Source organism: Dromiciops gliroides, chromosome 6 (genome assembly GCF_019393635.1).
Source record: "Dromiciops gliroides isolate mDroGli1 chromosome 6, mDroGli1.pri, whole genome shotgun sequence".
In the NCBI taxonomy this organism is placed as follows: Eukaryota; Metazoa; Chordata; class Mammalia; order Microbiotheria; family Microbiotheriidae; genus Dromiciops; species Dromiciops gliroides.
The window spans coordinates 271416830-271561008 of NC_057866.1; the positions used below are offsets into that span (position 1 = coordinate 271416830).

A 144179-nucleotide genomic window follows, 5' to 3' on the forward strand; every position below is an offset into this window, starting at 1 on the left:
TTGAGGAGGTAATTTTGAAAAAAAAATTGGAATGTTTTCTTTTGTTTCCAGGTTGTATAGGGTGGGCCACAAAATCACGATGTTTTACTAATTTTTTGAAAATTTTTTTAAAACTTTTTGCCATTCATGAGATCTGAGTTTTCACACGTAATGTAAAATTCACTTCCTCTAGGTGATACTATGGTATTGTAAATTAAAACCCCCAAATAATGGAATTATTAAATGTTGAACCCCCTTTGTGACTTTTGGCCACCCTGTCAGTAGCAATAGAGAGTTGACTTTGAAGACAGGAAGACCTGGATCAAGTCCTGTCTCTCACACATGCTCACTGTGTGGCCCTAGGAAAGTCACTTCTGCTCTCAGTGATAGCCTAGCAAATGAGACTATAAGTTGTGAAGAGGTTGCCAACCTGAGTTGTTAGAGGGGCTTTCCTCACCAATGAAAAACCAGTGAAATCACAGTTCAGTCGCTCATACCCGTCCTACTTTGTTTCATTTGTGGATTGGCAGAACTGGTTCCATTTGATGCTTCTTGAGATAGGCCAATGGAACAGAGACTGACCATAACCCGTGTTTAATAAAAACTGTCGAGTGTTTGGTGAATGGGAGGAATGAAAACAGCTAAATTCCTTAGAGGATGATTTGCAAAAACCATTCAACTTGAATTTTATGTTCAATGTACATTTTATCATGCAAAACAATGTTTTCCGAGTTGCTTGGCCACCTTTGGTGTCCCGCGATTCACCCAACTCTCATCTCTGGCTCTGAGAAGCTGTAGCATGTGCAGTGGCCACACCTTGAGAAACTAAATTGGCAGATGGGCTAAGCCATGGTGAGGGGGAGCCAATGGTGCTCAAACTCGTTGAGTTGGGGGACGTCCATCCTAAGCATGTGAAGATTTCCCCTGGCAGAATGGGTGGTTGAGACGATTTATTCCAGTGGCCATGAGGCAACGGGAGCACTTAGAGCTTGGTCAGGCATGAAGATGCCAAGGTCATCTTCTTCATCCTAAGCCAGTCTTGATCTTGGTCTTGCCACTGGACTTCAATGACTCAGGAAAAGAGAGCGAGAATGATGACTTTGTGCAACGTTGCCTCACTTAAATCCAATTCAGGTGCAAGTCAAGGCATCACCTGTGATGTCATTGGTCCTCTCCAAAACCTAAGGACAAATGATAACAGCAATCATGCAAAACAGAGTGGCAGTGTCTATAGTGGCTAGAGGACTGGCCTCTAGAGTTAGGAAGACCCAGGTTCAAGTCCTGCCTTTGAACCATCTGTAAAATGAGGGGAATGGAGGAGAAGACCTCTAAGGTCCTTTGTAGCTCTAAAACTCTGACCTGTAGGGATGGAGATTGGGCCTGGGTCAGTGGTGAAGAGAGTTCTGGGAACTTTATCAATTCAATGTGGCACTTTCTTTGCAGCTTAGAGTCTCAGAGAGCTGTCTAGAGCACTAAGAGGTTAGGTGACTTGTTCAGGGTCACACCTCTCGTCTGTTTCTTTGCGATCCTTTAGTCATATGAATTTATTAGCTATGTGCCCCAGGATAAGACATTTCTCTAAGACTCTAAGATAAAGATGATCTGTCAATTTGTATCAGCATGGGGAATTTCCCCATCAGGAGAGTTTTTTTAATATTTTATTTTTCCCAATTACATATAAAAACAATTTTAACATTCTTTTTTTTCAAATTTTGAGTTCCAAATTCTCTTCCTCCCTCCCCCCATGTGAGAAGACAAGCAATTTGACAGAGATTATACATGTGTAATCATGCAAAACACATTTCCATTAGATCATGCAGTGAAAGAAATACAGACAAAAAAACCCCCAAGAAAAATAAAGCAAAGAAAAAGTATCTTCAATCTTCATTCAGGTTCCACCAGTTCTTTCCAGGAAAGTTCTTTCTACCATGAAAATCATAGGTCTGGACCAAAAAATGTTTCCTCCCCACTCCCCAACCCCCAAGGTCATCCTAGGTACTGAAGACACATGAACTCAAGATAATTTTAAAATACATTTAGTGAAGCTTTGGGGAAATAAATAAACTACATTCATCCTCATTGCAGATAATCAGAAAGGCTAGAAACACCTGGGCAAGTCACCTAACCTCTCTGTGCCTCAGTTTCCTCACTTGAAAATTTAGGGATTGGACTTGATGGTCTCTAAAGTTCCTTCCAGTGCTAGATCTGTGATCCCGTAATATTGGCACCCTCTTTCCTGTATTCTCCGACTCAGAGACTGAGAAAGGCAAGAGTTAACAAAGCTTAAGTCAATCATTTATCCTGGCAGGGAGAGGTTGGGAGACAGAGATCGAGATCAAGATCGAGAGCGAGAGAGAAAGGGGGGAAGACAGAGAGACAGACAGACACAGAGACCAAAGAGACAGAGATACAGAGGACAGAGACAGAGAGTGAGATACACAGAGAGAACATACTCTTATTATTTGTAATATATTTTGTGTGTGTGTGTAATGTATAATTGCATTAAGAGAAGCAAAGTGTTTAGGATGAGGGAAGTAACAACCATTATCTACTTTTCTCTGGTCAGATCACTTTCCCGGTCAGTTCTGGTGGTCACAATTTATCAAGACTATTGACAAAATGGACAAATATCAGGAAGAGGGTGAGGAGGCTGGTGAAAGGCCTCAAGCTCATGCTACACAAAAGGACTGACTGATGGAAATGGGAACACGATTACACTTAGAAAAGAGACTTAGAAGGGACGGTACAATGCCTAGCACTTAATCATACCTTGTTGATTGATATCTCAGTTATCTCTAAGGATCTAAAAGGCTGTTTTATGTTAACAAGAAATCTAGTTCTTTTGCTCGGCCCCAGAAGGTAAAAATAGGAGGAATGGGCAGCAATCAGATCTTATGTCAGGAGAAACAAAGTTAAATGGCTGCAACAGAAGGTCCTAAATTTTCCCTCAGTGAAAGCTTTCTCTCTCTCTCTCTCTCTCTCTCTCTCTCTCTCTCTCTCTCTTTCTCTCTCTCTCTCTTTTGTACAGAGAAATGAGGGTTAAGTGACTTGCCCAGGGTCACACAGCTGGTAAGTGTCAAGTGTCTGACGCTGGATTTGAACTCAGGTCCTCCTGAATCCAGGGCCAGTGCTTTATCCACTGCACCACCTAGCTGCCCCAGTAGAAATTTTTAAGTGGAGGTTGGAGGACCCCTTGCAGAGAAGATGGCTATTCAGGTATCACTTGGACTAGTTGGCCTCTGAGGTCCCTTTTAGTTCTGAGATTCTGGGAGTCCCTATCAGTGGAGAACACTGATGGGGACCTTTCATCTCAGAAGTCCAAGGGGACTTCAAAACAAACTGTGTGCTACAGTGGCATTTACAAAATGTGGTTCTTGAAATTTATGAAGTAGCTTGAGGGTTTATGTCATAAATTAGCCAATTCACACTGAAATTAAAGTGGGCCAAATGGAGGGATATAGTCCTTAATGGGATAGCTCTGAACACAGGACTTAGCTCTTTGCTGGCACCACACTATTCTTTGCAAATCAGTTATGTAAAACCATCTGAACTCTGAAGGAGCTGGTGTTGATTCCAAGAGGCATCCTTGGCTCTGGCAGGACTGGTAACAGTTGGACTTCTTTTTAAAATTCTAGTCACTAAGAAAAGAACATGGAATTGACTTCCTTTACAGCAGAGGAAACTCCTAACTTCCTAGCTGACTAGCAATTGGACCATATGGTAATTTTTGTTCTGCTAAATTTTAATTTTTAGATTATTTTTCCTGGGAAAAACAAAACCAGCAGCTTACTAGAATAAGAAGTAAGGTTTTCTCATTAGCTAGATGTTTCTCTTCCCTTTTTCATGTATTTTAAATCACAGGTTTAAATTATTTTATAGTACGGTCATCTTTTTGTGTGCTTAGCACAGTTGCTGGCATAATATATATTTAATAAATGATTATTGACTTGAAAAATCTTTAGTCAGCCAAATATTTACATGTGAAATCTGATTTTCCTTTCAAATTACATCATAATATTGGAATTTTTTCCTCTGGTCCTATTTTTTTAAAAATCACATTTCCATTCTGCAATGAAATTTGGAATAATGCCCAGAAAGTGACTAACATATCCATATTCTTTGACCCAGAGATCTTACTGCTGGGCAAAATGTCCAAGGAGGTCAAAGATAGAAAGAAAGGCCTGATAGATGCCAAATTATTTAGAGTAGCACTTTATTTTTGTGGTAGTAAAGAACTGGAAATAAACTTAATGTCTATCAGTTGGGGAATGGCTAAACAAGTTGTGGTACAGGAATGCTACGTTGTGAGAAAAGATGAATAGGATGAATACTGAGAAGCATGGAAAAGATATATAAAATGATAGAAAGTGAAATAAGTAGAACCAGGAAAATAATTTAGAAAAGTATTACAGTGATATAAATGGGCAGAGCAACAACAAAACCACGAAGAGTGAGTGAATTATAGCAAGGTTGGCCTGAAAGGAGAGGTGTGAGAAGACACTTCCCCCTGCTTCTTTGTAGAAGCAAGAGATATTGAGGACTGAATACTACCTATAATGCCAGACTTTTTTTGATATGTCATTTAATTTTTTGGAACATTTTTGTCTTTCTTTTTAGAAAATTCTTTATGAAAAGGAATGGCTCTTGGGATAATGGTGATGGGAAATATAGGTAAGGTAAAGACAAACGATCTCAATCAAATCAATTAAAAATATCTAAAATAGGGGGCAGCTAGGTGGTGCAGTGAATAAAGCACTGGCCCTGGATTCAGGAGGACCTGAGTTCAAATCTGACCTCAGACACTTGACACTTACTAGCTGTGTGACCCTGGGCAAGTCACTTAAGCCTCATTGCCCTGCAAAACCAAACCAAACCAAAACAAAAAAGCAAAAAATATCTAAAATAGAGAAAAAGCACAGAAGCTCTTAGTGGGCTGGGGCTGTCTCTCTTTCCTTTCTTCCTTTCTTCCTTTCTTCCTTTCTTCCTTTCTTCCTTTCTTTCTTTCTTTCTTTCTTTCTTTCTTTCTTTCTTTCTTTCTTTCTTTCTTTCTTTCTTTCTTTCTTTCTTTCTTTCTTTCTTTCTTTCTTTCTTTCTTTCTTTCTTTCTTTCTTTCTTTCTTTCTTTCTTTCTTTCTTTCTTTCTTTCTTTCTTTCTGGGTTAAGTGATTTGCCCAGGGTCACACAGCTAATAAGTGTTAAGTATCTGAGGCCAGATTTGAACTCAGGTCCTCCTGACTCTAGGGCCAGTGCTCTATCCACTGAGCCACCTAGCTGCCCTCTCTTTTCTTTTTGTATCCCTTTAACTTAGCCAAGTGTTTGGGAACATAGCACTTGAAGTGTACCAAGTTCCCACTTTCTTCGTCTTTGGAAAATATTATTACATAGTCTTTGCCTGAAATCCTTGGTCTCAAACCTTATCTGTATTTAATCCAATTCCAAAGGGGGCAGTATCCTAATCCAAAAATTTTAGTTATGTTCTTTCCTGCTTTTAAAAAAGTTTAATAGTATTTTATTTTTTCCAATTATATTTAAAGACAATTTTAAACATTCATTTTTACAAAATTTTATGTTCCAAAATTTTCTCTTTTCCTCCCTCCCTTCCTCTCTTCCTAAGACAGTAAGAAATTTGATATCAAGTGAAACATATTTCCATATTAGTCATGCTGTGAAAGAAGAAACAGTCCAAGGAAAATAATTTTTAAAATAAAGTGAAAATAGTATGCTCTGATCTGCATTCAGAGTTCATCAGTTCTTTCTCTGGATGTGGATAGCATTTTCCATCACGAATCCTTTGGAATTATCTTTGAAATTATATTCCGAAGACCTGATCAGTTTGTGTAATAGAAAATTGTTTATGGTAACTAACTAGAAGTATGGGGGGGGGGGCAAAAGTCATGAAGGGGTTTCAATATTTAACAACTCCTTTAGGTTTTTTTTACTTTTAATTTATAGTGCCATAGCATCATATACAGTATTTACAGGAAATGAATTTGTCTTATGTGTGAAAAATAAAATCTCATAAATGGTGAAAAATAATTTTTAAAAAGTTATTAAAACATTGGCTCTTTTCACCCACCCTGTAGAAATGTCTTTAATTTGGAACAAGAGAACCATATTGAAATAGGAATTCTTAGCGACAGAGAGAGATTTAACAAATTAAGTCTTTCCTGATTTTGCTTAGGCCCTGGATTAACCCTTGATTTTCTAGGAAGAAAGCATCTCTGAAGAATAATATTTTTGTAGTGGCATTTGGTGAAAAGCTTTTATTAAACTTTAGTCTTTTTCTCTCAGGAGTATTTTGGTCTGTTTCATTATTGCTACAACATTTGTGAAAAATTATTTTCATACTTCTCCTCCTATGGAAAATGGAGTGAGAAAACGCATAGAAAACTGATCAGAGAATAGACAGGAAAACACAGTACCAGTTTATTTTCCCCAAGACCAAGCAGGTATGTACATGTGGAGACTCCTTCCCAAAAAGGAGCTCAAAGACTCCTTTTTGTGTGTGAAGGCATATAAACTTTCTCTGCTCACTGGTTACAGAGCTTAGTGTAGGTCTCTATTGGTAAATCAATGAGATCCAGATTGAGTAACTTTCATTTGTCGTAGCTCATTAGTGCAGGGTATTATCAGTTCTATTAGCATAATACAAATTAGTTCAACAGTTCAACTTAAAAGCAAACCCTATAACAAGAGTAAACAAATCAGTTTGACAGTTCAAACTTGAAAACAAACAATATAAGAGTATATGATTCAAAAAGGGGTTGTCATGACAAAGATGCCCAGATGTTTTTTACAAGAATGGTTCCAGGAGACAAAGGCGTTTGTTAGAGAGCCATACAATCTACCAATTATTCTGGGGAAAGACTTCAGTAGATAGGAGCTTATGTGTTGGCTATAAACCTCACAGATATTTGAAGATGCAAATGATATGTAACACCCAAATAATTCTGGAGTTTGCTTGACACTCACTTATCTAGCTCCTGGGTTCACTTGGAGTTCAATTGGAGGGCCTTTTGATCTTATTAATCCAAGGTTTCTTAAATTATTTTGGATAATAAGGCACTTCCATCAAATCCAGGTGGTTATATATTCATCTTAACACACTATAAGCAGAAATGCTTGGGTCAGAGAGATTTTCAAAAGCAAGACAGTATCTGTTCCTTTAGATTTCTAAGCAGAGATTCTTGGATTTAGATAATTAATAGGTAGTAAGTTAATGACAAACAAGCAGAGTACTTCATTTTTCTTCAACATAATGAATACCTCATAAATACTGTTCATTTACTCATTTTGAAGTTATGAGTTTAGTCCTGACCCTCTTTTGTTGTAGGGAGTAGTTAGGTGGCACAGTGGATAAAGCACCAGCCCTGGAGTCAGGAGGACCTGAATTCAAATCCGGCCTCAAGACACTTGATACTTACTAGCTGTGTGATCCCGGGCAAGTCACTTAACCCCCATTGCCCTGCAAAAAAAATAATAATAAATGCATAGATTTACAAAGGAAATAATTTAAAAAAAAAGGGGCAGCTAGATGGCACAGTGGATAAAGCACCAGCCCTGGATTCAGGAGTACCTGAGTTCAAATCTGGCCTCAGACACTTAACACTTACTAGCTGTGTGACCCTGGGCAAGTCACTTAACCCCAATTGCCTCACCAAAAAACAACAACAACAACAAAAAACCCCACTCTTCTGTCCTGCTTAGAGTCCTGCATTCCACTTTATTTACTCAGCATCAACATGGTACAGGAAATGGCCTTTTTTTTTTTTTTCCAGAAGTAGGGTGCTGAGTTGTTGATTTGTGTTCTGCTTATGGGTAAAGGGACCCTGGGAAAATCAGTAGCTCAAAATATCACCTCCACCCCTACACATTCCACCAACTAGAGTCCTTTGAAACAGAACTGGAATCCTAGCTCTGCTCCTTACTCCCTGTGTGACCTTGTGCAAGTCATGTTCTCTCTGGGCCTCAGTTTCCTCCTTTGTGAAATGAGACCATTAGACTAGATAATCTGTAAAGTTCTTTTTTCTCAGCTCTTGTTCCAGTGATCCTCAGACTTTTCTTTTAAAATGCAAACTGATTTATAGGGTTAAGATTCTGTCATTCACACCTAGTATGAATGAAATAGAAATTCCTTAGGGACTAAAGCAGTTGATTAGAACTCTGAAGGAATGTTCCCACAGGAATGGGTGACAAAAAGGTTTTCCCCTGGGCAGGGAGAGTCTCTGCCATTTCATCTGAATAATATAAAGTCTGGAATAGAGTAAGCACTTAAGTGTTTTTTGATTGAGACCCTGGGCAAGTAATTACACATCCCTGGGCCTTAGTTTCCACATCTGTAAAATTAAAGGATTGGATCAGGAGTCACAGAAAACACAGACCCTCAGAGTGTGAAGAGTCTTCAGAGGCTACCAAGACCAAGCCACACCTGAACAAGAATTCTTCCTCGTGTCCTCTGAAAGTCATTACCTACTACCCCCCAAGGCTCCACATTCCCCTTTTGGACAGCTTCAAGCCTTGGAAAGTTTACAGCATTGTCTGCCCCCTTTGGCCATCTTAACCATTGGGTTATAAGCTTTTAATTTGGACCATTGGCTCTTAACAATTAGGGTTATAAAATGGGTGGATGGATGGAAGTTAAAAGATAGTACTAAAGGTGTAAACTGAGGCAAAAGCTCTCTTCAATGGGGTTTAGATGTCTCCCCAAAAGGGAAGACTGGAGAACACGAAGGCCATTTCTCCAGAGAATGCAAAGGCCAGTCCTTGAGATTTAAATCCCCTCTTCCTAAAAGGGAAGGGAAACCAGAGAAGACAATGCCTGTAAAATTAAAGAAAGGTTTTATTAAGCAGGGAAGAAAATCTAGCGTGATCATGCCTGCTATTCAGTCTATTGCCAATAGGACACCATGCAGTAGATTGCAAGGGTTTATATAAGGTTTAAACAAAGACAGGGAAGAAACTTGGAGGAAAGGTGGGCTTAGAAAGGCCCACTCCCAAAGGGAGGATGTGTGTGTGAGGAATTCCAGAGGTGCAGGATGTGGCCTTTGATACACAATCAGAAGGCATTCTTGGTGATAGGCAGTTCAATTCAAGGTTTGATCACAGAGATTTCTTCAAAAAGAAAATGATTGTGCCTGAGTTAGAGAATAGCTGAAGATAAGATCCATATCCATAGTCTCATAACTTGTAGTCAGATAAGTGTTTGACTGGTTTCAGGGTTACTGATTGCCTCAATGTCCAGTTGGCTTTCCTCTCCCTTATGCAAAGGATTGTTGGCGTATTAGCCAGTGAAGCCAGTCCGTATACAGTTAGTTGTTCTGCCTACCTAGGTAATTGGGGGGTGAGGGGCTCGAGCAAATCAAGGTATCCATTTTCACAAAGGCTGTTTGGATGTAGCATCTCAGACTGGGAGCTTGAAATGACCCCAGACACCATCTCACCTAGCCCTCCCTCTCATTCCACAAACCAGGAGACTGAGGCCCAGAAGGGCGACTGGTCCTCTTTTGCCCAGCTAGAAAGCACAAATTTTTGATTCTAAACGCAGTGCTCTTGCCAGTACAGTACACCACGTTCCCGGTAAGCATTTTTGCAAACTCGATCTAACTCGAGGGTCCAACGCGAAATCTTTTCAACAACTTTTTGTACCGAAAGGCTTCTGGGAAACTCCCCCCTCTCCATACCCCTGGCGATCAAGGGCGTCCCTGTCCACACGCCGTGACCTTGGAGCTGGGTTAGTGGCCAGAATTCGGATTTGGGACGGTGGCAGGGAGGGGTTGGGGTGTGTGTGTGTCTAGACAGAAAGGAGGGTACAATGCGGGGGAGGGAGGCCTCGGATTTCCCTCCCAGCAGCCCCCATCCTCCCCCAACACCAGGAGGCCCAGCCACCGCAGTGGATCGGCGGAGGTCCCCGCCCCGCTCCACGCTAGCCCCAGCCCAGCCAGCCCCAGAGGAAGGGGTGGGGCCCGCCGGGCGGGGGGCCGGAGCAGAGATCGGGGGCGGGGCCGGCGGCCTGGGTGGGGCCGGGCCGGGGCTGGGGCTGCAGAGTGAAGTCTGGGGCCGCCTCAGTTGCGCCACGTCTGTGCTCTCGCGTCCGTCTCTCCTCTCGCGTCCCTCCCGCAGCTCCTGCCGCCGCCGCCGCCGCCGCTGCTGCCGCCGCCGCCGCATCCCATCCGGTCCAGCGCAGCCCAGCCAGCCCCCGGGCACGTTGAGCACCGAACACTAAGGGTAAGTCTTCGCGGAGAGAGTGTGAGCCCGGAGCAGGGCCAAATCCTCCCTGGGCTGTAGAGAGATGCAGAGCGCTGGCCGGGGACCCAGGAGTCCTGGGTTCAAGTCCCAACTTGGCCACCTGCTAACTGTGTGACTTTGAGCGAGCCCCTTCCCTTCCCGAGCCTGGAGACCCGCGTCTACAAAAGAAGGGCGTTGGAGTGACTCAATGGGAAGAACAGTGGACCCTGGTTCAAATCCTACCTTTGCTAATACTACTGTAACTGAGCACATCAATACACCTCCGTGGGCCTCAGTTTCTTCCCTTGTAAAATCGGGGGACTGGTGGCCGAGGTGACCTTTACGCACCCTTACAGCTCTAAATCCTATGACTAGGTGACCCCCAGAATTCTCCCAATCCCTTAGTTCGGGTGTGGAGCAGGGGTGGGGCACCACGTTGCGTTCCCTCCAGACTGAGGCTCCATCCACTCCTGAGCCTTGCTCGAGTCATTAGTTACAGAGACCACTCCCCTGGGCTCTTCTCGACCTGTCCCGTGGGGGAGATGAAGGGATGAAGGCAGCTCTACCTTATTTCTTTTGATGTGTATTAATTATCCGTCTGGTTTTGTTTGAGCTCTTCATGGTCATCTCTCCTGGGCAGTGGGAGAGTCGGGTGCTTGGGTTCTTAAGAGAAATACTACTAATGTGCCACCTTACTCTCTTCTGTTGTAGGTCCTGTTCACCTTTTCCCTACATCTCAGAAACCAACATGGTAACATCCTTTCCTTTGATAACCTATTTAATGTCATTGAAATTGAGCACACGATTATCATTGTTTTAGTGATCAGACAGCTAGTATTTATGAGCGTTTTTTTTAAGACCAGACCGTATGGCTTAGTGGTTACAGAGCTGGTCGTGGAGCCTTGTGTGACACTGGGCTGGTCACAACCTCCCAGTGCTCTGGGCAGAGAAGGTGCCAACTTTCATTGATAGAGGGAGTTTCCTCATCCGGGGAGTTCCCAGTATTAAATCCCAGGTTCTGCAACTGTCCCTTTAATGATCATAGATTTAGAGCAAGAAGGGGTCTTAATCATAATTTTGTCCCATCCCCTCATTTTAAAAAGAAGGAAACTAGAAGCTGGAGACATTAATGGCCCTACCCGGGCTCCCAGGGAACTGGAATTTAAACCTGTGTCTTCCATAATTTACAACTCTTTCCTCCACACACAGTGAACAGAGGGTGAATGAAACCTGAAGCAAGTTTTAGACCAATGCTTGCCTTTTTTGGATTCCCTTGCCTTGGTGACCTCTCCCCCCCACCCCCACCCCTTTCTTTTTCTTCCTTCTCTAAGCTACTTTGGCTGAGTGAGTAGAAGGACAGTCAGGGCCTGGAGGCAGGGATTTGGGTGGTTCCCCTGCTCCCCCCAACGTTCTCTTCCTTTTCCTTCACTGTGTGTAAAAGTGAGCCCTCCACAAGCAAATGGTTTAGGAACCACACTCACTCAGTACAGCTCAGCCTGGTCATGTGAGCTGATATTTTCCTCCCAGCTTCCTTTAATTTTTAGGCAAGTTTCTACTGTTTCAGTACAGTGGGTGGGGACTGACTTTTTCCAGTGGAGTAAGGGTTTCTGTCCCAGCCCCACTGGGGGGAAGAAACAATTCCTCAGTTTGCTTCCAAATTGTGTATTTTTATGTTTTTATTTTGGGTTGCTTCACTTAGTGGAAACTGGTTGAGACGAGTTTTTCTTTACCACCCTGAGGGGTGACAACCTAGATGACACCAGAATTTTAGAACTTGTGTTATGTTGTTGAATTATTATTTAAAAATCTCACTCTAATACTAATTTTACAAATATGTACATGCATATCTATTTTCTACCTACCTACCTACCTATTTATTTCTTTTTATTTTTGTCGTTTCTTTGTTTCTCTTCTTTCTTTCTTTGCCAGGCAATGAGGGTTAAGTGACTTGCCCAGGGTCACAAGCTATTAAGTGTCAAGTGTCTGAGGCTGGATTGAACTCAGGTCCTCCTGAATCCAGGGCCGGTGCTTTATCTATTGGTCCACTTCGCTGCCCCCTATTTCTATCTTTCTACACACATTTCCTAATTAATAGGCTCATAGATCAGAAAGGTCATTGGAAGCTATCCTAGTCAGCCCCCTCATTTGATGGATGAGGAAATTGTGGCGAGGAGTAGGAATCGGCTAAACTAAGATTTGAACCCAGATCCTTTGACTTTGACCTAGGAGTGTTAAGATCTCAAGAGCTGCCCTTGAAGGCAAGAAGATCTAGGTTCGGGTCCTCCCACTGACACACCTTTCTAATACTAAATTAGTGAGAAATACTGACCTACATTGGTAGAGAGAACTCTTTATACCACTGAAATCCTAAAAAAAGAAAAGAAAAGAAAAGAAAGAAATGAAATGCTAAGTCCAATTGGTGTTTCTGACTTTGGAATTAATGCTTTTTCAAATGTAGCACATTCCTCATTAAAAAACCAAACCAACCATGTTGTCCAGTGTAGCAAAGAGGGTGGGGGTTTTTATTTGTAATATAGGGTTTGGAATGGTTCCAACAACATTGCATCTCATGGAAGTTCATCTTGATCTGCCATACTGTTAAAACTAGAATTCATTTTAGGTCACCTAAGGGTGTGTGTGTGGGGAAGGCCCATTGTACATGGGTTTCATGCTACATTCTCGATGTTGTATGGCCAGATAGAAATCTACGGGAAGGTGTCCAGTCAAGTATTCATAATACTTTCATTGTTTCTAAATGCTCACTTCAGACACCACACAAAGGTGAATCAGTTCTCCTGTAAACTGTGAGTGGCAACTTAGAGTTTTCGTTTGCCTTTTTCAATGAAGCGATCTCTCAGAAACTACCTTGGCAATATTCCCTGAGGGAGATAAGCTACTTTCCCCAGACATATCTGTTGGGCTGGTAACATGTATGATGATTTACTGGGCCCAGAAAATTAATTCCCTACTATTGTAAAACCTCCTTCTATGCCTCTCATGTTTTGGTGAATGGTCCCAAGATTTCACTCAGTTGCCCTTTAATTATAGAGGTTATCTATTCCCAACTTGACAGTGATCCCACGTAATTGAAAAAAATGGACATATTGGCCAGTTTCATGGGAAATAGCTTTGGGTATCTTAAGTTGATCAGTCATGCATTTATTTCCACGAACATTTATTAATGCTTCTGATAATGTAAGGCGTGGCTAGGTGCTGGCAGAACAAAGGAGATGAAGCAATTCCTCCGCTCTAAGAGCTTGCCTGTCCCTGGAGGAGCATGGTAATTGTACTGTAATAACTGCTGGACTTCAAGTCAATGCCCCTTTGGCCTCAGTTTCCTTATCTGCAAAATGAGGCTGTTATATTTGGAGGGCCCTTAGGGATTGTTGGAAACTGCCTGCTCCTTTGAGCTCTTGTCTGGGGAGATGAGAGTGTTAGAACTAGGTCTGGACTGATGGCACCTGGGAAAATCATCTGGCTGTTGGGGCCCAGTTGCTCTCCCAGCTTCTGGGACAAAGGGAGGTAGAGCCCTGTAGGAAAGAGGGGAGTTGGCACGAGCTTTTCTTATTCACCTTTAGACTCTACAGAAAGGAAACATTTCATTACAATGTTTTCTTTGGATCTCACTAAACTTTGCTTAGTTTCTGTAGCAGCTCATGTGTTAGTGTTGTCTCCGAATCCCTCAGGAAGCTTTCCTGCTGTAGACAAATGGGAGCAACAGTGTTGCAGCAGCTGCTGGTTCCTATGGCAGCCTCTTTGTTGCTGTAATCTGATCCATATGGAGCCGCAGACAATGCACAGACATGCTACATACACATAGTATACGTTTCCATAGCATATACACACTAGATACATACACTGTATCTTTATCTATCTATCTACACTGTATACACAGGCAGACTTTTGTTCTTCAGTCATGTCTGACTCTTTGTGACTCTGTTTGGGGTTGGCAGAGATGCTAGAGTGGCTTGCCATTTCCTTCTCATCTTTACAGATGAAGAAACTGATTCAGAGTTAAGTGACTTGCCCAGGGTCATACAGCTAGTAAGTGTCTAAGGCTGGATTTGAATTCAGGTCTTCCTGATTCCAGGTGCTGTCCACCGTACCACCTGGTTGTCTCCATATTACACATATGCACTTTCACACTCATTTTATACACACACTATATGAGCTATAGAAATACCATACATATATGTATATCTATAAAACTCAATAATATTCTACACATATATATTCAATATATATATTTTCATGTATGCTACCTATGAGCTATATAAACATACTATATATACATACATATACCTTATTATGTATACATTCTACATATACTATATCCTCATACTGCACACACTATATAGCTATATAAACAATATATACACACAACTCAATAATATACATTTGATACAAACATATCTATTCACAAGTTGTACACACATTATACATACACTACATATATGTTTATGCTCAATATATATGTATATATGATATATGTGTATGTTTGATGTGTGTATATATGCTTACACAGACACACACCATATACACACACACATACACTTACACAACACACACTGTTTTGAGAATTTTCAGAGTCCTTGCTTGTTATTGCCAATAAATACGTCAGCAATAAAAGCATTTGTTAAGCCCCTACTTACTTCTCAGTTAAAATAAAGAGGTTTCTACTGCCTTGAGCTATTAAGTCTTCTGGTGTTTTCTTTCCTTAAGGGAAGAGGAGGAAGGGAGATATTGAGAAGTTTTGCTTTAAGCTGTCCTTGTTGGTTCTGCAAAAACAATCAAACACATGCCAAATATAGAACAAAATGGAGTTAGTTTTGCCAATTGTTAACTATTTTTAGCTCTTAAAATCCTCTTTTTGCAACACTAAACATACACTATATATACACACATACACAATATACACTATATATAAACAATATACATATGCATATATGCATACATTCTATATATGTCCTACATGGACAGTCACAATATATGTACTTATACACATACATAATGCACTAAATATGTGTACACATGTAATGTATATCTATATGTTTCAGTTTTGTCATCTATAAAATGAAAGAAGTGGCCCAAATGGCTTTTAAGGTGCTCTTTTGGGAAATTTATGATCCTATCACCTATCTATAGTTAGGGGACTTGTGTCAATCACTTAAAATTATGTTTAAATTGGTCTGCCATTATTAAGAATCTAGAATTAGAACATCCCCCTACTGATGTTTAGGTAATATTCAAATGAAGTGAACAAGCATTGATTCAGGGCTTACTATATACTAGACACTGTGGTATGTACTGGGATACAGAGAGAGGCAAAATGACCCCAAAACCAAAACTAATCAACTGAACCAAACCCCAGACTACTCCCGGGTCTCAAAGAGCCCCAGTCTAATGGAGGGAGACAATGTTTAAACAACTTGTGTATCTAAAATAAATTGGAGATAATCAACAGAGTAGCCTTTGTTTAAGAAACAGGGGAATGCATAATCCACTTGAGAGATGTTCTTCCAGTTCAGAAATTCTAGAATTCTAAGATGTCCATAAAAAATGTTTAAACTAATAATGAAACTTAAGTCACTTAAATGGGCAAATAACTTTATATTTATGAAATGATTCTGTTCAGAACATTCTCCGGCTCACGGCCCATAAAACTCAGTAATCAAATATCTTATGTGCACATATTGGGCATAAAAAGAATACTGCCCCCTCCCCATTTTTATTGCTGCTTAAAAAAAATCACTGTCAGTTGTAAATAACACCCTTTTTCCTATGGAGTTTTCCCTTGGAACTATAAGAAAGCAGTATAATTAAGCAAAAGAAACCAACAGACTATGTTCTTATAGTATATTGGGCTTCGATTTATGCCTCTAGTTCATTTTCCACAAAGAGGAGGCAAGAGGATCTCACTGTTAGTCCTCCTGAGTCACCACTGGTCCTTATTGATTTAAATTCTGACTATATTACTCTCCTCAGAATTAAACTGTAGGGTGATAGAGACAGATGTTATACCCGGATGGGAGTAGCACAGGATGACAGAAGAATGTATGGGTTGCAATAGGCATCTCAGGAGGGAGTACCCACTTTGATAAGACCATACATTCATTCAAATGGCAAATAGAAATTAGATTGAAAAATGAGGATTGCCTTAAGCCCCCCCCCCCAACATTTCACAATAGACTTGTATATAGATATGTGTATTTATATTTTTGGGTATCTATTTTGAGGGAGGATTCACTTTTAATGTTTCCCTATCAATTTCCTTAAACATCAATTTACTGTTTCACTCTAATTCTAAAACAGATGAAATTAGGATTGGATAAGTGGGAAATGAGCGGGATGATAGGAAGAGATTTTTTCGGCATTAACTGGGAGTTAGAAGTCCTTGGTTCTTGCATTGGCTCGGTAACTAGCTAACTGTGGGACCATACACAAGACATTTTTAAAGTCTTTGAGCCTCTGTTAATTGCTCTGGGAAATGAGGGTAGTTGGATCAGATGATCTGCTGCTGGAAAATCCTGTGATTCTAACTCTTAGATTTTTAAAGCTCTTTTGCTTTTAGATTTCTTTAATTTCCTTTTGTATCCTTCCCTATTCCCCACATAGCTATCCTTTAGAATCAAGACCAAAAAGAGAAAAAAACCCCGACAAAACTAACCAATCTGTTAATTAAGTCTGATATAATATACCAGTGTTCCTCACCTCTGGGGAAAAAAAAAGAGGGAGGTATAGTCTCATATCTCTTCTTTGGAATCAGGCTCTGGGACATTATAACTATGTGTTCAGTTTTGATTTTGTTGTTGTTTATATTTCCATTAGTTATTGTAAGTACTGTATTCTTAAATCACTTTGCATCATTTCATGTCTTTGCATGCTTCTCTGAATTCTTCATATTCATCAGCTCTTCCAGATCATTCATTCATCCATTGCATTCATTTGCCACACCTTCCTTGCCATTTTCCATCTGCTGGGTATCTACATTACTTCTAGTTCTTTGCTACCACAAGTGCTAACATAAATATTTTATCACCTGGGGGACTTTTCTTTCTATCTTTGACCTCCTTGGGGCATATGCCCAGCAGTGGGATCTCTGAGTAAAGACTATGGACATTTAATCACTTTCTTAGCATAATTCCAAATCAATTTCCTAGAATACTTGGAACTTTGACTAGACTTTTGAATTTCTGTCACCTGTTTTGCTTTATACATTTTCTCTCCCTGCTTTTACAACTGTCCACAGGACATTTCTACTTGATTGCATCATTCTTACCTCAAGCCATTTGTATCCAAAACTGATTTCATTGTCTGCCTGCTCTATCCCCCAAACCAACTCCTTTGCCTCAGCTTGCTTCCAGTTTCATGGGCTTATTCGTAGGCTTAAATGCTGAAGTCATTTAATATGTTGCCTGGTCTGTCATTCCATCCATGTGGCATGTCACCAAGTCCTACCATTTCTTTGTTATTTTTTGTTTTTGTTTTTGGCAGGGCAATGGGGGGTTGTGACTTGCCCAGGGTCACACAGCTAGTAAGTGTCAAGTGTCTGAGGCCAGATTTGAACTGGGGTACTCCTGAATCCAGGGCCTGCGCTTTATCCACTGTACCACCTAGCCGCCCCCTCTTTTTTTTTTAAATATATGTACATAGATACATATCTATAGATATTCAGCTAACATGCCTCATATGGGGAAAAAGATAAAACTCTTGAACAAATAAACATAGTCGAGCAAAAAAAACTCCCATCTTGGTCATACCCCAGATTTGGGTCACATTTGGTATTTTTAGTCCACCTCCTCTCTAACAGGAGATGACAGCTTTCTTCCTCATTGGTCCTCTGGAATCATGCTTGCCTACCATTTTTTCTTTTAACATGTCTCTTAGATTTGCCTTTGCTTCTCCCTTACCACTGATACCCCTCTCATCACCTCACATTTTGATTATCATAATAATTTAGTAATGTAACTGAGCAAGTCACTTAATCTCTCTGGGGCTCAGTTTCTTGGTCTGTAAAGTGACAGGGCTGGACGTGATAACCTCTGAGGTCTTTTCTATCTTGATGTATGACCCGTCCATGGTCCTGAGATGTCTCATGGCCATCACTTTTCCCCTCTTGGATCCATTCTATACACTTCAGCCAGGACATCACTTTTCTCATCTAATGACCTAAGTAACCTAATGTGTGGGCTGCCACATCAAGGTCAGACTCCTCTGTCCAACTTCCAGGGCCCCTTTGTGATATAGGTCCATTCTAGCCAGCCTAGATTTCCACCCCCTCATAGTCTTTTACTTGAGTTAAGCTGGCTTTGATTGTACCATTCCCCCAACTCTGCTCCCCATACAAGCCTTACTTTTTTGATCATTCATTTTTCCTGCTTTATCCTCCCCTCTGCCCACCACCAAAAATTAAAGTCATCTTTCAGGGCCTGGATGAAGTCCCAGTATCCCACTCAAACACTGCTAAACTGTAAAAAACAAAGAAACATAGTAGAGTGAACTGAGTACTGGAACAGGAATCCATGGAAGCTCTAGGTTCTGGTCTGGCTAAGGTATTAACTAATTCTAAGATCCTTGTCAACTTGACTTATCCTGAACCTCACCAAGTAGTTTCTTTCTTTCTTTCTTTCTTTCTTTCTTTCTTTCTTTCTTTCTTTCTTTCTTTCTTTCTTTCTTTCTTTCTTTCTTTCTTTCTTTCTTTCTTTCTTTCTTTCTTTCCTTCCTTCCTTCCTTCCTTCCTTCCTTCCTTCCTTCTTTCTTTCTTTCTTTCTTTCTTTCTGTGAGGCATTTGGGGTTAAGTGACTTGCCCAGGGTCACACAGCTAGTGAGTGTCAAGTGTCTGAGGTAAAATTTGAACTCAGATCCTCCTGACTCCAGGGCCAGTGCTTTATCCACTGCGCCACCTAGCTACCCCTAAAGGTTTTTTGCTTTTGGGGGGGCGGGGCAATGAGGGTTAAGTGACTTGCCCAGGGTCACACAGCTAGTGAGTGTCAAGTGTCCAAGGCCGGATTTGAACTCAGGTCCTCATGACTCCAGGGCCCATGCTTTATCCACTGTGCCACCTAGCTGCCCCAACCAAGTGTTTTCTGAGGCTCTAACATTCTATGATCCAGAGAGGCAGTGGGCTGGAGAGGAGAGAGTGCTGGACAGGAAAGCTTGGATTCAAATCTAGCTTCAGACACATTAGCTCCATGACCCTGGGCAAGTCATTTAACCTCTTTGGGCCCCAGTTTCCTTATTTGTAAAATGAGTGGGTACAGTTGGGCTCAATGAAGTCCCTATGGTGGATGCACCCAAGACTTTCACTTTAATGTCTTTGATGCCATTCTTTTGTCTCAAGGAAGAAATTGCAAGCTCTTTGAGGGCAGGTACTATCCTTTATGAAGGAGTGCATTGCAACTAGTTTCTTTGGGAAGCTCCAATGAAATTTACAGATATTGAACATGGGGGGCTCTTCAAGTCCTCATGCTGGTTTTAATGTTAACCACTTTTGATGTAAGAACTTGTGTTATGTAATACATATTTCCTTGCTTTCCTGAATAGTATATAAATGTAAGGACCTTTTTTCTTAATGACCTACAATCATAATTACAGGTGTCAATTATGCCAGTTCTTTGGGGAGATGGTGATTTCATTGGTTGGGTTATTGCCCTTACTCATTCTCTTTCATTCATCCTCCTCATGTCCCCAGGCATGTATTTAAATCCTGTCCAACTTGGCAGGACATGTATGGCAAAGCTTGTAGTTTTACTCAAAAGCCTTTGAAAATCTACAGTCAGTTGGTGCCATGATGAGGAAAATTTTCTCTATAGAATGTAAGCTCCTGAGGACAGGGGCTCATTCTATTTTAAAAAATAAATTATATTCTCAATGACGACCTCTAAGCCTTAAATCTTGGGGCTTGGGGGCTAGGGATTGGACTTGAATTTTCATTGGTAATTGGCAACTCCCAGAAGAGAAACTCTCTCTACCAATGTAGTTGGGAACTTTCTTTGCAACTTTCAGCTCTAGAGTTACCTAAAGCAGTTCGAGGTGAAGTGACTTGCCCAGGGTCACACAGCCAGCATATGTTAGAGGTGAGATTTGAATCCATGTTTTTCTGACTTTTAGGCTGACTCTACCATATCATGCTTTCTTAAACATAATAGGTCCTTAATAAATATTTATTAAATAGCACTTATGACTTAATGTGCCAAGGGACTTTTAAGATAAAGATACTTCTGTATCTTTAAGGTTAATGTCCAGAGACATCCTCCCTTAAATAGAGGATGCTTGAAAACACTACCTGTTGAATGAATAAGAATTTGTCCTGATTTTGAATAAGTCCTTATTTTATGCTAACCTCTGTGCTAAGCAATGAAGATGCAAACAGAAAATTGAGGTTTTCCCTGCTCACTCTTAATTTGGGGAAAGAAACATTCCAATAAAGTTCATCTGCAGGACAGATGGGAAAGTTCTGAGCAGCTCTCCCCCAGGGCGTTGCCCTGGGTTGCTTGGATTGTAAAGAAAGTCTGATGACTATGGTGAGGGCCTTCAGGATAAAGAGGCAGAACTGATGGTCAGGCCCAGGGGACTTTAAGAGGTTTAGTGGTCTTCTTTGTCACAGGAGGGAATAGCATTGTTTGTTCCCATCACGGCTAAGCTGTGAGCAGTTGTGAGGGTGCCCTGGTGACAGCAGGTTTTCCTTTAAAAAGCCAGACATCCTGAATGGATACTGGAACTGCTGGGTTGGGGAGTGGACCATGGAAGATGATACTTCATACTTTTGGCTCTGTTGATAGAACTAAAACAGAAAAAACTTTGAAGAAATCAGGTATATTTTTTCAGCTTTTATTTTGTGAATTCTTGATTCCAGAGGGGAGCCTGTCTTGATGCATGTGGGGCTATTTATGCTTAAGCTAAATGGTCCCAGGCTCCTTTGCATCCAAAATGTCCAGAGTGTGTTCCCAATCAACCTTTTTCACTAATGTACTACTGCCCCACTCAAAGACAGCTCTAGTAGAGCCAAGCTTAGTGTGAGGGAAATCAATCCTCTTCTCAGTAATTCTCAGAAACTCAGCCTCGATGTGACAAAGGCTCTTTTATTTCCTTCTTGTGAGAAGGAGGCACCCTAGTGTGCAGCTAGTGGTGCCCAGAATGGAGGCTCGAAGGTCCCGTTTTATTCCCTGGTTCCTAGTGCGAATAGACCCTCCCCTTTTTCATCACTAATTGATTACTCGAGGGTCACGATCTACCAGCAAAGACTAGCTAATCGGAATGCAGTATTCCCAACCCTAATTATTGATCTAATTGAGACCAGTTGGACCTAAATGAGACCAGCTTGGACTCCTAGCACCATGTGATTTTATTTGCTGGAGGAGGAGGAAAGGTTCTGAGATCTTTGTCCTACAAGCATGTCAGGAGGGGTATGATTGACTGTTATATCCTCACTGAGAGGAGACAACTACCCATTTTCTCACACTTAGTTTTGGGAATTTAGCAGTTTCTAGCTAAAGTGCCCTCCTCACTGTCATCCTTTGCCATTGAAAATCCAGTCAGTCCTCCAGCTGGGGTGCTACCTTTGGGGTGATGCAGAGGAAAGTGTGTGGACTTGAGTTAGAAGACGGTGTTTGAGCCCCAGCTGTGCTCCTTCTGTTGGGTGACCTTGGGGAAGTCACTAGATAGATGTCTCATGAGCTTCAGATCCCTCATCGGCTAAATGAAAGGCTTTGGAGTAGATGAGTCCAAGGTCCCTTTCTCCTTTGAATCTCTGAGCCTATGATCTTCCTTCCCTGATCATTGAGCCTGGAAGAGACAGGGCAGGATTGGGAGTCATAGAGACCCGATTACAAATCTCACTTGTATTCTTTACTCCCTGGGGGACATTGGGCAAATTAGCTCCCATCCCTTGGATTTAGGGTTTGTTTTTTGTAAAGTTAAGTAATTGGATGACTTCCAAGATTCCTCCCTAAATCATATAAAATCTCAATTGGAAGTGATCACATCCTCGTTTGTATATGCCTTTCTTATCTCTGCAGAATTTAACTTGGGGCTCATGCATTGGGAACTTCTCATATTTTGACAATTGTATTTTGTGTGCGTGCATGCATGTGTGTGTGTGTGTGTGTGTGTGTGTGTGTTTTGGCAGGGCAATGAGGGTTAAGTGACTTGCCCAAGGTCATACAGCTATTGACAACTGTATTTCAACATGATTTATTTCCATGTATCTTATATGACAGCACGATTGTAAGAAGACATTCATAGGCTCTTTCAGACTGCCCAGGGCAAGGTTTGTTCACAACTCAAGCAAGTGTAACAACCTATGCCTAAAATTTTAAGGTTTACTTGATGCTTCCCTCATAATGGTCCTTTGAGGTGAACAGAGCAAGGATAAGTATAGCCTGAGGCTCAGATTGGAAAGCATTTGAGGTGGGGTTTAGACTTTTGTCTCCTGACTCCAAATGCAGTGATATCTCCACCATCCCTTGCTTCTGTCTATGTTGTGTGTGCGTGCCCATGTGTGTTTGGGGGGGGGTAATGAGGGTTAAGTGACTTGCCCAAGGTCACACAGCTAGTAAGTGTCAAGTGTCTGAGGTCACATTCGAACTCAGGTCCTCCTGAATCCAGGGCCAGTGCTTTATCCACTTCACCACCTAGCTGCCCCCATGCTATATGTTTTTAAAGTAAAGTAACAGACCCCAATTCAAGGTAATGTCTGTTAATCTTTCACTACTTTATTATAAACTTCCTGAGAGCAAAGATTGTTGTTTGTACAGCTATGTGTCGCATAGGAAGTTTGTGTACAATACCTGAAACATAGGAAGCAACTGAAAAATGTTTATGGAATGAAAGAATAAATGAATTCTTAGTGTCTTAATTTCTCAAGTTTTGCTGTTTCTTCCTTTGGCTTTCAGGATAGTAGTAGTTTTAAAGGGAAAAAATTCTGTACTCTGTTGTAGGCACACACCTATCAGAAGTAATTGTAATTAATGCTTCATTCTAAATTCAAGCATTGTGGTTGAGAGAAATGTCTTAACTGATAGTCTTCTCATACTTGCAGACATCTCTCCATGCAAATAACTTTTAAAATTAAATTTCCTTATGTGTTTTTTCCCCAATTCAATTCATTTTCTCTTCTTCCCTCTGCCTTCCTGCTCCCAGTGGGCAAAGAAAAATAAGCCCCTTGTAACAGTTCCACATGGTCAAACAAAGAAATTCTCACAATGTTTCTGTTAGAAAATCAGACAAGGCCTTTTGAAGTCCCAATTGAGAGGGTTCTTGAATGAGGAGTATTTCATAATCAGGATTTCAGGGGGTCTCAGTTTATGTGACTGATCAGTTACCCATCGAGTTTCATTAAACAGAATAATAGTTACTTTCAGCTGACTCTTGGAGAATCGTTTAATTAGAACCATTTCAGCCCTTTGAGCTCTTGCTTTGAGGAATGCAGCTGGCTAAAGATGTTCCAAAGATACTTCCAGAAGCTGAAGCAATGGAAAGGACTCCTTCCTTCTTTTAGGTGGATAATTTCCCTAATTTGGTCAAGGCAGATCCATCCAGGATCCCAGACCTTTTCCCATCACTAATCTTGTTCTGGTTACTTCCAGGGAGAAGCCCTTTCTGGGCTGATTTTGATCAAGGAGAACAGGACGTTGTTCCAGAATCAATAATTAACAAAAGATCTATAAGGGTTTCTCTTTCAAATTATTCCCTCTTCTGGCTAGGACACTTTTAAAGTTCTTCCTTAATATTTCTAAAAGGGGCAGACATGGAGATGGGTTGTTATCTGATCTCCCTTCTATTGGGGTACTTGAAAATTCTTTCATATTTGTGTAACAGTCTGTTCAGTTGCAGGTAGTCGTTTTCCCTGGCTACTCTCTCATTCAGCTAGTGCCTACTTGAAGAATGTGGGTGGTACCAGTTTCTCCCAAGCCAGGCCCGGAGGCATGACTTTCCAGTAGAGGCACCGCTGTCTCACTCCAGAGCCCACTATCTGCAATGGAAGGAGAAAAAATGTCTCAGGTTAATTGTCCCTGAGGGCTAGTCTGGCTGCAACTCTGAGGGTTTGATGGAGATGAAAGGAAAGCAAGGTTGGAAAGGTAGACTGGAACCTGATGGGAGCGGAAAGGGCTAAAGTGTGGACTTTTTAATCCTAGGGGCAATACAGAGCCAGACAAGGGTTTTTTAATCAGCCCAGTGGAATGGTTGACCTGCCTTGCCTAGGAAGATTGTAAAAGTGTATGAAATAGGATAGGATCCAGGGGTGGAGAGGGAGAGAGAGGCAGCCTGGAGATCCATTAGTAATCCAGGTGAAAGGTGATGAGGGCAAGAACTGGCATGATGGCGGTGTGCATAGGGAGAGGGGGCAGATGTGAGAGATGGACTTGAGGAGACCTGGCAATTGATTGTGTATAGAGAGATATGAAAGAGTCAGAGCTAATCCGGACTCTTCCCACCTGGATGACAGGGAGGTTGGGGGTGCTTTTTAACAAAAATGGGGAAGTGTGAAAGAGGAACATTGGAGGACAGTGTGATGCCTTATTTGCATATGTTGATGGATATGGGGAACACATTCAACAAACTATGAAGTTAAATAGGAAAAGGGACTAATTTCTGTGGAAATGACTCCATCTCCAGGGGCCGTGCAGACAAAAGTTGCACAATTATGATTTGCTGCTTGTTATGGGATGGTAATGAAGCCTCATATTAAAGGGGACACAGAAACTATTAACAGCTTTACTTCCTAACCAGATTTCCTATCCATAGAATGAAATGACTTCTGGGTAATATAATTTTGAAGACACTTAAGGACTGATTTTCAAGATATGTCAAAGATAGACATATGCCTAGTGAAAGATGGTATTATTACTAGACAGAAAGGCAGAAGGAAAGATAATTATAAACCCATACGTCTGCTTTCTTCCTCTCCTTCTTCTCCTCCTCCTCCTTCTCTTTCTTCTCCTCCTTCTTCTCCTGCTTCTTCTTCTTCTGACTTGCCCAGGGTCACACAGCAAGTAAGTGTGTCAAGTGTTTGAGGCTGGATTTGAACTCATGCCCTTCTGAATCCGGGGCTGGTGCTTTATCCACTGTGCCACCTAGCTGCCTCCTGCTTTCTATTCTTTATAAACTCCTTGGGAGTCAAGGTGGTATAGTGGATAGAGAACTGGCCTTTCCCCCTCCCCTCCCCTGTCCCTTTCCCTTTCCCTTTCTGTTTCCCTTTCCCTTCCCTTTCCCTTCTCCCTCTCCCCTTGCTCCCTATTTCTTTTCCCCTTCCTTTCCCCTCCCCCTTCTTTCCCTCCTCCCTCTCTCTTCCCTCTCATCCTCTTCCTTCTGGTCTCCTCCCTCTTTTCCCTCTCCCTTCTTCCGTTTTCTCCTTCCCCTTTTCTTCGTCCCCCCATTTCCCTTTCCCTTTCCTGCCATTCTCTCCCCTCCTCTTCTCCGTCCCCTCACCCTTTGATGCCAGTGAAATCACAGATTCGGTCCTTATCCCAACAAAATCTTTGTGAAAATGGTCCCTGCTTGCTTGTTCTGAGAGCTTCTTTAGTGGAATTTGAGAAGGAAACAGGCAGGTTTTCTCAGGCACTTTTCTACATCGAGCCTCAGCTGACTATGGCACAGCTGACTGAGAGCTATAGTGAATGTAGTAACATGATCTTGCCCCAGCTGTTCTTGGTGGATTACAGAAAAGTCATTTGGTTCTGTAGAATATTCACTCTAAAAGGCTTTCTTCCAGAGATGCCTCCCACGAGTATGCTAAGGTTATGCAAGATTCCATGTTCAGACCTAACCACAGAAAAAGGTTTGCTTAAGAATTCACCGAGTTGCTGACATCAAGGGAGGCAGCTCCAAAAAGTCCTTTACCGGTGGCATTGAGATTGCCCATGGACAAGTTTCTTAACCTTCCTCTGCCTCAGTTCCCTCATCTGTAAAATGGGAATAAGAATATTTATGGTCCTCACAGGATTGTTATGAGGATCACATGAAATCAAATATCAAGTAAATATCAAAGCTTTATATGAATTCCGACTCTTCTCAGTCATTTGTGAGAGAGATTTTAATTGCTACCTGGATGAATGAAAGCTATTGTTCTAAGTAGAGTGATAACTGTTGCTATTTATGTGGCCTTAAAGAATTCCCCAGGAAGGGACAGCTAGGTGACTCAGTGGATAAAACAGTAGCTCTGGATTCAGGAGTACCTGAGTTAAAATCTGGCCTCAGACACTTGATACTTACTAGCTGTGTGACCTCAGGCAAATCATCTAACCCTCATTGCCCAGCCCGCCCCCCCCCCCCCAAAAAAAATCTGGAGGGAGTATGACATTGATGGGAAATCATGGCTTCCTGGGGGCAACTAGGTGTCACAGTGGATAGAACACCAGCCCTGGAGTCAGGAGGACCTGAGTTCAAATCTGACCTCAGACACTTACTAGCTGTGTGACCCTGGATAAGTCACTTAACCCCAACTGCCTCACCAAAAAAAAAAAAAAAAAAGAATACCTGGAAGGTCCAAGCTATGTCAATTGACACAATACTTTTTAAAAAATCCATTAGGCAAGGAAAATAGAGTTATTAGGATGAAAAAAATTTTATTTTGAAGTAAAATAACAATATGTTTCCATAATCCAATGCTCCTGGTCCTTCTAGTGCTAAGGTTCGCGAAGCTAATCCTTATGTTGTTTCTCCTGAGCCTCCCAATAACCCTTTGGATATTATGTCCATTTTGCAGGTGAGAAAATAGGATCTCAGAGAGATGAAATGACTAGTTTGTGGTCCTGCAGCTAGGCAGGATTTGAATCCAGGTCTCCCTGATTCCAAATGCAATTCTCTAGTAATGGCCTCATGTTGTTTGGTTAATTACTATTTTAGAGCAAAGCCTGGAAAGAGGGAGCTGCAAGAATGTTTATTTGGATGGGGCAGAGGAGATGAGGGAAGGGCGCCTTCCAACGTGGTCCAGGCTAGGGTTGAACAACAAAGAATGAATCCCAAGCAACCAGAGTAGGTTGGAAGACTCTTGACCCCCAGGCCATCCCTGTTTGTCGGATTTCTTAGAAGAGAGAATTACAACTTTGACATCACAAATCTGTATTTGGATACAAAAGAAAATAAGGCTCTGCTTGATACCTGTTCACTGCTAATATAGGAAATCAAGAGTGTGTTGACACCCTGGTGTGGATAGACTGGTGTCACTGACCTAGAACAACCTTGGTCCGGCACTTCAGGTTCACTGACCTAGAGCTGAAAGAGACCTCAGAGGCCATCTGCTCCAACTCTTTTATTTTACACACAAGGAAAGTGAGGCCCAATGAGGTCAGGTGACTTGCTCAAGGATGCTTACACAAGGCAGGCAGTTTGAACCAGGTCCTCTCACTCCAGAGACTTTTGTTTTTCCTTTTCTTTTTTTTTTTGGGGGGGGGGGCGGTCAGCAATGAGGGTTAAGTGACTTGCCCAGGGTCACACAGCTAGTAAGTGTCAAGTGTCTGAGGTCAGATTTGAACTCAGGTCCTCCTGAATCCAGGGCCACTGCTTTATCCACAGTGACACCTAGCTGCCCTAATAGTATGCTTTTCATAGTACCATGCTGCCTGGTCAGGGCCTATTGAGCAACTGAGATTCATCCTTGGCCTAATTTAGCAATTGGTGAGAGAGAGCGAAGCGGGCAGAGGAGTATGTCCTTGAAGGGACTGATGATGTCTGCCAGGGCTTCACTGATGAAATTACTAATAGCATATACAGTGTCATTTTCTGCCTTTTCTGTATCTGCCTGGGATGTCTTATTCTTGTTGGCAGTGAGGTGCAACTTCAAAGGGATCTCCTGAATTATAATAATGGTTTAAAATATTTCATACTGACTCGCTGTTAGCCACTCTGTGGTGATTGGAATTATTTTGAGAGACATAGTTTCTCGGTAATTTGATTATTTTATTATTAATAAGGCCAGTTTGTTATTAATAAGAGGATGGTCATTTGGCCATCTCATTTAGACCAAAGACAATCATGGTGGTGGGCTCACAGTTTATGCACCTTCAAAGACTGGTATTCCTAAGGGGTGTCAGTCAACTCTGATTGGATAACACAACAGGAAGCAAGCTATATTAAAATGAGGGTCTGAGAGTGACATCATGACACTCTTGGACAAAGAAACTATCTATCCTCAGACCACCCCCAGCTTTGGGCTATCTAGACAAAAGGATGTGTCTCTCCCTAAGCTTGATTGAATGGAATTCACCCAAGATTTGAGATTCTTTGTAGGGTTGGGTTGGGTCAGATAGAGAAGTTTAATTTTAGAGACCAAGATCTTGAAAATAGGAAAGAAAGGGGGGGGGGATCTCTGATTCTCTTCAAATTGATTAGCTATTAATAATCACTTCTCTCAAGTCTTAGAGAAAATTGTGAGTTTTCCTCTTGGGGCTGTGGACCTGGAGAAAGAAAACCTGTCCTCATTTCCTGTCTCAGATACTTATTGGCTGAAGCAAGTTACCTAACCTCTGCCTCAGTGTCCTCATCTGTAAAATGGGAATAATCGTAGCACCTACCTACTAGTATCATTGTGAAGATAAATGAGATAATATATGTAAAGCTCTTTGCACATCTTTAAATGGTATGTTAATGTGAGCTACTGTTATTGTTATTATTAAACCGAAGGAGGTCAGGAGTATTGGAAGCCATAGACAAATAGTGGAAAGAAGAAAGCAAAATGGGGAGACTCAGGAGGACTTGAGTTCAAATCCAGCCTCAGACACTTAATAGCTGTGTGACCCTGGGCAAGTCACTTCACCCTGTTTGCATCAGTTTCCTCATCTCTGAATACCCAACAGTAGCTAGAATTTTCATGGAGCTTTAAGGCTTACAAAACTTTGCAAATATTATCTCATTTGATCCTCACAACCACCTTGGGAAGTAGGTGCTATTATTGTTATCCTCATTTTACCCATAAAGAAAATGAAGCAGACAAAGGTTAAGTGACTTGTACAGGGTCACATAGCTAGTAAGTGTCCGAGGCGGGATTTGAACTCAGGTTTTCCAGAATTCAAGTGTAGCCCTCTATACTCCAGTTATGCAACCACCCCAGAATCCCAGAACCCCAGAATGTAAGAGTGATCTTAGAAGTCTTCTAGTCCAATCTATGGCTGAATAAAAATCACCTCACTAGGATCCCAACAACTTGTGTTTATAGGGCTGACAGATTTTTAAGAAAAGTCCCCATTTAAACTGTTCCAGGGAGGGGGATGTTTTCAGAGCCTTTAAATCTGAGGCACACAGAGGTTGTGTGCCCAGGGTTATATGGTTAGTAAGTAAGCTAAGATAGAATTTGAACCCAGCTCTTCCTGACTCCAAAACCCATTGCCCTACCCACTATGCATTTGTTTTGTTTTGTTTTGCAGGGTAATGGGGGTTAAGTGACTTGCCCAGGGTCACACAGCTAGTAAGTGTCAAGTGTCTGAGGCCGGATTTGAACTCAGGTACTCCTGAGTCCAGGGCCAGTGCTTTATCCACTGCACCACCTAGCTGCCCCCCCCCCCATGCATTATTGCCTGGTGATTGCTGTAGGCTCCAAGGTCTGCTTGGATTAGACTGTAAATTCCATGATATTAGGGACTGTTTTTTGCCTTTCTTTGTATTCAATTACTTAGTACTCTGCTGGGCATGTAATAGGTGCTTAATAAATGTTTGTTGATTTGACTAAATTGTAAAGGCTTTGTGGTTCTGGAGGACTAGCTTCATTAAGTCCTGAGGGGTTCATTCTTAATTTGGCCTCAAGATGGTTAATTCTTTAGCCAAAGGAACTCTTATTTACTGCTCATGTCCAGAAGTGCTTTCACTTAATAGGAGAAAGACTGGATAGGACTACTCAGTCAACAAGCATTTATTAAGCACTTACTGTGTGTTATGCATGGTGACATAATAATAATAATATATAATAATAATAAGTGACATAGATATAAAGAAAGGCAAAGGACAGTTGGCTTTGACAAAAAAGGTACAGGTTTGCCAGTTACGTGAAAAGCAGAAGTAATCCTCCCAGAATTGACAGCAGATGTTAGAGGCGTCCTTGAGTAGACATTTATTAACTACCCACTGGATGTCCCCTTCCTTCATGGAGATACAATAAATACCAAATACATGTTATATCTCTCCTCTCTCATTTGTCCCCTTCTCTCTACTTCTACATCTTTGCCCTTATTCAGGCCTGCATAACCTCATGTTTGGACTATTGCAATGACCTCTTAACTGGAGAAGGAAATGGAAAATCACTCCAGTATCTTTGCTAAAAAAGCCCCAAATGACATTGTGAAGAGTTCAGCATGACTGAAACAACTGAATAGCAGTAGCAATGACCAATTAATTTGTCACCCTGCTCCCAGCACTTCCCTTCTCAAATCCATTCTCTGCATAGCTGCTAAATTGATATTCATAAAGTACATATCTGGCCATGTCACTCCCTTACTTAGAATCTTCAGTGGCTCCTTATTGCCTGTGGGCTAAAATAGAAAATCACTAGGCTGGTCTTTAAAGATCTCTCCAGGGGGGCAGCTAGGTGGTACAGTGGATAAAGCACTGGCCCTGGATTCAGGAGGACCTGAGTTCAAATCTGCCTCAGACACTTGACACTTACTAGCTGTGTGACCCTGGGCAAGTCACGTAACTCTCCAATCTGATTCACCCAAGTTTTTCAATCTTATTTAATATTGTACCCCATTCCCAGGGTCTTTATTCTTCACCTTCCTCTCCTGCCTCTGGGTCTTTTCATAGACTTCCTCCCATGTCTAGAATGTTCTCTATTTCTGTCTCAAAAAAGGTCCTGCCTCCCCTCAAGGCCTTTCCTGATGCTCCCAGGGAATGTTTATTCTCTCTTGAGATTGCTTTATTTTTATAAAACATATTTATAATTATAGTTATTATATAGTTTACTTATAAGAATAATTATTACAAAGTACTTGCATAAATATATTTGTTATTATGCATAACTACACTTATAATATATTAAAATAATTATTACAAAGTATATAAGCAGCATATAGCATATCTATAATAATTATTACTTTAAGGTATATTTATAAGTAGTATACAGTATATCTATAATAATAATTATAAAGTATATTTATAATTATAACAATAACTATTATAAAGTGTTATGTAACAATAACTATCATTTATATGACATACTGGAGTGATTTCCCATTTCCATCTCCAGATCATTTGACAGATAAGGCAAGTGAGGCAAATGGGGTTAAGTGACTTATCCAGGGTCACCCATTTGGTGTCTGAGGCTAGATTTGAATTTAGGAACACGAGTCTTCCTGACTCTAGTCCCTGCAATTTTTCTACTGTGTCACTTTGCTGCTACATGAGGCAGCTAGGGGGCGCCAAAGTACTTAGAGTGCTAGACTTTAATCACCAAGAACAGAGTTCAAATCCAGCTTCAGATTATTTACCAGTTCTATAAACCCGGGTTTACAGAACCTCTGTCTGCCTCAGGTTCCTTATCTGTAAAATGGGAATAATAATATCATTTACTTCTCAGTTTGTTTTGAGGATCAAATGGGATAATGTTAGGAAATAAATCCTCCTCCTCTTCCTCCCTCTCCCTAGCATCCAGGACAGTGCTTTGCTCCTAGTATTTTGTTGTTGTTCAATCGTATCAGTATTGTTCTACTTCCTGTACTCCACTTGGGGTTTTCTTGGTAAAGATACTGGAGTGGTTTGCCATTTCCTTCTTCAGCTCATTTTACAGATGAGGAAACTGAGGCAATGTTAAGTGACTTGCCCAGGGTCACTCAGCTAATAAGTGTGTGAGGCTACATTTGGACTGAGGAAGATAAGTCCTCCTGATTCCAAACCCAGTGCTCTATCCATTAGGCCAGGGCTTCTTAAACTTTTTCTATTTGAGACCCCTTTTTGCCTGAAAAATTTTGACATGACCCCATGATGGCATGCACAGTGCAAAGTGAGCATGTTGTATATTCAGAACCAAGGCTGCAGTGACCCCCATGTTCAGTTAAGTGAGCCCATATGACGTCACAACCCATAGTTTACAATAAATATTTCAGACCTCCATGGGCAAATCTATGCAATAAATGTTTATTGGATAGTATTATATATCTTGTGCTCCTCTGAGTTCTAGTTTCCTGATTTGCAAAATGGGGATGATCTATCCCTTTGTTTTTCTCTTCTACCCTTCTCTTGGTATTCTTTCTCCCTCCCTGCTGGCTCCTTGGTGCACTTTATCCCTAACACACCCATTGCTTTGTACTTTGGGTGAGCAGATCCTAGGGAAAGCTGACCTGAAGCTCCCCATTTGTGCTAGACAAATGGCTCTCCACTCCTTTTAGCAAGGTCATTGATTATGAAAACAAAATCTGTAGGAGCTTGAGAGGGAAGTGCTATCCTTTCCAATAATTCCTGGGATGGCTTGCCAGCTGGGATGGCTTTCATTTGAGTGGAATTGACCTGAGCAGCCTGCCTAGCACTGCCCCATTAGTGGAGGTATGATTTCACCAGGGGAGGCACTCATGCATACGTGCTTTCTTTTTCCACTGTGCATTTGTGGTTTTAAAGATTCTGATTTCTACTGTGGACTTTTATAGAAGACCTTTCTTCCCTTCCAGAAAATCATAGGGCTGGGGTGGACTTTTTTTTCCAAGGTGATAATTAAAGGATGAGTTGTCTATCTCTGCAAAACTTCTTTCCAAGGGGGCAAATGAAAATTCTTTGGTGAAGACAGAGGAGAGTTATTGAGTATGTATGAATTCAATTCCATAGCTATTTACTAGGAGACAGCTTTGTGGTAGGCACTGGCCATGAAAGATAAACATTAAGTAGTCTCTCCCTTTAGGGAAGTTACATCTTATGGATATACCAAGTTATTTCTGGAGGGAGACGGTGCTAATAACTGGGGATGGAGAACCACCTCTTGTAAGAGTTGGTGCCTGAGCTATCTATATAAAGGGTGGGTGAGAAAGGGGTGCGTTTCAGATGAGGGGACCCCTTGTACAAAGGCTTGGAGATGGGAGATGGTATATTGTGTCCCAAAACATCTAACAGGCCATTTTAACTAGAAAAAGGGGCGAGTGAGGGGGCAATAAGATGCAATAAGATTAGAAGGGTAAGGAGGAGCCAGGTTCTGAAGGACCTTAAATGCCTAGCTTTTGTGTTTTTGTCCTAGAGACCACAGGGAATTCATGGAAGATTTTTGAGTGGGGGGAGGGGGGTTAAAAAATAGACCTATCTAGGTGGAATGGAATACATATGAATGAAATAAAGTTGAAATTTCTGAAGAAACAGTTTTGATTTGAGACAAACCGAATTTGTCAAGAAAATGAGAGAGATTATCTTGGGAAAAGAAGGGAAGGGATTTGGAGGGGGATCACCCCTATACATTTCTTCCACCCTCTGACTCACATTTGTGAGTCACATCTGGTCTCCAGATGTTACTGTGGTCCTGAGTTGATTTGGAGTGTGATTCAACTAATATGGCTTTTAAGGAAAATATTTCTTTAGCTCTGAAAAGTAAGCATGCCAGTAATAATTTTCTTGTTTCTCTTTGGCTTTGGGATGTTTGGAGTACACTCCACGCTGGTTCAGCTAGAGTGGAGAGTCCATGTTGAGGGTAACTTGTGATGGTGACTCATCGCCTTGGTGATTTTTGATTTGTTTCATGGAGTTTGGTTTCTATGGTGTCTTCATTCAGAGTTGACAGGAAGTAGTCCCACTGAACAGAGAAAACTTGGTAGTTGTGCTGAGAAATAGGTAATTCATTATCACTATCCTTTTGAAGAACTTAGCAGTTTCTTAAAGCATTTTTCTGGTTTCCTAGCATAGTGTCTGGCTCATTGTAAGAACTTAATAAATTAATATATTAATAAATTATTTATCTCTCGGATAATTTTGAATTTAATGGGGATTCAAATATAAGTTTATCAAAGAATAGCCTCTTATTTCCATTGGGTTCTATTTCTGGGTTCCTCCTTTTCCCTTGATTTATTTCTCTGTTCTTTTTCTAGGACCATACAGCTTTTATTCATTCTTGCCACAGAGTATATTTTTCTAGTTTTTTAATATTTATTTTTCAAATACCAAGTGGTTAAAAAATTGATCCGTCCCTCCCATTACTTTTTTCACAGTCGATCAAAAACAGATCTAAAAAACCTTGAAAATAAATCTCTTAATCCATGTCCAAATAGTCTGACAAAACATGTTCCCCCATCAGCTGTGTTTGAAAATCTGTAGCTCTTCCTGAATTTGAAGGTCATCAGTTCTCTGTCAAGAGATGAATGACATAGTTTGTCTTCATACTTTTGGACTCGTGGTTTCTCATTGTGTTAGATCAGAGTTCTAAAGCCTTTTCAATTGTTTTTCTGTAGAGTACATTTTGATAGCAAAAGCACTTGTTAAGCTCTTACTGTATACCAGATTAAAGATACAAGTAGAATCAAACAAGACAATGTCTACCCTCAAGAAGTTTCCATTCTAGTGGGGGAAAATAACAGAATTGAAAGGGGACCTTCAAAGTAGGGGAAAGGGAAGGACGTCATTTGGGGAAGAAAGTGAGCAGAATGCCTTGGCATGTGAAAAGTGGATGGCAAACTCATTTTAAACTCACTTAACCTCTTCATATGCCAGTTGTTTCATTTATAAATTGATGAGTTGACTAGATAACCCAAGGGTCCTTCTAGCTCTAAAGTGAAGACCTAGTATTACTTACTCCTTGAGGAACCAAATCCCATTGTTATTGATCGTGAAATCCTATGAACTAAGACAATTGCAGCAAAATGGAAGAATGGCTGTTGTTCATCCTTGTTCTCAAAGAGGACCAATGATATGAACAGGGTAGTGTCTTGACTTGGAAGTGAATTGGATGTAAGTGAGTCAGAGCCATGCAAAATCATCAGCCTCACTCTCTCCTTCAGAGTCATCTGGGCCCAGTGGCAAGATCATAGGTCAGGACGACTGGTGATGACCCTGGGATGGGAGACGTTGGTCTTTTTAAGCTAAGGTCTTTACCAGGTGTCAGCTTGTCTGAGGCAACACCTGTAGAGAGACAAATAGGTGGCCAAGTTTATTTCATTGTCTCTAAGAATACCAAGGCACATTATGACATGGGCTACTGGGCCACCTTGTAATGAAGTACTCACAATCAGCATTTTCAAAAATACCACCTTGGAGAAAATTACAGCTTGTGTACCACCATCTGTTGCAGAGAATGGGGTGTGTGGGGGGGGAGAAAGCATTTATTAAACCCTTACTATTATCTCATTTTATCTCAATGAGGAGGTAGAAAAATCCATGAGATAATCCAAATTAAATGAACACGGGCTGGAATACTCTTGATTTCAATGCACGTCTGGGCACAGGGGAAGATGGCAGGCAGAATGTTGGAAAATATGGCTCAGGATCAACAAACAAAAGCAGTCAAAGGCTGTTAGCCCACACTGATGCCTCACACTTACAAATCATGAATACTTTATTCAGCAAGAGAGCTGAGAGATGCTGGATGTGGTGAGCACATACTGTATTGAATCACAGAATATGACAGGATCAATGTCAACAGAGAAGACACCTGGTTCCCCATGTGTTTGTTTGGTAGGCAGTTAGGTGGTGCGGTACAGCATTGGACTTGGAAACAGGAAGACCCATCATCAGGAGTTCAAATCTGGCCTCAGACCCTTACTAGCTGTGTGACCCTGGGCAAGTCACTTAACCTTGTTTGCTTCAGTTTCCGTATCTGCCAGATGAACTGGAGAAGGAAATGGCAACTCATTCCAGTATCTTTGCCAGAAAAAGCTCATTTGGGGTCACAAAGAGTCAGAGTCAGTTGAACAACAACAATATCTCTTTAATAGCAACATCAGTTTGATGGGACATTGCAAACCCTAAGGCACTATGTAAATATAATTTGTTATTGAGATAGGACCTGATATATGTTGTTTTAGATTTTATTGGGTCATTTAAGCATTGCTAGTGAAGCAGCAAAGGAAATAGGAACTTGATTTAAAAAAGGAAATCCATGATTATGTCCATTTTCAGAATGGTGGAGTCATGGTAGAGGCTTGTTTAAAAGTGAAAGCAATGATTCTGTGTCTCTGGTTTTCTTTTGCCTAGGGTCTAGTACACTGACCAAAACCAAGCAGGGAGAGGTTCTGTCAGTGGAAGAAAAGACAGATTTAGGACATGGCCCCAAGGAGAATTCATCTTATGTACATTTAACAAATGCAAAGAAGACATCCTTGCCTCCCAACCCACAAACTGGGCTCTGCTAGGGAATGGGAAACCCAAGAATGAAGGTGTCTACCTGGAGTACTTGAACAATCCATAGGTGGTCATGCACCCATGAGCTTAATACATTCTGGCATATTGACCTACTCACCTACACATCCTGAGTAACCAGGCTTCAAGTCATGGGAGATAGACATCCCTTTCAGCTCCTAGTGGGGACATAATGCTACCACACAGAGACCACAGAAGTTTCTTTAGAAGTCATAAAATATAATACAAATATAGACGACTCTGTTTAGCTTTTTTTTTTTAAACGGGACAATGAGGATTAAGTGACTTGCCCAAGGTCACACAGCTAATAAGTGTCAAGTGTCTGAGGCTGGATTTGAACTCAGGTCCTCCTGAATCCAGGGCTGGTGCTTTATCCACTGCACCACCTAGCTGCCCCCTCTGTTTGGCTTTTAAAGCCCTTTTTGATAGCTCCAACCCACATTTCCAGCTTAGGTACGTCCCCACGTTCACTCTGTGATTTAGCCAAACTGGTCTTTTTGTTCCCATCACATGATTAGGAATTTTTAACTCTGATACTACTGTCTTCACCAAACCATTCTTTATTCCCCTCAACTGCTAATGCCCCGACTCCTTTGCAGTTATTCACTTGATAGTTATTTTATAGATACTGTTATATGGCTTGTCTCTCCTGTTACAATGTAGATTCATTTCAAGTAGGGATTTTTTTTTCATTCCTGATTTGTAGTTTTATACACACACACACACACATATCTGAGCTATACATGCTCACTAAAAATTTAACAACTGGCTCAGAAATTTTAGCACATTCCTGGGATGTAGTGAAGGATAGAGACAGCACCTGTGATTTCATTGGGATGGGGAACACTCAGGTGAGGAAACTCTCTTTGTCAATGCAAGTGGGCATCTTCCCTGCAGCTTAGAACCTTAAAGTTTGCCTGGAGACCCATGTTCTAGGTTTGCTTATTTTTTTTAAACTTTATTTTATTTTCAATCCGTGGAACAAAAGAAGCATTTCCATAATACAATACAGTAAAAAAATGTTTGCACATGAAAATGCAAATCTACCACGTACAACTTGCTATTCTTTCCAAATATACAGCAAAGTTATGTACATTTATTTCTTTTTCTTTTTCTAACCCCCCCTCCCTGCCCTAGAGATGACTACCAGGAGACACAAATATATATGTAAAATTGTTCTATACATGTGTCTATCAGTTCTTTCTCTGGATGCAGAAAGCATCTTTCTTTATATGTCCTTTGTTTATTTATTTATTCATTCATTCATTCATTTAATTAATTTATTTGCGGGGCACTGAGGGTTGTGACTTGCCCAGGGTCACACAGGTAGTAAGCGTCATGTGTCTGAGGCCAGATTTGTACTCAGGTCCTCCTGAATCTAGGGCCAGTTCTCTATTCACTTCACCACCTAACTTCCCCCATGTCCTGTATTTTTAATTTGGATCTTTATAATAGTCAAAATGATTTAGTGGCTAAAAGTCTTTTGTTTTTGTTTTTTTGCAGGGCAATGAGGGTTAAGTGACTTGCCCAGGGTCACACAGCTAGTAAATGTCAAGTGTCTGAGGCAGGCTTTGAACTCAGGTCCTCCTGAATCCAGGGCTGGTGTTTTATCCACTGCTCCACCTAGCTGCCCCCTAAAAGTCATTATTAAAAGAGTATTGCTGTTACTGTATACAATGGTTTTTTTTTTGATTCTGCTCACTTTGCTCTCCCTCACTTTGTGCAAGTCTTTCCGTGCCTTTCTAAGATCATTGAGCTCATCACTTTTCTTTTTTCTTTTTAATTTTTAAATTTCATTAAAATTAATTAATTTTTTTAGAACTTATCATTTCTTACAGCACAGTAGTATTCCATCATAGCCATACACCACAACTTGTTCAGCCATTCCCCAGCTAATGGGGATTCCTGCAATTTTCAGTTCTTTGCCACCACAAAGAGAGCTGTTATAAACATCCCAGTCACTTGCGACTTTATCATTACTATCTGTTAACTTCCCTCTAGCCTATTGTTACTCACTGTTTTCTTTCTCAGCCTCTCTTGCTGATCTGCAGAACAGATTGAGGAGAGACAATATAGCCTATATGTTTCAGAGTCAGAACTTAGACCCAGGTCTTCCTGCTTTTTGAGGCTGCCTCTGTCCACCAGGTCGTGTCTGGTACACAGTAGGTGATTAATAGAAATTTGCTGTTTGGAAGATTGATCCATGTTGTGGGTTGTGCAAATCCCAGCATGAATCTAGGTAATGATCTCCCCTTTGTGTCCTTAGGCAACCAGAGGCACAGTGACTGCCTTCCCTGGCTTTGATGACCGGGCTGATGCCGAAACCCTTCGGAAAGCGATGAAAGGACTTGGTAAGAAGATCTTCAGCATTCCTGGCAATCATGTCTAAGTGAAAACGATTTTTTGACACTGACACATCTCCCTTTAAAGGGAGGTTAGTTAAAAACAAAATCAACAATGTTCCGATTACCTTCCCCTTAAGACTAGAAAAATCACCAACTTGGGTGTTAAAGGACCCAGGGTCTAATCCCAGGTCTGTCACTTAGGTCCTTGTGACGTCTGGAACATCATTGCTGTGCTTGGGCTTCCGTTTCCTCGTCTGTGAAATGTGAGGGTTGGATTAGACAGCCTCTCAAGTTCTTTCTTGTCCTGACCCTCCCACTTTCTGATCCATTCATGACAGGAGCATAGGATAGTATTAAGCTTGTACTTAAAGGCTTCCCTGCTTGGTCAAACCTACCAGAGTTACATTCACACTCCATGATGGGACATTGCTGTGGGACCCGAGTCTCCAAAACAGGTGTTGTTTGAAAGATGCCAGGGACCTTTTTGTACCCACCACAAAACGTGGTAAGAGCTAGAAGTTATAGCTGCTAACTGGAGAGATTGGAGAGTGGGGAAAATGAGGGAAAGGTAGGTGACCCTGTTAGAGGGTCCTGGTTTTTTTAGGGAGCCACAGCGAGGCCTGGAAGGGTGGAGATATTCAAGAAGAGGACTAAGATTGTTTATGAATTCATTTCAGGTACTGATGAAGAAAGCATCCTGACTCTCCTCACAGCCCGAAGCAACGCCCAGCGCCAAGAAATTGCAGTGGCATTTAAAACTTTATTTGGCAGGGTAAGTGTGCGTTGTTAAACCACAGAAGAGACTATGACAGGACCAGCATGCATGAGGCATGTTGGAAATGGGCTCATCCAATTTAATTTGGGGCAGCTAGGTATCACTGTGGATAGAATGGTGGGGCCTGCAATTGGGAAGACTCATCTTTTTGAGTTCGAATCTGGCCTGAGACACTTGTGGATGGGTGACCCTGGGGAAGTCACTTAATCTCCATATGTTCCAGTTTCCTAATTTATAAACTGGAGATCATAATAGTACCTACCTCCCAGGATTGTTTTGCAAACCTTAAAACTCTCTATAAATACATTTTTATATAAGTAACACATAGATATATATTCTTCTTTTTTTGCAGGGCAATGAGGGTTAAGTGACTTGCTTAGGGTCACACAGCTAGTAAGTGTCAAGCTTCTGAGGCGGGATTTGAACTCAGGTCCTCCTAAATCCAGGGCTGGTGTTTTATCTACTGCACCATCTATCTGCCCTGATATATATTATTCTTATAGCATAGGCTGTGACAGTGCCACTCCCCTGTTCTATAAACTCCCTATGAGCTCCCTATTATTATCTCCAGGGTTCAATAGAAACTTCTTTAGCCATAGCCCTTCTCACTTGGGCTACTCTTCTGATTTTAGTTACTACATATTATTCCCTTCTACCTGCTCTGTGATCCAGCCATAAGGATGACCTAGCTGTTCCTTGGACACACACACACACACACACACACACACACACACACACTCTATCTTCAATCTCTGTGTCATTGCATTGACCATCCCCAATGCCTGGGATACCTTCCCTCCTCACCTCTGCCTCTGTGAATTCCTTGACTTACTGGTCCCTTGTCTAGTGCCTTTCCATCTTAGGTTACATTCCATCTACTCTCTGTGTACCTTGTACATACTGATTTAAGTATATGCTATCTCCCCATTTAGAATGTAAGCTCCTTGAAGGCAGGAATTGTTTTCATTATTCCTTCAAATTCTCAGTGTCACTTTACCTTATAGTTAGCACTTAGTAAATGCCAAATGTTGAACAATGAATCAGCACACAAGGCTTCTTTAGATTAAAAAAAAATTATATTTGTTCAACTTTTAATTTAGAAATGAATGGTTTAGTGGTTAAAAGTGTTGGACTTGCACCAGAGTTCAAATCATGCCATTGACACTCATTAGCTGCATGATCCTGGACAAGTCGCCAAACCTCGGGTCCTCAGTTTCCAAATCTGTAAAATGGGGGCGGGGGTTGGATGCGGTGACCTTGAAAGCACCCTCCACCTCTAGTTCTGTGACCATCTATTTATTATTTGTGAAGATACAACCTGTGTATGTGTGTGTGTGAGAAGAGACTCATTTAACACTTCTTCCTGGGGGCAGCTAGGTGGTGCAGTGGATAAAGCACTGGCCCTGGATTCAGGAGGACCCGAGTTCAAATCCGATTTCAGACACCTAACACTTACTAGCTGTGTGCCCCTGGGCAAGTCACTGAACCCCCATTGCCTCACACACACACAAAAAGACTTCTTCCTGGCCAATCCATTTGTGTCTTCTTCCTGCAGGATCTTCTGGATGACTTGAAATCAGAACTGACGGGGAAATTCGAGAAGCTCATTGTGGCTTTGATGAAGCCAGCCAGGCTATACGATGCCTATGAACTGAAGCATGCTTTGAAGGTAAGGGAGGAGCCAAAAGGGGAAAAAGAATTTGCTCCTAAAGACAATAAGTGGTGCATCTTCTTAAAGAGCCAGTTGTTCCACAGCGAAGGTGAACACTCCTAGCCACGTCTTTTGGTTCTCCTTTTACAAATGGCTCTGAATTGTTTTATGGAGGCTGTCTGGAAGCTCATAGTGAGCAGGGGGAAGAGAGAGGAAGGGAAGGAAGGAAATCAATGTGTCATTTGGAGAATGTAAAGAATTAATTGTTATTTGAGGTTTTTATGCCTCAGCGAGCACTGGCCTGGGGCTCTGCAAACCGCAGGGTGCTCCACCCACTGGTTGTAGCCGTTGCCATGGCACTGGCACCTCACATCATCACCACTCCGGATGCCTACATGGGCCTGGCAAAATTATAATGATTGGAAGCCTAGTGAGGGCAGTCATGTGACTATCAGAGCGGCCAGCCCATTGGCTGGGGCTGTGCAGGGTTTTTCTGGGATTGGGGGAGGAGAATTCGCCATTCTAGCTGGAGGCTAGAAGGCCACAGGAGTTCTGCTGAGTATTCTCAGCTGATTCCTGGGCGGTGGCATTTTTTCAGGTTGTATAATTTCCCTTCCCCCATTTTATTTCCTTTCCCTTGATCCTACTGATCCTATTTGTGTGTTTTTTTAAGTTCATTCTTGTTAAAATAAATCCTGCTCTGTTTTGAGGGAGGCTGCCAGTCTCCTTCCTTGCCCCAATATTGCAGCGAGCCGCTTAGCCAACACTCCCCAATTAAAAATTGGTCCCCACAAGGCAAATATCTGTTTTAGTCTTTATTTCTGTCTGATATTCATCAGACTCTTCTCGAATCTCTCATGATATCAGAGCTTTTCATTATTTACCACATTTGGATACTCATGTTGAGAAGGTATCGCTGCAGGAGAAAGATAGTATAGTTTAGTGGAGATCTGGGCTCAGGTCTGATCTTATTGGCTGTGGGACCCTGGGCCAGTCACCTCTCTCACTACTCAGTTTTCTAGGCCACTCGCAAAGACTATAAATAGAACCAAAAGTCCCAACCCGCATTGGAAGATCCCTCACCTTGGAGTTCCTTCAACCACAAAATCAAGAATCCCCTCCCTAACTTATCTTTATGGTTACTAAGGAGTAAAAGCTAAGGGCAACCTGATAATGCAAGTTAATTCAACAAACCTTTATTAAGCAACTGTTACACCCAGGGCCCTGGGATAGGTGCTGGGAGGAAACACTTCTCATTTTTAGTTCAAGGAGGGAAATGAGATAGAATTGTCATGATGGGGAGTTTTTACCCCAGTATTTTTCTCTCTTCCCTAGCTCCTTCTGAGTACAAGATAGCAAACTGTAGCTCTCATTGTACATGCTGGTGACTCGTGATGATTCAAGCCAAAGCGACTAGATAACAACCACCAGCATGACAAATGGCATTTACAAGGGCAGTGTATCTTAGGGGCTAGAGGGCTGGACTTCACTGGAATCAAAGGACCTGGGTTCAAATCATGATGCTGATACTTAGTATCTGTGTGATCTTGGGCAAATCAGAACCCATCTATAAAACAGGAATCATTGTGTTGCCAATCTTACTGTGTTGGCCTAAGGCTCATAGTGAGAAATGAGAAAAGGCATGTTGGGCCCTTTACCAACCAACACTAAAGAACCATGTAAACGTCCCCCTTTCCCTCCTGGAGGCTCACTTCCTTGCAGAACGTGTCCTTTCCCTAATAATTACACCTGGAACGCTGGGGATGACTGACCAAATTTTAAACCTTGCAATCTGGGCACAACCAGTTTCCATTCGTTGTTAGGGATCGTCTCTGTCTCCTGGTAGCTCCCCCACCCCTGATCCACTCTTGTCTAGATTTTTGACAAGCCTCCTGGCTCCTGAGGCCATGTCATTTTGGTCTAGTGACACAGCCTTCTCTCTGCCTTGTGAATGGGGCAGCCCATGTTCCTAAATGGACAATATTCTGCTATTTTTCACAGGGTTTCCCAAACCCTACCAGCATCTCAAGGCCTTGACTTCTTTGCCTAAGTCACCTTTAACATCCCCAGTCCCAGTGCAGCTCTCTCCTCATGCCCAACCGTCAGCAGCCATCAGGAGACGCTCCCCCACCAGCTTGGGCCTTCAAGGACTGAGGGAATCATCTTCCCTCGAGGTTGTCAGGGGTCTGTCCTGGGTGCCTGGCTCTTTGTTCTAAGCTCAGCCAGGTTTTAGACCAAGAGTTCCGAACCTTGTGTGTGTCTTGGACCTCTTGGTCAGCCTCTGGACCCTTTTTCAGATTAATTTTTCTAGATGCATAACATAAAATACAAGAGATTAACACAGGAAATCATATATATTGGAATGCTATAGCCAAACTATTAAAAAAAGGTCCCTGGACTCTAAGTGAAGAGCCCTGGGTCTAGAGAGCCCAGATCTCAAGGCGTCCACATAGTCCAGCTTCAGGAGTCGCCTAGGATCAAGAGGGACTTGTTCACTCCGCTGGGGTCCTGCTATGGGATAGTCACTGCCCGTGGTTGTTGAAGGAATTCTCAGTCCCTTTGTAATCATTCATTAGCCTTTGACCTTTGAAGTCTGGTAACTTTAAGGCCTATTGACTTATTTTTTTTTTTTACTACTCTGTAATCTGTTGAACTTCTCCTTTTGTGTTCTCACCTGTCTCTCCCTCCCAGAGATCTGTTGACAAATCCTCAAAGCAAATCTTCCCTTATCTCTTAAGTTCCAGTGACTGTGAGAAGGATTTTCTGTATTTGTTCCCAGGGACACAATCTTCTTTTTCTAAAGGCAAAGATCTAATCTGCATTTAACTATGTGGGGTACTATGACTTTAGCCCATTGGCCAGGTTACACAAGGAAATATGAACTCCCATTCACCCTGTTACATAAGGGGAGATGTGTGTGCATGCTCATCTTCCAGGCATCCTTCCACATTGGTACCCCGTCCTTGACAGTCTTGGGGACTTCCTTTTCAATGGTTTCCCAGGGAAGTATATGTGTACACCTGGCCTCTCTCCTGCTTGCCTTGCTTGCCCCTCCCTATAAGAGGATCCCCCTTAGGGTGGGATGGTAAGGGGGATCAGGATTGATGCATTTGTTGTCCACCTGCCAATCACACATCTCTGCTACCCAAGTATGAGTTGCTGATAATAAATCTTTCTTGGGGGGGCAGCTAGGTAGCACAGTGGATAAAGCACTGGCCCTGGATTCAGGAGGACCTGAGTTCAAATACGGCCTCAGACATTTGACATTTACTAGCTGTGTGACCCTGGGCAAGTCACTTAACCCTCATTGCCCCACAAAAACAAAACAAAACAAAACAAAATCTTTCTTTATTATTTGCAATACTGGCTGTTCCAGCATCATTCTTCAGTATCGCTTTTTTCTCGGCTTATGGGAGAGCTTACTCCCCTGAGCCTTTTCTGGGATCCGACAATCTGCGTTGAGGCAGACTGCCGGTATCTGTTGTCTTAATCGGAAACGTTTGTCTTTATCAAGGAATTGTTTCTCTCCTGAGTAAATATTTCCTAAAGGATTTTTCCAGTCCTGAGGGATTCCAGTATCTTACTGGGCCTCTCCAGAATCTTCCCTAATCTAGGAGATGGTCAGTTTTCCTAAGGGGCTATTCTTCTTCTCTCCTGCACCTAAATGTTAGCCAGCTGCTCCGCTTTCCCGCTGGGGCCTCCCCTGACTCCATCTCAGACTGGGTCAGGGCTACAGGTACCAAGAGGGGAACTGGTACCTTTAGTCTACAGCCTGCGAAGCTTCAGTTGAAGGAAGCAGGTTGTGGATGGTACTTTTTATTTATTTGAAGAAAGTTCTGGCAAGGTCTTTTATGAATGACGTCACTCTCTTCCCTTGTCCCACATCCCCAGACCCCCAGACCCCTGCACCAGCCCAGAAGAGAGGTCTTTATACCTTTCCATTTTTGCTACACATGTGCCTGTCCTGTCTTCTCTTCAGGACACGGTTACCTGGGAGAGATAGGCCGGCTTCATCAGCTGTTGAACTGATGGCCATGTTGGGAAAATTTCTAAGTCTGATGGAGGAACAGAAACAACAAAGTCTCTAAGCTGGCAAATAGGTTTATTGAGAGAGGTTTAATTCCACAATAAAGCCAGTCATCCAGGGATTGGACCTGAAAGACCTTGAGTGACAAAATCAATGGGTTTATATGCCCTTCCAGAAGTTAATATTAATCCTAATGAGTAATTTCTAAAATTGAAGCAAATTCTTAGGAAATATGGGAAACTGATTACGTGACAAATGTCAGCATTTTCCAGTACACTTATCAGTCTTATTGTGGCAACAGGGTCATAGTTATGCTGCATGACCCCCTTCTATTAGTCAAGCATACCACTGGTGAGCTGCATGACCCCCTTGAGTGAAGCATAACACTCATGGTTTCTAAAATATAATATTGCTGACTACTGTATCTTCTGATATTACTTAATGCTTAACACCAGAAAGTTAGTCAGAAATGAGACTTAACCTATTAATACAATTAAAAAATTAGATATATAAATATAATAAATCACAATTTATAGTTAATATGTTGGTTATTATCTTAATTAAATCACTTACGACTATATTAAATCTCTCATAACTAAGGAATGGGGAAAATCTCACTCACTGTCAGAAGTTTCAGGCTTTGGGATTCTTTCTTCAGGCCTTTTTCTTTCTGGAACTGAGGGTTATCTGCCTCTTTTCTTCCTAAGGCAATATGGAAAGTGCTGCTTTGGAGTTAGAGGATCTGACTTTAAATCCTGAGTCTGTCTGTGTCACATTGGGCAAGTCATTTCATTTTTCTGAGCCTCAGTTTTTCTATTTGTAAAATGAAGGGTTCCATACCATCTTCCTCCTCCTCTCCTCCTCTTCCTCTTCCTCTTCACTAGTTTTTTTTTTTTTTTGGCGGGGCTATGGGTGGTTAAGTGACTTGCCCAGGGTCACACAGCCAGCAAGTGTCAAGTGTCTGAACTCAGGTACTCCTGAATACAGGGCCGGCGCCCCATCCACTGTGCCACCTAGCTGCCCCCATCGCTAGCTTTTATACAGATCTTCAAGCACTGCACAAATATTATCTGATCCTCACAACAGCCCTGGGAAGGAGGTGCTATTTTTATTCTTATTTTACAGGTGAGGAAACTGAGGCAGGCAGAAGTGAAGTGACTGATCTGGGTCACAGAACTAGAATGTATTTGAGGACCGATTGAGCTTAGGTTTTCCTGACTCCAGGTCCAGCACCATCCGCTGTGCTACTTGCCTGTTCCTTGGGTGTTTCTGAAGTTGCTTCCAACTCTGAGCCTGTGATCCCATGAATGACGGAGGATTTTTTAAAATAAGAACAAGAATAACCTGCTGGCCTAGGATTTCATAGCTTGACATAGAATGCAGTCCTCTTTGCCGCAAACTCCTTGGAATGAAAAACATTTCTTAATTTTTTTGGGGGGGGTGGGGGGGAGGTGACACAATCAAAGTTAAGTGACTTGCCCAGGGTTTCACAGCTATTAAGTGTCTGAGGCCAGATTTGAACTCAGGTCCTCCTGACTCCAGAGTTGGTGCTCTATCCACTCCGCCACCTAACTGCCCCAAAGTTGATTTATTTGTTGATAATTATTTTTTTAAAATTCCACTTTCTCATCTTTCTTTTTTCTTTATTTCTTTTTTTTTTTGGGGGGGTGGAGTGGGACAATGAGGGTTAAGTGACTTGCCCAGGGTCACACAGCTAGTAAGTGTCAAGTGTCTGAGGCTGCCTTTGAACTCAGGGCCTCCTGAATTCAGGGCTGGTACTTTATCCTCTGTGCCACCTAACTGCCCCCCCCCCTTTTCTTTATTTCAATGAAAAAGTTAAGCTAAAACCAGTGACAGTACAGTGATTTCTTATGGCATAAATAGCATTCTGTAGCCCTAGTCAACCACCTCTCTACTAAGAGGATGGAAGCAGTTTCAAAATAGCAGCTAAGGTTGGCTGTTATTTTGAAGGAGGAAGGAAACAAGCATTTATAAAGTATCTATGTGCTATGCACTTTGAAAATATTTGATCTTTGGATCTATGGTCTGGTGTCTCTTAGTGTTGTTTTCATTTATGTGACGGGACAGCTATGGATGTTATTCCTTGGGCTTTGCTTTCTTTACTCTGAATCAGTTCCTGCAAATCTTCCCAAGTTTCTTTGAATCCCTCATTTTTATAATTTCTTAAGATAAATTAATATTTTTATAATATTTATATACTTTTTCCAATTGATGAATACCCATTTTATTTCCAGCTTTTGGCTATTCCCCCAAAAGTGTAGTTATGAATATTTTGTTATATATAAGCTCCCCTCCTCCTTTTTTTTTTTTTTTTTTTGCGGGGCAGTGAGGGTTAAGTGACTTGCCCAGGGTCACACAGCTAGTAAGTAAGTTTCAAGTGACTGAGGCCACATTTGAACTCAGGACCTCCTGAATCCAGGGCCAGGGCTTTATCCGCTGCACCACCTAGCTGCCCTTTTGATTCTTAACAGTAAAATGAGGGGGTTAGACTCAGTGATCTCTGTGGTACCTTCCAGTTCTAAATCTATGATCCTATGAAATTATTGCAAAAAGTTTGATTGGTTGTATTAAAGTTTAATATTAAGTCGATTTAAAAAAATCATCCAATTGGCTTACTTCTTTCATTTGCGAATATCAGTTATTACTGCAAAGTGTTTACTATCTGGGTGGCAAATTAAGAGTAATAATAATAACAGGCACTTACATAGTGCTTTGAGATTTGCAAAGGACTTTACAATTATTATCTCATTTTATCCTCACAACAACTTGGGGAGGTAGTTGCTATTATTCCCATTTTGCAGGTGAGGAACCTGAGGCAGAGAGAAGTTAAGTGGCTTGCCTCAGATTTGAATTCAGGCCCAGCTGATTCTAGGTGCTCTCTCTCTCTCTCTCTCTCTCTCTCTCTCTCTCTCTCCCTTTAGTAGAATGGAAGTTCTAGTTTAGTCGTTTAGTAGAATGGAAGTGCCAAGCATGGCACCTTGCACAAAATAAGTGCTTGTTAAGCCGAATCAAAATGGTAGACACAGTTATGGTTGTGTACAAATAATGGGCATGTTGGTATATTAGAACTGACTGTCTAATGAAAGCTTAATTGCCAAGTAGTTAATTTTGTGTCCTGACTACAAAATTAGGAAATCTGGTTGGAGGTATTTGTATCAAAGGGTGGCATCGCAGCTGTGAAGGACAGAATGTTGGCCTGGATTCAGGAGACTTGGTATGTAATTTTGAGGCTGCTTCAGATTGAAAGTGCGACCCTGGTCGACTTTCCTTCTCCGAGCCTCAGTTTCTTATCTGTAAATTCAGGGGCTGAAATAACGTTCTGTCCAGTTCTGTTTTTGTAAGTAGGTAGCTGGGTGGAACTTGGATAGAACACTGAGGTTAGGGAGCTGTTGTTTAGTTCTTTCAGTCATTCCTGACTCTTCGTGACCCCATTTGGGGTTTTCTTGACAAAGATACTGGAGTGGTTTGTCATTTCTCTCGCCAGCTCATTTTACAGATGAGAAACTGAGGGAAACAGGGTTGAGTGACTTGCCCAGGGTTAGACAGTTAGTCCTTATCTGAGGCTAGATTTGAACCCAGGTCATCCTGATTCCAGGTCCAGCACTCTATCTATTGTGCCACCTAGCTGCCCAGGGTTAGGGAGACCTGAGTTCAGATGTTCTCTCAGATACCAGGTGTGGGACCCTGAAAATGTCTCTTCACCTCTGCCTCAGCTTTAAAAGTAGTGATCGTAATAGCTCCTACCTCCCAGGGGTTTTTTGAGCATCAAATGAGATAATATTTGTAAAGCCTTTAGAACGGTGCTTGACATATAGTAGGTGCTTAATAAATGCTTGTTCTCTTCTCTGTCCTTTCCCTAATTAAGCTTCCTTTTATCCCAGAGTCTATAACATAGCCAGGAAGCATTTGGCTTAGTCTAACATGTAACTAATTTCTGTTATTATTATTATTATTGATATGGGTTGGTTTGCTCATTATCTTCCATTTTTTCCCACAGGGAGCTGGGACAAATGAAAAAGTTCTGACCGAAATTCTGGCATCCAGAACCCCTGAAGAATTAGTGGGCATTAAACAAGCTTATGAAGAAGGTAACTGTTGAAAACAGCTTCTCTTCATCCCTTCTGTGAAGATAAAGAAGATCAGGCCACAGGCTACACAGTCAAGGGATTTCATTTTCTTTCTATCTTCAGTAGCGAAATGACTTAAAGATGTAGATGGGCACGGTCATCAAAGTTACGTCTAACACAGTGGATGACAAAGTCAGGATCCAAAGTATCCTTGACAGTACAGAGCTCTGGGCATCAGCTTTTTTGTTTTTTTTGGTGGGTCAATGAGGGTTAAGTGACTTGCCTAGGGTCACACAGCTAGTAAGTGTCAAATGTCTGAGGCCAGATTTGAACTCAGGTCCTGCTGAATCCAGGGCCGCTGCTCTATCCACTGCGCCACCTAGCTGCCCCTGGGCATCATCTAATAAGAATTTCAGTAGGAATAAATGTAAAGGCTTAGACTTGGGTTCAAAAAATCAACTTGTGCTTTATAATTCACAACCACAAGATGAAAGAAGAGTGGCCTTTTGTCTGAAAGAATTCTGGGATTTGTAGTACAGGAGATGATAAGGGAGTAGGAGAAGGGGAAAGGGAATGAGTATTAAGTGCCTACTATGTTCCAGGCACTGCAGTAAGCCCTTTACAAACATTATCTCATTTGATCTTCACAACCCTGGGATGGAAGTGCTAGTATTAGACACATTTTACAGTTTTAGGAAATTAAAAAAAAATTTTTTTTGGTGGGGCAATGAGGATTAAGTGACTTGCCCAGGGTCATACAGCCAGTAAGTATCAAGTGTCTGAGGCCGCAGTTAAGGAAATTGAGACAGAGAGTAAGTGACTTGTCCAGGGTCACACAGATAAATGTCTGAGGCTGGATTTGAACTCAGGTTTTCCTGATTCTAGGTCCAGTACTCTATCTATTTTGACCCCTAACTGCATGATGTGACACCTTAAAAAAAAAAAAAAGCTAATGTGATTAAGAGCCTTCAAATTGAGGTCCAGGACTGCGATAACCCTGGTCAGACCATGTTGTGTTCAGTTCTGGGTTCACCGTATTAGGGAGGACAGAGATTAGCTAGGGAATGACCAGCAAGGGTTAACTCTGATGGTCAAGTTCTTTCAGGTCATCCTGTTTCAGGACTGCTTGAAAGAACTGGGGATGTTCAACCTGGAGAAGGGAAGATAGGATAGCTGACTTAAAGCATTTATTGGAAGGGGAGTGATTAGGCTTGTCTCTTTGGCCCCAGAAGGCAGATCTCCCCATTGGGTTTTATATACTTGCAACCTCCCGTTCTCTCACTTGTTCCTCAACTCTTTGCAAACCCAATCACTCAATTGAAATCACTCTCTCCAAAATAACCAAAGGTATCTTTTAAATTTTTTAAAATTAAGAAACATTTATTTTATCTTTTTCCCACTACACCATTCCTCTCTACTGAAAAAAGAAAAGCAAAACCCTTAAAACAAATAGGCCTCACCAAGTAAAATGAATTCTTCCATTGACCGCATTCAGAAATGTGTGTCTTTTCTATACCTTTATCAGGAGATGAGTAGAATTCTTCATTTTCCATCCTCTGGAATCATCATGGCCCATTGTGTTGATCTGAGTTCTTAAATCTTTCAAAGTTCTTAGAATGATCTCTCCATTACTATAAAATCCAAAGGCCTTTCCTCAAATCTTGTTCTTCCTGATTTCTGTGCTGCTAATGCTGTTGATCATCTTCTCTTCCGGGTGACTCTCTCCTCTCTGGGTTTTCATGACACAGTGCTCTCTTGCTTGGTTTTCTTTCTACCTGCTCCTCAGTCTGTTTTTCTGGATTCTCATCCATTTCCTGCCCCTTAACTGTGGGTGTCCCCAGAGCTCTGCCCTGGGCCCTCCCCTCTTTCTTCATAAGCTCATCCATACCTTGGGTTCAATGATCACCTCTATGAAGATGATCCCTCAAATACACATACATATACACACACCCAACAAATACACATACATTTATATATATACACAGATGTGCACATAGATATACCTATGTACATATATGTAGACATATATGTGTGCATATAGATCTATATCTATATACTGTTCAGTTGTTTCAGTCATGTCCTATTCTTTGTGGCCACATTTGGGGTTGTCTCAGCAAAGATTCAGGAGAGGTTTGCCGTTCCCTTCTCCAGCTCATTTTTTTTTTTTTTTTTTGCGGGGCAATTGGGGTTAAGTGACTTGCCCAGGGTCACACAGCTAGTAAGTGTTAAGTGTCTGAGGCCAGATTTGAACTCAGGTACTCCTGAATCCAGGGCCGGTGCTCTATCCACTGAGTCACCGAGCTGCCCCCTTGAGCTCATTTTTACAGATGATGAAACTGAAACAAACAGGGCAAAGTGACTTGCCCGGGGTCACACACCTAGGAAGTGTCTGAGGCCATATTTAAACTCACAAAGATGAGTCTTCCTGATTTCAAGTCCAGTGCTATATACATTGCATCACCTATCAATCTATTCATCTATCCATTTATCCATCCTTCCTTCCTCCCTTCCTCCCTTCCTCCCTCTCTCCCGCCCCTCGCCTCTTATCCTAGTCTTCTTCCTGATCTTCACTCCTAAATCACCAATTGCATATTGGAAATCTTGAACTGGATATCCCTTGGGCTTCTCAGATTTAACATGCTTCAAGCAGAACTCATTTTCTTTTCCTCTAAATCCTCCCCTCTTCCAGATTTTTCCTTTTTCTATCCAGGACACCACTATCATTCTAGTATCTCAGCTTCACAACTTCAGAACCAGCCTTAACTCATGTCACCTTTCCTCTCTTCTCCTTTCCTCTCCATCTCTCTGTCTCTCTGTCTTGTCTCTGTCTCTGTCCGTCTCTGTCTGTCTGTCTGTCTGTCTCTCTCTCCCCCTCCAGTTTCTGTCCATTGATCTTAGTTCCACCCTCTGGGGTCCCGGTAGTAATGGCTAGAGTACCAGAATTGGAATCAGGAAGGTCCAGATTCAGATCTGACCTCAGTTGCTTAATAGCTATGTGAGTCAGGGCAAGTCATTTAGTTTCTCTGTGCTCCAGCGTCGGCCACTGGAAAATGAGGGATGTGACTGGATGACCCCACGGCCTTTTCTGTCTCCATATCTGTGACCCCAAGTCTAATCCCTCCTGCATATGACACCTCTTGAAATATTTGGACACTTCCATCTTCCCTAAGTCTTCTTGTCCCCAGGGTCACCACCCTGGTTTCTTCACTCTGGTCTTCTGTGACGTGTTCTGCAGTTCCCTTGTCCTTTTGGTCTCCTCCAGAGTAGAGATGCTCCAGCTAGTTGGTATTGACAGGCCATGTGGACTTGTTTTCTTGCAGAGTATGGCTCCAGTCTGGAGGATGATGTCATTGGGGATACTTCTGGATACTACCAGAGGATGCTGGTGGTTCTTCTGCAGGTAATATCTTGGCAAGGGGGGAGGGGGAGGTGAGGAGCTCTATACCATTAGCACTGCTGAGCTGAATCTATTAAGTAGAGTGTTTCTAAAGCGTGTCTCTCTCAAGTCTTGTCTCATTTTCAATGTATGGGATTACCATCAGTTTAACCAATGGCTGTGGCCATCTTTGGTACTGGATGCCTTCCCCTCATGCCTTATCATGGCATGAAGGGGTGTTGGAAGGCTGTGTCAAGGAAGGCCAAGTCTTGGGAGGTTCTACCACAGTGGAAAGGGTCTGATAGGTCCAGTGACAAACTGTGTCTTTCTCTTTCGGGGAGATCCAAAGACAAAATGAAAAACAACTTGACACTTACTAGCTGTGTGACCCTGGGCAAGTCACTTAACCCCAATTGCCTCACCAAAAAACCAAAACAACAAAAAAATCAAAACCTAAAATGAAAAACAACTCCTGCCCTCAAGGAACTTACATTCTTTGGGGTTGGGGTGGGGTTATGAAATGCACATGAGTAAATAAATACTACCTAGTTAATTGCAGGAATGAGAGAGAACTGGAACTGGGTTGGTAGTGGTCTCTGAGCTGTGTGGAGTGTTATTCACATAAAGCTATTAAAGCTTTAATAAGCTTATGCTGCACTAAGACTTATGTGACATACCGTATATGACCCAGCATCTGTCCTAAAGGAGCCTACATTTCAATTTAGTAGGGACAATGAGCTATCCACCATGTTTTGTTAGAGTGCCCAACACGATGCAGGACAATTTGCTGGGGGGAGTCCAAGGAGGGATGACGATTCATGGGGATGGGGCGTGGGAAATGCTTCTGAGACATAGCTTTTTGTTTGTTTGTTTTTTTGCGGGGCAATAGGGGTTAAGTGACTTGCCTAGGGTCACACAGCTAGTAAGTGTCAAGTGTCTGAGGCCAGATTTGAACTCAGGTCCTCCTGAATCCAGGGCCAGTGCTTTATCCACTGCGCCACCTAGCCGCCCTCCCGAGACATATCTTTGCATCCATGTCCTGTGCCTGGAACACACTCTCTGCTCTTGGAGGTCTTCTCTTCCATCAAGGTTCAACTCAAATGCCACCTGTTTCATGAAGCTTTCTCCCACTTTCACCATCCCCTACTATATCTGTCTGTCTATCTATCTATCTGTCTGTCTGTCTATCTATCTATCTGTCTGTCTGTCTATCTATCTATCTATCTATCTATCTATCTATCTATCTATCTATCTATCTATCTATCTATCTATCCATCCATCCATCCATCCATCCATCCATCCATCCATCTATCCATCCATCCATCCATTCATTCATTCATTCTTTCCCCAAGATAGCTCTGTATCTTGTTTTCCTTTCAGTGAGACCTCAGTTTAGGAGGGCAGTGGGTGTTCTAGCTGGTACTGTGATTTAACATTGTGGTGTCCTGGATCTGTTACAGGCTAATCGAGACTCTGATAATGGATTCAATGAAGACCTAGTGGAGCAGGATGCTAAGGTGGGTGAAGACTGGCCCGTCGTTGTTGTTGTTGCTCGGTCCTGTCTGACTCTTTTCTTGGCAAAGGTACTGGACTGCTTTGCCATTTCCTTCTCCAGCATACCCCCATTTTACAGGTGAAGAGCTGAGGCAAATAGGGGCTAAATGATTTGTCCAGGCATCCAGTGAGGGTCCGAGGCTGGATTTGAAATCAGATCTTTCTGACTTGAGGCCTTGGGCTCTATGCACTGTGCTGCCTGGCCAGCCACTTGTTTACTGCCAGGTAAATTGAAGTGGAAGGTTGATGCAAGGGACCCAGTGTGTGAAATATCAGGCTACAAAAATAGGCTTAATAACAAGCCACTTAGAAGTTAGAGTATAGACCTGTGGCAACAAAACATCTAATTTACTCCATAGGGGAAATTAAATAAGACAGGAGCGGCATGGAGAGAAGCTTTGAGATAATGTCAGCGCATGTGGGTTGTCTGCTGAGAGGGCGACAGATCAACCAAGGATTGTTGGCTCATAGATTTAAGCTTCATAGGATTGTAGATTTAGGGCTGCTCGGGACCTTTGAGGTCATTGGGTCCAACAGGTAAGGAAGCTGAGCCCTAGAAAGAAGGAAGAAAGGCAGGAATGGAGGGAGGGAAGGAGGGAGGAAGGGGAAAAAGGGAGGAATAGAGGAAGGAAGGAAATAAAGAAGGAAGGTAAGGGGGCAGCTAGATGGCACAGTGGATAAAGCACCAGCCCTGGATTCAGGAGGACCTGAGTTCAAAAGCAGCCTGAGACACTTGACACTTAACTAGCTGTGTGATCCTGGGCAAATCACTTAACCCTCATTGACCCAAAAAAACCCAAACAAACAAACAAAAAATGGAAGGGAAGAAAGGCAGGAAGGAATGGAGGGAGGGAGGGAGGAAGGAGACGAAGGAATGGAAGAAAGAAAGAAGGAAGCAAGGATGGAAAGAAGGAAGGAAAAAATAAGGAAGAAAAAAAGAAATGAAGGGAGGAAAGAAGGACTTATTTATCAAGTACTTATTATGGGTCAGGCACTGTGGTAGCGCTTTAATAATAACTGACATTTATATAGCGTTTACTATGTGCCACAAAGTGTGTTAAGTACTTTACAATTATTTTCTCATTTGATCCTCACAACGACCCTGGGAGGTAGGACCATTATATAGATCTCCACTTTACAGGTGGTGAAACTGAGGCAAATAGAAGTTAGGTGACTTACCCAGCCACACAGTCAGTAAGCATCCAAGGTCTTCCTGCAAAGTCTTTCCAACACAATTAGAGGGATAAACTAAACGAGAGGGCTTCTTTGGTCCTTTTCAGCCCCAGAGCTTAAGTGAGGCTAAATCCCTTCTCTCTGGGCCTCCCTTTTCTCGTCGGTCAGATGGGGAGGGGAGTCTCTGAGGTCTCTTCCAACTCTAGATCTAGGGTTGTAAGTCATTTCCCCCTAAGCCTCAGTTTCCCATCCATAAATGAGGAGGTAGGAGTGGACGCCCTTCCCCCCAGCTCTGAAGCTCTGACCCTACCCAGCCTGTCCCAGTGCCGGGTGAGTGAATGCCTCTCCTCTTCTTGGCAGGGGGGTAAGAAGAACTTTTTCCCCCTTCCCCAAAGCCATGAAAGAACCTTTTATGCCTGTGAGGTTTGTGGTCCTTGGAAGATTCTTGGGACTCCTATCAGTGAGAACATTCCAGCTGCCTCGTTGGCCCCTCCCAAATGAATGCATTCTTTGTTTTAAGCCAGAGACCCCTTTGGTGTTCACAGCAAACACTTCATTGGGCGAAGTTCCCTTAGAGAGTGTCTGAATGGGCCATCAAAGACATTCAAAGACGTGGCATCGGTTCCACACGATCTGCCCATTGGTGAGAGCCTGGGCAAGGTCGGGATGAGGTTAGGGAGTTTACATTGCTCTAAGCGAGACTCAGCAAGTACTCACGTAGAGTGAAGATGGGCTAAAAATGTCATGTTCTGTACCCAGGAGTCTCACGTTGCAGGAGTGGGCTCTTTTCATCTCGAATTACACTGGAAAATCCAGCCTGCCTTTTCTAACCTGGGCCCCATTGGGGGTAACTTGTGCCTTAGTCACCTCACAAGGACATGCCCACAACCGCCTTCTTTGGCAGCGATTGTTGAGGCCTTGCCAGAGCTTTTACAGCTAAGACTGGGAGGGTGAGAGCTCGGGAGGTGTCCTGGCTGGGGAGGAGGGGAGACAACAAGCTCTCAGATAATGCAGCGGGTTTGAGATCTCAGCATCTTCAGAGGTCAGAATTTTTGTACCATGGACCCCTTCAGCAGATACATAAGCATAAGGTATATACAAACCAAGACAAAGCAAAAGCAAAATGCCAAAGAAGGTCTTCAAAGAAGGCGTAGGGAGGAGCTATCGGAGAGGGCCTGATGGAAGAGGAGACACACTTGAGCTGTGCTTTGAAGGAAGCTCGGAGGAGGTCGGGGACCTTTCGGCACACAGTGGACTCTGTTTGTTTGCTGGGGCAGTCGGTCACACCGATCTAAGGATCACAGGGAGTTTATGGTTCTAGTTTTGCTGCCTCTGGGGCAGGCACAGGCTGCCCTAGGTAGATTAATGCAGTGGGTCAACATGGTTTGATTGTTGTGGCTAAACAATAGAGGCCTCTGATCCAGCTGGCCGGGCCATGGACAGCTGCTCCCAGCTGCTCCCAGCTGGCGGGAAACAATTCTGGACAAGCAGGAAGTGTTATAGATCTGAGCTAGACTGGGCTCCAGCCAAAGTGGACTTGGGTACCTGGCCTGGGGCAGGGGAAGAAGAGGGCTTTGCTATGTCCCCAGCCCCTCCAGGCAGCCTCTTGGCCCCAGAAGTAGCCACCATGAGGAGGTGGTGGCTGGGTTGGGTGAGGGGGAAGAGGAAAACTTGCCTGTGGGCAAAACCACCCAGCAGAGGAATTCCTGAACCAGGCCTCCGGAAGGGAAGAGGCATTCCTGGCATTCCTAGACCCAGTGGGAGCTGGGGCCAGAGAGACAGAGGTGGGGGAGGATCCCATCTGCAGCTTGTCTCCCAGACTGGATTCCCGGGACAATCTGGGATTGGCGGGATTGGGGAATACACCAAGACTGAGTCAGGTCTGTGTAAACTTAGACCTGGGCTTGCTGGCCACAGGAGACACGTTATTATATATAACAGGGCAGCTGTTCTAGCATCCTTTTACTCAGCCGTCCTCCTACTTCCTCCAACTATTTGTGATTATTAAGGGAGCAAAACAAAATGAGGAAAAGATCACTGTCTTTGGAGCCAAAGGACCCGAGTTCAAATTCAGCCTCTGACACTAAGGTGGGACCAAGGGCAAGTCACTCCCCTCCACCTGCCTCAGTCTCCTCATCTGTAAAATGAGGGATTCCGACATGGCTGAAAACAACAGAACAACCACCACAGTAGTCGGGAAGTTTATTTTTACCCCGAAACCAAATAGTCAAACTTAGAGTTGGAAGAACTTCAGGTATTACCTAAGTCAGCACTTGGAACTATACTATCCCTAACCGTCAGCCTCTGCTTGAAGATTGTCAGTGACAGGGAACTCACTGTCTCTCATGATGCCCCCACGCTGGTTTGGGGTAGCTGTTGGGGGCCTAGGGCACGGGGCACTTTTACAGTTAGTCTGATATTTCTATTGTCTGACCTTTGCTCTTCACAACTACACCACCTGAGTGAGATGGGTGGTATTTGCTCAGTCATTTCAGTATTTTGGTCGTGTCCAAAATACTGAAATGACCCCATTTGGGGTTTTATTGGCAAAGATATTGGAGTGGTTTGCCATTCCCTTCTCTAGCTCATTTTGCAGAAGAGGAAACTGAGGCAAACACAGTTTAGTGACTTGCCCAGGGTCGCCCAGCTAGTAAGCGTCTGGGGCCAGAATTGAACTCAGGTCTTCTTGACTCCAGGCCCAGCACTCTAGTAACTTGAAGAATAATTCTTGGCGTTTGTTGTAAAATTCCGACTTTCTAAGAAGACTTAGCTGAGCAGGGTGGAGACTCTCACTGTTTTGCCAGAGGAATGAGCTGCCTCCCCTGAGTAGTAGTGGAACCTCCACCCTGAGCTTAGAAAAGGAAGAGGCTGAAAAGCTCTCACTGGGAAGTCGTAATTCTACTCCACCTATCTATCTATCTATCTATCTATCTATCTATCTATCTATCTATCTATCTATCTATCTATCTATCTATCTATCTAGTTTGTTTTTTAGTGAGGCAATTGGGGTTAAGTGACTTGCCCAGGGTCACACAGCTAGTAAGTGTTAAGTGTCTGAGGCCGGATTTGAACTCAGGTCCTCCTGACTTCAGGGCCGGTGCTCTATCCACTGCGCAACCTGGCTGCCCCTATATATTTTTAAATTTTTAATCCCCCCCCCAATAAATATTTCTTAAGCACTTGCTGTGTGCCAAGACCTGTGCCAAGATGCAGAACTACAAAGATCCTGGCCCTTGCCCTATCATGCCTGCTTCATCGTTAGTCCAATCTGCTCATGGTTGATCATGGCATCAAGTAGAATTCTGAAGTCTCTCAGAGGTGTTTGCTTTAGGGTGTTGTTATTGTGTAGCAATTGTATTGTGCTCCTGATTCTTCTCACTTCACCCTGCATCAGTTCATAAGGGTCTTCCCTAGGTTTCTCTAAAGTAGTCCTTTTTGTAATTTCTTACAGCATATTGAAGTCGAATTGATATAAATATAATTTGGAAGTCTTTAAACCGTGTTCTAAAAGGACCTTAAATACATGAGGACTGAAATAATGGGCTTTTGTTTGGTGAACCACAGGACCTGTTCCAAGCGGGGGAACTAAAATGGGGGACAGATGAAGAAAAGTTCATCACCATTCTGGGTACTCGCAGCGTGGCTCACTTAAGGAGGGGTAAGTCAAGAGAGGAGGAGGGTTAAACACTTTTCACAATTTTCAAAGGGTTTGACCCACTGTACAAGTAAAATATTTTAAAGAATTGACTCAAATCACCATATTTCTGGGTTTACCAAAATGACCTAAAAAAAATTCTTTTTAAATCTTCAAATCATTGCTTTTCATTGTGCCTCTTATCTGATACAAACACACAAGGGAGGGACGCTGGAAATTGTTGGGGTGGGGTGAGGGTGAGCAATAGACAAGGTCTTGGACTTGGAATCTGAAGGTCACTTGTCCACAAAGATTTGTGGGATCTCAGGGTCATAGAGATTTAGAGCCAGAAATCACTTGAGAGCCCACCCTGTCCAATCCCCCTCATTTTATAGACGAGGAAACTGAGTTCCATGGATAGGAAGCAACTTAGCCCAGGCCATTGAGATTATAAGTAACACAGCTAGAATTTGAACCCAGGACCTCTGATACCAAATTCATCCCCTTTTTTCCTATCACTCTTCCTCTTTAGGTTCAGTTGCTAGGGCTGACATTTATTAGCCCTGTGATATCGGTGAAATCAGTTAACCTCAATTTAGCATCAGTTGCTTCATCTATAAAATGGGCTGAAGAATACCAGTGATAATTTATGATTTTCAGAGATTCTTATAACTGCTTTATGAGCATAGAAAGGTGAGAAAATTGGCATGCAGAAATTAAGTGACTTTCACCACGCCAACGGGTGGTATGGTATAGAGGACAGAACACCAGACTTGCAGTCAAGAGAATTCAGCTTCAGACCCTGCCTGAGATACTTAGTTGTGTGACTCTGGGTAATTCGCTTAACCTCTTTGTGCCTCAGTTTCCTTATTTGTAAAATTAGGGCATTGGATGGCATGGCCTCTAAGGTCCTTTCCAAATCTAAATCTTTGATGATCATAAGTCATTTTATTTCTCTGGGTCTCTGTTTCCTCATTTGTAAAATGAAGGGATGGATGGATAGAGAGTCTTTGGAGTCCCTACAAACCCTGTGTCTGTTATTCTGTGTTGCAGCTGAGGGGCCTGAGTATAAGATGGCAGGTTTACTCACAGCAAATAAGGTGCTGGAAAAGGTACTTAGGTGCTCCTTACCCATCATTACCCAACATGTGATCTGACAGAGATTAGGTGCCTTGCTTTGAGACTCACCTCTAGCTCTATCTATCTATCTATCTATCTATCTATCTATCTATCTATCTATCTATCTATCTATCCACTATTATCCATCTATCCTTTATCCTCTGTCATCCATCTATCCATCTGTCCATCTGCCTTGTCTCTCTACCTCTCAATATCAATCTATCATCTATCAGTCATCTATCATTCAATCATTTATCTTGCCTATCAGTCTGCCATCTATAATTCTCTTATCTTTCTTATCTATTTATCTCTGTCTTCCATATCTATAAATCCATCATCATTCTGTCTCAATGTCACCTATCAATCCATCATTTATCTATGTCTACTGTCTGTCTATCTATCTACCTATATCTGTTTTGTTATAAAGAGAAAATATTCTTTAGAGGGTCTAAAGGTTAGGTTAATGAGTTGAAATTTAACTTCTTATCTGTAGAGGCATTGTCGAGAGTTCCTCTTCTCAAGATTCCTTTTGAAGCTGTTGCTGAGAGGGTCATTAAAAGGTATTTTGGCTGGCATGGATCACAGTGTTTCTGTAACAATATTTTAGGGAAAGTACCATTGGAAAAAGAGGGGGGATTCAGGAGCTGCCTGGAACTAAAATATTCCTATGGGGCATCTTGACAATTTCCCATCCCATTCTCTTGAGATAACTTAGGGAAATCACTTGGCAAACCTTAAAGCACTATATAAACACCAACCTCTTCATGTCCAGTCACCAGCATCATTATTTTGCTTTGTGACTTAGTGATGTCTCCTGCAGGGGTCCTGGACCACCAGCCAACCCTAGGCCATCACTCACTCTAGACCCTCTGCTGCCAGTGGTTAAGAAGATACCAGTGCCTACTTGTGTTGCCAGGGCCCAGGCTCTAGGCTACCTGCTGACCCTTTCCCCTAGAATGCTGGCCGCAATCTCCTCTCTCGTTTACAAAGCCTTTCATTTCAGCTGAGTGGACTGGTTGACTGAGTGGGACTGTCAGGGAAGAGAGATATTCACCTAAGTAAAGCAAAAGTTTCCATTGTTTTTCAGTGTTTGATAAGTACATGACGATATCAGGATTTCAAATCGAAGAAACCATCGACCGGGAAACATCGGGTCACCTGGAACAGCTGCTCCTTGCTATTGGTAGGTGATCTCACAGTTTCTGGGGGTTGAAATGTAATATTTTTATATCAGTCAACAAGTTTTTGTTAAGAATGTACTATGTGCCAGGCACTGACAACAAGGGCATACTGGAAGAAAATGCCTGGATATTTTGGTCTGAGAAATGAATAGCTGTGAGTAAAACGATCAGGAGTTTAGTCAACGCTTGAGCTCTCATTCAAGATTTTGCTCAAAGGATAGAGACCATCTCACCATGTGGGTCCCTTTTTTGGGCCAACTGGAAGTTTCTCTTCTTCCTTACAAGGGTGTGTTGTTATTTAGTCATTTCATTTATGTCCAACTGTCCATGACCCCACTCAGGGTTTTCTTAGCAAAGATATTGGAGTGGTTTGCCATTTTCTTCTCCGGCTCATTTTACAGATGATGAAACTGAGGCAAACTGGTGAACTGACTTGCCCAAGGTCATACAGGTAGTGACTGAGGCTGGACATGAATGGTCCTGGTTATAAACCTAGTACTCTATCTACTTTGCTCTAGCTGCCCAGGGTTGTGCTGGCAAATTTTAATAACTCTTTGAAAAAAATGCATGGCACACGTTTAAGTTTAGTTTGCATTATTGACCTTTTCCCCATCACTTTCTTAAATCTAAACAGTCAACAAAACAACCAACCAAGTCCTTGTTTGTAGTTGATTTCTGAGTATAAATACTCACACTGAAAAATTTAACAATTGGCTCTTATCAGCTCCAGAATACCTCTGCCTCATAACTCTCTATTAGTATAAAATTCTTAGAATAGACTCCACCTTCACCTCCACCTCTTCAGTGAGACTTGGAGTCAGGAAGATGTTGCTTTGAATTCCACCTGAGGCAGGTCACCCCCTTCTCAGTCTCAGTTCACTCAGCTGTGAAATGAGAGAGATCTCTAATGTCTCAGGCACAAATAGATGATCAGTCATGTGATCTCTGATCACATCATAGGGTTCATGGAGAGGAGTAATATAGAAAATGACTGGAAAAGTCGGGATGGAAGAGGTTGTGAAGGGCTCTAAATGCCCTTGATCTTGGAGGTAGTAGGGAGCCACTGGACACGGACCTTTGTTTTGTAACAACTTGGGGACTTGAATTAATGGAACGAGGCTCAATAGCACCTGACTTGTCTTATTTCTGTTGTCAGTAAAGTCTGTCCGAAGTGTACCTGCCTACCTTGCCGAGACACTCTACTATGCCATGAAGGTATGTGAATCCTCTAAGATTTATTTTTCTTTCTAACTCTAATATTTTTCTCTGTTTCTATTTCAACTAATTAGCTAACATGATCTTATTAGACTAAAGGATCATTCTGCCTGAATAGATACAGTTCAGGGGCAATATCATAAAATAGAAAGAAGATGGGATTTGAGTTGGAATCCAGGCTCTGTCACTGTCTCTGTCATTTTGAGGAAGGGCCTCAGTTTCTTCCTCTGTAAAATGAGGGAGTTGGACTCAAGGACTTTGTTATATCCTTCCAGCCTTCAACTTGTGCTTTGATGATGTCTCTGTGCCTCAGTTTCCTCTTCAGTGAAATTAGGATGCTGGGCTAGATGATCTCTAAGGGACTGTTCCAATTTTAAATTCCGTGATTCTAAGATTTCTCTCTATTTCAAATGTACAGCTAAATTCTTGTTCTTTAAATTACCAAATTTATTTTTGATGTGTTTGGATTTAAATTTCTTGTCAAAAATGTGCTTAAATGCTGATCTCAATATGAATAAAGTTATTTCTAAGACTGAAAAAGTTTCTGAACGGCTTGGTTAATAAGGTGACAATAATAATAATATTTGGAGAATGTTAGCACTAGAAAAGAACTTAGAAGTCACAGTCTAAACATCATTTCTTGTAAATGGGGCATAGTTTGGGCAGCGACCTGCTTAAGATGCTACAACTTCTAAGCAGGAGGATTTGGATATAAAATCCGGGTCTTCTGACCTGAAACCCGCAATTCTTCCTTGTATACGATGCCTGCACTTGGCTCCATTTTCCTTGAGATTTTTAAGTTTCAAGGCACAGTAGAATAACAATTTGGAAGCAGAGTAGACGTCAATGTTCTATATACCAGTGTGTTCAATGAATTAGAGGATTAATTTAGGGGGGTAGTTTTTTTTAATTCTGCTACTCTAGTCTGAGATTCTACCGTTTCAATTCTGTGTAACACCTCCCTCCCGCCCCATTTCATTTGCAGATTCCCAGAAGGCCACCCCAGGTTCTTAGTACATAGCAGGTTAACATCTCCTTCAAATTACAGTTCATGAGTTCCCCCCAGCATGGCGTAGGGGATAGGACACTGGATTTGGAATACCTGATGGAAAATCCCGCTAAAGACGCGTACTAGTAGTGTGACCATAGTCAAGTCATGTTTAGCCTCCCTCTCCCTTAGTTCCTTCATTTATAAAGTGAGGGTGTTAGATTCGATGACCTCTAAAGTTAGACAGAGGATGCACAATTCAGAGCAAAAACACTTAATGAAATAGACTAATAAGAAACACCTTCTTCTCACCTCGACCCAGCTAGAACCTGGAGCTTAGGCTCTCCTAAGGACTTAGACCCTCAGTGGGAAGGATGAAAATGCATAGGGATCATATGTAGGAATACACATGTGGGCAACACATATGGTCAGGACATTTTTATTGAGAAAAAACCATAGGAAGCATGTGTGGCCTGATTATGTGTGTGAAGAAGCAACTCATACCTCTGTTGCTCCAGAACTGCTATCACATTGCTGTCTGTTGGACCTTTTCCCCGCTGGACATCACTTTTTTGCTGCTGTCCACCTGACACTGCTTCTTCATATAATAGTTGCTCTTCAGCTATTGAGATATCACTCCAGCATTCTCTGGGGTATGCTGTGGTTAGTAAGTCTTCCCCTGCAGGGAGTGCTGTAGCATTGTTACTTAGCGGTTGTGAACTGCATATCTCTCAGCCAGGCTGCACCAGAAGGGAGCAGATGACTAGACTAAAATCACATTTATTCCTTGAACTAGTTTATCCTCTGATTTACTCATCCCAACTTTCAGCTCACTTAAGATTATAAGTGCATTTTAATTCTTAGTTCTTATCTCCTTTGCCGTTGTCTGGGACCAGTATTCTCAGTACTTTTCTTCCTAAATGATCTAATTGAGACTACCAGGAGGAAACTGCTTTCAAATTCTCTCCATCCTGTTCCTCTGACTATTTATCACTGGAATGGGCTGGGTGGAGAAGACTGAAAGAAAAGGGGACCTTTGTCCCACTTTTCATGGTAACCAGTCACAACCTGCTCTCTCTACATATAGAATGTTTTGTGATTGAGTTTAATGCGTTAAATGAGTTAAAGTTAAATGAGTTAAAGTTTCCCATTACCTAGAAACCAAGGAATAAAGAACTACTTTTAGCTATTTTTTTTCTTTAGGATTTGTATATCTTTGATTTCTTAATACTAAGATTTAAGTATTCTTTTCAACATTCCCCCCCCCCCCGCCCCCGCCCATATCAGTAATACAGAAAATCTGTCAGTCTTTTGATTTATACGTAATTTGCCTTTTTTCTTTTTCTTTTTTTTTTAAAGGGGGCTGGCACTGATGACCACACTCTCATAAGAGTCATAGTTTCCAGGAGTGAAAAAGACTTATTCAACATCAGAAAAGAATTTAGAAAGAACTTTTCGAATTCTCTTTATTCTATGATTAAGGTAATAGAATCTTGTGTTCTTGGACAAATTTCTTCTCTCTTCAGGCCTCAGTTTCTTGATTTCTAGAAGTGAATGAATTGGAGCAGATGACCTTTAAGGTCCCATTTGTTTTCAGAACAACAGTAAATTCTTCATAAACACCCAAAGTTATGTGAACAGGGTGAGTTGAAGAAGGCATTATTTTGCTCTCTGCTTCAAGGCTATGTAAAGTTTAGAATTCTAGGGTATTTAAAAATTTGGTTAAGAAGCTGAGAGACTGGGGGCAGCTAGTTGGCACAGCGGTTAAAGCACTGGCCCTGGATTCAGGAGTGCCTGAGTTCAAATCTGGCCTCAGACACTTGACACTTTCTAGCTGTGTGACCCTGGGCAAGTCACTTAACCCCCATTGCCCTGCAAAAAAAAAGAAGAAGAAGAAGAAGAAGCTGAGAGACTGTGTGACATTGGTATAGAGCCCTGGACCATGGGTCAAGAGACTTGTGTTTGAATCCTGCCTTAGTCATATAGGGGGTGAAGTCAGAAAGTTAAAAATAACTCATTTTTTGAGGAAACACCCAGTATGGCATTCCTAACCTGAGAGTCACACACATGGATTTCCTGGGGGGTGGGTATCAGATGACTGTCCTTTCTTCCCTTTTTGTTTGTTTGTGTGGTTCTCCTCTTCCTGTGACTCATGTCTCACAATGTGATTTTGGGCTGCAGGATGACACCTCTGGGGACTACAAGAGGGCTCTCTTACTCCTCTGCGGTGGTGAAGATGACTGATCTGGCCTCACAACAGAAAGCTGCTTCCTCTGTGCCTGCCTCCCGGTGCCTTGCAGCTAGCCTCCCATTTAGACTCATTTTAGTATGTTAGTGCTTTCTGTATTGCCTTATTCATACTAGCATGCTAATGACTGACCCCTAAGTGGAAGCAAGTTGTAGAAGTGATTGCTGTGCTTCCTTCTGATCACCACATCGAGGTTTCTGTACTTCGTGGGCTGTGGGATCACAGAGCACTCTGCAGGGGCAAAAGACACCTTTAACTCCTCCTTAGGGACTAAGTTTAGAGCCTGGCTCTGGTATATATACAATTGTCACATTATAATAAGATTAAAAAGGAAATTTGTGTTACAATAAATTGTATTGGCTTCCACATTTTTTTTTTCGTAAATGAAAAAACTTTGTGCTACCTTAATGAAAACCTTAATATTAGAAACTCCTGGACGGGTGAGTAATCAAGTTGTTTTGCTTCTGAATGGAAGCTGCAGTATGACGGGGCATATATTCAGAAGTACAAGGGGAAACAAACATTTCCTGTCTTAGAGGCCATTGCTGCTTGGCAGGATATACTCCTCTCTCCCACCCCTCCAATGGTGGTGTCTTAAACATGTCAGGTTAATGGTGGTATGATTGGAGAAATGGGTGTTGTGTTCTCTGGGTGGGAAGCTCACAGGATGGTGATGTAGGGGAGAAAGGGTTGAACTTGGTCTGGGTTCAAATATCACCTTGGATACTTACTAGCTGTGTGGCCCTAGGCAAGTCACTTCACTTTTAGCCTCATCTGTAAAAAAAAGAAAAAAAAGAAGCAGGTAGACAATGGTGCCCAACAGCCTTTCCCGATCTTAAACTCCCTGATCCTCCTATCTCCTGAATAGTTCTCTTTGGTAGTAAGGGGCAAGGCCCTGAATGGAGGAGGGTTTTCACCTCTTTTTAATGAGGTTATTTGGCCATGGAAGGCATCCTCTTGTGGTGCTGGTCGTGTGAGGAACAAGCTGTTCCATCTTTAAGAGCAAGCATGGATTCATGTCTTCACTCTTGAGTTGGAAGGATGTCAGAGGTCATCTATTTCAACTGCCTAACTGTGACCAGAGACAGGAAGGGCTTGCCCAGGCTCACAGAGGTAGGAAGTAACAGTCTGGATTACAACCTAGGTCCCCTTTCTCTGGAATCAGTGGCTCCCAACCTCTCTCTTTCCTCTTCTATTCTTGCTCATTTCCAACCCTCCACTTAGTCTTCCTCTCCCGGCACCCCATCCCATTTCTATTTCTCTCTGAGGGAAAAGGGCAGGGGATCCTCTCCATTCAGGAATAGGGTCTACATCATTAGAGAAGCAGTGTGGAGCAATGGAAGGAGCACTGGACTTGGGTTCAGATCCCACCACTGACACGACTAGCTGTGTGACCTTGGAGAAGTCACTTTACTCTTGTGAGACTTCTTTGTAAAACAGGGGTAATGATCCCTGTAGTGTCTATCTCATCAGATTGTTTTGAGGCTCACATGATATATGTTAAACACTTTTACACACCTTAAAGTGTTATAAATAATCACGACCACGGTGACAATAATAGTAATAGCAGCCTTTTCTATAGCACTTCATAGGATTATAGTTCAAGAGCTGGAAGGGCCCTCAGAGGTTATCTCTCATTTTGTTATTTTATTTATTTATTTATTTATTTATTTATTAGTGAGGCAGTTGGGGTTAAGTGACTTGCCCAAGGTCACACGGCTAGTAAGTGTTAAGTGTTTGAGGCCGGATTTGAACTCAGGTCCTCCTGACTCCAGGGCCGGTGCTCTACCCACTGCGCCCCCTAGCTGCCCCTATCTCTCATTTTAACAGATGAGGAAACTGAGGCTGAGGGAATTGAAGTGGTTTCCTCAAAGTCACACTTGATAGTTTGCAAAGCACTTGGTATGTTTATACATGGAGCTTCACAATGACACCCTGAGGTAAGGACTGAGGTTTTCATCCTCTTTTTCTAGAAAAGGAAATGGAGACTCAACAAGGTGACATCATTTTCCAGTGGTCACTCGCTACAATGTCAGGAGTGGGATTTTCACTTAGGCCTTCCCCACTCCTAGGTCCAAGCCTCTACCCATCATGCCACCGTTTGCCATTATGTGCTAACTTCCTGTTTTCTGTCTTCCAGGCTTCCCCTTTTTTCTTGGTGGTATTTGTTCCTCTCTTACTCCCCTTCTACTTCCCTGCCCTGCCCCCTTTTGCTTTTATACTTTTATACAATCCTTATGGAAGTAGGAGACAGGGAAAGGATGTGTAGAAATTACAACAGAATGGATTGTCCTTCTTCCACCTCATTCACATTTCAGTGTCTTCTTAAAAGCTACATCTTGTCTCATTTTCCTCCATAATTTAGTAACCTCCTTTCTTTTTTTTCTTTTTTTTTTTTTTGCGGGGCAATGGGGGTTAAGTGACTTGCCTAGGGTCACACAGCTATTATGTGTCAAGTGTCTGAGGCTGGATTTGAACTCAAGTACTCCTGAATCCAGGGCCAGTGCTTTATCCACTGCGCCACCTAGCTGCCCCAGTAACTTCCTTTCTAATACGGATTTTTCTAGTACAGGTTATTAAGTTATACAGGACAATGAGTCCAAAAGAAGTAAAGAAATAAGTATTTTTTATTAAGCCCCATATGTAAAAGTTCTAGGCATCGCACTAGATATTTTATGAATATTATTTCATTTGGTCCTCACAATAAATGCTGTTATTATCCCAATTTTATAGTTAAGAAAACTGAAGCAGAAGTTAAGTGACTTGCCCGAGGTCACACAGCTAAAAGCATCTGAGGCTGGATTTGAACTCAGTTTGTCATGCCTGGCACTCTTTACACTGTTCCACCCAGCTGCCTAGCAATAACAAGAGGTGATTGTTATTAGCGGAAGGGAAAACCCAGTCAATAATCCTGTGCAATGCTTGGCTATGAGAAGCTCAGGGAGAAGGGAAACCATCCCAAGACTTTGAGGCAGATGCCCAAGGTGCTCATTGACCACTTAGGTTTAGAAAAACAAATGAAAGCCAAGGCATTAAATGGGGGTCACTGGCTGAAACATTGTGAATGAGGCTTCTGGGTTTTGAAATGAGGCGACTTGGCCAGATTCTCTCATCTATTTCAACTCTTAAATTTGGTGACAAAGTACTCTCCAGTGAGTGAATGTCTCACAGCTGATCACCCAGAATAGTGAGAAAACCTGTCCAGAAGACTTGTGCCCAAGAGAGAGTAATGAAGGATATGCTGTAGAGCCAAGCTAGGCCTCAGGAAGGCTGGTGCTGGGGCGCCATGAGCATTCACGTCTATGTCGAGATTGGGCTGGTGGCTCGATCCCTCCCCCACGTGGCTTCCCAGGATTTCTGCTTTGTATAGGAAACGGCCCATTTCTGACATGGGTTAGGGATGCTCCCTTTCAGGAGTTTGGTGATGGGTGGGGAGCAAGGGATCATTTGCCTTCTCTGCTCCCAGATGGATGCTTGGAGCTCTAAGTATGAAACAGGTTGAGAGGGTCAAGAATGTTGGATACAAATCTTTATCTGTTTGAGGAGGGGGCATGTGGAAGGTCTCATCGGTGTCTTGTGGGGACCATTTGGTACTAGTCTGACACTTACCTATGGAGGTGTGATTGGAGAAATCTCACTGTCATGTTTTAGGAGTGAAAACAAAAGAGAAATCATGAAAACAACATAGGGATACAGGATTTCTTGTTCAGTTGTTTCAGTTGTATCTGATTCTTTGTGATCCTATTTGGGGTTTTCTTGGCAGAGATACTGGAGTGGTTTCCTGTTTCCTTCTCCAGCTCATTTTACAGATGAGCTAATGAGTATCTGAGGCCACATTTGAACTCAGGAAGATGAGTCATCCTGACTTCAGGACCGGCACTCCATCTGCTGGAGTGGATCCATCCACCTGGCTGTCCATTAACCAATTAACATGGGCTTCAGTTGCTTGAGGGGGTTGAGTTCTGCCTTTGAATTGTCTGGTCATTGTCCGGAGGATTATTTTGGTTTCTTCTCTAAGATGAGGGCCAAAGGCCTTCTGATAGAAATACTTATGGCTTCCCCCTTGGGATTATAGATATGAATGCTGATTCTGATTCTATAGAAGGGAGGGGAATAAACTTTCAATAGACAAAGATCCTAACGCAAGGGAAAAGGCTTTGATTATAAATACTGGTATGTATAATTATGAATACTATGTATATTCAATATATATTGTATATATATATATATTGTATAGTCATACAATGTATGACTATCACACATACACAATTTACATATACAAATATGTGTGCATACACATATATATTCTCTAAGAAGGAGCAGCATGGTACAGGAGCTGTAGAATCTGGTCAGATCCTACCCCTGATCCTACCTTGTGTGACCTTGGACAGGTCACTTAAGCCTCATTTTCCTCATTTGCAAAAGAAGGGGTTGGATACCATGACTCTAAGTTCCCTTCCAATTCTGGAGCCATGACCCCATGATCCTAAGTCATCTGCATTCCCCAGAGGAAGGATGACAGGTGGAGCTATAAAATTCAAAGAAGCAAATATGCTTTTCTACACATCATGAGATGGGACATTGCAAACACAAACCTGGTGCCTTGAATGAATCCTGGGTAAGTCCTTCTGACAGGGTGTGAAGAATGAGTACAAAAGACCGGCACAATTCTTCAACAATAACATGAGAAGGCTGAAGCTTTGAGAGAGCTGGAAAGGGCAGAGGCTAAGGACAAGAAAAGAGGCTTTTAAAAATTTTCAGCTATTTTGGAGAAGAGGAAAGGAACTCATAGGATGGTTGGTTAAGTTCAGAAGTGGAAGAAAAAACAGAACAATTCAAAAAGTATTTTATTTCTGCTTTCTTTGCTAAGGGGGATAATTTTCAAGTAAGGAGCGAGGTACTTAAGGAGACAGAGCACCCAGCTCCTCTTGAATAAAATCACTCAGCCAAAGGAACTACATCCTATGGTACTGAAAAAATGGGCAGATATGAATGGGGAACTAAGACTGATTATCTTTGTGGGACTGTAGAGAAACTAAGGAAGGGACCCAGTGTTGGAGATTGGAGAGAGAACCACTATCAATAGTCTTTGTGAGACTGTGCAAAACTAAGATGCCACCACATTGGACAGGCCTAGAGTCTACACACTGTAGGTAAGTGAGCTTGGCTTCAATTTGTGCCCCTTGAGCCCCCCCCCCACAAGCAGTCACCATTAGGAACCAACATGGAACCTTGAAGAGCTCATTTCCCTCTTTGATAGGGCTACTAGACCAATAAGATTATAGATTCAGAGCTGGAAAGGGATCTCTGAGGTTGTCTAGTCCAACTCCCTTATTTTACAGATGAAGAAACTGAGGCAAAGGGAGGTTACATGACTTGCCCAAGGGCTACGCAGTAAGCATCAGAATTGGAATTTGAACACAGGCTCTTTAACTCAGAGACAGTTCTCCCATTGTATCACACAGGGAATGCTGTAGATACAATTTATCTGAATTCAGCAAAGCATTTTACAAAGTCTCTCATCATCCTTGGGAAATGAAGAGCTTCAGGCAAGATGATAATATAGTACAGTCTACTTGGCACAGATCCCAAGAGGGATCAGTCATGTTCTGATGCCAGCTTGGAGGGGAAGTCTCTAGTGGAAAACCATACAGATCCATAATTGGCCTTGTGCTGTTTAAAAATGTTACCAATGGGGGCAGCTAGGCGGTGCAGTGGATAGAGCACCGGCCCTGGAGTCAGGAGGACCTGAGTTCAAATCCGACCTCAGACACTTAACACTTACTAGCTGTGTGACCCTGGGCAAGTCACTTAACCCCAACTGCCTCACTAAAAAAAAAAAAATTACCAATGAATTGTCTGCCAGTACAAATAGTAGGACCATCACATTTATAGGTCACATCAAATTGCTAGACTGGATAAGAGAATGAAGATACAAAGAAATCTCAGTGTGTCCTCCTGTATAATATGAAATTTAGTACCCCATACCCAAAGAGGTCTGTGATTTCATTGTTTGGGAAGATTCCCTCCAACGGTGCAGATAGCAACCCATTCCTGCCTCACCATACTTGTACAACGCTTGAGCATATCCTTCCATTATGTTCCCCACGAGAAGCCCACCCAAGTACTCATTGCTCACTTTCTCTTGACATTCTAAGAGTACCAGTAGAGGATGCTGGTCATGCCTCAGACTGGCTGCATGACCAACTCATCCCCTTTTCCCATCATGGAGTTCCTTGATGTCGTTGCTTATTTTTCTATTTTTGAAGGACCAAGGGAATTGTAATTGTGTTTTCAGTCACTGGTTCTAGTTATTTAGCCGACATTCTAGGAAGAGGGCTGGATTTGTCTGGGAGGCCTAGATTCAGATCTCCTGACACTTAGATGTTAATCTAGGCAGATTTTTTCATCTCTATGTGCCCCAAATAACTCCCTAGAACCTAGTAACTAAGACAGACAGCTTGGCACAGTCCAGGTTGGGGGGGATGCTGGCTTTGGAAGATGACATCCTTTAGTGTGATATTTTCTGAAGTGCCTTACTGGTTACATGTCACAACCTGCTCACGCTCACCATGCCCCTTTTGCTTCTGTGTGATATTATTTTGATTTCTCCAGAGACTGGTATTCTTTGCCTCACTGTCATATAGCAACCGTGGTCGAATGATGGTATTAAATGCAAGTGCTTTTATTTCCAGAGGAAGATTTGGGTCGTTAAAGGAACTTGGCAATGTTCTGAAGGCAATCCAGGCTTGTCTTCCCCTCCCTTTCAGATCTGGGCTCAAGGCATCCATTTGCATTTGTCCATGCCACATATGAGGGCAGTGAGGTGGCACTGTGGGTAGGGTCGTGAAGGATCGGACATGACTGAAACGACTGAACAATAACACTATCCCTTGAGGCAAAGAGGTTAATTTGCAGGCTGTTGCCATCAGCTGTGTGAGAAGTAATGTGTGAATATCAAAAAGGATTTGGATACAGGAGATACTGTGCGGTAGAAGACACAAGATGGGATAACTGCCTCAAAATATCGGATGAGGATGAGTGAAACCCCAGGATAATACTGGGATTATGAACCCAAGACACTGGGAGGATGGTAATGCCTTCAACTGAATTAAGGAAGTTTGGGAAAAGGGAGAGTTTAAGGGTAAAGATAATGAATTCAGTTTTAGACAGGCTGAATTCTAAGACGTCTTCAATAGATACAGTTTGAAATGTCCCACAGGTAATTGGCGATGTCAGACTGAAATTTGGGGGGAGAGATGAGAGTTAGATACATAGAACTGGGAGTCATCTGCAAAGAGGTGATAATTAAACCCAAGGGAGCTGATTAGGTTACTGAGAAAACATGAAGTGAAAGGAGAAGAGAGTGGAAGACAGAACCATGGGGAGAACCTACAGTTAGAGGGCATGCTGTGGGATTGATGAGTCAGCAAATGACACTGAGAAGGAGCCATTAGACAGGTAGGAGGTGAAGCAGGGGAGTCTAGTTTCATGAAACTTAGAGCAGAGTGCATCCTGAGGGGAGAGGATAGTTAGTGTTAAATGCAACTGGGAGGTTGAGAAGTAATAGGCTGATAGAAAATCATCAGATTTAGCAACGGAGAAATCAGTGATGACTTTGGAGAAAGAACTATAAGTAAACCTAGTTTCTAAGGTAATCAAAGGGTTTTATTCTAATTTTCAAAATTAACAAATAAAATAGCAATGTCTATCTCATTAATTAATCAGGGGCAGCTAGGTGACGCAGTGGATAGAGCACTGGCCCTGGAGTCAGGAGTACCTGAGTTCAAGTCTGGCCTCAGACACTTAACACTTACTAGCTGTGTGACCCTAGGCAAGTCACTTAACCCCAATTGCCTCACCAAAAAAAAAATTAAATAATCAGCTTGGAGTCATGCACTGAGTTGCTTAAACATTCTTTGTTTCCCTGTCCTCTGCTGCCATTTTGTGAGGTGCCCAAGCCATGTTCACTTGATTGTCAATTCCACTCTTTACTCTCTTGACTTTTCTACTTCTGTCCCAGAAGGCTTTTTGCCCTGGGGATGACTCGGCTCTCTTGGCCTCTCTTCTCATTGATGAGTCCCTGGCCACCATTTCATGAGCTGCCCAGGTGATGTTTATTACACTCCCATACCTATTCCTCACTCTTCAGATTTCTCTTCCTCCTCCCTAGCAGCCTTGCCCACCCATGTGGGCCACCCTTCCCATTCTCTCCAAGCTTTCTAATTCTCTTTTATGTATTCTCTTTTAATGTTATCTTACATCAGAATTTACACTTCTTGAGGGTATTGGATTTTTTTTCTTTTGCTTGTATCTTTATTTTTAGAACTCGGCATAGGGCCTGGTACATAGTAAATGCTTAATAAATACAATAATTTTTTGAGTATATCTATTTATCTATCTGTCTGTCTGTCTGCCTGTCTGTCTATCATTTGTCTATCTATCTATCTATCTATCTATCATCTACCTGTCTGTCTATCTATCTATCAATCTGTCTAATCTTTCTAACGGGGAAGACCACATGTGCATATATAAACATTTAGAATAAATGCCAAGTGAATAAATATGAATATATGCAGAGAAGTAAAAAAAAAAGGCACTGGATCAGAAAGATGAGGAAAAGCTTTGTGTGAAAAGATGAAGGGTACCTGATCTGGGTCTTTTGTCATTTTTAAATGATCTGATCTTTCCTATTCAGGCCCTGTATTTATTTTGAGTTCATTGTTGTATATGATGTAAGCTTTTTTGCTAACTCCAATTTCTGCCAGATTGCTTTCCTGTTTTTCCCAGAAATTCTTGTCAAATAGATAATTTGAGTTCCTTTCTAGGTAAATGATGTTTTCAGGTATAATGAACACTAGGTTTTTGAGTTCAATTATTTCTGATCCTTCCTCTCTAGTCTATTGCATTGATTTGTTTTTCTGCTTTTTAACCAGTACTAAAGAGTTCTGCTTTATGATATAGTTCAATTCAGTGGAAGTGTTATTCTCCCATTATTTCTCCTTTCCTTTCATTATTTCCCTGGTTATTGTAGATTCTTTTTTTCCAAATAATTTTAAAAATTATTTTTGTCTAACTATTAAAATATCCTGAAGGAGGAAATGGCAAACCACTCCAGTATCTTTGCCAAGAAACTGTGTGGTTTATAGGGTCATGAAGAGTTGGACAGGGCTGAATAACAAAAATTAAAATATTTCTTTGGAAGCTTGATTAGCATATCATTAAATATTTAAAGTAAGGTAGCCATTATTGTCAGATTTGAAGTCTGAAGCGCATCATTAGCTTGTAATTATGAACTAAGTCCTTTCCTGAGAGTCAGTAATGTTTGTCAGGGTGAAGAAACTCTTAGAGGGAAAATTTCTCAGGGGAAAGGACTGCAGAAGCCCCCAAACATTTCCCTTATAGATTCAATTGATCCTACTGGACTATTTGGAGAGATCCCCCCCAAGCCCCCAATTCCATCATCAGTCTTTAGAGAAATCCCTTGGTGGCTTCTGCTTCTATGTGTCTTAATCAAGGTGAGGAGGTTGTTGGCAAATTACTTGATTTTACTCTTTTATATTACTTTGATGATGACTGCTTTACAGCATTGTTTGAGATCTGAGTCCCTGCTTGGTCTCTTTCCATTCTTTCCCTCATCCTTTTTTCCTACTTGGAGAATCCTAGATTGTCAACTAAAAATTAATTAAAACAATAGCTTCAGTAAGGAAGCAAGCTATAAAGTAAGTCTACACAAATCATAAACCCTTCTGTATAGCACCAGCAAAACCTACCAGGATGAGATAGAAACTGCAACTCTATTCAAAATAAATAATATATACAATATTTCAGAGTCTACCCAGGAAGGGACATGCAGGAACTCTATGTATACAATGACAAAACACTCTTGAAATAAAAATGGACCTGAGTAATTGGAGTGATGCAAATTATGTTTGGACCGTGATAACACACTATCACCCCAATTAATTTACATCTTCAATGCCATACCAATCAAACTACCATATGAACACTTTATAGAGCTAGAAAAATAACATGATTTATCTGGAGGAACAAAAGGTTAAAAATCTTGGAAATAATAAAAAAGGGGTGGGGAGAACCAAACAAAGGATGGGATCACAAAAAAACCCTGAAATTTTGATGTCACAAAATTGAAAAGATTTTGCAGAAAAAACTTAATTCAGTTAAAATTAGAAGAAAAACTGTTAATTGGGGGGGGGATCTTTGTAGTAAATTTCTCTGACAAAAATCTCCTGGCCAAGATATATAGCATAACATTTATTTAAATATATGAGTATAAACCATTCTCCAATAGATATAGTCAAAGGATATGAAGAAACTGTTCTTAAAGAAGGAATCCAAACTATCAGAAGTGAAAAGATGCCTCAAATTACTAAATATAGAGAAAAGCAAATTAAAGCAATCCTGAAATTTATCATGACACTCATTAAATTGGCAAAAAACAACAAAAAAAAGAAATTGTTTAAAGGGCTATGGGAAAATAGGTACAATCTAAAACTGCTGGCAGAGCTGTGAAGAAGCCCATCTATTCTGGAATGGAACTTGGAATCATACCCACCCCTTCCAAAGTTACTACATTGTTGACCCGTAAACCCTTTGACCTGACTCAGAAAACTCCAATGGCTCTCTATCACCTACAAGACTGATGCTATAACCTGTCATATGATTCCTGAGAAGGAAGTGATGAGGTCCAGCTATAGAAGGAGACATATTTTTGGACATGGTTAAACTGGGGCTTGGAGCTTGGAGAATAACTTTGAATTTTTAGTATATTTAGAGGGAGAAGCAAGCAGGTGGTGCTTCATAGCTGTTCGTACAAGTCTCTTTTTTCTAGGCTGCTTTGTATATGTGTAACACCCTGTTTTAATAACTGGCTCATTTTAATCCAAGGGACAATATCTTGGTCCCTAAGGTCCTTGTAGTTCATTCCTCTGTTGCCCTTGCATTGGTGCTTGGTTCAGCTCAGCTTTGAATGACTTGACTCCTTCCTGTTTACTTCTAGGCCCTCTGAATCTCTATCTGGTTCTGAGATAGCTCTTCCTCTCTATACATGTCACTGAGTGCATGTCCAAGTCTCAGTGGTTTGGATTGATTCTAAGAGGTGTACAGGTCCTCTCACTCAACATAGGTAATTACTTTTAAGTGGAGTAGAACTACCAATAGAGTCCCACCCTTACACTCCTCCCCCCATTTTAATATTTGCTGTCCTTAGCAAATCTACAGGAATGTGTTTGGACAAAGCCATCGTCTCAAATCCTATAATGCTCTTTAGTGACTTGGGAAGGTTCTGCATTATCCTTTTTGAATGTCTTCCTAGTGCTTTGTACTGAATTGTCTTTGTGGTACAGATGGGTATAAGAGAACAAGGCACAGTCCCAGGGGCACAGGGTAGAGAGAGGGCCTGGGATTGGTCACACCAAGGATAACTGGGTTGTGATTCTGGACCAAGATGCTCCCTCTGGGAGTAGCCTTAACCTCAGCCTTCAGCCCTGACCAGAGGATGAGAGTGAAGGAATGAGAGACCTGCCTTCTGGAGGCCTCTGCGATTCCACAGAAGGGGAATATCAAGGAGGAAGAAATGGCACTGTTTTCTTCACAACCAAGCCCCATCAGGAATCGATGCCATTCAATGATATTTTCACCATGGATTTCACCCATATGAGTGGAGGGACCTGGATCCTTTTCAGTAAGGATGCTGGAGAACTCCAGGACTGTGGCAACCTTGGGGTTTCCATGTTCCAAACAAAATGTGATTTCTCAGTTGGAGCAACAGACCTTACAATTCATCTATGGCTTCTGATCCTATGTATTAACTGCCCAGGCTTTTCCATAAATCGTACACATAGTGTGTACTCAGCAAGGTAGAAGCCTTCCTCTGGGTCTTTTGATATTGTATGGACACCAATACAGCATTTCGAATGTCTGTTCATAGTCATTCTGGCTTCTTGACCTTCCTTTTCTATTTTCTTTTTTTGCGGGGGTATGGGGGTTAAGTGACTTGCCCAGGGTCACACAGCTAGTAAGTGTCAAATGTCTGAGGCTGGATTTGAACTCAGGTACTCCTGAATCCAGGGCCGGTGCTTTATCCACTGTGCCACCTAGCTGCCCCTCTTTTCTATTTTTTACTTGCTATTGATGCCATAGCTGGTGATTTGTTACAGAAAATACCACCAACCATTTGTCTTTCCTTTGATTATCTGTAAAATGATTCTAACATACAGGAATCGAGTTCCTAGGGAAGGTGAGAAAGCATCTAGTGAAGGTGAATTGTCTACTTATTATTGTTTTGTTTTTTTTTCTGATCCCAAGTTCTGTCCTCTTTCTTTTTTTTTTTTAAATTTTTTTATTTTTTGAGATATTTTATTTTTTCCGTTACATGTAAAGATAGTTCTCAACTTTTGTTTATACATGCTTTACAATTTCAGATTTTTCTCCCTCCCTCCCTCCCCTCCCTCCCCCCTCCCCTAGACAGCAGGTAATCTGATATAGGTTATATCTATATATATCTATACATATACATATAGATATATATATACACACACATATATATACACATAATAACATTAATCCTATTTCTGCATTAATCCTGTTACAAGAGAAAGAATTAGAGCAGTGATGCAAAACCTCAAAATAGAAAAAAAAAACAACAGCACCCAAAACAAAAGAAATAATATGGTTCAATCAGCATCTATACTCCACAGTTCTTTCTTTCTTTTTTTTTCTTGGATTTGGAGATCCTCTTCTATCATGAGTTCCCTGGAACTCTTCTGTACCATTGCATTGGTGAGAAGAATATAGTCCATCACAGTAGGTCAACACTCAATGTTGATGATACTGTGTACAATGTTCTTCTGGTTCTGCTCATCTCACTCATCATCAGCTCACGTAAGACCCTCCAGGTTTCTCTGAACTCTTCCTGCTCATCATTTCTTACAGCACAATAGTATTCCATTGTATTCATATACCACAACTTGTCCAGCCATTCCCCAATTGATGGGCACCCCCTCAACTTCCAATTCCTTGCTACCACGTAAAGAGCAGCTATAAATATTTTTGTACATGTGGGTCCCTTTCCCCCTTCCATGATTTCTTTGGGCAAAAGACCTAAAAGTGGGATTGCTGGGTCAAAGGGTATGCACAGCTTTATCGCCCTTTGGGCATAATTCCAAATTGCTCTCCAGAATGGTTGGATCAGCTCACAGCTCCACCAACAATGCATTAGTGTTCCAATTTTCCCACAGCCTCTCCAACATTTATTATCTTCCTTTTTTGTCATTTTAGCCAATCTGATAGGTGTCAGGTGGTACCTCAGAGTTGTTTTAATTTGCATCTCTCTAATCATTAGAGATTTAGAGCATTTTTTCATATGGGAATAGATAGCTTTGGTTTCTTCATCAGAAAACTGCCTGTTCATATCCTTTGACCATTTCTCAATTGGGGAATGACTTGGATTCTTATAAATTTGATTTAATTCCCTATATATTTTAGAGATGAGGCCTTTATCAGAAGCACTGGCCTCAAAAATTGTTTCCCAGCTTTCTGCACTTATTATTGTTAAATTCTGAGGGTCCACCTTTTTTTTTTATCTTCAACTGGAATAGTTTTTGAGGAGGAAAAAGTGCTGGGGGTGGAGTGGGGGAGGCTATACTGAATGAGAAGGAGCATGGGATAGGATCACACCAGGATTATGTGCAAAGGACTGATAGCCCCTTGCACATAGTAGGTGCTTAATAAATACTTATTGATTGAATGGGACCAAGGAACTGTAATGGGTTGATAGAAATCAGCTGTGAACAGAATCAGGTGAAAGTGACTCAGGGCCAGTGGGACACACAAAAGCTGAGTGACAACACCTTCCTTTCCTTCCCCATCTTCAGAGGATGTGTATGTGTGGGGAAGGGGAAATAGATGGGGGCAGGGAAGCGGCTTGTATGGTCCCTTCTAGGATATTGGAGTGACAGTCGGCTTGGTGACTTTGTTTTCTTTCCTAAGTACTATTTTCATTTCTAAGCCTCTTAGAGGGTGACAAGACTCTCTTGCCAGCTGGCTTACGAAGTTTGCTGTGTTTATGAAAAGCAGAGAGAGATAAGGAAAGAAGAGGAATTTCACTTTTTTAATAGGCAACATTCTTGCTCACCAGGGCTGGGCTGGGCTGGGGAGGGGGTGGAGTTAAAGTGGAGCCACACAGACTAAGGGCGGCAGAGAGGGGAGGGTGCCAGTGTTATTCCCTTACAGAAGTACTCAAGAGCAACAGAGACACCCCTGAGGGAGCCTACAAGCTGCGGGCTGGGGAACCCCGGACCGCATTGCCACTTCCTGCGTGTGGTTGTGGTCCGAAGCAAAAGCTTAGTTGCTAGAAGGGAGGGCCAGTGAGAACATCCACAGATGTGTGGTTACCATAGAGACATTACCATAGTAACCTAACAAGGCTACCCAGGTCCTAAAGCTGTCAGTTACAAAGTTGAAGAGCCCAAGTGTGCTCACAAGTGTCCCCTGGTGGTCGTACAAAAGCAGCGTGATCATAGTCAAGGGTCAGGGAGAATTCAGTCTTCAAAGTTACTATAGAAATATGATCAGGCTTGAGGTGAAATCACAGTTTCAGATTTGGAAGGGACCTCGTTCTGAAAAAAGAACTAAAAAATATTTTGTCTATATTTATAGTTCCTGTTGTGCAGTCATTTCAGTCCTGTCCAATTCTTTTTCTTTTTTTTTTTTAACACTACATTTTTTTTTTTTTTTGGTGAGGCAATTGGGGTTAAGCAACTTGCCCAGGGTCACACAGCCAGTAAGTATTAAGTGTCTGAGGTCGGATCCGAACTCAGGTCCTCCTGAATCCAGGGCTGGTGCTCTATCCATTGTGCCACCTAGCTGCCTCCTATCCAATTCTTCTTGACCCCATTTGGGGTTTTCTTGGCAGAGATACTGGAGGGGTTTGCTATTTCCTTCTCCAGCTCATTTGACAGATGAAGAAACTGAGGCAAAGAGGGTTAAGTGACTTGCCCAGGATCACACAGCTAGTAAAAGTGTCTGGGGGAAGATTTGAACTCTGGAGGATGTATTCCTTACTTCAGTCCCTGTACTTTGGTGCCACCTAGTGGCCCACTGAACTTACAGCCCCATGGAAATTTTTTAAAATTTGAATTATTTCTTCTTTCCTCTCCTCTCCTCTCCTCTCCTCTCCTCTCCTCTCCTCTCCTCTCCTCTCCTCTCCTCTCCTCTCCTCTCCTCTCCTCTCCTCTCCTCTCCTCTCCTCTCCTCTCCTCTCCTCTCCTCTCCTCTCCTCTCCTCTCCTCTCCTCTCCTCTCCTCTCCTCTCCTCTCCTCTCCTCTCCTCTCCTCTCCTCTCCTCTCCTCTCCTCTCCTCTCCTCTCCTCTCCTCTCCTCTCCTCTCCTCTCCTCCTTTCTTTCCTCCTTTCTTTCCTCCTTTCTTTCCTCCTTTCTTTCTTTCCTCCTTTCTTTCTTTCCTTCTTCTTTCTTTCTTTCTTTCTTTCTTTCTTTCTTTCTTTCTTTCTTTCTTTCTTTCTTTCTTTCTTTCTTTCTTTCTTTCTTTCTTTCTTTCTTTCTTTCTTTCTTTCTTTCTTTCGGCAATGAGGGCTAAATGACTTGCCCAGGGTCACACGCTAGTATTTTTTCTCCAATTAAAAGTAAATCATGTTTTCACATGAAAGTATACTTTCTTGATAATATTGTTTATCCTTTGTTCTCAAAGACAACCATGACATTGGGGGTGATGTCATGACTTGCAGTCAATTGGATTGTCTTCTTTTTGACTAAGTAAAAGAGGCCTTTCTTTGCCTCATTTCTTACCTAGCTTTAATCACTAAAAGGGTGTTGTCTCAGACAAACTGAGACCTTGGAAAGACTTTATCTTAAAAAAGCCAAGGTCTCCCACTGCATCTGGGTCATCTCCAGTCGTCCTGTTATAAATCTGGCCACTGGACCCAGGTGGCTCTGGAGGAGAGAATGAGGCTGGTGACCTCACACAGCTTTTCCTCACTTAAATCTGATTCACTGCAAGTTGTGACATCACCTCCTGATGTCATGGTCCTCCTGGAGAATGAAGGACAAACAACAACCAACATTCTGTAACAGTGGTTCCACTGGGGACCCAACTGGCTGGTTCCAGTTGAGTAACAAAGCTCCTTTTCCTCGCCTCCCCTCTGCTCCCCTCCTCTGTTCCCCTCCCCATATAAGCAATCATACCTTTACCATCGGGCACTCTGCCCAAAGGAATGTGCTCTTTTGCTGAAACCCCACATGATGTCTTGGGGTTTATGTGCTAGGTTTCTTCAAAAGACCATTCCTTAAACCCAAATACCTCTGGCTCTCTATGATTGTCGGACAGTAGATTGCAGCAAAGGCGTCATTAGGCTTCTTGTTTGGCCTCTGGATGGCTCAGAGTGGGAGTAAATAGCCAATAGCAATTGTTTCTTGATCATGTCCTCACATCCTAATTCTCACGACTGAAGCCCGTATAAGTCGGCCAAGATGGGCATTTAGCCTTTTTAGCCTCCATTTGGGACCTGGACTTTTGAAACAGCAAAGGACCAATTTGTTAGGCATTTACCAGGGCCAAGCCTTGGGCTAAGCCCTGGGGATACAGAGAGAAAAGTCAGCCAGTTCCTGCTCTCCTGGGGCTCATATTCACATTTCAGCTGCAAGTCATATGGGAAAGCCCCCGGTCCTTGGGGGCAGCGGCAAAGCACTTGGCAATGTCTCTTCTTTCACGTCATTTCCACTGATAAAATCATATCAGTTTCTGATGTTGAACCATTCGACAGGCCAAGGACTTTGATGGCAAGGACTTGCCTTTCTGGGTCGTTAGTAATTACGGTGATACCCGTGGAGGAGCCGTGGCCAGGCTGCATCTCCACGGGGGCGGCTTCCCAGGAGGATGGCCAAGGGCTCTGGGCTGGAAGGATGGTTATTTCCAAGGCTGTTGGGTTCAGGCACTTGGGGTGTCTCCATCAGGGTCTTAGGGGAGATAGTGGTCAGGCTGCTGCTGGTGGTGGCTTGACTTGACTGTCACAGGTTGCCTCCTGTCTGTCCCCAAGGAGGACATGCTGCATCAATTAGACTGGCTTGCCTGTCCTGTAAATGGCAGTTGGTGGGGATGACTGGCCACTTCTGGACAATAGTGCCACTCCCAAGGCTCTTTTACTGTTTACTAATCTGTGGTAATTCACTTCACCATGTTGGGCCTCAGTGTCTTACTCTGTCAAATGAGAGTTGAACTAGGTGATCTTGAAGGAGCTCTTAATTTCTAGAGCCTAAGTAAAAAGAAGAATCTGACTGAAACTCCTAGGCTGCAGTCTTTCTTATGTCCAGAGGATGGTGCTCTAGGCTTAAAGTGATCTTGATCACCATTCAATTCTACGTTAGAAAACAATGGCTAACTAAGTCTAACTGAGCTTTGATTCAGGATCTTTTTCAGCTTTAATGTAGTTACAGGATCATAGGTTTGGGCCCGAGCCATTGGGGTTATTAAGTCTAACTCTTTCATCTTTACATTCATTTAGCAAACCCAGAGTTTGTGAATTGCCCAACATAACCCAAGTGACTGGAATTCAAGCCCAGGTTTTTGGTTTCTAGTCCAATGCTTTTTCCTTTTCTCTTCCTCTTCCTATCCCCAGCCCTCCTCCTTTCTCCTCCCCAAAGTAGACCTAAATTCTAATCCCCTACAATGACAGGGATTAAATTTTTTTTAATCAAAAAGCATTTTTTCTCTCTTATCTCATGCTACCCAGGAATGCACTGCTCACACATTCCTTTAACTTAGCTGGAAAAGACCTGAGGCAATTGTTGATTTAAGAAAAATAAAATGACAGACCTGGGAGATCTGAAGACCCAGCTTCTGGCATTTACTAGCTGCTGTGTGATCTTGGGCAAGTCAGCTAACATTTCTGAGCCTGTTTGTTCATCGATAAAGTGGCGGCCAGGATATTTTATAGGTACAGAGCAGGAAGTGACCTTAAGGATAACCTAGCCCAGAGAGCACTGGATTCAGATTTAAAGGAGCTGGGTTGAAATTTGAGTTCTACTTACCTTTGTGACTGGGGGAAAATTGTTTAGCTTCTCTGGGCTTTGGTTTCCTCATGAATGAAACAAAAGACTCTTATGAAGCCCTTACTATGTTCATGAACCATGCCAAGGGAGGGGACACAAATAGAATAATTGAGACAGTCCCCGACTTCAAAAATCATACCTTCTAATAGGGGGGATGTCATACACATGGAAGAGGTGGTCAGCACTGGGGTAGAGGGGGATCTTTTGTTTATAGGAATCACAGGAATGGTGGGTGGAGTCATAGCTCCTCTGTTTGACATATCCTTTGTAGGAATGGTGATATCTACACGATTATTGTTCCCAGAGCTAGAGGGGGAAAATGGGGTGGCATCTGTCTAGAGAAATCTGACTTGAGGATTTCTGGGGAACAGCAGCATGGGGCTCTGTCTGGGTCAGGAGAGAAATGGTACCAACCCCCTTATCTTACCATTTCTCTCCTGACCCAGAACCCCATGCTGCTGTTCCCCAAACATCCTCAAGTCACATCATCTGGCTCAACAGAGCCTGATTGTTAAATTTCCAGTGAGAGCATTTACACCTTCAAGGTAATCAAGTGTTACAAATCAGAGCTTGATTTGTTGTTTTGTTGATTGCCTGGACTTGAGAAAGTGATGGAGAAAATGGAAGGATGCAGATTAACTGAAAAGTATGTCCTGTGAACACTTTTATCTTTTTGGTGGAGGAGAGGAGAGCCTGTTGTTAAATACCAAAATACTGTTGAGTGTCCCATTTAGCTCTGTCTATGATTATTTGTACAGCAGAGGAGACTGAGACCCAACAAAGTGAAGTAACTTCCACAAGGTCATAGAAGCAGTAAGTAGGAAAGCTTAAAACCAGATATGACAATATAGTCATTGGAAATCTTTTAAGCTGGTGATTGTTTCATAAGGGCTGAATTAATTTGATGTGTTCTATCTGCCATATACATGCATATAAATGTATGTATATATACACAGAAAGACATATATATAAACATACATGTACACACATATACATATAGACATACAAATATATACATACATGGGGCAGCTAGGTGGCACAGTGGATAGAGCACCAGCCCTGGATTCAGGAGGACCTGAGTTCAAATATGGCCTCAGACACTTAACACTTATTAGCTGTGTGACCCTGGGCAAGTCACTTAACCCCAATTGCCTCACCAAAAAAAACCCCCAAAACATATATACATACATATAAATATATATAATTTCTCCACTTGTGCTCTGTTAACTTTAATGTTTCCCTTGAAGCACTCAATCCCTCTTAGGCCATTCCCCCTGGAGCCTTTGTGCTGAATTCCACACTGTGATGAAATAATGGGATTTAGCAGATACTCAAGGACCCACCTGGAGATTAATCTAGACTGATTGAATCAAGTGAGAGCAATTGACTGCTGATTAGCCTACTTCAAGTTAACTGGATTGTAACCACACTTGGCTAGCCCTTAAGAAGGTATTGTTCTCAGAAGCTAGACTGTGAGCTCAACTTGAGAATACCTTCAAAACCAATGGATTTGGATGACGCCAACCAATCAGCTTGAAGCAGTGTGTAAGGAATGCCTCTGTTCCAGATCTATAAAAAGCTTCCACAATCAGCTTGCTGGGGAGTTCATGGTTGAAGCAGGTTCCTGGCGGAGGACTTGAGGAAGAACTAGACCAGGTTGGAACTCTAGGCGAGATAGGCTTTTTCTTAACTTTCTGAACTCCTTGTGAATACCTGTATGCTTTAATAAATGTTTAATGCCCAAAGACTGGTGCTGAAGCATCTAATTTAAGGTGACCACAATTTAGATTTTAAACATCACAACACCATTGTCTCACTAAACTTTGTGGTCTGATGCTCCCTCTGGCATCTCCTACCAAAAGGTTAAGGTGTTCTTTGTGGGTGTACAGGATATGCCACCTCAATCTCAAAGTGGTAGTTCTGTCAGTTTGTTGCTGAAGAATTGAAACGACAGGCTCATTTGGACCAGAAACCTTTAGCTTTGCAGCACTAATCATAAATCAGTTTATTATAGTCTGAATACGGTGTGATGCAACCTTAAACGACAACAATCATTCAGGAGTCAGAAGGCTAGAAATTCCCATTCCTCCCTTTAAAAAGTACCTTGAGGAAGTGCTGTCAGGCCTTCTCCCCCCCCCCCCCAGGTCCTGGGGGTACTGTAGCACTCTCTGTTTAGTACCCAGGCATGTGGTATGGATTCTAATAAGCAGAGTTAAGCTCCCCTTTCTCATATTTTTCAGGTTCTTAAATCGATGCCCTGGCAACCTGGGGATTGCTTTATTTATAGCTTATATTCTGGCTCACATCTAAGGGCTCTCCAAAGAGAGGTAAAAGGAGTATACTCTATGCAGTGCACACTACACATCACAAGGTAATTTACTCCTACGCACAGTAGAAATAGAAAACAGGACATTCACAAGTGGCTATTTGAGAGGAGCAAACTTAAAATAGGATTTCAGTAATAGCTTAAAACTACAGTTATAACATGCTAGAAGACTTTTACTTAATCTCATTAGAACATGAAGCAGTTTGCACTAGTGCTAATTCAGCATTTTGCATTTCAACTCAACTCTCATTGTGCATATAACTTCCTGGACACCTGTGGGTAAAATGGCTGAGTTTGAGCCAATTACCTGGTTGATGATTGTCTTCTCCAAGCAGTGCCGGTGTAGGTTGCAAAGAGGGAAGGCCATTGCTCAGCTCTGACTCAGTGGCATTGAGACTTCTACGCTTCTGTAATTCTAAAGGTAACTTCCAAGACTGGACACGTCCAACTCAAGAATGATGTTTATCTATTTAGGAAGCAGAGAAGTCAGCATTGGGTCCAGGTACCACAAGCTCCCCACATGTTCCACATGGGAATGGCAATTGGGGGTGGGAAGGGAAGAGCTCAGTTCATCCCTTCATTTCCTCACAAGAAGTCAAGACATGGTGTTCCACTTGACTCGGGAGAGAGTTCAGGCAAAGGGATTGAGCCAGAAACTCTCTTCTTTTAACTCACATTACACCCTGGCCTCCTGATGCTTTTCCTGGGCTGGGAGATGGTCAAAGGACTATTCAGGGTTTACCACATCATATGAAAAAATCAAGTCCTTTCATCACTGGGTCACCACATTATCAGAAGTAAGTCCTAAATCTCCTCCCTAGTCAATTGGAATCAGGAAGGACAACTTTTCCACATTCCATGTGCTGGTTTTTATATACATGAATTCAGCCTTTGGTACATCCACAGAAATGCCTCAACAAAAGCTGATGACTCAAGCAAGCTTCCTTAGACTAAAAGCTGTGTGTCTGTGTCATGGGATCATAGAATTGGTAAGGACTTGAATAGAATTCCTCTAGGGATGAAATTCACTTGTGTTTGTAAAGAAACATCTATTTAAACTCACTAATTGGATCAGGGATACCACTGGGTCAAGAATCACTCACATACGTTATTTTATTGGATCTTTACAGCAACTGAGTTTGTTACCCTGGGTTCTTGAGAAGTTTCAACTTGTCTAAGATCACACGGCTGGTGTGGACAGAACTGAGAACTGGACTTTGTATTTGAGTCCAGTAAATTTTCCACTATACCAGGCTGCCAACTATATAAGGGAAGTTGGAAGGATGAAGGCAATCAGAACCAAATTCAATAAATATCTGTCAAGCACCTACCAGGAAGGAGCAATGCACTGTGCTAGGGCTAGGGTTGCAAAGAGAAACAAACAAAAAAGTATCTTTGGCTTCAAGAAACTTCTATTCTTTGTTGGTATCTTATTTTTATATCACCTTCACTTCTGAATATACTTTTTCTCGCTCTCCTCCCCAGGGGAAAAAAGTCTCTTATGACAAAGAATAAAAAAACCCAAAATATGAAAGCAAGTTAAAGGGGGTGGTGCAGTGGATAAAGCACCAACCCTAGATTCAGGAGGACATCAGACACTTGAAATTTACTACCTGTGTCACCCTGGGCAAGTCATTTAACCCTCATTTCCATGCCAAAAAAGTTAAAAACTAAACAACATAGCAGCCAAGTCTGATAGTATATTCAATACATGAATTCAGCCTCTGTTACATCCACAGAAATGCCTCAACAAAATCTGATGACTCAAGCTTCCTTAGACTTATAGCTGTGTGTATATTCAAATGGTCTCACTCTGTTCTTTTGTGGGTTATGCTGTTGCAGGAGTTGTCTTATGGCATTATTTTTGGAGGTATGTGGATGGATTTGTAGGGAGCATGGAAAGTCACAACCTTTCCTCTGCCATCTTGGCTCTGCCCCCACCCCCCCCCCCAAACTCTATTACAGTATTCTAAATGTAACCAGTAGGTGTCACTAAGAGGCAAGGTTTGTGTCAAGTCATATCCAGGGTTATACAAGGATAGATATGATGAAGGTCTGAACTAGGATAACGGCTGTGTAAGTAAGAGAATGGTATAAATGTGAATTATGTTGGGGAGGTATAATTAATAAAACTTAGCAACCAGTTTAGTATTACAGGTTTGAGATGGAAATTACAGGAGAAACTAAAGGAACTGGAATCAGATGGAACTAGTCTGGAAAAGTGTAATGCATCCAGAGAAAGAACTGATAAATTAAAGCTTGTTTAGAATGATTTTACACACACAGGTGTATACACACATGTATATATGTGCATGTGTATATGCACATATTACATATGTGTATACACACACATTTGTGTCTACTGGTAGCCATCTCTAGGGTGGGGGGAGGAAAGAAAAAAAGGAATTTACATGATATTGAAAAGGAATATCAAGTTGATATAATAGAGTTGTAGTTTCATGCCCAATCTTTTAAAAAAATTATGTTATGGACATGCTTGTTCTATTCCATAAATTAAAAATAAAATAAAATAAAAAAAATTTGAAGTATCATGGAGGAGATAAATCTGTAAGGAGGTCCTGTGAATGGTAGGGGCAAAGAGAGTGTACAGCACAGAGAAAATAGCGTGGAGACAGTCTATAGCCATACTTAATGCTTCATACCCCACCTTGTTTACCTCTTCATACTTAATGCTTCATAGCATGTAAAGTTCAAAGATAGAACACAATTCTTTTCCTTATACTTATGTTTTATTGGGCCAATCTCTTCCCCTTTCTGGGCCAGTTTCTTTATTTGTAAAATAAGATTTTTAAAAATTGGAATAATTTAATGGACAAAATATTCAGAAATGGAGGTGCAGTCAAATTTTTATAACAAATATGCTCATTGCAAACATAAATGAGCTTCTTTTTCTTATTTTTGGCCTTCTCAAAGAGCCCACATTTTCAGAAATCATAGGAGATGGCGTCATTACTGCTGGGCCTTGTCTTAATGACTGTCCTACTTTTCCTTAAATCTTTGTCTTTGGGTCCTTAATCCTCCGTGTTCCCATTCTCCTCAAATCATATTTATTTTTTGTCTTACTGTTTTCCTTTGATGACCTGTAATATCCCTTCTATTTCCAATGCTTAGGATCCCATGTGAAATCTAATGTCTTCTTAGTCACTGGAGTTTGACCTGGACACTTTAATTGATGAAGTTGTGCTATTTCTTTCCATTCCTCTAGGCCTCTGTTTTATTGAATTTGATCCATATTCTATTCTAGGCTCTATCACTAAGTCTCTGAACTTGGAAAAATCCCTTCTTCTCTCTGGGCTTCAGTTTTCTCCTCTGTTTAAATGAGGGCATTGAGCTTGGTCCTTAAATGTGTCTTTTAGCTCTGACATTTTGTGATTCAATTAGTTTCTTCAAACCAGTTTGAAATAGAATAACCTCTTTGGTCCTTCCAGATTTATAGGGATGGAGATCTCATTATTATTATTATTATCTTTTTGGCAGGGGGCATTGGGAGGTGGATCTTAGGGCACACAGTGCTCTACCCTCATAAAGAAAGTGGTTTACAGAGTTTACTCAAATCTTCAAAATCAAAGTTTAATTTCTCTACTGCTATGTTTACATAAGCAGGATACATTTTATTCTTTTTTCTTCAAAACCTAGTCCACCAAATACTGAATAATTCAACAACAAACATACTAAGCACCGGTTGTGAGCAGTTTTGTACTCTGTGAGAGATACAAAGTATAGATGATGACTTTCCGTCTGTTAGGGGAACAAGGCAAAAACAAACACATTACATGATGGGTTTAAGATGACCATGAGACATCATGGTGGGGTAGGGAAGGCAGTTGACAATTCAGATTTGGCATTTAATGAAAGGAAAAAATCAGGAATAGAAAGGGAAAAAAAACAACAACTGAGTTTGCTTTGTGTCAGTTGTAACTCCTTATTTTGGCCTAAATGATATGTTGAATTTAATTTCATTCACAGTAATTGTGATTTTGAATGTTGAGGCTGGAGTTTTTCTTCAGATCCTGAATCTGAAGAAAAGGACAAACATTTATTAAGTATCTACTGTGTGCAGAGCAATGTTCTAGGTTTTGAGGAGAGGGATATACAAAGTTTAGTTAAGTCATAGTTCCTGCCCTCAGGAGGCTTATGTTCTTGTAAGTATATAAGAAAACTAAAGTTTAGACATTTACATGCAAAATTCCATGGTCCAGTAACATTGTTTTTTTTCAATCTTAAAAGTATTTTATGGGGGCAGCTAGGTGGCACAGTGGATAAAGCGCTGGCCCTGGATTCAGGAGGACCTGAGTTCAAATCTGACCTCAGACACTTGACACTAACAGTGGGACCCTGGGCAAGTCAATTAACTCCCATGGCCTCCCCACCCCACAAAAAGTATTTAATTTTTTCCAGTTATATGTAATGATAGTTTTCAACATTTGTTTTATAAAGAATTGTTATTTGAGGTTTTTATGACCCCATCTTTTGGCTAGAATTAAAAAAAAACACCAAAAACCTCTGCGTGTACTGGCCTGGGGCTCTGCAAACTGCATGGTGCTCCACCCACTGGTTGTAGCCGTTGCCGTGGCGCTGGCACCTCACGTCATCACCACTTGCAGACGCCTACATGAGCCTGGCAAAATTATAATGATTGGAAGCCTAGTGAGGGCAGTCATGTGACTGTCAGAGCAGCCAGCCAATTGGTTGGGGACTGCTGGGGTTTGCTGGGAATGGGGAGGAGAATTCGCCATTCTAGCTAGAAGCGTTTTCAGCTGATTCCTGGGCAGTGGTATTTTTTCAGGTTGTATAATTTCCCTTTCCCGATTTTATTTCCTTTCCCTTGATCCTACTGATCTTGTTTGTGGTTTTTTTTTTTTAAGTTAATTCTTGTTAAAATAAATCCTGTTCTGTTTTGAGGGAGGCTGCCGGTCTTCTTCCTTGCCCTAATATTGCGGCGGGCGCTTAGCTAACACTCCCCAATTAAAAATTGGTCCCCACAGTTTTCATAAGATTTTGAGTTCCATATTTCTCTCCCTCCCTCCTTTCCCTCTCTTCTCCCCAAGACAGAAAACAATTTGATATAGGTTATATATGCACAATCACATCGAACATATTTCTGCATTTGTCATGTTGTGAAAGAAGAATCAGAACAAAAGGGAAAAACCTCAAACCCCGCCCCCCCCCCAAAAAAAGCAGAAACAGGATGGTTCAGTTTGCATTCAGTTCCACAGTTCTTTTTTCTGGATGTGGAGAGTATTTTCCATCATGAGTCCTTTGGAATTATTTTGGATCATTGTACAAGCAATATTGTTTTAAGAACTACTTTGAATGAATAAGTTATTTTCTCTAGTATGAATACCCAAATGAGCAATATAGACATATGAAGGAAGACACTTTGCCCAAAGAAAGAGGTGATAAATAGAAATATCTATAGAATAATTTTGCATGAATATGTGTCTGTCTATCTATCCATCCATCCATCCATCCATCTATCTATCATCTATCTTTATCCTTATTTGTGTCTAACAGTAGTCATCTCAAGGGCTGAGGGGGAAGAGTGGAAAAAAATTTATGCCAATTTTGTTATGTATTTGAAAGTAACTGCAAGTTGTGCACTGAAGATTTGCAGTTTCATGTACTTCCTTCTGCCTCCTCGCTTCCCTAGGTTCTTTCAAGGTTCATCTCAAATCCCACCTTCTGTAAGAGGCCTTCCATGCACTGCCCCTCCCCCCCCAGAAGCCAGTCCCTTCCCTCTGAGATTGCCTTCCATTTCCACGCTACTATGTATATCTTGTAAGCATATATTTGTGTACATGATGTCTCCCCTGGTGCTTAGTACAGAGTCTGGCATATAAGTGTTTAATACTAACTCATATTAAGTAGTTAGGTAGTGCAGTAGATCAAGAACAGGAGCTAGAATCAGGAACACTTGAAAATCATGTAACTCTTATGTGCCTCAGTTTCCTTATCTGTAATAGTAGCATTTACCTCACAGGATTGTTGTGAGGATCAAATGAGTTAACACATGTAAAGTGCTTTGCAAATCTTAAAGTACTATATGAATGATAGCTATTATGGTCATTATTATTATTAATAATAATTATAATGATAATACTTGTTGACTGACTGGCTCACTGTGTGTGTCAAGAGAGAGGGGCTCTACAGACTTAACTGTCCAATTAAAGAGATATTTATGGGGGGGGCGCTAGGAGGCACAGTGGATAAAGCATGGCTCTGGATTCAGGAGGACCTGAGTTCAAATCTGGTCTCAGACACTTGACACTTACTAGCTGTGTGACCCTGGGCAAGTCACTTAACCCTCATTGCTCTGAAAAGCAAAACAAAACCAACCAAACAAAAAGAGATATTTATGCTTATTTGCTTTGGGTAGAATAAGTTCCTAGATCATTCAGGCAGTCCCAGCCAGACAACTAAATTCCAGAACATTTATTTCAAACTTAATTGTATTCTGAAGTAACTCACCTTATCATTAGTGAAACATACAGCAGCACCAGATTATTCTAATAACATCATCAAAAACTGAAATGAGTTAGTTTGACATGTCCTGTTCTTGGCGAGATTGTGCTTGGCTGTGTTCTGATGATTACTTGGCCCTGGCATAAGTGTTTGTGAATAACCCATTAAAATTTTTTCCTGGGTATTGACATCAGGCTAAATTGATATTTCTCACTCTTTGGAAAGTTGAAATATTTCCCCTTCTGAACACATTTCCCCATGGAAATAATTTATTGAATACTTCTGACAGTAGTCTTGTAAAATTTCTCAGTACTTGGGGATGAATTTTATCTTGACCTATAGACCTGAGCCCATTTGAAAGAATCTTAATGCTCTCCTATTATCTCTTCATATATCCTGGACTCCAATTCCACATTAAGTCCATTTGTACTGCCTTTCCTACTTTGAAGTTTATTCATTTTCACAGGGAAGGTGTGTTTGCTCTGTAATCTGTTAAGATTACTCCATTAACTCTAGGGGGAAGGCATTCTCATTTAAAACTCATCCAAGGGGCAGCTAGGTGGTTTGGTGGATAAAGCACCAGCCCTGGATTCAGGAGGACCTGACTTCAAGTCTGGCCTCAGACACTTGATATTTACTAGCTGTGTGACCCTGGGCAAGTCACTTAACCCTCATTGCCCAGCCCTGCCCCCCCCCCCCCAGTAAAAACATTTTTAAAAAAAGATTTGGAGCTGGATGGGACCTTAGTCCAATGCCCTTATTACAGATGAGGAAACTGAGGCAACCAAAAGTTGTTACCATATACTATTTTTTTTTGCTTTTCTTTTGTATAATTCAACTTTAACATAACAGTTCCAGTATTGCTCTATATATCTGAGTCCCCTTTTGAACTTTTTCCTTCTGTCTTCTGTGTATTTTAATGATTCATTATCTTTTCTTCTCCCACTTTTTACAGTGTCACTGTGACTAAACCCCCATTTTCCCCAGTAGTTATCCGTTTCTCCCCCAAAGAAAGAAAACAGAAAGAACTTTCCTTGTAACTAGTAAGTATAATCAAATAAAACAAATCCAACCATTGGCTGGTCTGAAAACACGTATTTCCTTTTAAACTTCTATTCCATCGCACCTCGGTCAAGTGGTGGGAAGCTTGGTTCATCATCAGTCTCCTGGAGTTATGATCAATCATTATGTTGATCATTGTTCTTAAGTCCTTCACAGTTGTTCTCTGTCACAATGCTGTAGTTGTTATATCAATTGTTCTCTGGGCTCTGCTCAGCTCACTTTGAATTAATTCATACAATTCTCTTTAGTTTTCTCTGTCTCCATTCCTTTCATCATTTCTTATAGTAGAATGATATTCCACTGCATTCGCATACCATTTTTGTTCAACTATTCCCTAAGGGATAGCCATCCCATTAGTTTCTAGCTCTTTACTATAATAAAAAGTGTCTTAATAAATATCCTTATACATATGGGTCCTTTCCCTTTATGTTTTAGCTCTTTAGGGTGTAAGACCAGAAATAGTACTGTTGGCTTAAAGGGATACACAGTTTAATGAATTTCTCATTGCAGTTCTGAATTGTTTTCCCATAGCATTCTAATTGTGTTCCTTGCCTCAAGTATTTCACCACTCCCATCCATCCTCCACTCAACTAACAAATGGGTTTTTCCTAAAGCACAGATCTAGTTTGGTCAACACTCCCCTCCCCCCACATTCTTCATATAACTTCCAGGATAAAATATAAAATTATCTGCTTAGAATTTAAAGCCTTTTAAAATATGACCCCTTCTTATCTTTTTTCTCTTTAAAAATGTTTGTATTGATGTCTTCTTACATTATTATAGTCATCCCAAGTATTCCTCCCTCCCCTCCTCCCAGATAGCTATCCCATATAACAAATCATGTTTTTTTAGCATAATGTCTAGAACATATTCAATGTTTAATAAGTGCCTGTTGACTAAGGTAGAACCTCAGACTTGTTTTAATTTCTATTTCTTTTATTATTAGTGATATAGAACATTTTTTCATCTGGTTATTGATAGTTAATTTTCTTCATTTGAGAATTCCCTGTTCATATCCTTTGACCAGTCGGGAACTGATTTTGATTTATTGGGAACTGGCTCTTGCTTTTTTCTATTTGCATTAGTTCCCTATAGATCTTGGGTATCAAACCTTTATCAGAATACTTCATTTTGTTTGTTTGTTTTATTCCTTAGGATCTAGCTTCTCCTCCTTCTCCTCCTCTTTCTCCTCCTTCTCCTCCTCTTTCTCCTCCTTCTCCTCCTCTTTCTCCTCCTTCTCCTCCTCCTCCTTTTCCTCCTCCTTCTCCTCCTCCTCCTCCTCCTCCTTCTCCTTTTCCTCCTCCTTCTCCTTTTCCTCCTCCTCCTCCTTCTCCTTTTCCTCCTCCTCCTCCTTCTCCTCCTCCTCCCTTCTCCCTTCTCCTTCTTTCTTCTTCTCCTTCTTTCTTTTTTTTTGCGGGGCAATGGGGGTTAAGTGACTTGCCCAGAGTCACACAGCTAGTAAGTGTCAAGTGTCTGAGGCCAGATTTGAACTCAGGTACCCCTGAATCCAGGGCCAGTGCTTTAACCACTGTGCCACCTAGCTGCCCCCAGGATCTAGCTTCTTTATGGTGGATTTTGTCACATTTTTATAATCTCATTTATTTCTGTAGCTACTTTTTCCCTTTTTTATTGTGATCATTTGTCATTTTTTGTCAGAGTTTTTATTTATGAAAAATGGTTCTGTAAACTGGTAAATTTGAGTAATCTTGGATTTTTTTGAGAGCATAAAATAGGGAAAGGTAATAGTCATAGTTCAGTTACGTCCAACTCTTCATGACCCCATTTGGGGTTTTCTTGGCAAAGATCCTGAAGTAGTTTACCATTTCCTTCTCCAGCTCATTTTACATGGGTTAAGTGACTTGTCCAGGGTCACACAGCTAGGGAGTGTCTGAGGCCAGATTTGAACTCAAGTCTCCCTGACTCCAGGCCTGGTGCTCTATCCACTGCACCACCTAGCTGCCAAATGGTGGTAGTAGGCTTTGTAAATAAATGTGCTCCAGAATTTTATGTCCCAATAACAATAAATTTACAACAATCCTGTGAGGTAGGCAATAAATATATTATTCCCACTATTCCTTTATACAAAAAAGGAAACTGAGGAAAGAGACTGAGTGACTTGCTCATGAACTAGTAAGTGTTGGAATAAGGATATAAATATGGTTTCTTGACTCTTAAGTGCTGTTCTCTTTTGGTGACACTAAGCTGCCTTAATGCATTTCAACAAACCTTGATTCTCTGCCTCCTGTGTGCCAGGCTCTGGGGTTACAAAGACGAAAATGAAACATTTCCTAACCTCAAGGAACTTAAAGGGGAGACTACATGTTCCATATGCATACACATGAATATATAGGTGTGTATACACACACATACATGCATGTATGTTTGAAAAGAATACAAGTAATTTGGGTGTGGGGGACCCTAGCTTGCTGAGAGGGGTGATCAGGGAAAGTCTCATTCAGAAGATGGTAATGTAGATAAAATATGAATGCAACTAGGGTTTCTAAGTGGTAGAGGGAGTAAGGATTTCATTCTAGGTGTGGGGAACACTCTATGCAAATCATGGAGATAAGAGGTTACTCTGTAAGCAATGGAGTCAATTTCCCCAGACTATAGAGTGGGTGCAGGGACATGAGATGTTACAAGCCTGGAAATGCAGGTTGGGGCCAGGTTGTGATGGGCTTTAAATGTCAAACAAAAGTTTCTACAGGATCTTAGTGGTAATAAGGAGCCACTTGAGTTTATTGAGCTGGGGAGTGACATAGTCAGACATATATTTTAGGTACTATGGCAGCTCAAAGGAGAGTGGACTGGAGAGAGGAGATATTTGAGGCAAAAAGAACAATTCAGAGCCTGTTGAAATAGTCCAGGTAAGAGGTAATAAGGTTTAAACTAAGCTGCTGGTTCTGTGAATAGAGAAAACAATATGAAGAGTGAAGCAATATGGTTTGGCATCTGATTGGATATATGGGGTGAGGGAAAGTGAGGAGATAAGGATAACATTGGGGTTATGAACTAGTGTGATTGAAAGGATGGTGGTACCATCAACACACATAATAAAGTTCAGGAGAGGGGAGTTTTTTTGGGGAAAGATAATGCATTTTGTTTTGGACATTTTGAGTTTAAGATGCCTATTGGACTTCCAGTTCAAAATGTCCCATAGGCACTTGGTGAGAGGCTAGGGCTGGATAGATAGATCTAGGAATCATCTACATGGAGATGAACCCATGGGAGCTGTTGAAGTCATATATGTGAGAGGATATGGACTTGGGGTACACCTAGAGTAATGGATATGAGATGGGTGATAATCCAGTGAAGAAGATGAAGAAGGAACAACCAGATAAGGAGGAGAACCACCAAGTCAAAACAGTATCATGAAAACCCAGGTAGGACAGAGTATCCTGGAGAAGAGGGTAGTCCACTTATAGGGAAGTCAAGAAGGATGAGGACCAAGAAGAGACCTTTAGATTGTGTAAGGAAGAGATCACAAGTATGTTTGGAGAGAATGGTTTGTTGAATGATAAGGACAGAAACCAGAAGAGTGGGAGAAGAGAGGAAGCAGATGTAGCAAGTGTTGATGATCTTTGGAAAAGAAATTTTACTGAGAAATGAAGGAGTGATATGAGATGAGAGCAGGGATAGTAGAATCTAGTGAATTTTTTTAAGGTTGGGGGAATTGTGGGCGTATTTTCAGGCATCAGGAAAGGAGACAGTAGATAGGATGAGACAAAAATTAGAAAGAGAGGGGAAAATATTAGAACAAATTAGGGGACAGTTTACCAGAGGAAATGGGAGGTGACAGATGTAGGGTACAAATGGAGAAGTTGACCTTGGAAAAGAGAAGTGCCACCTCTTCATCAGAGAGTGTAATAAAGGAGGATAGAATTGAGGATGATATTAAGAAGAGCTCATGGGAAATGGCCTTTTTTTCTCAGAAAAGTATGAGGTGAAGTCTTTTGTTGAGATGATGGGGGAAGAGTTGTGGGAGGCTTGAAGAAAGAAGAGGATTGGAACAACCAATGTGGGGAATGGGAAGGGGTCGGTTGGGGTGGGGTGGTGAGGATTGATTGCTAAAGTGAAAGCCCAGTTGAAATTAGACAACACAAATTTGTAGTTCACGTCAGCTTAGTTGTGTTACATTCTCCATCACTGTGTGAATAGAGTCCGTGATAGATATTGGGAATAGTTGCATGCGGTTTGGCATGGCATGATGGGTGATAGGACAAATGGGAAGGAATTTAAGAGTAGAGGACAACTTAACATTGATATATTTGACTGTAGGACAAGACTGTGAAGGGAGGAAAGTGAAACCAGATCAGAGAGTGCTGGCTTGGGAGAGTACCAAGAGTTGTAGGTATAGGGGTTCATGGTGAGGACAAAGACTAAGTTTAGGAGTGAAACATAAGGAGATATGGAGCAACAGGACATGATGGTTGGATAAGGGAACTCCAGAATTCTCTTAATGGCAGTGGAACAATGGTGAGTGATATCAAGATCAGGGATATGGCTGTATGTGGTCATAGAGGTTCAGAAGACTGAGAAACTGGGAGGGGATATTGGTGTATATGAAGTCCTCTAGATTAAGGATAGGTGTTGGGGGTAGAGAGGGAGATAGTGAGCCAGGTACTCAAATTCTGAGAAAAGAAGGGAGAATGACACATTATACTGGGGCACTCCTGTAAAATAGCTTGGGCCTTCAGTCTAGGAGAGTTTAAAGGGGTGGAGCACCATGTCTGGAACTTCAGGTAGGAGGTTTGACCCTATGACTGGTGAATCACAGAGATAGTTTCTCAAGGCTCCTAGTGCTACAAGGAACATATGACAAAGCAGGTTGTTATCTCACTTCTTTTTATAAAGACCTGAAAATACTTGATTTCCTTTTAATAGATGAGTACAAATTGTAAATAAATCATCTTGCTTCCTTAAACCTCTAAATGAAATAAGAAGAAATGATCCCGCCCCCCCCCCCCATTTTGAGGGTTATTTTCTCTGACATCCTTGGATTCTCTAGACCAATCAAAGGGAAGTGTTGACAAGGATCATGGCTATAGTTCAGTGTCTAGCAGGACAATTTAATGAGAATTTCACTTCTAAGTCTTCTATGAAAGATGAATGTGATTGGAGCAAAGATATATATCTACATATGTGTATATATTAATTTCAAAGCACATTCTTCTCTCCAACCTAGTAAACTTTTTCTTTAAACAAGGGTTTAAAAGGATAAAAAAAATCTCAACAAAAACTAACACATTGATTATGCTTGAGAATACATACGATATTTCACACTTACTATTCCCCACTTCTATAATGAAGAAGAGCTATATTTTCTGAATTCTTCTCTATGACCAATCATTAGTTATTATAATTTGAGAGCTTTTAGTTCTGGTTATATGGTTCTCTATATTTACATATTTTTTGATTCTGATTATTTCACTTTGTGTCAGTTTATACAAACCATCACTCATATGCCTGAATTCTTTACCTTTATTTTTTCATACAATGAAGTAATATTCAGAATTACATTCACATACTACCATTTGTTTAGCCATTCCCCTACTACTCCCAGTTCATTCCTACTAGAAAAAGTTGCTGCTAAGATCATTTTGGCACATATGGAGCCTTTTATCTTGTCTTTGAACTAGCCATAAGATCTCTGGTTCCATTTTTTTTGTTTGTTTTTTGCGGGGCAATGAGGGTTAAGTGACTTGTCCAGGGTCACACAGCTAGTAAGTGTCAAGTGTCTGAGGCCGGATTTGAACTCAGGTCCTCCTGAATCCAAGGCTGGTGCTTTATCCACTGCACCACCTAGCTGCCCTTCTGGTTCCATTTTAATGACTTTCTTCATGTTATTTAAAATTACTTTCCAGAATAGTTGGGTCAAGTTGATCCACCAACAATATATATCTGCCAACAACCCCTTCAACATGAGCTATTCCTATCTCACTTCATCTTCTCCAATTAGCCTGAAGTATAGTCAAATCTTAGGATTTTTTTTGATGTGCATTTCCTTTACTATTAGTGATTTGGAGTAGTAAATTGTTAATTGGTTAATAGTTAATTGTTTTTTTTTTGGAAAACTGTTGCTGATAAATGCTTATGTAATTGACTTGAATGAAATTGAACTGACTATCCACATTAACTGGGGGAATGGCTCTTGTTCATATATTCTTTTTTTTTTTTTTTTTGGGTGGGCCAATGAAAGTTAAGTGACTTGCCTAGGGTCACACAGCTAGTAAATGTCAAGTATCTGAGGTCAGATTTGAACTCAGGTCCTCCTGAATCCAGGGCCAGTGCTTTATCCACTGTGCCACCTAGCTGCCCCCTTGTTCATACATTCTTGTCTTAATTTCTTATATATCTTAACTGTAGGACACTTTTCAGAAATATTTGATGCAAAGATTATCCCCCCCCCAATTGACCATTTCCTTTCTTATCTTAGCTATATTTATTTTGTTCTGCAATTTTTTCAATTTCTTGTATTCATTAAAATCACAAAATCTTTTTTGATTTGCTTTCCTCCCAATTTAGTAAAGAATTTTCCCCTTATCAATGCCCATCAATTGGGGAATGACTGAACAAACTCTCGTATATGAATATAATGGAATACTCTTGTGGAATAAGAAATGATAAGCAGGTGGATTTCAGAAAAACCTGGAAAGGCTTCTATAAATTGACATGAAGTGAAATGAGTGGAGCCAGGAGAACATCATACACAGTAACAGCAATATTGTGTGATATTCAATTATGAATGACAAAGTTCTTCTCAGCAATACAATGATCCAAGGCAATTCCAAATGACTCAAGATTGAAAACACTATCCACATCCAAAGAAAGAACTGAATGCAGATCAAAGCATATGATTGTTAAAAATTATTATTGTTATTATAATTTGTGGGGCAATGAGGGTTAAGTGACTTGCCCAGGGTCACACAGATAGTAAGTGTTAAGTGTCTGAAATTTGATTTGAACTCAGGTCCCCCTGAATCCAGGGCCCGTGTTTATCCACTGCACCACCTAGCTGCCCCTGAAGCATACTATTTTCACTTTATTTTTTTCATGTTTTTTTTTCCTTTTGATTTGTTTCTTCTTTTACAGCATGACTAATATGGAAATATGTTTTACATGACTCCTTATACATACACACACACATATAAAAACCTGTATCAAATTGCTTGCCATTTTAGGAAGAAGTGAGAGAAGGGAGGGAGAAAAATTGGAACTCAAAATTTTTTAAAAATGAATGTCAAAAATTCTTTTTATATATTGGAAAAAATACCATTAAAAAGAATTTCCCCCTTGTCCATAGTTATGAAAGATATCTATCCATTTTTTCTCTGTTTAAAAAAAAAGATGTGACCTTTATACTAATAATATATAAGGAACCTACATGGTATATAGTATAAAATGCTACTCTAAAAAATTCCATCCCACCCCCCCCCTGCTCCCCTCCAAATTGCTTTTTACTTTTCCCATGAGTCATTATAATTAGGGAAATATTAAAATAATTTTGTTTGCTCAGGCTTATTATACACTGGGTTATTAATTTTGATTGTTTCTGATTCTTGCTTATCTAGTCTGTTTCAATGAATTCTTTTAATTTAATTTTTTCTTTTCTTAAACTTATTCCAATAGTTTTCCTAATTACTGATTTATAATGTAGTTTGAAGGCTGACAGTATTAGCTTCCCTTTATAATTACTTTTTTTCATTATCTTCTTGAGATTGTGGGCTTTTTATTCCTTCAAATGAATTATGTTGGGGTCTAGTTTTATAAAGTATTCCCTTGTTATTATGACTGGCACAGCACTAACTCTGTAAATTAATTTAGTTAGTAGTGTCATTTTTATTATATTTCTGATGCCCAATTATGAGCAATGAATATTTCTTCAATTATTTGTCACCCTTGATACCCTGTAGAAACCTCCATCTTAGATTCCTTGTTGCCTGACCTCCTGTACCCCTGTTTTAGGAGGGCCCCTGCGTCACTTTAGTTGAAATGTCGCTTTCCAGAAGTCTTCTTTTCCTTTTACTCCTCTCCATCCACTTCACCAACCTGCAGAACCTTCTGCTCCAAGGCCTCCCCCTCCTGACTGGTGACTGTCTTCCCCAGTCAGGAAGAGCCCCAATCATGTTCCAACCTTATTCATGACTTGAACCTCTGTACTTATTTCCTTTCTCCTTCATCCTTTCTGCATTTCAGTTCCTCTATATTTCTTTCACCATTTGACTGTAAGCTCCCTGAAGGAAAGAAGTGTCTTTTTTTTTTAAGTGAGGCAATTGGGGTTAAGTGACTTGCCCAGGGTCACACAGCTAGTAAGTGTTAAGTGTCTGAGGCTGGATTTGAACTCAGGTACTCCTGACTCCAGGGCTGGTGCCCGGATCATAGCACACTGCCCAGCACATTGTAAATGCTTTGTATTATTTCCTTCTGAATTCTGTCACTTCTATACAAGGTATCACAAAAGTTTTGTTTCAGATAGCTTAAAGCTACACTAAAACTTTTGGGACAGGTATCAAAATGCTGACATTCCTATGATTTGTCCTAGATTTTGCAATTGCTATATACAAATTCTGACAATTTGTTTACATTTATTTTGTATGAACAACTAGTTAGCCCAGTGGATAGATTGCTGGGTCTGAAGTCAGGAACACTTGGGTTCACATCTGGTCTTAGACACTTACTAGATGTATGACCCTGGGAAAATCATTTAACTCTGTTTGCCTCAGTTTATCTATAAAATGAGCTGGATAAAATGGCAATCCACTCTAATATATTAGTAGTTAGTATAGCATCCTGTTCGATGTAGCCTATAAAAGGGGTAGTGAGAGCTGCTGCCTTCTTAACCCACCAGAGAAAATTATTCCAAAAGCCCCATTTAGTTCTTGAGAGATGATTAGCTGGAAGGGTTGAGGGATTATGGAAAACCTTTACTCTGGGGTCCAAAAATCCCATTGTACATTGCCCATAGTATTTATAGGGGCTGAGACGTGAAGTTTTCATGACTTTCTGGGGGTATTTATAAGGAGTTAGGCCTGTAACAATGACAGGCAGATTCTGGTGTCCACAGACAAAGACATACCCCTGAGGGGCATACAGAGACCCCTTGGTGTTGCTGAATGATGTCTCAATCTCCTTGCCCCATTTTGAGGTTGGATTGCATGAGGGTATAATGCCAGGCCATGTCTGACTGTTCTTTTTTCTTTTGCAGGGCAGTGAGGGTTAAGTGACTTGCCCAGGGTCACACAGCTAGTAAGTGTCAAGTGTTTGAGGCCGGATTTGAATTCAGGTCCTCCTGAATCTAGGGCCAGTGCTTTATCCACTGCGCTACCTAGCTGCCCCACATTTGACTGTTCTTAAGGGTCTTTAATATACCCCAAGAAGCTGGAGGTCGAGAGGGTTGCTGAAGGGTGCAATATTCTTTAAAACTGTCACCTGTTGTCAGGACAGTGTAATCAGGTGGCCAGTATGTACACCTAGATAAACATAGTCACATATACATGTCATCTTATTGACCATAAATGTCTGTGTTTTGTATAGAAACAAGTCTGGAGTCTGGCACTGCATCTCATCAGTCCATTTTTACTTTGAGTTAGGACTGTTTAGTGCAGAAAAGTATACTCAGTAGGGACAATGTACTTTTGATATAGTGCTTTTAAACTTTGGTTTCTTCTATTGTGAAGGGACTCAGAAAATATGTGCACTTGAAAACTTCCTTCTTTTCATGCAGGTTAGTCCTGCAGGAATCTGGAAGAAAAATCAGCCATTGTAAGCCTGTTTTCAGAATACAAATGGTGAGTCACCAGTGAGAAGTTTAGGACATAAGGAAGCTTAGTTATCCTAACTAGAATTTTCAGTAACCACTGCTAAAAAACTAGTATTTGAAAGGATTGAAATATGCTTTATGCAAACCTTCAAAACATTTTCAATATTGGGGAAAGGAGGGTGAAGGTTATTAAGTATATTTTCTGGGGCAGCTTAGGTGGCACAGGAGGACCTGAGTTCAAATCCGGTCTCAGACACTTGACCCTTCCTAGTTGTGTGACCTTGGGTAAATCACTTAATCCTCATTGCCTTGTAAAAAAAAAGTATATTTTCCTTCTTTTATTCCCATATGCTGCTTGCTGCTCTGTTGTCTGTATGTGTACACATTTTTTGCTGAGGATAAAATTTGAACAACTTATTTTGAGCTGCAAATGACATTATAAAAACTGGGAACAGAGTTGTTAATTTCTATGGATAAGTTACATATAGAAAGGGAGATCAGAAAACAAGTATCATTGCATGTTTAAAGCTCAGGCCACAGAAGACTTAGTATACCTAGAGTATAAATATTGGGGGAAGAAAGTAAACTGCAGTAAGAAAGTCTGGAGGTAAATCCTGCCTCTGCTACTTATTAACTAGTGACCTTGGGCAAGTCACTTAATTTTCTCTACTTTCAGTTTCCTCCTTTGGAAAATTAGATCTTGGGTTTGATGGTATCTAATGTCCCTTGTGGCTCCTAATTCTATGATGAATTATCGTACTCTCTAATGAGAAAGATGAGATCATTTAGAATGTAACAAAAGCTAGGAGAGCTAGGACTAATGGAAAAACCCCTCCTATTGCGTCTCCCATTTATTGTGGACTGCAGAGGCTAGAGAACATCAAAAGCCAGGAGGAAACAATGGCAATTGCCAAACCCCACAAAGATTTTGATGACAGATGAAACCAGGATTGTCCCTGGAGCTGGAAGCAGAGGTTCTGGAAAGAGGCTCATGGGGTGACTCTAGAATCCTTGGAGCAGGTCTTAAGGGAACTGGGAATTCCAGAGAGACCTTTGTGGAGGTGGTTGACCAAGGAAGTTTCTCAGAATCAGTGGTTTGGACACTAGTTGGATTCTGCTTAAGTATGATTTGTGGTGGCTGCTTCCAAGATGAACTTATTGGTTTAGACTTTGGTGAGAGGAGCCATCCCACAGGCTGGTCAAACAAAGGGGCCAATAGATCACTTTCATCCTTTTCCATTCCCTTGTCCACTTTTCTTCCAGAGGCACCCTGAGAGCACAGGATCAATATGTATGTGTTTGGTGTGGGGAGGAGGAATTCCTGCCCAGCTAAGAGTCTTTGATGACTGATTATTTTTCATAAATGCATGGAAGAGTCAATATACAGTTGCCTACATGGCCTGAATAGAGAGTTCGTAAACAATGTCCTATAAGAATCTTATTTATAGAGGGGGGATTTCCCAGGAAATCCTGGAATATAGCCTTCAGTTAGAGGAGGGGAATTTTTTGAGCAGCACCAGGCTCAGTGCTTTCCTCATGGGTAGGCTTTTATCAGAATTCCATTCTTCTATCAAGGGAATGGGAATTTCTCTTGCCTCTATTAGAGAGAAAAGAGGAGGAACTAAGAACATGAAGTGGAGGAGTAAAGGATGCGGACCTTGCAGTCTGTCAGTATAATGAATTTTTCATACATGGTAGGTTTGATGAGAAGGGACTTGTCTAGCAGTCCCAGGTGGGTTTGCTTCCTGGAAAGAGTCCACCCCTAGAGCATATGGCAAATCCCAAATGATTCTATGTACTGTTAAAGTCGGATTCATCCTAAATGTTAGATATTGCTTCTCTAGCAGCTCCAAGCTCAGTTCCCTTTTGAGGGGAGCCCCAAACATGGGATGGTACCTCATCTATGGGACTATAGGACCCGTTAAAAATAAGAAGAGAGAGAGGGGGAGGGGGGAAAGAAAGGAAGGAAAAGAGAGAAAAGGAGAGAGAAGAGGAGAAGGGAGGGGAAGGGAAGGGAAGAGAGAGAAAGAGAGACACTCACACAGACAGAGAGACAGAGAGGCAGAGAGAGCCAGAGAAAAGATTTGTATGTCTTGTTTACAGTCTATTCTAAGTTCAGTATGTGTTTTTGGTATTTTTTATGACTTGCAGTGAGTTCTTTTTTCCCTACATTTTCTCTTGGATGAAGCAAATACTCTCTCTATGAGAAATGAATTTGTTACCTTGAGAAAAAAAGATGAGCTTTTTGCACATATCTGCACAGTACTAGAAAAGGTAGTGGAGTGCTTGTGTAGCAAACATAGGAACGAATTTCACATTGCTCTGAGTGTCAAACTTGTGTCCAGAAATTTGAAAAGAACCAGGCAGCTAGGTGGCACAGTGGATGAAGCACTGGCCCTGGATTCAGGAGGATCTGAGTTCAAATCCGGCCTCAGACACTTAACACTTACTAGCTGTATGACCCTGGGCAAGTCACTTAACCCTCATTGCCCTGCAATACACACACACACACACACACACACACACACACACACACACACATATGAAAAGAATCAGAGAAAGGCTTCCCATAGGGTGGGTAAATCTTCTATGATGGATTCATGAAACAATAAAAACAGAAATCCCAGAGGATCACAGAATCAACAAATTTTAGAGTTGCTAGGTGGTTAATAAATGTTTGTTGATTGATTGTCCAAGCCATACCCCTCCAAAGAATCCCTACTGACTATGATATCTAACATCCTTCCTTCATTTAAAGACGGTTTGGATGGCCCAAGATCTCTCCTGGGAGTAACCATAACCTTAGGTTCATGGAAGTAAAAAAAAGTTCTAAGTGATGACTGCCCTCACTTTTCTATTCATTTCCCTTTTATTCCATGTTTCTGTTTTCTTCCCTTCAGTAAGAGATGCATTGATTATTAGAGATGAGAAGATACTTTTTTCACCAAAATTGATTTCTAGTCATTATCTAGTCATTTAAAATTCAAGTAATTTTGGGAAATGTTTTGAGAAATTGTTTCCAAAAGGCAGCACAAGGTGCTCTTTTGTGTTTTTGACAATGAACTCAGATTCGAGAACACTTCTAGTCTTCATTTTTTGATGGAATCTGTAAACAAATTTTACTTTAATTATTACAGCTGCAGCTGCAAATTACCTTTCAGAGGATCCTAAGATTTAGAAGTAAAGTGACTGAGGAGATTGAGTTGACAGCCTGGTAGCCTAGAGACAGAGTAGGATTTGGTCATTCCACGCATCATTTGGGTAATGTTGGAGCAATAATCTAACTCCTATAGGTTTTAATTTGCTCAACAGGAAAAAGAGGGAATTGGCCTAGGTGATCTCTAATATCCCTGCTGGCTCAAAATCTCTCTATATTATAATCATCTGGTCCTTAAATGTTACCTCAGGTTGCCCAAGTAATAAGTGGTACGATTGAGATTTAAAATCAGGGCCTCTAGTTACCAATCCAATGCTCTTTCCTCTTAGAGGATTTCTTCCATTTTGAATGTAATATCAGGCACAATGGGACCAGATAATATGCATTGTGACTTTTCATTTGTCCTAAGTGATCCTATAATAAGTCAGGTAGACGCCATGTTGGCCGCTAGGAATTTCTATACTAAATCAGGCAATGCTGGCCTGTTGTGTACAGAAAGTGATGTGGCATTCATTGAATAGCAATCCACCCAGAGACCCCAAGTCGGGGATGGGATTAGCTTCTCTGGGAACCTGTGAAATCTCTCAATGTTGTTCAATGGGACTTACCTGAGGGCCATTTAACTATGGAGCAGATAGAAGGTAGGTATGCATATAATTTGTGCAAAATGACTAATACTTACAAAAGTCTTCATGAGTTATGACATCAGATTGCCAAATTAAAAAATTAAAACTTAATTTGGGACTCTACTGTACTTTGTATATAATGCCTCATAAATAGTCTTTTTTTTTTGTGGGGCAATGGGGGTTTAGTGACTTGCCCAGGGTCACACAGCTAGTAAGTGTCAAGTGTCTGAGGCCAGATTTGAACTCAGGTACTCCTGAATCCAGGGCTGGTGCTTTATCCACTGCTCCATAAATAGTCTTTTAATACATGTTCTTGAATAGAATCTATCTTTTTAAACTTTCTTCTTTTTGACATTCAATTTAGTTCACCTAAGCAAAGAGTTATTTAGTGTCCTTTTTAATTTTTAAAGACTAGTTCTTCCTATCTGGCTCAGGCTGGAATGCAAGGGACACTCACTAGCCTAATCCTCCCACTGATCAACATGGGAGCTTTGACCTGCTCCATTTTTAACTTGAATTAGTTTGTCTCTTCTAAGGCAACCAGGTGGTCCTTTACTCCCAAACACTGATCATATTAATGCTGAACTTGGTGGTGATACCTTTTCAGTGTTAGTCCACTACAGCTCAGAACTCCTGAGCTTGAGAGATCTACCAGCCTCAGCCCCTTTGGTAGCTAGGTTTACAGGCATGCATCACTATGCCCAGTAAACATCTGCTTTTGTAAGGCACTTTTCTTGGTGTTGTGGGTACAAAGACAAAACCCAAACATTTTCTTTTCTAAAGGAGCTTTTCTGGAGTCAACACAACACATATACACACAGAAGTACATATAAAGTATGTACAAAGGAATTTCTAGAGCAAGAAAGTACTCACGGATCTGGTAGAGAAGGTAGCACTTAAACTATCTTTTGAAAGAAGTTAGGGACTTTAAAGGGTGGATTGAGAAAGGGAGTCCCTCCTATGTGTGATGCATTCCTCCTCTCTCTCTCTCTCTCTCTCTCTCTCTCTCTCTCTCTCTCTCTCTCTCTCTCTCTCTCTCTTTTGGTGAGGCAATTGGGGTTAAATGGCTTGGCCAGGGTCACACAGCTAGTAAGTGTTAAGTGTATGAGGCTAGATTTATACACAGGTCCTCCTGAATCCAGGGCTGGTGCTCTATTCACTGTACCACCTCAGCTGCCCCTGCATTCCTCTCTTAATCACTGCCCAGAGTGGAATGAAAGGAAATAGTCACAGAAAGAATGACAGAAGAGCTGTGTTGACCAGTAGAGATTTTTGTTGTTTCTAGTGAATAGCTTTCCCCTACCTTGTACAATGCTGTCTTAGACATCCTGGGTATAAGGTCAGCATCCTGGAGAACTACCCATTTAACAATGGATGAATTTATATACATATACATATATACATACATATATATATATATATGTATACACACACACACATATACACACCCCCATGATGTCAGGTACTCACCAGTTCAGAGAGTGAGGAAGTTCCAGAGCTGAAAGGGTTAAGTCCTGAAGACTATGCTCTCACATCTGGATTCAATAGTAGACTGAATGGTGAGACAAGAGGGTATAAGTTCAGAGGAATAGAGGCATCCATTACATAAAAGGCCAGCTGTTTCAGGGAAATCATTATTATTATTATTATTATTATTGCATCCCCAGGACCAAATACAGTTCCATTTACACAGAAGGCTCTTCAATAAATATTTGCCAAATGGAATGTACTATTAAATTATGGTATTTAGATCTGGAAGGGAACTTAGAGGTGATATAGCCCAACACCCTCATTTTCCAGAGGGAATTGAACTTTAGAGAGTGGACCTGCCCAAGATCACACAGGTGATGAGCAGCAGACCCAGCTCTCCTCTGAGTCCCAACCTGGTGCTATTTCCTCCACACCACAACGCCTCTTTGCATTTCTTTTCAGATAGGAGGGGATGAGATTCTATGACTTTTGGAAGATCCATCAGAGTCATACGCAGAGATTAAACTTTGTAATGATGCAAGTTTCCTCCTCAACAAAATGGCAGGATTAGCGCCTGTGTCCCTAACCTCCCAGACACAGTGCTTTATTAGTTTTGAAATGGGCTATATTATTGCTATGACCACCAATCGTGCTTGTAGAGGCCTGCATGCTGAGGTCAGCTCTCTGGATCAAATGAAAGGCAATTTGATTCATGGTGAGTTTTTGCTGTAGACTCCTTGTGAGAGTATGGTGGAGGAGTCAGACTGTGAGTTGGTATAAATAATTACTACAGAATTCTAAGAGGAAGCTTTAAATATAATTCCTTGATATGAAATTAGATGTCTCCAAAGGTCCCTCTCTTTTTCTTTGTTTTTTTTAATTTAATTTTTCTCATATGTAAACAAGTTTTTAATATTCATATTTTATAATACTGAGTTCAAAATTCTCCTCCTTCCTTCCCCCCTCCTTGAGAAGGTAAGCAAATTGGTACAGATTATACAAGTTTAGTCATGCAAAATATTTCCATATTAATCATGTTGCAAAAGAAAACACAGACCAAAGAACATAAAAATAATAAAGTTTGAAAAAAGTATACTTTAATCTGCATTTGGACTTCATCAGTTCTTTCTTTGGAAATGGATGGCATTTTCCATCACAAGTCCTTAGGAATTGTTTTGGATCATTGTGTTGCTGAGAATTACAAAGTCATTCACAGTTGATCATTATGCAATATTGTTGTTACTATGTACAATGTTGTCTTATGTTTCACTCATTTCACTTTGCATCAGTTCACGTAAGTCTTCCCAGATTTTTCTGACACCATCCAGCTCATCATTTCTTATAGCACAATAGTACTACATCTTAATCATATACAGCAACTTGTTTAAGCATTCCACAAATTATGGGCCTTCCCTCAATTTCCATTTTTTTTTGCCACCATCTATAAATATTTTTGTACAGATAAGTGCTTTTCCTTTTTCTTTGATCTCTTTTCTTTGATTTCTTTGATCTCATAGTGATATTTCCAGGTCAAAGGGTATGCATGATTTTATAGCCTTTTGGACATAGTTCCAAATTATTCTCCAGAATGGTTGGATAAGTTCACAACTCCATCAACAATGCATTATTGTCCCAATTTTTCCACATTCCTTCTAACGTTTGTCATTTTCTTTTTCTGTCATATTAGCCAGTCTGATAGTGTGAAATGGTACCTCAGTTGTTTTAGTGTGCATTTCTATAATTGGTAGCGATTTAGAGCATTTTTTCATATGACTATAAATGGCTTTGATATTTTTCATCTGAAAACTTCCTGTTTGTATCCTTTGACTATTTATTAATTGGGGAATTCTTGTATTCTTATGAATTTGACTCAGTTTTCTATGTATTTGAGAAATGAGGCCTTTATGAGAGGCACTTCCTGTAAAATTCCTCCTCTTTTCCCTTTCCAGTTTTCTGCTTTCCTTCTAATCTTGGCTGTCATGGTTTTGTATGTGCAAAATCTTTTCAATTTGATGTAATCAAAATTATCCATTTTAATACCATAATACTCTCAATCTCTTGTTGGTTATAAATTTTTTTCCTTATTTGTAAATCTGATTGGTAAAATGTTCCATGCTCCCCTAATTTGCTGGTGATAGTAACTTTTATATATATGTATTATTTATTATCATGAACCCATTTTGACCTTTTCTTGGTATATGCTGTGAGATGCTGGTCTAAACCTGGTTTCTGCCAAACTGCCTACTCCAGTTTTCCAAGTGGATTTTTGTCAAATAGTAATTTCTTGTACCAAAATCTTGTGTCTTTGGGTTTGTCAAACATCACATTACTATGGTCATTTACTACTATATTTTGTGTACCTAATCTATGCCCACTAACCCACCACTCTATTTCTTAGCCCAGTACAAATTGTTTTTGATAATTACCACTTTGTAATACAGTTTGCAATTTGTACTGTTAAACTGCCTTCCTTTACATTTTTTGTTGTTAATCCCTTGATATTCTTGAGCTTTTGTTCTTCTAGATGAATTTTGTTATTATTTTTTCTAGCTCTATAATTTTTTGGTACTATGATTAGTATGGCACTGAAAACATAAATTAAGTTAGGTAGAATTGTTATTTTTATTTTATTGTTTGGCCTTCTCATGAGCAATTAACATTTCACCATTTGTTAGATATGACTTTATTTGTATGAAAAGTGTTTGTAATGTGTTTATATAGTTCCTGGTTGTATTGGCAGGTAGACTTTCAAGTATTTAATATTGCCTGCAGGTTATATTAAAATAGAATTTCTCTTTCTGTCTCTTGCTTCTGGGTTTTGTTGGTTGTATATAGAAATACTGATGACTTATGTGGGTTTATTTATATCCTTCAACTTTGCTGTAGTTATTAATTACTTCAACTAGTTTTTTAGTGATTCTCTGAGTATGCCATTGCATCATCTATAAAGAGTGATAGTTTGTTTTATTGCCTATTCTAATTCCTTCAATTTCTTTTTCTTCACATATTGCTATAACTAGCATTTCTAGTACAATATTGAATAGTAATGGTGATAATGGGCATTCTTGCTTCACCCGTGATCTTATTGTAAAAACTTCTAGCTTATCTCCATTATAACCAATGCTTGCCGATTGATTTTAGATAGTTGCTACTTATCCTTTTAAGGAAGCTTCATTTATTCCTGTGCTTTCTAATCCTTTAAAAATAATTTATATATTAAATATCTATATTTGGAATTTTTGTTCATTAATTATAATTTTATTTTTCCCCCAATTAAATGTAAAACAATTTTAACATCCATTTTAAAAACTTTGTGTTCCAAAATTCTTTTCCTCCCTCCCTCCCCACCACCCCACTTAAGAAATTAAGCAATTCAATAAAGTTATGCATGTGTAGTCATGCAAAACATTTCCACATTACTTAGGTTGTAAAAGAAAACAGACAAAAATATAAGAAAAAGAAACTAAAAAAATACGTTCAATCTGTATTTAGACACCATAAATTCTTTCTCTGGAGAAGGATCACATTTTTTATGTCCTTTCAGAGTTGTCTTGGATCATTGCATTGCTGAGAATAGCCAAGTCATTCACAGCTGATCATCTTACAATATTGTTGTTACTTTGTGTACAGTACATCTCACTTTCATCAGCTCCTGTAAGTCTTTCTAGATTTTCTGAAAGAATCCTACTCATCAGTTCATGTTTACTATTACTAACTGAATTTTCCCTCCATGCTACTCCCTCCCCATGCCCTTTACTCTATTTCTCTATCTCTTTTCACCTTTTCCTGCCTCAAAGGTGTTCTGCTTCTGATTGCCCCCTCCCCCAATCTTTCCTCCCTTCTATAACTTCCCCACCCTCCTGCCTTATCCCCTTCCCCTCCTACTTTCTTGCAGGGGTAAGATAGATACTATACCCAATTGAGTGTGTATGGTATTCCCTCTTTGAGCCAATTATGATGAGAGTAAGGTTCACTCACTTCTCAGCACCTACCCCATATTCTCCTCCAGTGTATAAGCTTTTTCTTGCTTCTTTATGTGAGATACTTTACCCTATTCCACCTCTCACTTTTTCTTTCTCCCAATGCATTCCTCTCTCACCACTTAATTTGTTTTTTAAAAGATATCATCCCTTCATATTCACCTCACACCTGTGCCCTCTGTCTAAATATCTACCTGCCCTAATAATGAGAAAGTTCTATGAGTTACAAGTATCATCTTCTCATGTAGAGAATGTAAACAGTTTAACGTTTTAATATTCCCTTATGGTTTCTTTTTACCTGTTTACCTTTTTATGCTTCTCTAGAGTCTTGTATTTGAAAGTCAAATTTTCTATTCAGCTCAGGTCTTTTCATCAAGAATACCTAAAAGTCCTCTCTTTCATGAATCTTTTTTTCCCCTGAAGGATTTACTCAGGTTTTTCTGGGCAGGTGATTCTTGGTAGTAATCCCAGTTCCTTTGCCCTCTGGAATATCATATTCCAAGCCCTCTGATCCTTTAATGTAGAAGCTGCTAAATCTTTGTGTATCCTGACTGTGGTTCCTCAGTACCTAAACTGTTTCTGGCTGCTTGCAATATTTTTCTCCTTGACCCGGGAACTTGGAATTTGGCTATAATATTCCTGTGAGTTTTGATTTTGGGATCACTTTCAGGAAGTGATCTGTGGATTTCTTTCAATTTCTATTTTACCTTTTGCTTCTAGAATATCAGGAGATTCTTCTGACAATTTCTTGGAAGATGATGTCTAGGCTCTTTTTTTTTTTTTAGTGAGACAATTGGGATTAAGTGACTTGCCCAGGTGTCACACAGCTTAGTAAAATTGTAGTGCCTGAGGCCAGATTGAACTCAGGTCTCCTGACTGCAGGGCCGGTGCTTTATCTACTGTGCCACCTAGCTGCCCCTAGGCTCTTTTTTTGATCATGGCTTTCAGGTAATCCAATAATTTACAGTTATATCTCCTGGGGGCAGCTAGGTGGCACAGTGGATAAAGCACCGGCCCTGGATTCAGGAGACCTGAGTTCAAATCCGGCCTCAGACACTTGACACTAGCTGTGTGACCCCAGGCAAGTCACTTAATCCCTATTGCCCTTGCCCTTTTGGGGGGGCAAATTATATCTCCTGGATCTATTTTCCAGGTCAGTTGTTATTCCGGTGAGATATTTCACATTGCCTTCTATTTTTTCATTCTTTTGGTTTTGCTTTATTGTTTCTTGATTTCTTGTAAAGTCATTAGCTTCCATTTGCTCAATCCTAATCTTAAGGAGTTTATTTTCTTCAGAGAGCTTTTGTACCTCCTTTTCCATTTGGCCAATTCATCTTTTCAAGCATTCTTTTCCTCACTGACTTTTTGTACCTCTTTTACCCTTTGTTCTACCCTGTTTTTTAAGGTGTTACTTTCTTCAGTACTTTTTTGTATCTCCTTTGCTAAGCTGTTGAGTTTTTTTTCATGATTTTCTTGCATTACTCTCATTTCTCTTTCATTTTTCCCTCTACCTCTCTTACTTTATTTTCAAAATCCTTTTTGAGTGCTCCTATGGCCTGAGATGAATTCATATTTTTGTTCGAAGCTTTGGATGTAGGAGCTTTGACTTTGTTATCTTCTTTTGAGGGTGTATTTTGATGTTCCTTGTTACCATATAAACTTTCTATGGTCAGCATTTTTTCTGTTGCTCATTTTTCCAGTCTTTTTCTTGACTTTGAACTCTTTGTTAAGTGGGCCACTGCTTCCAAGTGGGAGGGCTTCAGGGGGTTTGTGCAGCTGTTTTCAGAGATACTTTTAGGTATTTGTAAGATTTTAGTTCTTCCAACATTAGTATGATTTAAGGAGAGGTATGTTTTACTACTATCCTGGCCTGTGCTCTGGTCTGCAAGAAACTACAGGCCTGCTTTTCTGCCCTGGAACTATGAACAGAGTCCCACTCCACTGTGTTTGCAAGCTCTTGTGAGCTTGTGCTCCTCCCCTGCCTGGGACTGCCACGCAAGACTGTGACCTTAGAATTCAAAGCAAAAGTCTAGGATTTGATCTGAACATTTACATGTGCATATGCATTCTGGAAAATTATTATTAATAACAGCAAACATGCTCTTTCAGCAGCTCTATCCCCTCTGAGCTTGCACTGGGAAAAACAAATGCTCTTCCTCCTTTTCTCCCCCTTGGGTTTTGGCTTCTCTGCTCTAATATCACTTTGAGCATTCATAGTCAGACAGACTAATGTTAAATGGTGTCCCTTCATTGGTTTGTAAAACTAAAATGATTTAAATATGAAATTATGTTAAAAATGCTCCCCTGTCTAATGGCTGGCAAATTTTTTGGGGGAGGGGTGGGGAAATGGACGGTTTAAGTGACTTGCTCAGGGTCACACAGCTAGTAAGTGTCAAGTGTCTGAGGTTGGATTTGAACTCAGGTCCTTCTGAATCCAAGGCTGGTGCTTTATCCACTGCTACCCTGAGCTGCCCCCATGGCTGGCAAATTTTAAGCAGAAGAATGTATGATGGTGCTTGTCTATGTATTCCCAGTTCATTTACCAGGGAAGCTTCTTACCTCCAACCACCTGGGTGGGGATGGTTGTCTTTGGTTACCTATGCAACCATAAAAGGCTGAGTCTTTAAAACCAGGGAGACTGAGACTCTCTTTCTGGCTGGAGTTCTTGACTGTGGGCAACTAGTGGTCAACTTCCTTCCCTTACTCTCTTTTTTTTAACCCTGCTCCAAGAAATGGGCCCGAGGTGTGTTTGTTTCTATTCTATGTCATTTGTCCTTTTCAGTTTCAGAAGAAGCCCACAATTATCCCCAATGGATGCCAGAGTTGATCCATGAGCACCTTGGAACCAGGATTCTAGGTAGGATGGTGTAGCCAGCCAGCCTGACAGGGAAGCCCTTGAGAAGTCAGAATTCCTGGGATTTGAGCCCAAGGTGGGGGTTGGACTTGGAACTGGGACTGTGCTCTATTGGGACAGAGCTAAGCTATGAACCTAATCTCTTCCCTGTCTCCAGAGACTGAGGTTCTACAAAGTGGGTAGGAAGATTGTGCCTCCAACATGTTGGGAAATGAATTTGTATATTTGTATATTTTTACCTTTGAAGTGAATGTGTATTTGTAATTTTTAAAAAAGGCAATATAACATTCACATGCAATCCATTTTCTAGTACAGCAGGGCATGTTAAATTCTTAATTTTCACATTCATTTCTATACAGTGTGTTATTTTTATTTTTTCAGTAATTTCCAACTCTCACTTAGGGTTTTCTTGGAGAAGATACTGGAGTGGTTTGCTATTTCCATCTTCAGCTCATTCTACAGATAAGGAAACTATAGGGTTAAGTGACTTGCCCAGGGTCACAGGGCTTGTAAGTATCTGAGGCTGGATTTGAACTCAGGAAGATGAATTTTTCTGACTCTAGACCTTGTGCTCTATCCACTGTGATACCTACCTGCCTTCTGTATAGGATACAATGAATCAACATGGGATGCGCCCATTAGCAGCTAAAGGTAATGTCATGCTTCCTGGTTTTGTGGCATGGGATGATCTTACTCTCTGGTCCTTTATTCATTTCCCAGTGTGGATTCCTTGAAATTCAGCATCTCACATACTGATTCACCATTCTTGCTTTAGATTTATGTGTCATTTATACATGAGTGTCACATAATTATCACAGAAGAAATATCTATTTCTTGGTTTGTACTGTGCTGATTCTGAGCTCACTGTGGAATGTAGAGATCTCTGTTCTCTTCTTTTTCCTCCCCAAATAGAATAATTTTTGTCTGTTTCTGTGTTTTTAACATTTCTCCTGCAAATTTGTCTTTAAAATCTGTACAGTCAGCAGAGGTGTGCTGGAAAATGTTTAACAACTGACTCTCCACAAAACACAATACATTTTAGAGTTTAATCTGCATAATTAACATTTTCTTAAATCTGGAGACTCAATAAAATAATAAATCAATTTCTGATTTGTAATATTTGCTGATTTCTGACGTATTTAGGTGATGTAGTGGATAGAGGTCCAGGCTTGGAGTCAGGAAGATTCATTTTCCTGAGTTCAAATTTGGCCTCAAAAACTTACTAGCTGTGTGACCCTGGGCAAGTCACTTAGTCCTGTCTGCCTCAGTTTCTTCATCTGTAAAATGAACTGGAGAAGGAAATGGCAAACCAGTTTAGTATCTTTGCCAAAAAACCCTCAAGTGGGGTCACAAAGAGTCAGACAGGACTGAAAAATGACTGAACAATAACAACAAACAAAGAAACAAACCACCACCACCACCACCACCACCACCACCACCACCACCACCACCACCACCACCACCATGTAAATGCTCTTACTGAAAATCTAATCATCAGCTCTTGTGATCTGGTATGAGCTATCTCTAGCATGCCCCTGCCTGTCTGGGTGGCACCACTGTTGTATTTCTGTAGTCTATCTAAGAGAAGATGTTCTTGAGCTAGTTAGAGTTGAATTCTACTGAATTGGGCTTTAAGTATACTCACTGATATATTTACTTTTTCTAGTATCTGCCTAGAAGTCAAATGTTTCTTCTCTGATATAGGGTTTAGTAGATATGCCTTTAGCTCCAGCCTTCCTGTGGTTTTCTTCCCTCTGGGTTGTGGTGATGGTGATTCAACTATGAGTAATGATTGAAAAGACGCCATCTACTGGAGACTTACTGTAGGAAAGCTCTGTCATGAGGAGAAGGCATCTGAGGGCAAGCCACATGGCTTTTCTTTGTGTCAGGAAGTGACATTTGTGTGTGGGAGGGAAGAGGGGGAGAGGCTGGTTCTCTCACTCCTCTTTTGCCAAGATTCTCATGGAGAGTGGAGCAGGAGAACTGTAGCTCTCCAAGATAAATAGCTGAATCTAGGCCTCTTTTCTCTCTCTTCACCAAATTCTTATTCTCCTTAATAAATTCTTAAAAGTCTAAACTCTTGCTAAAGCTTGTAATTATTGGCGACCACTCATTAGATATTTTAGACAGACTAGCTAGAATTTTAGCGCCTTATATATGTTTGCTTTCTTGGGTTATACTATTATTCCTTTTCCTACCAATCATGCTAGTAGGTTATCCAATTATATCACAAATTTGGGAGGCATGTCCTCTATGTGATGGATGGTATGTTGAAAATAGAAAATATATTTCAGTCCTGTGGCGAAGTCCATTGTGCAACTTGAGGAAATTAATTTTAATGCTATATGATTTGATTTTTAGTATTAATCTGGAATACTCCCTTTTCTGTTCAAATATCCCCCTACCTCTTAGTATAGGTCAAAGAGACCTTTCCCATTTTAAGCTCAGGAATGTAATCTACTTTCAGATCCGGAAAGGGACCCTTACTTTTGTTCAACCTACAAACAAAACCCAGCCCCCCCTTTTTTGGTCCTGGCTATTCCCCTCATGAAGATTTGGGGTGACCTGGTCTACACTAGGGGAAAGTAAGCCAGGAAAAACCTGATTAAGCTTTTGTTGAGCCAAATATTGCTAGAGAAAGCTGGGTTTCATAAATCCTCTAATGTTCCATTTCTTAAATGCCACTTCTCCTCCCAGTGATGAAATAATAGAGGAGGAGTCATGAACCTTTGGCCCACCTCCTCATTAAAATATCCATCAATCAAGATTACCAAGGGGAAACCCCAATGATGGGGTCAATTAGAAGGAAGATACACTGAGGTATAAAAGGCAGAGTCAGCCCCTCTCTGAATCTTTTGGCACAAAATGGAAGCAACCTGATAGGACTTCTTTGTTGCCAAGCTACATGCCCCTACTAATCAAGGATATTTCAGATAATTGCCTCTGCTAGTCCTTTGTTGAATTCCAGACCCCATACACTCTAGTATTTTCAAGTACTCTTCATAGGTGTTTTCAGGTTTTTCTGTTCTCAGATCTCAAAAATTCAAAAACAACTTGTCTGACACATCACCACTTGTTATCACATACACACTTTGCCCAGGTCCTCATATTCCTGCTAGTCTTTTAATAGTTTTATAGTATATCTACTATTTTTCTTTTTGCAGGGCAATGAGGGTCAAGTGACTTGCCCAGGGTCACATAGGTAGTAAATGTCAAGTGTCTGAGGCTAGATTTGAACTCAGGTCCTCCGGAATCCAGGGCCGGTGCTTTATCCACTGTGCTACCTAGCTGCCCCAGTTTTATAGTATATCTTGTTTAAACTGCTACTAGTTCTTCCCCAAGAGTTTGGGGTCCTATCTTGAGAAGATGCTTAACTCGGTAATCTGGAGATGTAGAAAATCTATACTCATCACTCTCTACAGTCAAAGCATTTTCCTCTAATTTAAGTATGACTCCCAGTCATTCTTAGCTCATAAAATCTTTCAGTTTATAATCAACTCTCTCACAGAATGGAGTTTATTGGTCAAGTTTCAAGTACTCTCCCATATTATCACTGTATCAAGCAATTTTGAGGAAACAACTGGGTCAGATAATTTACAAAATGTTGACAGTGTTTTCTACTTGTCTCATCTTTCTAGTGTTCACTTCACATTATTCCAATTCTTTTTCAGCTTCTTTAATCTTATAATGTCCTTTCTTTTAAATAGGATACCTCCAAAAGCAATTGGGAAGTCTTAAGCTTTAATTGCTGGATGTAGACTGATTTTAGCAAAGATTTCAATAAGTTGAAAAAGAAAGATAGGTAGGGACAAATGGAGTAAAATGCTTTCCTTCTTTATAATTGAATTTCAATTCAGTAAGCATTTATTAAGTGCCTACTATGTGCCAAGCATTGTGCTAACTGCCGGGAATACAAATGAGAAGTAAGACAGTCCTTGCTCTTAAGGATCCTACTATGCAACAGCAGAAGACAATACACAAAAGTAAGATGAAAAGGTAGGGGAGGGCACCAGGACATGCCATGATGTTCTGTGGAGCAAACCAAGCAGGACCACTGATAGAAAATGGAGTCACCTGGAACATTCAGAGCTCTCTATGAAGGAAGGCTGTGGGAGGCATTTATTGCTCCTCCCTCTAGCCCTCCAATTGAAAGAAAGAGGCAACTAAGGGGGTTGAGAAGGTGTTGAGTATCCACAGTTGAGTCAATTTCTATGGTGATGAGATTTCAGGCAATCAGTTTATCCTGGGGGAGGCATCCAGAAGAACAGAGAAATCATCCCTCCAGGAGAGAGTAGTTACTTCCTCCCAAGGCTCCTATCTCTCTCTCCTCAGAAAGCAATTCTTTCCTTTTAATCAGAATCAGATCCAGAATAGAATGACTCTCACCTTTTAACTCTGCCACCTTTTAAAAGATGAAATTATCAGTAAGGCTAAATCAAGAAATTGTTAGCTGCTGTGGTTTTGTCAGGAGGAGAGGGGGATTGGGAGGGAGGGAGAGAGAGAAAGACAGAGACAGAGATAGAGAGACTGAGACTGGGAAGAAGACAAAGAAGATCCTGCAGATGTTTGAATAACTGAAGGCCCTCCACTACTACTCTATTATTCCTTTGTACCAGGGTTTGGTCCTCCTCCCAAACTCCTCATCTATTTCCTCTTTCTGTGTAGGTGTTCTGTAGTACTTACTCTCCCAAGATAAAAATATTTGTTTCTCCGTTCTTTGACCTTCTCTCAGATACTCAGCATGCTTCCCCTCTTTGATTTCTGTATTCCTCACACACAAACACAGACACTTCTGTATTTCTCAACATTCTTTTTTTAACAATGCATTTGAAACATGTCAGCCTCCATTTTTAAATGAGTCATGGCATGAAATTGGTATTTAGCAAATCAATAATGCTGCACTAAACATAAACATGCACATATACAGCAATAAAACTATAGTGGGTGTACAATTAACATAGAGTAAGTAAAACTAAAACAGGCAAACTAAAGGTGTCGGAAAATGAAATGAGCAGAATCATAGAAAGACCACTACCATGACTGCATGGACATACTGACAATGAATACATTTATGGGTAAGAGTCTCCATTAAATTAACACCACAAAGCCTAGTAACATTGACTAATCTTGACACATTCATCGTTAGCAGCACTTCCAAGTACTTTGAATTTATGGTCTTACAATGCAGACTGGGTAGATAATGAGAGAAAAAATAAACATGCCAGAAAATTTTAAAATAACAAGGATAAATGAGTGAGTGAAAAAGTATTTATAAACATATATTATGTGGCCTATCATTGTGCTAAGTGCTAGGGGACAAATAGAAAAGTGAGACAGTCCATGTTGTCAGGGAGCCCACACCCTAAGTGGGGAACACAATGCAGATGGGAGGGTTCAGCTGCTGAACTGATGAGATGTCAGGAAAAATGGCAATTTAGCAGCCCAGGGCTGCTAAAGTGCATCAGCAGGTCAGATGACAATGTTGGACAGTATAGATGTCATTGGAGCAGGACAGATGACAAGGATATAGGGACCTTAGGAATCAGTGGTAGTATAGACAATAAAGCCTAGGGCTTTTGCATTTTACTGAAAGGCTTGTAGTTGATGCCTCTCAGAAGTTCAAACCAACATATGAATAGCCACATCTGCTTTGGAATGGGATGGGGGTGGGGCTTGAAAGGTCTGGCCCACCACCATTAGAAGGTGGATGTGAGGAACTCAGTGCAACAGGGATTCTGGGCTCTCTCGGGAAAGAAATGGGGAAGGGGCTCAAAATGTCCAGTCAGGAGGGGTGAAAGAAAAAGGACAAGAAACTTGGGGGAGAAGAGTCCTCATTATCCATTGGTGACCCTTCCTGCAGCATTGCCCTGCATGATGTCTTGGCAGCCTGGGTCTGGTAGAGGGAGTGGGGAAAGAAAGGAGGAAGGGGGAAGGGAACCCCTATGGGCAGCCTCTGCTCACCCACCAATTGCTCCAGATGGTGTCTGAGTGGCCCATGTTATGTTAGGGCTTGGGGGGAGAAATGAATAAAATTCTAGACAGAAGCCCCCATAATTACCCAGGCTTTGTGATACCCTCTCTATGGAGTAGAGACAAAACCCCGTGTGCTTCTTATAGAGATTTTACTTATTGGGCAATATTAAAGTAAGTATGAGATGCAGAATGTCAGGCTGTACCTCACAGATTCTTTTAGTTACAGACTAAACTAGCTCTAATTCCTTAATAGTAATAATAATTAGCTTAAAAGTTTTTTTTTTAATTGAAATCTTTTGTATTTATATAACCAGAATTTCTCCCAGTTTCCTTTCCCTATTCCTTCTGATATGGGTAGAAAGCACGTGGGTTCTTAGGATTCCTCTGTAAAGAACTACATTCTCGCACAAGACCTAATCAGGAATAAAAGAACAGGTTTATTGGGGTACAAGAGAAACTGGCCGGGAGGAAGGTTTTACAGGAACAAAATGCTTTCTTCCCCGACTAGCTTGGGGAGCACCATTTTATAGGGTTTAGATGGGGTGGGTAAGAGTCTCTTATTGGGTGAGGGGCTGGGGGTTCTCCTGCATTGTGCTGGGGTAGGAGCAATCCCTCATGAGCAATCTGGTGGTGGGTGTCAACTTTGTCCTGATGGGTCTAAGCAGTCTGCTGGTGGGCGGTTCCAGGTCTTCTCCTGGATTACCTCATCCAGGTGCTCAGGAGGGCTGGGATGGAGGGTGGTCCTGGAGCATGCTCAGTTAGATCTGGTGCTGCTTATCTCTTTTGGGTGTGTCCAGAGGACTGGAATGCAGAGTGGTGGTCCTGGAGCATTCTTTGCCAATTATCTCTTTTGTGTGTGTGTGTGTGTGTGTGTGTGTGTGTGTCTGTCCTTGATTGAGTTCAAGGAGAGGCCTACTTGATTTCAAGGGAAAGAACTCCCCAGAGAACTGTTGGGGTAACTGGGGCCCATAATCCTCCCATGACATTCTTCCCTTCTTATATCTAGGGAAAAAGGGTGGTAGTCTCATCTTCTATAACTGCTTCCTGCTGATTATGGATGTAGAGATGTCCCTGAATCATTGGGGGTATAGTAGAAGTCATTATGGGCCTGGTCCAGGGAGTGAAGAGGCATGTAGGCTGGGGTAGTGACTGCCATGAGGTTGAAAGCCTTGAGTCTGCTTGAGACAAATTTAACAAAAAGGTTAAAGAGACAAGGGCCAAAGATTAAGATCAGAATGAAGGGAGTTAACCAAGAACTCCAGGAACCTGAGTGAGCAGAGAAAAGCTGCTCACGTGTGTCCCTCATCCAGTGAGAGATATCATGGAGATATTGTACTCAGGTCTCAACTTTCCTCGAATTGTTAATATACACATGACAAGATGTATTCTGAAGCATACACACCCCACCTATTCTAACTGCTTTTGTGTGCAAGAGGGTGTAATTCTTTAAAGAGGAATTCCTAAGAACCCCAACACCTAACACCTAATCCTAACCCCATTTTCCCCCATAACACTCTTGAGAGCATCTTATATAATAATATCTATATCTATATCTATATCTATTTATTTATTTTTTTGCGGGGCAATGAGGGTTAAGTGACTTGCCCAGGGTCACACAGCTAGGAAGTGTCAAGTGTCTGAGGCTAGTCCCATTCTGAAAAGTGGCACTAATGGACTACTCATTAGAAAATTATTACGGGGGCAGCTGGGTGGCACAGTGGATAGAGAACTGGCCCTTGATTCAGGAGGATCTGAATTCAAATCTGGCCTCAGACACCTGACACTTACTAGCTGTGTGACCCTGGGCAAGTCACTTAACCCCCATTGCCCCACAAAAAACCAAACCAAACCAAAAGAATCTATTGTGTATCAAACACTATATCATACTCTACTGTATATACTATACCAGGAACTGGAGACCCAAAGCCAAAACCACAACAGGGAGCTTACATTTTATTAGAAAATAATATGTACACACATAAGTAAATATAGATTTAAATATAATATGTAAATATATATTTAGTACATAAATATTTTTACAAAGATGTAAAATATGTATTTAATATGTTAAACATATATTCAATATAATATCTAAATATATGCTTCAAAAATACAAAGCAATTTTGGGAAGGGGCAGTAGTAACTGGGGAGCATCAGAAATGACTTAATTGAGTCTGAGGAGAGCACTGGTAGAGATATCTATAACCAGTCATTTCACTCAGACATTTTTCCTAAAGGAAAGGAAGACTTACTTGATCAATCTCCTTTGTTTTGTGCTATTCCCTTGACCTTGGAAAGAATGTTAACTTAAAAAATATTTCATATCTGAGGAAAATAACAATCAGCATTTGGGAGATATGATCCACAGTTTATTGGGACTAGGGGATGATGTTGAATCATGGGTAGGGGAAAACAAGCATCTTGAGACTTGAGCGCTAAGGCACCCGATGAGGGCATAGGGGTAGGGATTGGGGAGCACAGTAGGGCAAAGGAGGGGCTTCCTTCTCCTTCACCCCAGTTCGACATTTGGTAGGGCCCTCTTTTAACTGAGCATTATTGACATGAATAAGGTCAGAATCCTTTAAACTGGGTCTTTGGTGCAAAGCCTTGTTTTCTTTGCTTTGATCACAGCATTCACTTTGGTTTGCTTTGCCTTTGTAGACAGACATTAAGGAGCCTCATTGCTCAGACTTCACATCTCATCAAGATAGACACAAACCATTGTATATCCTCATTTTTTTTTTTGTAGTTTAGCAAGTCATCTCAGAGCATTTTAAAAAAATCTGTTTTTAATTTATGGAATAAAACAAGCATTTCCATTACATGGTGCAAAAAAAGGTGATTGGATATGAAACTGTAAATCTACTATGCACAACTTGCTGTTCCTTTCAAACATACAAGAAAATTATCATGTAAATTTTTTCTTTTTTCTTCCCTCCCACACATCCTAAAGATAGCTGACATTAGACACAAATAGGTATCTACATATAACATTATTCTCTACATACTTCCATTTATCAATTCTTTCTCTGCATGCAGATAGTGTCTTTATGTCCTTTATAGTTAATTTGGGTATCTATAATAGACAAAATAATTTATTTGCTCAAAGTTTTTCTTAAAACAATATTGCTGTTACTGTATACAATGTTCTCTTGGTTCTACTCATTTTGCTCTTCATTATTTCATGCAAGTCTTTACATGTTTTTCCAAAATTGTTGAGCTCATCATTTCTTCTAGCACAGTAGTATTCCATCACAACCATATACCACAAGTTGTTCAGCCATTCCCCAGTGGATGGGCATCCCTGCAATGTCTAGTTCTTTGCCACCACAAAGAGTTTAAAAAATTGCCTGGGACACAAACGGGCTAAGTGGCTTATCTATAGTCAGTCAACTTGTTTGTCTGAGTCACAACTTGCACCTCAGTCTTTTTGATGCCACAGAGGACCCTCTAACCACTTCATGGTTGTGCTTCTTCACAATGTTGCTTAAGAACAACCATGACAATGACAACAATAACAACAACTGAATCTTTAAGGTTTACAAACCTTTCAAACCTTTAAGGTTTACAAAGATCTTTTGATCTTCTCAGTAAGCCCATGAGCTTGGGTTTTTTCCATGGGTTGCAGTAGTTAAAAACTTAATCACTGAAGGTACCACCATCCTTTTAGTCACTCTGATTTGTAAACTTAGAGGCATCCTTGACTTGGCTCTCCCTATCATCCCCCTTCCTATGTTGAATGCTGAATAAGTAACAAATAACAAAATTTAGTTAATTCTACCTCCCCATTAGCTCTCACATCCCTCCTATTTCTCTCTACTCCTACAAGCCATTATCCAAGTTGAGACTTTCATTATCTCTTACCTTGACTATTGTAATTAATTAATCCTAATTAATCCCTCTGCCTTGAGTTTGTCCCCTCTCCAATACATCTTTATCACTTGTAAATTGATATCTCTAAAGCATTGGTCTGCCATGTCATTTTTCTCTTCAAAATGTCTCCAGTGGCTCATTGGATCATAGTTACTCATATACATTCAATTTGCCATCATTAGATTGTAAACTCCTAACAGACAAAAGAACTGTGTTATAACTATCCTTGTGTACTACCCCTTCTGTATATGAATGGTTTGGTTCATGAAAAGTGCAGAAAAATAACATTGCAATAAGAAAAACTGATAAGATCTACTTGTGAACATATGAAAGGTGCAAGATAAAATATTGAGGAAAGGAACAGACCATTCTAAGATAGCCCCACAGATGAATATTCTGAGAGAAACATTTTGAAGTCAGGGTGATAGCTGAGGTAAGTACAGCTATAGGGCATTGTGATCCATCAGCTCATTGGCATGGGACTCATTTAAAGGTAATAACAAAAATCTTAAATTAAATAACAGTTTGGAGGCTAAGGAGAGATTATATAAATACTTCTGGGTGTATATCTGACAAAGATGTATTACTTGGGCTTTATCTCATAAAGATGAGTCATTGACCACCATGAGGCTCTTATTTGAGATATTAGAAACTGTTAATTAGGCATTAGGATGCTTTATAATCTAAGAAGACATAGAAAACAAAGCTAGAAAGTTAGAACTGAACACACCACTATCAAAAGGGGAACAACTATCAGGTGGTTTCATGTGATGCAGACACCGCCTGAAGAATTGTGAACTGTTCTGGGCACATTGGTTTCCACACTCATATACTTATCTGGTAGGTTTGTATAGTGTGTGGCTACTCTCCCTCATGGACACTGGAAGAGTGTGACCAAAATTTATGGGAAAAATGTGATGTCATTCCTACATTTGCCTTGTATTGAGTAACTGAGATATTTGACTATTAGTGCTTTTTCTTTCTGTTGAATAAATATTATAACTATTTCTGCTTTTGCCTTCTGATGAGTAAATATTATGTTCATTCCTACTTTTGCCTTTAAGTCTAGTAAATATTTTGTGTTTGTGTCAATGGTGTCATGGTGACTGATATTATATAAATTGAAAGTACATGAGGGAAAGCTCAGGAGATATAGCAATTAGTAGACAAAGTATATGATGCTCTTCCTCCCCCCTAGTTACCAGTAGGGGTGTGTGTGTGTGTGTGTGTTTGTGTGTGTGTGTGTGAGAGAGAGAGAGAGAGAGAGAGACAGAGAGACAGAGAGAGAGAGAGAGAGACAGAGAGACAGAGACAGAGACAGAGACAAAGAGAGCACTGTCTCTCTAGCCCATGATAATCTGGTCTCTATCCATCAGTCACATAGTGCTAGTGGCATCAAGGCAATTCCATTTGCTAAAGGTGTGACTTCACCTAATGTCTATGAGGCATCGTAAGAAAGACAGACAGACAGACAGACAGACAGACAGACAGACACACAGAGAAACAGAGACAGAGAGACAGACAGACAGAGACAGAGACAGGAACATTCACATATGATTGATTGTACATGTAACTGTACATGTACGGAATAGTTCAGACTATAATATTCAGTGAATAGAACAATCTATAGAGCTCATGTATCATATATAAACATATGTGCCTAGGTACAGTATACGTATACATATATACACACACCCATGCACATGTGCACACACATGCATATATCAACACAAGCATATTATATACAACATGTACATGTACACACATGCAGCACAATTCACATATGTATATTATGTAAACTGTGCATATGAACATATATAAACATACATATGTATATATGATTGAGGGCCCATGGCTTGATGCTCTTCATCTCTTGCACCAGGATAGCGAGCATTCAGCCCCCCACACCAGCAGGAAGTGCTACCTCCCCATTCTGCTTCTTTCCCAGGAGGTGAGTGTGCCTTCCCCCCTGAGGTAGAGAAGGAAGGGAGTATCTCTGCCTTTAGTATGTGTATATGTATGTGTATGTGTGTGTATGTAAATAGATAGATAGAACAGATAGATGATAGATTGATACATAGATAGACAGACAGACAGATAGATGGATAGAGTTCCCTTCATCAAACTATGAGCTTCTTGAAAACAGGGACCATGTTTGTACCTTTCTTTCTATCCTTGGCATTTAGCAGAATTCCTGGCACATAGTAAGCACTTAATAAATGTGTGCTAATTGATAAAAGACAAAAAACCTGTGGAATAAGACATTTTGGAGATGGTTGATATGTGCATTTGTTTTGCTGGAATATTAGCGTTTGTTACAAGGGTCTTAGTTTTCCTCTATCTATCATCTTTCTTCCTTCCTTCCTTCCTTCCTTCCTTCCTTCCTTCCTTCCTTCCTTCCTTCCTTCCTTCCTTCCTTCCTTCCTTCCTTCCTTCCTTCCTTTCTATCTATCTATCTATCTATCTATCTATCTATCTATCTATCTATCTATCTATCTATCTATCTATCTATCTATCTATCTATCATCTATCTATCTATCTATCTATCTATCTATCTATCTATCTATCTATCTATCTATCTAAAAATGTCTCTCTCTCATCTATATGGGTAGGGTGTGTGTGTGTGTGTGTGTGTGTGTGAATGAAAGGCAGGCTAACAATATTATTGTCAAAAAGAAAAAGAAAAGAGGATCATTGGATCCTTCTTTAAAAGTGGACAAGAGCTAAGAGATGTAAGGCCATAAGGAGACACGGACATGCCAAAAAAACCTTTGAAAATAGCTTACTTAATTTATTATATATTAAAAAAACCTTAAGCATGTTGCCAAATCTGCACTAGAGGTTTGTGTGTCTATCTACAATCTTCACAATCTGTTCTTCTCCGTATGTGGAAATGCCTGTTGTATTTGTTTCAGGATTAGAACCCCCCCTAAAAACATTAATCAGTTCAGGGAGTGGATCTGGACCCAGGTCCAGTAACCTGATGGCACTTCCATCTATTTCTCTAACTGGCTGCCCATCTTATTTTGTAAAATTTAATTTAATTTATTTTGTTACATTTTAAGTTCCAAACTGTCTTTCTCCCTCCATATCCCACATTAGAGAAAGCCACCATTTGTCATAGCTATATGTGTGTATACATATGAGTATATACATGTACACACATGTGTGTATGTATGCATATATAGTAAGACTATACGGTGCATACTTTTATTTATCACTTCTTTCTCTGGAGGAGGACAGCATCTTTCTTCATAGGTCCTTTGTAGGTGATTTGAGTATTTATAATACTCAGACTAACTTAGTTGTTCACAGTTGTTCTTCAAACAATATTGCCATTACTGTAGCCAGCATTCTCTTGCTTCTGCTCATTTCATTCTTCATTCAAGTCTTTTCATGTTTTTCTAAAATCAACCAGCTCATCATTTCTTATTGCCCAATAGTATTCCATCACGATCATATACCACAACTCATTCAGCCATTCCCCAACTGATGGGCATCCCCTCAATTTCCAGTTATTTGCCACCACAGAGAGAGTGGCTAGAAATCTTTTAGAACATATAGGTTCTTTTCTTTTTGCTCTGATCACCTTGGGAAACAGACTTAATATTGGTGTTTCCATGCCAAAGGGTAGACGCAGTTTGATAATTCTGGGCATAATTCCAGTTTGCTCTCCATATGCCTCTTCTCCATGAATAAATTTGCAAGCCCAGGGTTTGTAACCTCTGGGTTAGTCAGTCAGTTATTGCACTGTCACATTTCAGACCTATGATCATATGTATTTATCTCTAGGTTTGCTAAGGGCCCCTATCATCTGCTCCATAAGTCATTTTGTTAAAGCCAGGAAGAAATTTACATTATGTTGCCTACATCGATCTTTCACTACATTTTTTAATACTTCATCTGAGAGAGCCACTCCAAATAATCAGTGGCTTACTTTCTCTCTAAGATTTATATTTATATTTATCTGGAATGTTCTTTAAAATAAATCCAAGGCTTTGCAATATGTACATGTACAATGATGTGTGTGGGGATGCTATTTAAATCTGTATAACGAAGGAGTTTGGGGGCGGCCTGGATGGATACGGTCAGCGACCTGACCTACTTTTTGCAGAGTGAGACAAAGGTTGTTCTGACATTGATCTAGAGGAGACATGAGCAGGCTCCAGGACTGCTGAGGCTGGATAACCTTTCCCATCTTTAGGAGGGCTTTTGAGTTAGCCTTATCTATGTACCACACCTCACATATTCCTAGTCTAGGGGTACTAGTCTGGGTCCAGAATGAAAAGTTTCCCTGATGGTTCTCAAGGGGAGGGTGGCCCTTAGTTTATACTAGTCAGCTAAGCCCCCTCCCACCAAACACTGGGTACACAAAAGACCATCATGAATAGCAGGTAAACGTCTTTATCAAAGAAAGCAGCAAACAGAAATCAGATAAATTATTCAGATTAAAGTATACCAAAATATGCACTAGGTAAGATGAACTCTTCAGCTGCAAATGAAATACACTGAGACCTGGGAAAGACCTTAGTTTAAATAGGTGAAGGTCAACCACTTTGTCCTGGGCCGTCGCCAGTTGTCTTGACCTTTGTCTTGCAACTGGACTCCCAAGACTCTGGAGGAGAGAGCCAATCTGATGACTTTGCACTTCTCTGTTTCATTCAAATTCAATTCATGTGCAAGTGAAGACAACTCACTCATGATGTCATTGGTCCTCTGATGATGAAGGATGAACGGCAACAAAAAGATATCTTCCCAAGAGAAAGAATAATCTTACTTAGGGTGGTCTGCCCTCTGCAATCTCTAGGCCTCTTGACTCTAGAAGTCAAAGGACATGATTGGGGGGTGGTGTGGGGGTAGTAGTTTCCCTTCCCTATCCATGGCTTGAAGGGCTCCAGTCCATTTTTCAAAATTCCATGCCTTTTCTTCTTCTCAACTCATCATTTGAGATCCTCCCCTGAAGTATTTCTTTCACATACAAAGAAATCCTTTCTCCACTCGTGCAGTGTCATGGCTCAGTGTTCTTTCAGGATATCAGGAGCCACATTCCTTTAAATATTATACAAGTGCATAGCATGTTCAGAGAACCATTACAAACCATTGCAAAAAATATACATAAATAAATACATAATTTTAACAGAAATGTTTTGAGCTCTAAACAGTGATATTTCCCTTTTCTTCTTGCTTGGATTACAAATGTAAAAATGAGGTATCTATTTTCCCTTGAAGGATTATACTCAGTTTTGCTGGGTAGGTTATTCTTAGTTGTTATCTCAGCTATTTTGCCTTTCAGAATATTATATTCCAAGCCCTCCACTCCATTAATGTGGTAGCTTGTGTGATCCTGACTGTGCCTATATAATATTTGAATGGTTTCTTTCTAGCTGCTTGAAGCTCTGGAGCTTCTGGAACTTCTGGGAGCTCTGGAACTCTGCTATAATATTCCTGGGAGTTTTCATTTTGACTCTCCTTCAGGTGATGATTGATGGATTCTTTAAATTTCTGTTTTACTCTCTGCTTCAAGGATTTAGTGGTGGTTTTCCTTGACAATTCCTTGAAATATTTCTTGTCTAGGCTCTTTCTTTGATCATGGCTTTCAGGTAATTCAATAATTCTTAAATTATGTTTCCTTTATTTATTTTTTCAGGTCAGTCATTTTTCCAATGAGATATATCACATTTTTTTCCTATTTTAAAATTTTTTGACTCCATTTTATTGTTTCTTTATGTCTCAAGGAATCATTAGTTTCCATTTGTCCAATTCTAATTTTTGAGAAATTACTTTCTTCAATGAGCTTTTGTACCTCTTTTTCCATTTGACTAATTCTGCTTTTTAAGGAGCTAGCTTCTTCAGTGAGTTTTTGTACCTCTTTTTCCATTTGGACATTCTGGTTTTTAAGATTTTATTTTCTTCAGTATTTGTTTTTGGTGCCTTTTTAACAAGCTATTACTTGTCTTTTCATATTTTTTCCTTTGTTTTCATCTTTAACCTAATTTTCCCTCTGCTGCTATTTTATTTTGAAAAGAATTTTTAAACTCTTCTAGGAATTTTTGTTGGGCTTATGTCTAGTTTATATATATTTTTTGAGACTTTGCTTGTAGCTGTTTTGACTTCATTATCTTCTGTGTTTGTGTCTTGATCTTCCATGTCATTATAATAACTTTTTATTATCAGGTTAATATTTTTTGGTTGTTTTTGCTAATTTCTCCACCCTCTTTCTGGATTTGAAACTTTATGTTAATGCTGGTCTCTGTTACCACCATGATGAGACATGGTGGTGGTGGTGGTCTGTATCTAACTTTAGGCTTTTTTTGCAATGCTATTTTCAGAGCTAGTTCTTGGAGTTTGGAAGTTTTCAATACTTCTAAGTGGTGTGATCTGGGGAGAGTGTGGTCTTTGCCCTCTTTGTCTGCAATCTGGTCCTTACCTAGGAAGGGCCCCCAATCCCTTGGAATTGCAACAGAGACTTCTCCTCAGGGCCTCTCCTCCCTCAGGCCTAGAAAAGATAATATTCTTCAGGGTCTCTGATCCCTTGGAGCCAGAAGTGATATTGCCCCTTAGGACTCTCACTTACCCTTGACTGAAAGTGCTCCTCTATACCTATGAACTATGACTCAGAAGTAGATATAGGTAATGGAGTTGCCAAACAGTGTCTGGTCCTGGCATGCTAGCACAGGACTACCTTGTAATCTCTTTCTGACCACTTGCCAGGTCCCTTTACAGTCTCTGGCTTGAGAGATCCTGAAGCTGCTGCTGCTTCTGTCACATCACCTAGTCCTACCACTGGTATTTCATTCATGTGGGCTTTAGACCCATCTCTTCCTCCCATGGGAGAGATCTCTTTGGCTTCCTATGTTGTCTTGGTTTGTTGGAATGTCTCACTGTGATGTTTTGTTGGCTCTGCTACTCCAGAATTCAACATGAGTTGAGGTGTTATTTTAAAGTTGTTTGGAGTTTAAAGTTGAATGTTGGGAGACCTTAGCTTCCTCTAATCGGCCATCTTAGTTCTGCCCTCATAAATCAACAAATATTTTATCACTTGATCCTCACAATAATCCTGTGAGACAGGTGCTATTATCCCCATTTTTCAGTTGAGAAAGTTGAAGGTGACAGAGATTAAGTGATTTGCTTTGGGTCACAGTCGTAAGTTTTTAAGGCTAAATTTGTTCTCAGGTTTTCCTGCCTGCAGGCCTTATAACTTATTTAATGTGCCACCTCACTGCCTCACATTGGCCTTTTGGAAACACATCCTTACTAATCAGTATTTAGTCTCTTTTTGAGTTGTTTAACTTTCTTGTGTAGTCTCTTAAGTTCCTTGGTGATGAAAATCAATTCACCTTCCAAACTCCTTGTGGCATAGTAATAAGATGAACCTGAGATTGTCTGGGGAGTTACTAGTTATCATGCTCTCTCCTCTTATTCTTTTCCCTTTTGGCCTTGATCTCATTGATATTAATTATATTATCCAGTGAGACCTCTTAGTCACAGACTATACTTCCTGTGGGCAGTCTATTGGTCCCTATTCCTATCACTATTGTCTCTTTTTGGTAACACATTTTAGGGCCATTAATAGTAGCCAAGGAATGCTTGATCTTAAGGTATCTTTGTTCTTCATGCCAACTTTCTCAAATATTCATATGTCTAATTCCTTTGGGTAAATGAAAGCCCTGTCTTATTCTCTGAGGGGATCCACTCCTTTGTGTAGTCAGAAGCAAAGTTTCCACAAGGTGGCAGGCTGCTATATTCTGCCATCAATAGATTAATTTTTGGTGTAGCTTTCTCTTCATTACACGTTCTCCATTTTAACCACAGGTCGGCAGTGAGGTCATTCTGATCCAATCCTGCTGACTGGCCCAAATGTTGTTGGCCAGACCTGACTCAGGCCAGTGGTTCAGACTCAGAATTGTAATGAAATGAAACACCCATTGATCATCTAGCATTTAATAAAAAGCAAACTTACTTAACAACAACACAGAAAGAATTAGGGATATGGTGCTAGTTCAGGTAGAGGCAGATCTCTTGTATCCATATATAAAGATAGCTAGTTGGCAGTTTGTTTTGACTTGCACATGAGTTGGACAAAGGTACAAGGTGGGGGCCCCCTGAGCTATTTATATCTTAAGTGAACAGAAAAGCATTGTCAATAGGTCTGGAGCCACAGTGCCCCAGACCACTGGTGTCTTGGATATGGCTTCTTTCCAATTAAGGGAAAGTTAGCTCAGCATATGTGGTAGGGACCCTAGAAGATGTTATTTTAGAATCAGATACTATTGCTATATCTGAGATGCATGGCACAGAGATGGATGGGGGTTCAGTTACTGAGGTAGAATTGACAGTAAATACTGAGGTGGCATCTCTCCATGCTAAGGCAAACCTTTTAACACGCATAAGTGATTCCATTCCATTCCATCCAGTTTTTTCCAGGAGATTGTCTCCTCAATCATTCTCATCATTTATCTTTGATCTCTGCTCACCTATTGGCTGCTTCCTTACTGTCAACATACATTCTTATGTCTCCTTATCCTCAAAATACCCTCACTTGATCCTTCCAACCCTGCTATTTGTCATCCCACATCTTTCCTTTCTTTTGTGGTTCAGCTCCTTAAGAAGGCTGTTTACAGTTGATGCCTCCACTTCCTTTTTTCCTCACTCTTCTTAATTATCTACTGTCTGACTTCTGATCTCATTAATTAACTGAAACTGCCTTCTTTAGTTATTAATGATGAGTTTTTGTTTGTTTTTCCCTCTGTTGCAATTTCTCATTTATTTATTTATTTAACCACCCATCCATTTATTTATGCGTCTATCTATCCATATATTTATTTAGTTAGTTTTAGCATTTAATTAGTATTTTATTTTCCCCCAATTACATATAAAAGCAATTTTTAAACATTTTTTTAAAAACTTGCAGTTCCAAATTCTCTCCCTTCCTCCCCACCTATCCCAGCCTGAAATGGCAAGCAATGCTATATAGATTATGCATGTGTAGTCATGCAAAACATTTCCATATTAGCCATGTTGTAAAAGAAAACAGACAAAAAAACCTCAAGAAGAATAAAAAAAGAAAAAATGTTATGTTTCACTCCGTATTCAGACACCATCAGTTCTTTCACTGGGGAGGAATAGCATTTTTTATCATAAGTCCTTCAGAGTTCTCTTGGATCATTGTATTGTTGAGAACAGCTAAGTAATTCACAGCTGATTTACAATCTTGCTCTTAGTTTGTACACAATACATTTCACTTTACATGAGCTCATTTGAGTCTTTCCAGGTTTTTCTGAGAGCATCCTTCTTACCTCAGTAAGGTTTTAATGACCAAATCCAATTGCCTTTTCTCAATCATTACCCTTCTTGACTTCTTTGAAGCTGTTTGACATTGTCAATTACCCTCTTCTCCTAGATAATTTTCTTCTATCTAGGTTTTCGTGACATTACTCCTGGTTCTCCTCCTAACTATCTGAATGCTCTTCTTCAGGCTTTTTTGATGGATCTTTGATTCAGGATACATGTATGGGTAGCCTGGTACATGGTAGATGTCCCTCAGTGTTCTTTCCTACATTCTCTTCTCTTCTACCTCTATACTGTAACACTTGGTGACCTCATTAATTCTCATGATTCAATTATCATCTTTATGCTGATGATTCTTAAATCTACATATCTAGCCTTAAGCTCTCTGCAGATCTCCAGTCTCACATCTCTAATGCATATTAAACATCTCAAACCTGGATGTCATATAGACATCTTTAACTCAATATGTCCAGAATTAACTCATTATTTCCCCCCCAAAAGTCTGCCCCTTCCAAATTTCCCTATTACTTTCTTTTTTTCATTCTTTTTTAGTTCAGTATTTTATTACTTTCCAGTTACATATAAGGATAGTTTTCAACATTTGTTTTCATAGGATTTTTAGTTTCAAGTTTTTCTCTCACCTTCCATTCCCTCCCTCTTCTACAAGACAGAAAACCATCTAATATAGGTTACATATGTGCAGTCACATTAAACATATTTCTGCATTAGTCATATTGTGAAAGAAGAGTCAGAGCCCAAGGGAAAAACCTCAAAAAAGAAGGAAAAAAAAACCAGCCCTAAATTAGAAACGGTATGGTTCAATCTATATTCATAAAACACAGTTCTTTTTTTCTGGATGTTGAGAACATTTTCTATCATGAAGTTCTTTGAAATTGTTTTGGACCATTGCATTGCTAAACAGAGCCAAATCTATCACCACTGTTCATCACACAATATTGCTGTTACTGTGTACAATGCTCTCCTGGCTCTGCTCCTTTCAGTCAGCATCAGTTCATGCAAGTCCTTCCAGGTTTCTCTGAACTCCTCCTGCTCATCATTACTTTTCACACTGTTTATTTTAGAACTTTGTGTTCTAAATTTTCTTCCTCCCTCCCTCCTCGATCCCCACCCCCATGAAATCAAGCAATTCAATATAAGTCATACATGTGCAGTTATGCAAAACATATTCTCATTAGTCAGGTTGTGAAAAAAATAGACAAGATACCTTTAGAAAGAGGAGCTAACAAATACCATTATACTTCAATCTGTATTCAGATACCATCAGTTCTTTCTCTGTTGATGGTTTACATTTTTATATATCCTTCTGATATCATCCTGCTCATCATTTCTTTCACAGTTACTATTGCTAACTGTATTATCCTCCATCTTATTCCCTTGCCTTGATATTTACTCTATTTTCTATCTTCCTTCACCCTATCCCTCCTCAAAAGTGTTTTGCTTTTTACTGCCCCTCCCCCAATCTGCCCTTTCTTCCTTTGACTCTCCCCTCCCATCTCCTTCCCCTCCCACTTTCCCTCAGGGCACAATATATTACTATACCCACTTGAATGTGTATGTTATTCCCTCTTTGTGCCAGTTCTGATGAGAATAAGATTAACTCACTCTCCCACTCCTTCCCCATATTCCCCTCTACTCCATAAGCTTTTTCTTGTTTCTTTTATGTGAGCTATTTTTCCTCAGTCCACCCTCTCCCATTCCCTTTCCTCCAGTGCATTCCTCTAACACCTTAAATTTATTTTGAAGATGTCATCATGGATCAGCTAGGTGACACAGTGGACAAAGCACCAGTCCTAGACCCAGGAGTCCCCCTGAGCCCATATCCAGCCCCAGACATAAGCCACCCCACCCTATCTGACCCACAAAAAACAAGGATAAACAAAAAATAAATGCTTTACAGATATCATCCCTTCATATTCAATTCACACCTGTGCCTTCTGTCTAAGTATATTCCTTTCAACTGCCCTAATACTGAGAAAGATCTTATGAGTTAGAAGTATTATCTTCCCATGTAGCAAGGTAAAGAGTTTAATCTTTTAATATCCCTCATGATTTCTTTTTCCTGTTGGTCTTTTTATGATTCTCCAAGGTTTTGTATTTGAAAGTCAGATTTTCTATTCAGTTCAGGTCTTTTCATCATGAATGCCTGAATGTCCTCTTTTTCATTGAAGCTCCATTTTTTCCTCTGAAAGATTATAATCAGTTTTTCTGGGTAGGTAATTTTTGGCTGTAGTCCCATTTCCTTTGCCCTCTGGAATATCATATTTCATGCCCTCTGGTCCTTTAATGTAAAACTGCTAGATCTTGTGTTATCCTTACTGTAGCTCCACAGTATTTTAATTCCTTTTTTCTAGCTGCTTGCAATATTTTCTCCTTGATCTGGGAGCTCTGGAATTTGGCTATAATATTCCTGGAAGTTTTCCTTTTGGGATCTCTTTCAGGAGGTGATTGGTGGATTCTTTCAATTTCTATTTTACCTTTTGCTTCTAGAATATCAGGACCATTTTCCCTGATAATTTCTTGGAAGATGATGTCTAAATTCTCATTTTGTTCATGATTTTCAGGTAGTCCAATAATTTTCAAATTATCTATCCTGGATCTATTTTCCAGGTCAGCTGTTTTTCCAAGGAGATATTTCATATTGCCCTCTATTTTTTTTTATTCAATTGGATTTGCTTTACTGTGTCTTGGTTTCTCATAAAGTCACTAGCTTCCATTTGTTCAATCCTAATTCTTAGGCAGTTATTTTCTTCAGAGAGCTTTTCTATCTCCTTTCCCATTTGGTTTTTCAAGCTGTTGACTTTTTTTTCATGACTCTCCTGCATCACTCTCATTAGTCTTTCCATTCTTTCCTCCATCTCTCTAAATCTTCTTTCTTTCTCTCCTACTTTCTCTTCAAAGTCCCTTTTGAGTGCTTCCATGGCCTGAGACTAATTCATATTTTTCTTGGAAGCTTTTGATGTTGGAGATTTGACTTTGTTATTATCTTCTTCTGAGGGTGTATTATGGTCTATCATTCCCCCAAAGAAGCTGTCTATTGTCTGTTGCTTTCTCTGATTACTCATCTCAACCTGGAAGCAGATGTCTGATTGAAATCTGCTTATCTATGGTCAGAAGCTTGGCATGCCTATGCCCCTCTCCTACTGGGCTGCCACCATTCCATTCAGCCCACTGGTTCAGAACCAGGTTGCTTTGCCTGAACTCCAGCAGAGACTGCAGCCACTTCACCCTGGCCAACTGTCAAACCCCCTCACCAGTCAGCGAGCCAAGTGTCAGAAGAAGCCACTGGTGCTGAAGACTTTGAGGCGCTGGAGGCGAGTTCTGTTCCTGGCTGGGTCCAGACCATGTGTTGAGCTCCTCTTTCAGCCTGTTCAGTAGGTGCTCATGATTGCCCTCTTTGGCTGGAAAATATTCTCACTGTGTTCGTATGTGTGTTAGGCTGCTGTTTTTTTATGGCATTATTTGGGGGTGAGTGGATGGGTTTATTGGGAGCATGTGGGAGTCACAGCCTCTCCTCTGCCATCTTGGCTCTGCTCCCTCCCTTTTACTTTCTTTTTTGTGGGGCAATCAGGGTTAAGTGACTTGCCCAAGGTCACACAGCTAATAAGTGTCAAGTGTCTGAGGTAGGATTTGAACTCAGGTCCTCCTGATTCCAAGGCTGGTGCTTTATCCACTGTGCCATCTAGCTGCCCCCTCTCTCCCTTTTACTTTCAAGGGCACCACCATCCTTCTAATCTCTCAGGTTCTCAATTTAGGTGTCATCCTCAACTTCTCCCTCTATTTCTCTATTCCCCCCCCCATATTAAATCTGTTACTAAGGCCTGTCAATTTTACCATCATAACATCTTTTGCACATGCTCCCTTGTCCCCTCTGACACTCCCACCACCCTAGGATAGGATCTCATTACCTCTTCGCCTGAACTATTGTGATAACCTGCTGGTTTGTTTTCCTGAAATGGGTGTTTCATTATTGTCTACTCTTAACTCAGCTGCCAAAGTGTTATTCCTAAAATGTAAGCCTGGACACCCTTTCCTCCCCCTGACACCCCACTGTCCCCATTCAATACACTCTGGGGGCTCACTATTACCTCCAGGAAGAAACAAAATCCCATTTGTTGTTCAAAACCCTTCATAACTGCCTACTCCCAGGTTTTCAATTTTCTTACACTCTTCACCACGTCCCCCACCCTAAACACTCTGTAATCCAGTAACATTGACCTGCTTGCTGTTCCTCAAGCAAGATGCTCCATCTTCAGACTCCAGGCATTCTCACTGGTTGTTTCCCATAGCTGGAGTTCTCTCCCTCCTCATCTCTGTCTCTTGTATTCTTGGGTTTCCTTGAATTCCAAGCTAAAATATCACCTTCTACAGGAAGCCTTTCCCAACCCCTCTTATTTCTAGTGTTTTCTCTATTATTTCTAGTTTATCCTGTTTATAGTTTGTGCGTACACAGTTATTTACATCTTGAGTCGCCCCCATTAGACTGTAAGTTCCTTGGGAGCAGAGACTGTCTTTTGCCTTTCTTTGTATCCTCAGGGTTTAGCACAGTGTCTAGCACATAATGGGCATGTAATAAATGTTTATTGGCTGACTAATTGTTAGTATATGAAAAATGCGGGAAATGGAAGGCTATAAAATATTCCAAGGTTTTGAAAATGAGAGCCAGGGTGAATGCTGGTGCTACTGGAAGAAGACATAAAGAGGTTCAGGTTCAGGGAAAAAAGATAGATTTCTGGTCTGAGAATTGGATTGTAGGATTTAAAGTGCTGTTGGGACATCTAGGTGGTGATGTCCTATAGAATTTGAAGATGTAAATACGGAATGCAGAAGTGAGATAATGGCTCTTAGCATAAATTTGTGAACCATTTGCATAATGGTGATAGTTGCATCTATGGAATTGATTAAAATTATTAAGGGAGAGAATGTAGAAATACATGAAAGTCATTGAGGATAGATCCTTGAGGGATCATTGGGAAGAAGAGATGACTCCAAGCAGGAGGCAGAGGAGTAGTTAAAAAGAAGTTGGAGAATGAGGAGAGAATGATCTTTCCAAAGTTGGTGGATCAAAGGTTCAGAAATTTAGAGGTAGTAGGGACTTTTGTGGCCAACACATCCAATTGACTCTTGTCAAAGATAGGAAATCTGAGATTCAGTGACTTAGCTAGTAAAAGCCTGAGGCAGGATTCGAAGGGGGAAGGAAATAGATATTTGTATATCACCTATGATGTACCAGGCCCTGCGATAAGCTTTAAAAAAAAGCAAATATTAGCTCACTTGTTTTTCAGAACAATGCTATAACGTAGGTGCTATTGTCTCCCTCCCCCCATTTTACAGTTGAGGAAACTGAAGCAAACAGAGGTTAAATGATGTCACAGAGCTACTAAGTGTTTGAGATCAGGTCTGTACCCAGATCTTTCTGACTTCACACCTAGTTGTACCACCAGCTGCCTCTTGAATATAACTTGATGAATATAACTTGAACCCATGATGTTCTTGACTCTGAGTCCATTGACCTATCCACTAGAGCATGTCACGCTTCCTCTCAGGGAGAGTGCTTGAGGGAAAAGAGGCAAGCAAATCATGGCCCTATTTTTCCAATTACTAATTGGAAAGAGCTGTGGTATGATGATTGTTATTGGTCCTGTAAACTGAGTCAAATGGGCTCTCTCTCTCTCTCTCTCTCTCTCTCTCTCTCTCTCTCTCTCTCTCTCTTTTTGAGGGGGGGCAATGAGGGTTAAGTGACTTACCCAAGGTCACACAGGTAGTAAAATGTCAAGTGTCTGAGGCCTAATTTGAACTCAGGTCCTCCTGAATCTAGGGCTGGTGCTTTATCCACTGTGCCACCTAGTTCTCCCTTAAAATGCTCTCTTGAGGGAATTTAGATACCAGAGAATATAAAGACCACTTCTCAAGATTTAAATTCCCCTTTTGCTAAAAGGGAAGGAGAGTAGAGAAAGACAATGCTTGTGAAATTAAAGAAAGGTTTTATTAAGTAGAGGAGAAAAGAAAAATTTAACACATACATGGGTACTATCCAGTCTATCCTGAATAGGACACCAGTTAATAAATTGCCTGAGATTATATACATTTTAAAGAGAGGCAGGTAAGGAATTTTGGAAGGAAAGGTGGTATTAGAAAGGAATGAATCAGTGGGTCCTATTTCCAAGGAAAGGGGCAGTGAGGCATTCCAGGGGTCAAGGATGTGACCTTTAAAACACAAATCAGAAAGCATCCTTAGTTTTAAGCAGTTTGCAGTTCAAGGGTTGATTCAGAGATGTCTTGACAAGGAGATCTTTCAAAAAACAAGATAATTCTGAGAGCCCTATAACCGAAGTTAGGGGAGTCACTGAAGATGAGGTTGTCTCCACAAAGACCATAAACAGGATAACTTTATAGTCTCATAACTTGCAGCCAGGCAAGTTTTGGAAGATAGACATGTCTCTTGGAGGTCCATAAACCACCACCACCAAATGTCTCAGGATTTGCTTCAAAGCTGGTATGAGCTTAATTGGCTTCAGAGTTTCTAATTTTCTGCATCTCTGGCTAGGCTTAATCTTGGTCACTGCAAAGGATTGTCAAACAATAATACTCCTTAGTCAATACAGCCCATCCTCATACAACTCTTCTCAGTTACCTGGATAATTAGGGAGCTCAAGCAAGTCAAAGTAGTTAGTGTGCTCATTTACAAATGCATTCATACAGTCCTAACTGGAAAAGTTAGTTGTAAGGTTTATTTAATAGCAGTAAAAGCAAACTGCTATTGTAAAAAAACCCCAGGCATAGCCTGTCTTGGCACCTCTCCTCTGAAGCATATTTTACTGGAAGAATAGTCTTTTGTCAAGAGAAATAACTTCTAAACTATGTGATTTTGACTTCAAATGAAATCTAAAATATTTGAAGATTGACATGCATTCTTAGGATAAAGAGAGTTGATGAAAAAGTCTTTTTAAACATGCATGACAAAAAGATGTCCAGACATGAAAAAGCTTTCATGAAACAATATTTTGATGACATAAATCAAAGTGATTTAGAAGCTCCTGAGACATAGAACCTTTTCTATAAAAATACCTAAAAGGAAAAGAGGAACATAGGATCCTATATTATAGGTTTGCTGTGCCAGGGAGCCAGTGAAGGTGAGAATGAGATGGAAAAATAATTGAACCACTTTGCCTTAATTCCCACGCTTTGTCTACAGCTCATTTCCAGAACCAAAGTGTTCTGTTTTCTTATCCATTTAAAAGTATCCGAGTTCTTTTGTTTTCCTATTTTGGCATACATTCTGTCTCAAAAACAAATCAAATTTTTATTTTCCCATGAGCTCACAGTCAGGATTTCTGACCTGCAAGAACATAGAATCTGAGATAAAGAAGAATAAAAAGTGAACTAGCACTAAATGCTGATTGTATCTAATTGTATCTCACAAATTCTCTTTTGATGCCCCATCATGGCATGGAAGGTACTTGGGGGATAATTAAAGTCTTGTAATCCTGGAAAGATACTATCAAGATGGAAAGATTGGATTCTATGGGCTGGTTAACTGTCTTCTGGAAGCTAGGTGGCATGGTGGGTAGAGCACTGGACTTGAAATCAGGAAGATGACTGCAAATCCTGCCTCAGACCCTTTCAATCTTTGTAACTCTGGACAAGTTAATAAACCTCTTTTTGCTTTAGTTTTCTCTTCTATAAATAATAAAACCTAGATCATCAGGTTATTGTGAAAATCAAATGAGATATTGTGTGGAAAGTGCTTTGTGAACCTTAAAGTATTATCTTATTATTATTAAAGTATATTATTATTACTACTATTACTACTACTGGCCAAAGAATAGCAAAAGACACGTTAGAGGGTTGGTTGTGAATGAAGGAATAAAAAAAAAAACATTCATGAAGTATTAACTATTTGCAAATCTCTATGCTAAGGGCTGGGGATTAGAAGAGAAAAGTAAGACAGGGAATAGCTAGATGGTTCAGTGGATAGAGCACCAGCCCTGGAGTAAGGAGGACCTGAGTTCAAATCTGACGTCAGAGACTTGACACTTACTAGCTGAGTGACCCTGGACAAGTCACTTAACCCCAATTGCCTTGCAAAAAAATAAGAAAAGAAAGACAGTTCCTGCTCCCGTATTCTATTAGGGGAGACAACACATATAGAAAGGCTTAGCATGAGGCTAGATGAGAAGTCCCACTTATCCTTAGGACAGAGCAGAAAGACATATCATAATATATCTTCTTTGGCATTGTTTCCATTGATGAAACCGAATTAATTTCTGATATTGAACCCCATTTGATGATGCCAAAGACTTTGGTGGTGAGAACTTTCTTAGCAGGGTCTTCAGTGGCTTTGTGGAGTGAAAAAGGGAAGTGTTGGCAACAAATGTAGTCCTTTCTAGTGCAGCAGTGATAGAGGTATTAGTGTACCTGCTGTTTTGTTCAATCACTTTTTTTTTTGGTGAGGCAATTGGGGTTAAACTTGCCCAGGGTCATACAGCTAGTAAGTGTCAAGTGTCTGAGGTCGGATTTGAACTCAGGTCTTCCTTTATCCAGAGCTGGTGCTCTATCCACTGTGCCACCTAGCTGCCCTGTTCGATCACTTTTTTTTGTTGTTTTTTGTTTTTTTGCAGGGCAATTGGGGTTAAGTGACTTGCCCAAGGTCACACAGCTAGTAAGTGTCAAGTGTCTGAGGCCGGATTTGAACTCAGGAACTCCTGAGTCCAGGGCCGGTGCTTTATCCACTGCGCCACCTAGCCGCCCCCTGTTCAATCACTTTTATTTGTCCCTTTCTTATCCTACTCCTGATTCATTGCCCAAACGTTTTTCCTGCCATAAACACTTCTAGATTTTTTATTATTTATTTTTAACATTCATTTTTAAAATTTTGATTTCTGAATTCAACTGTCTCCTTCTTTCTCACCCCTCTCCCATCTACCAAGAAGGTAAGAAGTATATCAATTATATGTGTGAAATCATGGAAGACATATTTCTATATTAGTCATATTATTGTGAAAAAGCAAGAAAAATAAAGTGACAAAATTATTTTTCAAACTAGTTTTCTCTCTGGGAATTGAACATTGTTCAACATAAGTCCTTCAGAATTGTCCTGGATCATTGTATTGAACAGAATAATTAAGTCATACACAATTGATCATTATACAATATTGTTGTTACTCTATATATTTTTCTTCTGCTTTTGCTTATTTCACTTTGCATGAGTTTATATGAGTCTTCCCAGGATTTTTGAAATCATCCTGCTCATCATCTCTTATAGCACAATTGTATTCCACCACAGTCATATGCCATAAATTATTCAGCCATTCCTCAATTGATAGGCATCCCATTTCATTTCCAATTGAGAACTGGAAAAATTCTAATTCTTTGCCATTACAAAAAACCCGGTATAAATATTTTT

The 144179-nt window shown here is 40.8% G+C and overlaps 1 protein-coding gene across 1 annotated transcript; it reads left to right on the plus strand.

Annotated features, from left to right (window-relative positions):
• Nucleotides 1-10012: 10012 nt before the first annotated feature.
• On the plus strand, nt 10013-66171 carry ANXA5 (annexin A5). Its single transcript, XM_043973221.1, has 13 exons — nt 10013-10202; nt 10914-10953; nt 38713-38797; nt 39469-39563; nt 41122-41235; nt 49263-49353; nt 52653-52732; nt 54169-54225; nt 59000-59093; nt 61276-61371; nt 62526-62584; nt 64932-65054; nt 65754-66171. Exons 2-13 carry the CDS (start codon nt 10951-10953, stop codon nt 65814-65816), a joined length of 960 nt encoding a protein of 319 aa, XP_043829156.1. The 5' UTR covers nt 10013-10202; nt 10914-10950; the 3' UTR covers nt 65817-66171.
• The last annotated feature ends 78008 nt before the right edge of the window (nt 66172-144179 follow it).

Coding starts and splice junctions, on each gene's coding strand:
- ANXA5 (XM_043973221.1), top strand. Junction 59,094..61,275: donor CGTGGCTCACTTAAGGAGGG/GTAAGTCAAGAG, acceptor ATTGTTTTTCAG/TGTTTGATAAGTACATGACG. Junction 61,372..62,525: donor ACAGCTGCTCCTTGCTATTG/GTAGGTGATCTC, acceptor TTCTGTTGTCAG/TAAAGTCTGTCCGAAGTGTA.